At 40.6% G+C, this 143,464-nt stretch overlaps 7 protein-coding genes across 24 annotated transcripts in view; 2 read left to right on the top strand and 5 right to left on the bottom strand.

Annotated features, from left to right (window-relative positions):
* The first annotated feature begins 6,109 nt into the window (after positions 1-6,109).
* Positions 6,110-25,707, top strand: LOC113022337 (coiled-coil domain-containing protein 30). 3 transcript variants are annotated; one of them, XM_026167629.1, is made up of 18 exons: positions 6,110-6,277; positions 10,194-10,367; positions 10,445-10,565; positions 10,808-11,019; positions 11,114-11,206; positions 11,603-11,768; positions 14,013-14,084; positions 15,300-15,415; positions 17,533-17,631; positions 19,125-19,223; positions 22,975-23,072; positions 23,177-23,297; positions 23,553-23,665; positions 23,860-24,001; positions 24,238-24,374; positions 24,447-24,564; positions 25,254-25,315; positions 25,407-25,707. In XM_026167629.1, the coding sequence occupies exons 1-18, from the start codon at positions 6,263-6,265 to the stop codon at positions 25,624-25,626; spliced, it is 2,178 nt and encodes a 725-aa protein (XP_026023414.1). In that variant the 5' UTR covers positions 6,110-6,262; the 3' UTR covers positions 25,627-25,707. The 3 variants fall into 3 exon arrangements, with proteins under 3 accessions (XP_026023414.1, XP_026023415.1, XP_026023416.1); XM_026167630.1 differs by having other exon boundaries at positions 10,197-10,367; XM_026167631.1 differs by lacking the exon at positions 25,407-25,707 and having other exon boundaries at positions 24,461-24,564.
* Positions 25,708-26,619: 912 nt separating this feature from the next.
* On the bottom strand, positions 26,620-40,833 carry LOC113022338 (alpha-1,3-galactosyltransferase 2-like). Of its 5 annotated transcripts, none has more exons than XM_026167635.1 (6): positions 40,774-40,833; positions 36,671-36,719; positions 36,448-36,537; positions 35,092-35,187; positions 28,257-28,394; positions 26,620-28,113 (listed from the first exon to the last, which is right to left on the bottom strand). In XM_026167635.1, the coding sequence occupies exons 2-6, from the start codon at positions 36,673-36,675 to the stop codon at positions 27,429-27,431; spliced, it is 1,014 nt and encodes a 337-aa protein (XP_026023420.1). In that variant the 5' UTR covers positions 36,676-36,719; positions 40,774-40,833; the 3' UTR covers positions 26,620-27,428. The 5 variants fall into 5 exon arrangements, with proteins under 5 accessions (XP_026023420.1, XP_026023418.1, XP_026023419.1 ...); XM_026167633.1 differs by lacking the exon at positions 40,774-40,833 and adding an exon at positions 40,202-40,455; XM_026167634.1 differs by lacking the exon at positions 40,774-40,833 and adding an exon at positions 39,587-40,151.
* Positions 40,834-50,232: 9,399 nt separating this feature from the next.
* On the bottom strand, positions 50,233-66,934 carry znf362a (zinc finger protein 362a). 8 transcript variants are annotated; one of them, XM_026167641.1, is made up of 11 exons: positions 65,873-66,934; positions 63,607-63,717; positions 60,927-61,100; positions 60,384-60,447; positions 57,991-58,231; positions 57,606-57,731; positions 55,643-55,967; positions 55,198-55,422; positions 52,645-52,723; positions 52,387-52,545; positions 50,233-52,293 (listed from the first exon to the last, which is right to left on the bottom strand). In XM_026167641.1, exons 3-11 carry the CDS (start codon positions 60,971-60,973, stop codon positions 52,174-52,176), a joined length of 1,386 nt encoding a protein of 461 aa, XP_026023426.1. In that variant the 5' UTR covers positions 60,974-61,100; positions 63,607-63,717; positions 65,873-66,934; the 3' UTR covers positions 50,233-52,173. The 8 variants fall into 8 exon arrangements, with proteins under 8 accessions (XP_026023426.1, XP_026023425.1, XP_026023427.1 ...); XM_026167640.1 differs by lacking the exon at positions 65,873-66,934 and having other exon boundaries at positions 63,607-64,013; XM_026167642.1 differs by lacking the exons at positions 63,607-63,717; positions 65,873-66,934 and adding an exon at positions 63,236-63,253.
* LOC113022341 (uncharacterized) lies at positions 61,107-73,678 on the top strand. 3 transcript variants are annotated; one of them, XM_026167649.1, is made up of 4 exons: positions 61,107-61,464; positions 68,986-69,202; positions 69,727-69,876; positions 71,943-73,678. In XM_026167649.1, the coding sequence occupies exons 3-4, from the start codon at positions 69,729-69,731 to the stop codon at positions 73,034-73,036; spliced, it is 1,242 nt and encodes a 413-aa protein (XP_026023434.1). In that variant the 5' UTR covers positions 61,107-61,464; positions 68,986-69,202; positions 69,727-69,728; the 3' UTR covers positions 73,037-73,678. The 3 variants fall into 3 exon arrangements, with proteins under 3 accessions (XP_026023434.1, XP_026023433.1, XP_026023435.1); XM_026167650.1 differs by lacking the exon at positions 61,107-61,464 and adding an exon at positions 64,532-64,943; XM_026167648.1 differs by lacking the exon at positions 68,986-69,202 and having other exon boundaries at positions 61,107-61,288.
* A 7,115-nt stretch (positions 73,679-80,793) lies between these two features.
* Positions 80,794-116,301, bottom strand: trim62.1 (tripartite motif containing 62, tandem duplicate 1). 3 transcript variants are annotated; one of them, XM_026167653.1, is made up of 7 exons: positions 115,971-116,301; positions 115,747-115,764; positions 114,259-114,796; positions 94,125-94,220; positions 90,796-91,052; positions 88,029-88,144; positions 80,794-83,535 (listed from the first exon to the last, which is right to left on the bottom strand). In XM_026167653.1, the coding sequence occupies exons 3-7, from the start codon at positions 114,664-114,666 to the stop codon at positions 82,985-82,987; spliced, it is 1,428 nt and encodes a 475-aa protein (XP_026023438.1). In that variant the 5' UTR covers positions 114,667-114,796; positions 115,747-115,764; positions 115,971-116,301; the 3' UTR covers positions 80,794-82,984. The 3 variants fall into 3 exon arrangements, with proteins under 3 accessions (XP_026023438.1, XP_026023436.1, XP_026023437.1); XM_026167651.1 differs by lacking the exon at positions 115,747-115,764; XM_026167652.1 differs by lacking the exon at positions 115,971-116,301 and having other exon boundaries at positions 115,747-115,964.
* Positions 116,302-124,441: 8,140 nt separating this feature from the next.
* Positions 124,442-130,438, bottom strand: tnfrsf1b (tumor necrosis factor receptor superfamily, member 1B). The gene is made up of 9 exons (XM_026167654.1): positions 130,306-130,438; positions 128,827-128,920; positions 127,363-127,488; positions 127,086-127,244; positions 126,206-126,299; positions 125,870-126,126; positions 125,666-125,752; positions 125,460-125,518; positions 124,442-125,094 (listed from the first exon to the last, which is right to left on the bottom strand). The coding sequence occupies exons 1-9, from the start codon at positions 130,354-130,356 to the stop codon at positions 124,546-124,548; spliced, it is 1,476 nt and encodes a 491-aa protein (XP_026023439.1). The 5' UTR covers positions 130,357-130,438; the 3' UTR covers positions 124,442-124,545.
* Positions 130,439-133,161: 2,723 nt separating this feature from the next.
* Positions 133,162-143,464, bottom strand: part of miip (migration and invasion inhibitory protein) — a 13,496-nt gene continuing 3,193 nt past the window's right edge. Inside the window, exons 2-9 of the mRNA XM_026167655.1 lie at positions 138,840-139,015; positions 138,450-138,555; positions 136,911-137,022; positions 136,753-136,832; positions 136,532-136,658; positions 135,921-136,017; positions 134,406-134,525; positions 133,162-134,225 (exon numbers count right to left, since the gene is read on the bottom strand). Of these exons, the coding sequence (XP_026023440.1) occupies positions 134,088-134,225; positions 134,406-134,525; positions 135,921-136,017; positions 136,532-136,658; positions 136,753-136,832; positions 136,911-137,022; positions 138,450-138,555; positions 138,840-139,015 (956 nt within the window). The 3' untranslated portion in view covers positions 133,162-134,087. The remainder of the gene's footprint in view (positions 134,226-134,405; positions 134,526-135,920; positions 136,018-136,531; positions 136,659-136,752; positions 136,833-136,910; positions 137,023-138,449; positions 138,556-138,839; positions 139,016-143,464) is intronic.

Here is a 143,464-nt window from a genome sequence, read left to right on the forward strand (position 1 = left end):
AGTTAAACACATGTACCACATAACTACTTAAAAACCAAATACAATATTCTGTATAAACATGTAAAAAATATACAACAATGATTTAGAGCAATATTTAAAAACCAACCACACCAACTAAGAATTATTCTCCACTTTCAGATAGACTTAAAGTTCCAAAGGAAACCAATGTTGGATGCAAAAGACATAGAGAAAAAAAAAAGTGCCTTTATGAAAGTGTGTGAAAGGGTGGATGAGATAAAGTATAAAGTGCTTTGAATGCCCAAGTGCAGTAGAAAAGCAAACATTTTCATAAATGTTCTGTATTTTGTTACTATTTGAGCACATCTTCAAAGACCAATGCTGTAACATTTAACCAGGGCTGTGCAGGGGCAGGTGCTCAAAATTAAAAAGGAGTGCATAGAACCAGGCTGAATAACAACAACCCACATTCATCAAGAATCTAAAATAATATAGAATTGCATCATACTATCACTCATCAGGTGGGGACAATGCAAAGCAACCATAGCCTATATTTTACCTGATGGGGTACAATGTTACTGCTGCTGATAGTGCTGGAGGGCAGGGCTGTGTTGATCTGAGACTGTAGACATCAAGTCCAGAGGAGAAATGCTAGCTGATTAAAGTAGTGTTGTGAAATAATACAACGCAAAGATTGGTGACAGCTCTTGGAACCATAGGGCAACAGATTTAAAAACTGGGAAATAAACTGAAACTGTAGAGATCCATAGAGATACAAGTTTGCTGCAGAGAACGTTGGCCGGGGTCCACCCTACTATAAACCAAATTGCAGAGAACCTATGAGGATCCTACTCACCACCCTTCAACAGTTACACAGCTTAAACAGTTGCTAGGGGAAATGAATCCGAGCTGCAATGCTTAAAGACAACCTGTGATTATCGCCACCTACAACAGGAAAGAGAGAGTGCCAAGTGTCAGGGGGAGTCAGGAGTAGGCCACAGCTGCACCAGCCTCCGATTAAAGAGCTAAGGGAGGGGTGAATGTTCATGCTGCGTTCACAAACACCATGCATGAACAAAACATCTCCTACAAAATATCACCCACAACATTAGAGTAGCTTGAGAAGGCGATATCGGCCTGCGCATCCAATTAGCATTCGCCCACGTTATGTTTTACCCGTGTAAAAGACAACGAAAATTTTTAGCGTCAGATTTTTAAATCCCAGAGTTTGTCCGAGGGCCCTCCTCCGTCGTCGCAGGACTGTACCGTTAGAACGACGGGAAGAAAACAACGCGCTCACGGTGTTCGGTGTTCGGATTTTCAAAGGCAGTTTGAGACAATTGCGGCCAAAAAAAAAAGAAAGAAAGAGTGGTATGAGACCGCAGTTAAATGAGCCGCGGTCAAGCCATCCGCCTCTTATCCGCCACATAAAGTTTCTTGCGCTTCTACACTTGCCTTTACGGCAGCGCCTGTTCTCCTTCACACATACGCGCGCACACATATTGCATTGGGATAGCCTGGTTCCCCTTACTGTACCTCTGGGCCAAGTTTAATCACTATCAATTGCAATATTCCACAAAAATTAAAGGACAGTTATGCTCATGCTCATGTTCAATACAGTTAATGCAAAACAATCACATCACATTCACAAATTCATTAAAAATCATTCTTGATAGTTGACGTCATACTTTAAACGCATTCCTCCTCTGAGCTACCTATTGTGTCTCTGGACCAAGTTTCATCTGAAACTGCTTTTATACTCCCAAGAAATAAAAGGACAAGTCTGCTCAAATGTAAAAACTTTAAAGGAATGTGATAACGTAATGTTAAAATGTATTCAAAATCATTTGTTATAGTTGACACAAATTTCTCCTCTTCTTGGACACCCACACTATTCGTGTGCAAGATTTTGAATTTTCTGTAAAAAAAAAAAAAAATGTTTAGGGTCACATTAAAAAAAAAACTTTTTTTGCACTTTAACCTTTGCCTGACGTTCCTTCACTGCTCGGTCCATCACAATACTCAAAAGTTAAAGCAAAGATAACATTTCCTAATTTTAGAATAATCAGAATCAAAATGTCTTTATTGTCATTGTCGCAGGTACAACAAAATTAAAAGTGCTCTCCGATCAGTTGCATCATCAATAGAAATATAAAAATAAAATAAAATAAAATAAAAATGTAATAAAATCAATCAATGAAATACTTAATATCAAGTGCTAATAAGAATAGTATGAGCAAACATTCACATATATTCCCACAAACATGCTTCAGTCAGTGCATAGATCATTTCAAGAGTGGTATTGGCGACTGTCAAACCTTTGAGTCGCCGAGCAGCTGAATACGGGGATAATGTTGACGCGCCCGCTGTTCAAAACGTAAGTCAAAGTTCCAATTTAAAAAACTCCTTTATTTGTTATCAAAATTCTTGAAATCCATCCAAAACTCCCATCTCTGCAGGACCTGTACACCTCCAGGACACTGCGGCGTGCAGCTTGGATCTCAGCTGACCCTTCTCACCCTGGATACAGTCTGTTTGACCTGCTCCCCTCAGGCAGGAGGCTCCGGTCCATTCGCACCAGAACCTCTCGCCATAAGAACAGTTTCTTCCCCTCTGCTGTTGGACACATGAACAATAAACGTACGACTGTCCCCACCACTAACTCATGACCCTACGCTGTGTTCACTGCATGATTCCATGTTTTGGCACTGATCACCACCTGCACTCATGTATATATCTTTCTACGTAGCACTTTTAATTCTTATTCTTACTTTTATTTTTTCATGTCTATTTAAGCGCAATTTATGACAGTATGTTTGCACTGAAGCACCGCAGCAATTTCCTAATGTTGTAAACCTGCTCAACATTTGGCAATAAAACCCTTTCTGATTCTGATTCTGAAAAAATGGTGATCAAAACATTCCAGGCTTGAGCGGTCAGCAAGTCAACTTCCCCCATCACCCACTCATTCAGAAAAATTCCCTCGGGCTGCAAACAGGTGACATTTAGACATATTATTGCTGTTGGGTAAAAGTTGTGTTTGAGTCTATTTGTGACTGTACTGTCTTCCCGAGGGCAACATTTCAAACTGGGAGGGGCCAGGGTGGGAAGTATCTTTTATAATGTTCTGAGCTTTTTAAGCAAGTATTGTGTAGCTCTTCCAGCGTGGGGAGAGGGCAGCCAGTGATCCTTTGGGCGGTGTTCATGACCCCTTGGAGTGGTTTCCTCTGAGCCACAGTGCTGCTAGTGTACCGGATGCATATGCAATAGGTTAGTACACTCTCGAAGGTGGCTCTGCAGAAGGACACCAGCAGTCTCTGTGTAATATTTTTCCTCCTGAGAATTCTCAGGAAGTACAGTCTCTGTTGGGCCTTTTTCAGCAGCTCAGAGGTGTTCATACTCGAGGAAAGGTTCTCCTCTATGTTGACTCCCAGGAAGCGAAAGTTTGCCACCCTCTCCACACAGTCGCCTTTAATGATTAGTGGTGGTATCTCTGCCTTTTTTCTTCTGAAGTCTGTTATGAGTTCTTTGTTCTTTGAAGTATTGAGGAGGAGGTTATTGGCCTTACACCATGACGACAGCTGCTCCACCTTGTCTCTGTAAGCAGACTCCTCACCCCTGGAAATGAGCCCCACCACTGTGGTGTTGTCTGCAAACTTCACAAAGGTGTTGCTCTGGTGGACAGGAGTACAGTCGTGTGTGTAGAGAGAGTAGAGCAGTGGACTGAGCACACAGCCCTGGGGTGAGCCAGTGCTGAGACTCAGGCTGAGGATGTGCGATGGCCAACTCTCACTCTCTGTCTACAGTCCGAGAGGAAGCTGTTGATCCACAAGCAGGTGGTGTATGGAAGCCCCAGGTCTTGTAGCTTCACCACCAGTTTGTGTGCAAGGTTGGTATTAAAAGCAGAGCAGTAACCCCTGAAAAGCATCCGCACATAGCTGCTCCATGCTGCCGTTAGGGCAGCATGGAGTGCTATGGCTACGGTGTCTTCCGTGGATCAGTTAGCTCTGTAGGCAAACTGGTGTGGATCCAGGCTCCGAGGCAGGGCTACTGTGATGTGTCTGTGGACCAACTTCTCAAAGCATATCATTATCACTGGGGTGAGTGCCACTGGTGTGTAGTCAGGCTGGTGATGTGGGGCTTCTTAGGCAATGGGACTACGGTGGAGGACTTGAGGCAGAATGGGACAGTCGCCTGTGCGAGGGATTTAGTGAAGATCCCAGCCAGGTGTTCTGCACAATCCCTCAATATTTGGCCTGGCACTCCTTCAGGACCAGCCGCCTTCCTCGGGTTGACGGCCCGCAGAGTGCGCCTCACCTCGTGTTCTTCCAAGGTGAGGGTGCTGCTGCTGTGGGCCGCGTGTTGCAGCTGTGGCTCCAATACCTCGGGTACCACGGCCACAAAGCAGGCGAAAAAGATATTCAGTTCCTCCGCCAGCTCCAGGTCACCTTCCGTATCTCAGAGGTAGATCACCCAGTGTCACAGAGTAGCTAGCACTGCTTCCATCTAAGTGAAGAGCAGATTACCTGTATATTGAGCAGGGTATGAATGCAGCCAACATTTTCAGCCCCGCCAGGTTAACCCTTTAACAAATTAGCCTTGTATGTTGACTAAGAACCAAAAGGCTTAATAAAAATGATATTTAGAAGGCAGTAAATTGGTGTTTTTTTTTATTTTACTTTGACTAAACGTAAACTTCAGAGTGGCGGACCTTAACGCTACTGAGGTCTCAAAGTGAGGATTGGTGGCTAAATATTGGTGGTGGCAGTATAAATACTCACGTATGTTGCTGTTGCCATCCCGTTTTCTTTAGTAGCAAGCCAGCTAAGTGCAGATATGCGCGCGCCCCTTTAAGGGGTCTAGAAAAAGTGGGTCAAAGTATTGGCGCAATCTATCTTTATTTTTTAATCTAAATGAGATGAATTATCATTGCCTTTTAAATTTAAAAATACAATATGATGTTATCAACATAGATCATTTAGGATACATTAAATAATTAAATTAAATTAATTAGTTTAGATAGACTGTTCCTCTTTCTTTTTTTCTTTTTCTTTTTACCTTTTCCCCACAAATGCAACACCAAATCTCATATTTTATTTGTTCTAGATAGGGTGATCTCTAAATGGTTTGTCAAACAGAGCAACCTCAGCCTCATTTCAAAACTAACTTTAAAAGACGATATCAAACATTTTTAAGTAAAATTGCTTTTTCTTCATCACAAGCTAGCTGGTGTTATCTGCTAAAAGGCCTTTAGCGAGTAGGTAAAGTTCTAGAATAAACCAGTTAATTGTAATGTTAAAAATGACCTTATGACTTTCAAATGCGTAGAATTCACTTTTTACTTACCATGTTTTATTTCTTAGTAGTGGAGAAGTCCAGTGATATGTGATCAGGTCACAGTCTAGTTGAAAATTGCAGTTTGTGAAAACTTATGTGGCTTCTTCTGAGGCTTGTCTTCAACCCAAACAATTGGGTAAAGTTTTGACCCAGTATTTGATCAAAGCTACCAAACCTATGACCCGACAGAGTCAAGCTGTGGAGTGAATTGAAGAACTCGGCACATCACCAACCCAACTCCTGATTCATAACTTTTGAATAATATTTGGTCACACCAACCCAACTTACGAACGACTTTTACCCAGTATTTGAGTTAAGATAATAACCCAGCATTTTTTTAATGTGTCTCAACCATTCTAATATACAAAAAGCCAAACTAAAGAACAATAGTTAAGAAATTCTTACATTACGTTATCACATTCCTTTAAAGTTTTTAAATTTGAGCAGACTTGTACTTTAATTTCTTAGGAGTATGAAAACGGTTTCAGATGAAACTTGGCCCAGAGGTACAGTGGAGGAATATGTTTTGAAATCAGCCATCAAGGATGATTTTGAATATGATGTGACTGTTTTGCATTGACTGTACTGAATTTGAGCATAACTGTCCTTTAATTTTTGTGGAATATTGCAGCTGATAGAAATTAAACTTGGCCCAGACGTGGCCCAGAGGAGGATTGTGTTGAAAGTTTGACTTCAACTATCACCCGATGCAATGTGTGCGCGCGCGTGTATTTGTGAACGCACGCGCACGTGTATGTGTACGCGGTTCTAAGTTTGCGACCAGGAATGAAGGAGAACAGGCGCTGCCGTAAAGTTTAGTGTAGAAGCGCACACAATTTATGCAGCGGATAAGAGGCGGCTGGCTAGACCGCGGCTCACAAATGACGGCTCGCTTGGCCGCGGTGAAATGAGAGCTAAAACGTGAGACTGGGATTTTTTTTAATTGTTTTCCTTCACCTAAGGACAAATGGATCAACAAGAGGTATCGTTAACTTTTCTGCGCAGCGACTACACTACATGGCTAGCTAGCGAAAACCTGCGACTTTACATTACAACAGAAAATAAAATATCACCAACTTATTAGGACGTTTCCATATAACTGCAGACACCAAATATAGAAGTCGTACATACTTTATCAATCGTTTAAAACAGCTTCCTTTCAGAAAATACTCAACATGAGTGTCTGAAAGAGGTTTAGACTGAGCTACTAACGCGCATGCATTCTAAGTTAGTTATTTTTTGTGGTAATGTTAAGTTATGTCAGGTTTTTGAACTACAGAAACAGCGAGGAAGAAAATGCGGTTCAGCCTAGACACTCCGTTTAATGCCAGTTGTCTGCACAGGATGAAACAGACGTTTATGTAATAGGTGTAACCACAGCACAGAAAGCTTACAGCTACAACGATTACTGATAAAAATGTGTCTCATTGCTTCAAAACTTTGTTCTTATTCTTGAGTGTTTCCGCTTAGCGGTTTGTGTCATCAGTCTTTTTTTAAATGAAAGTATGAACGACAGTAAGGGCTCAATTTTTTTGTTTTAGGTCTAATATCGTTGTTAATGTTGGTAAATAGACATCAACGCGCTTTACGAATTGGTTGTATGTTTTTTTCTACAATTAGATTATAGCACTTTTTTAGTTATAGAACTTTTATGTTATAACTCTCTTGAATAAGAAATTTTTAATCTCAAAGTTAATCTTTACATGGATACATAATGGATACTTAACCCTTTCACGGATAGTGGTCACTACAGTGGAGAGGTATTCAAAGGTTGTTATCTTGCATTTGTGTCAGTGTTGATGGTATACTTGCACATAAACCACTACATTGGACACTGACGTATCACTCCATACCCACCCACCCACTGGTCGTTTAATGTTACTATAGATGTATGTAGTGTGTAACTGTAATTATTGTTATTTAACCCTATCATGCATAAATTATGACAAAAACATCATGAATAAAAAAGAATCAGGATTCAGATTTTTTTTTCTCAAGTATTTTTATTAAGCTTTTCATGCCTAAAGATGAATAAAATACAGAAAAAAATTCCAGCATCATCACAGCATAATAGTCCCACCACCGTGTTTCACCATGAAGATGGTATTGCTTCCTTCTGACTCCCTTCTTTCTCTAAACATAAGCAGTGTCACGGTGCCCAGAGAGCTGTAGCTTTGTCCCGTCTGCCCAAAGGACATGCTTGCATAATCTTTCTCCAGGTTGTCCTTACTTATTTTAGTCTGATTTGAAAGTGTCTCTCCTGCAGAAGTGGAGTTTTTCTTAATCAGTGACCTGGTGGATTATTCCTGTGCAGGGTTAAATTGATTGTCTTCTTTTGAACAGTAATTCCTGACATGGCTAAATCATTTATGAGTGTCTTGGCAGTTATTCTGAGGTCTGTAGACACATCTCTCATTAGTTTTCAATGTCTTTGAAATCTTTCTCTTTCTCCTTCTGCCAGCCTTGTTCTTTAATGTGTCATGGATATACTAACAGTGGTGGACGGTTGATGATTTGACTTGTTTTGCAGCCACAGGACCAGTCAGCATGTATACCAGTGTATTTTAAAGTCAAGTGTGAGGCTGTCACGGCCCCTGTGTCTGATTTAAAAAAATAAAATAAAATCAGATTCTTTTGGACATGTGATGTTATTTATCTTCTAGTCTCTATATGATATTTAGTTTAATTATTTGTCTTTCTGAGTTTCTGTGTCTCTAGTCCTGGTTGCTGGTTATGATGTTAGTTCCCTTCTGTGTCCACTCTGTCCCAGTCTCATCTATGTTTCATCTTCTGCACGACTTCTATATTTTCTGTGTTTTGTCTTCTTTCTGCATCAAGCTGTTGTGTCTTTGTGGGGGTCTCAGTGTCAGTCATGTCTCCATGTTTATCTGCTGTTCTTGTCAGTTCTCATGTCTTTGTCTGGGTCTCTATATTCGTTTACCTTTCTGTCTCAGAGTCAAGCCTATGTTTTTGTTCTCATGTTCTGTTACTTCCTGTTTTTGTTTTGGTACCCTGTGCACGTTATGTTCAGTTTTGCTTCCCTTGTCTCATTTAGCCGTGATTAGTGTCAGCTGCCCTTCCACCTGTTGCCTGATAATTAGCTCATGAATTTGTTTAGTTTGTCATTTTTGCAAGGCGTCGAAAATAAAGCTGTTTTGAGTTTTAAACCTTATCTTACAGTACATGCACTTTTGGTTCAATTCCTACCTGCCACACAGCAGAGACTTGACAGAGGACATCTGTCCATTAAAGTTTGTATTCAGGTGGATCATAAAACAGGACAATGATCTCGAGCACATGTGAGTGAAGTTGGCCCCCCACCTTCTTCAAATCTAACAAAAGTGGTATCAAATGTTTGTGCTACGTTTGTGCTGCTATCATTTTAAAGATATTCATAAAATAATGTCCTGATGCGTGCTTAATCATCCAGGCAAATAAATCCCAAAAGGTTGATTCTGCAGATCTAGTTTGTGAATGATGGTGTTGAAAGCTGAACTGAAGTCTATGAACGGCATCCTAAAGTATGAGTCTATAGTGTCCAGATGTGTGAGGGCTGAGTGGGCTGTCTCCTACAGTATCTGCTTTTGGGTCCTGTTTCCAAACACATTGGCTTAACCTGCCGTGACAGATGGAAACCAGCACAAACGTTTCACATCAATTTTGTTTGATTCCATTAATGTGTGTGTGTGTGGGGGGGAGGGGGGTTTGACCTTTACATTTTCATTAATATCTTCAAAACAGAAGCAGCACAAACCGGCACAAACGTAGCACAAACGTTTGATACCACTTTTGTTAGATTTGAAGAAGGTGGGGGGGCCAACTTCACTCACATCCTGCAGACCTCACAGAACTGAAGCAATGTTGTTGAGATTAATGGATCACAAGCATCTGCAAAAAAAAAAAAAATTGCTGGTACTCATGCTGCCCCGACGTCATGCCAGCGCATACTGGGAATGGCATAGGCACCGATTGGTTTTCTATCGGCCATTTGCTGGGAGTAAGGGCGCCCTCCGTTTGCGAGGTGCGCCTGCTGCTTGCGGCACAGGGAGGAGAGGGCGGGGGGATTCTCTGGCTGGCTGGACAGACATTATGATACAGATTTATAATTTGCACCAATGTTTTTTCGATAGATACAAGTAAGCATATGTGTCATTGGATAAAGGCAAGTCATCCTGAAACAATCAGAATACTTTATTAATCCCTAAGGAAATTATGTGGGTTACAGTTGCTCCAAAAAGAAATGGTAAAAATAGTAACAGTAACAGACTAAACTCCAAACAATACATTGTGTTACAGATTTTAATATTAATTAGTCATTGTCAGTTGTTGATTTGTCCTGTTCTCATTGTATGACGAATTATGATGGCTGTTTGGTAGCTGTTTGCATACAATGCATACTCTCTCCCTCTTCGTGTGTGTGTGTGTGTGTGTGTGTGTGTGTGTGTGTGTTTCTCTGGTGAATTTCGACAACAGTTTTATGTTAATGTACAATCCTCTGCGCCAGAGGGAGTGTTTGCCCGGGGAGCAAAACAGGCTAGGACCACCACTGCCTACAATGTGTCCATAATAAGCATAAATGCAGGCAGTGAAGTTGGACACTCGCAGAGGTTATGTTGTGTTGAAGTCTAAATCAGGCTTTAGTGATGCACAATGAAGTTGGTCTTGTGTTGGAGCATAAGCGTCTGCTTCCAAACTTCATTCGTTTGTTGCAGTGTTTTTGCTCTGCAGCTTGTAGCATCAATCCTCAGGCTGAAAAATGACTTTTAAAAAAATAACTTATCATATACTTAATTTATCTTTAAGTAATTCAAGAAGCAGGAAACAGTAAAAATCTCCCAGAACGTGGTGTTATTGGTTTTGAGTTTTCAGCCACATGTTGCCTTCACTGTCACCAAAAGCAGCTGGAGGAGATCTCTGCTTGGTGTAAAGAGGAAGGTCTTCCTCCTGACTCCTCAAAGGAAGCTCAGCTGTGTTTGCTATGGCGCGCTCTTCAGCGCACGACGAGCCGCCTCAGCAAAGTGACCAGAGACCTGGAAACCCACCGCTCTCAGCACTTAGCAGAAATGGCGGAGGTAAGGTATCCCCTCTGAAGATATCAGAATGTGACGATAAGAGAGAAAGTCTGTTATCTGTCCTTTCTGTGCGTAAGGTACGCAAGTCGCTGGAGCAGATCAGATTCTTCACGGAGCACAAAAATGTTTTGGCTCAGGAGATACAAGATGAGAATGATCACCTTAAGGAGCAGCTGCGGCGCCTAATATCACTTCAAGGTGTGAAAAATTCTTACCTACACAATATACAGATTACAGTAACTCAAGAGCAGAATTAATGTAGTGTTTCCTCATTATTGGATGGTATATACCCATAAATTTCTAAAGACAGAGATGTTTTAGTCTCATACACTAAAGGACTCTACTTTCTTATTCTTTTAGCATCCTAAACATGCTCTATTTACTTGATTACCCACAAGTTTCGTGAGTAATCAACTCCCCTCACCGATTTCCTCTGTCAGATGCCCAGATAAGCGAGGTGGCTAAAATGCTGTACCAGCAGGGTCTCACAGAGTTGATTCACAGCAGCCCCAGTGAGCAGGTGGCGTACCTCCTGGTGGAGAGGGCTTCCCTGCTTGAGACAAGCGAGCTTACAGACAAGTTGACGGGTGATGGAAACACAGCCAACCATATGGGGACAGGAGCACAAGTGAAGAGCACCGGCGTATCCCAGGTTAGAGGAAGAACATCACAAATTCAGTCTCATATGGCCAACATGCATATTGTTTTCCTAGTCTGTGACGCTGTCTTCAAATGTTATTCCACAGGCTGCCCACAAGGGGGCACCACGTCATGGGCAGAGCGCATGGAAAAAACTCTTTGGACTCAAGTCTTCACAGAACAAACATACTTTTATTCCTGTATGTATGTCGTTAGTTCGCTCATCTCCTTTAAATACTAACAAACACTAAGATTGCTCTCAGGAACTGATGCTGACTTTAGTTTTTGTATAATGTGTAAACATAAAGATCTTGCACGTTAGCCACTCGCCACATTAACTACAAACTCTTATTTTCTGTTCCAGTGTTATTTAGCTCTGTTCTGAGCACAGGTTAGGAAATTTGCATGGCAGAAGAATTTCAAGATACTACCCGACTGATGCATCTTGACCCACTGCACTTCTCAAGGTGTCCAGTTCTTGCATGGACCTTTAAACATTTACGCTATATGTTCCTGCTCCTGCTTACTTCCTTTTAGAGCTTGTCAGTTATTGCTGTATTGGACATGCAGTAAGTTGATGCGTGTTGTATTCGCAGGCTGAGGCCAGATTTTTGGCTGGCCAGGAAAGTAGTTTGGGAAGAGAGTGCTCCCGGCTGGAGCGGGACCTGGAGGAGGGCTCCCGCCGGCTGGCAGTGGCACACAATGAGATCCGGCGTTTGACTGATGAGCTGGAGTCTGCTCATTTGACCCAGAGAGCATATGGTGAGAGATATTAATCAACAATTTATAAAGAGGCTGTCATTCTTAAACTGATTTCTCATGGTGGCTTGCCATCACAATTGTCTCTGTGTTTATATGGATATGCTAAATGCAGCTTTTCCTGGAGGCATTTGGTCCCTCCCATTCATGGACATTTTGCAATAATGCACTGAGGTAATTTCTTTGAATTTGGAATAGACGTTCACTTTGACTTAATCCTGAGGTGATTATGTTGTCCTTGCAGTACCACCTTGTTTGGTATAGCACACTCCTAAGTATAGTTAATTTAGTCACAGGTAATCTTCAGAATTACCGTACTAAATTGCAAATCAAGCAGCTATCTTGTTAGTTGCATTACATGCCATCCTTAGGCATCTGCAAGACGGGGGATTAGAAACAAACAGACAAAAAAAACCATGTTTTTACTTGCACACTTACACTATAGTTTGCTGGCTTCAGCTTGTGTGTATGGTAGAGGAAAAATACTAAGGTAACAAAGGCGTGATAAGCAGTCAGGCATGCAGCATTACAGCCTCCGTTTCCACCCACGCCTCTTTCTACAGTGGAGAAATTGTGGCTGAGCATTTCTTTGTGAAGTCTAAGGAATTTGGAAAGAAAGCGTCCGTACTTTTTAAAGTTTCCTTGAAGATGTTTCACCTCTCATCCGAGAAGTGTCTTCACTTCAGTTCTAAGAGCAAATGGTGGAGAGTCCCAGATTTTAAGCCCTATGGGAGTGTCCTCTACCTAATCACATCAGCCAAGGTGTGAAAACAGGTGTGGTTCACAATCAGCCAAGGTTTCGGGTGAACCCATTTTCACACCCTATCATGTGATTTACTGAGGTCAAATGTCCCAGGATGTGAGTGGGCATTAAGGCGTCTGGGAAGGGATCTAAAAACTGGTTTATAGATGGCAGACAGTTGGTCTCATAAACCCCCGCCTCTGTTCAAAGATGGTCGTTCACAGTGGACATAGATGGCTTCTTTCACTCGTCTTTCAAACCACAGAAAATGACTACAAGCTCCTTGGAAAACAGAACCAGCTTCACCCGCAGATTCATGCCTCGCGTGTATCTCCTAAAAATCTCAGATAAGTTCAAGTTCAGATTTTAAGTATTCTGAAAATCTTGCGAACACGATAACTCGAGAAGGAAGTGACTTAGGATTTTTCCACCAATTGCTCTTTGAACTGAAGAAGCTTCTTGGATGAGAGGTGAAACGTCTTCAAGGAAACTTAAAGAAGTCCAGATGCCTTTCTTTCCAGGCTCCTTAGACTACAATGACCTGGATGACTGAGAACCTTCACAGACATTTCTTTGTGAAATGCTTTTTGGGCTGGATTTTTGCTCATCCTGCTGAAGGACCAGTAAATTTATGGCAAGGTGATAGGTTCATCATCCTTTGTCTGTCTGTCCATCCGTCCACAATTCACAAGATTCACTGGCATTGTTCTCGACTTTGTGTTAATGATTAAACACTAAAAAGAAGATCTTATATGTTCCTCATCAGGATAGAGTTTCTGTCACGTGGGGAGGTGTAGTCTAAGCTTGATTGTTTACTGGTAATTACAGTATGTGACAGCTCATCTCATGTAAAAGTAATGTAACAAATTATTAAAAAATACTCTCTCTGGGAAATAATTGCACTAACAATACACAAGCAAAGCATTATTTGAAGAAAAATTAATAATTCTTTATTTCATTCACATTAGAGCCTCTCCTGGGATAAAAGAGAAAATATACACGTACAAGGAGAGGGTCATTCAACGCACATCATCATCATAAAAAAGAAGAAGAAAGAAATACATCAATCAATAAATCGCCCATTTCCAAATGCAGTTATAACTTATCTACAAGATTTTCATAGGCTCAAAAGTAACTAGACATTTGGCTAACAGGCTATTTCATGGCCAGGTTAGATCTGTTCTCTTGTTATTCTGTAGTGTACAGTTCAAGATGGATTTGTTTTATTTGACTCTGAATACATATGTATGTCAAATGAAACTAGTAGAAAGCATGCAACCTCAAAGTTCAGTCCTATTTTCGTTTAGTGTAAAATAATCAGCCATGACTGCTTGAAAAGAAAATGCCACATTTAGCTAAATCTGGAACCGATTTTTAGCCTTGTTTGTATAACACATAAGCATACTCTTCAAATAAAACCGAAGTTTTACACCCCTGTAACAAAACTTAACCAGCAACTTTGTTCAGAGAAGTGTGTGCTTACTCTAGCTTATGTTGTTTTTCAGAGCCTGAGTTGCAATCAGCACAGCAGGAGGTGGAGCAGCTCCGGCAGGAGGTAGAAAAGCTGAAGAAATATGGTGAGAATTGTTTTGCATGTTTTCAGCACAAAATTGCCACTACGGATTCCCAACAGATAGCCAGACACAGTTTGTGATTCACTTTGGTTGTTATAATAGCTTTATAGTGGCTCTTTGGTGAAATGTCATTCAGCATTCATCCGTGCTCCAGCTTACTCCACACATTTCCCCTGAAACTGCGCCGCACATCCGCTGCAGCTGAGCCAACAACACACCTCGCCACTACCAAGAAATTGCATTCTAAACAACAGTTTTCAAAGAACTAATTGTGAAACGAAGACAAAAGCAGGTTTACACGCCCCATACAGTTCAGATTCATGAACTGGAATAAAACCCCTTCTTTTAGTTTTCCCTCCACCGCAGATCAGCAAGGAAACAGCTTTTATTAACCCCTCACCTGTAAAAGCCTGATGGGGTATTGTTGTCATCCTGCCAGGTGGGCAGGTGGCATTGAAACCCGAGTTAGGGTATTCAGATTCATGCCTCGCGTGTATCTCCTAAAAATCTCAGATAAGTTCAAGTTCAGATTTTAAGTATTCTGAAAATCTTGCGAACACGATAACTCGAGAAGGAAGTGACTTAGGATTTTTCCATTTACAACATAGATGCATCTACTAGTATGCTGAGGGGTAGCGCTGGTGGCCATCAGTGTTTTGTATAATAGACTTGGCCCAATAAATTTAAACTGCTGGAGCATTATTTTAGCTTCAGAAATGTGGAGTACAGCAGGTAGTACAGTCTTTAAAAAATAGAAATGAATCTTTTAATCGCATTTATTAAGTAGACCTTCAAAGTGTTTAAAGTAAAATAAAAACGATAACAGTGATAGCATGTTGTATTATTATTATTATCATCATTATCATCATCTAATGCAGCGGTCCCCAAGCCCTGGGCCACAGACTGGTACAGGTCTGTGAGTCGTTTGGTACTGGGCTGCAAGAGTTGAGACTCGGGTGTGAAATTCATGGTTTTCAGGGTTTTTAGCGTTATTTTTTAAATTGTTTTTATTGTTAACTCTGTTTCCCTGGGTCTGTTCCTGTGTGTTATGAAGAAATCTTCTTTTTATTTGGTACCAGTACTGGTTTTATTTAGTTGTATTTATCCGCGACACCTTAAAAGCTGGTCTATGAAAATATTGTCTGACATAAACCGGTCCATGGCGCAAAAAAGGTTGGGGACCGCTGATCTAATAAGTACTTTTTTGTTTTTTTAAAGAAATGGTGGAACTGCGAAAGACTAAAGAGCTAAATGATCGCCTGGACCTCGAGATCAGAGCCTTGAGGAATAGGGTTCGCTCCTTGGATGCTGAGAAAACCTCTTTGAAGCAGATGGTAAGAGACCAGCTAGAATAAAGTAATTTACAAAAACATACAATGAAGATTTTGGGAAACAGGTGCAGTAATTTATTGAAATGTGTAAACATACATGTATATACGGTGTAAAAGACAAAAATAATTGTAACAAACTTGAAATTCAAGGTGAAATTCATCTTTATTCTTCAACGTAGCCTATACCCGCTTCTTCAAGGCATCTTATAATTTCTTTAAGTAGTCTTCAGAAATAGTTTTCCAGGCTTCGTGAAGGACATTTAAAGCTCTTCTTTGGATGTCGGCTACCTGTTGTTCTGTTCTCTGTCCAGATGATCCCACACTGCTTCAATAATGCTGAGGTCTCTGGGGAGCACTGTGTTTCACTGTGTTTTTTCTCTATCCTAGTGTGCGCTTATTGCATTGGAAATGTGTTTGGGATTGTTATCAGGCTGAGAAATGAAGGTGTTGCCAATCAGATTCTTTCCAGATGGCACTATATGGTGCATCAAAATTGGACTGTAGCTTTCTGCGTTAATGCTTCCATCAAATTGGACGAGATCTCCAACACCAGTGGCTCTAATACAGCTCTAAACCACCAAACACCACCATGTTTTTTTTTTAAACTCAATTTTTATTTATTTTTAATCAGCAGTGATACATCCTATACTTCCTCTTTACAACTGTACCCCTATGTACAAGCATATACTCGCATCAAACTACACAGAGCAGCTATGAATGTCCAGGAGCAGCATGTCACAGAAGCACACATACATATAAAGAAAAAGTATACACGAGCAGGACCTTCTTGCTGTGAGGCAACAGTGTTAACCACTGTGCCACTGTGCTGCCTGCTGTCCTGAGTTCAATTCCACCATCAGGCCAGGGTCTTTCTGTGTGGAGTTTGCATGTTCTCCCCGTGTTTGCGTGGATTCTCCCCGGGTACTCCGGCTTCCTCCCACAGTCCAAGGACATGCAGTTAGTGGGGATAGGTTAATTGGAAACACTAAATTCCCCATAGGTGTGAATGCGGGAGTGAATGCAAGTGCAATTGGTTGTCTCCTGTCTGTGTATTAGCCCTTTGACAGACTGGCAACCTGTCCAAGGTGTACCCTAACTCTCGCACTAAGACAGCTGGGATAGGCTCCGATGCCCCCCGCAACCCTGAAAAGGATAAGCGGAAGCGAATGGATGGATGACCACTCTTTGGCCTTATATGAAGCAGTCTTTTACCACCACCATGTTTTACAGATGGCTGTAGACACTCACTGTTGTACCTCTCTCCTGACCTTCTCCATACATACCACACAAGAGTTCACCAACAATTTGACCAACAATCACCTTGTTAATGCAAAAATACTATTTTATGCCTTCAAACTATGTTTTCTTTCGCCAATTAAAGACATGGCAATAAATGGGAATAAATTATGTGTTTTTCCAGCAGGCTGCTAGGAACAAAGTAGCAGGTTGTCTGTTATGTGTGTGCACAATAGTGGTTCATCCTGTAAGTTAGGTGCATTTTTTGTGCTTATGAATTTGACTAATTCATAAGTCAGCATTAAGCAGCTTAACAAACAAAAAAACATTCCTCTGAAAAAGGATCAGGTTGAAGGACTGGATTGAAAATGAGTGAAAAAGCAGCCAGTGTCTAAAGAAAAACTTTGAAAGACCTTCTGAAAACCTGGAGAACTATTGCTCAGGACCACTTTTTAATAAATACAAGGAGCTCTCACTTCTCTGAAGCAAAATATAATGAAATGAGGGTTGGGGCAAGACTTTTGTGCAATACTGTATCTTTGTGAAACTGTGTTAGATTTATTTGCTGTTACTTTCTGTGCAGCAAAATTTAGTTAAATTAAAACAAAATAGCAAAGTTCTCAGTTCGCATTTCGACTTTGCTGTTAATTCACGGCTGAATATGAAGTACATGAGAGGTACATGCACTTACATGTTAACTGCATGTGCAGAACAGACATTATGCAAATATATGTAGCATAAAGGCCCCTGTGAGGATTGGTTTGTGTGTGTGTGTGTTTTATTTTGTAGATCGGCTAATTAATTATTTAAGCATCAAATAACACAAACATGAATGAATGAATAGTGAAATAACAACTTGTCTACTGTATGTGTGTTTGTCTTAGGTTGTGTCGCTGCAAGAAGAAGCAGAGCAGTTGAAGGCAGCCTTACAGGAGCTCCTAACTAAAGAGGTTCCAGTCAAACAAGCAACAGAGATGACTCAAGTAAGTCTGTTTAAACATGATGTATTCACTCAAGGTTTTGCATTCTTATGCTATATATACATATTTTAGTGACAGGAGCATTTGGAGGAAGTTAGCTTTGAAACCTTCTAAACTGGTCTTGTGCTATTTTTGGTACTGCTCTTACATAAATGCACAACTAAGAATGCAACAGCAAATTTGGGGTTTACATTGGCAGGAGACTCATATGCACAATGCAGGAGTGAGAGTATGACATGGAAAGTTTTAACTGCTGTTTGAATAATCTAAAATGAACAAAAGCCTACTGGGAAAAGGAGCGAGGGCAAACATGAGCTCGTGAAAGAAAGGTTAGGCAGCGCTTGGGCAAACATAACACAGCTTGACAGAGAGAAAAACAGAACTATCTTTGCACAGATGGCTGGTCAGTCAGTAGGAGACAGGTGGGCAACATATATCAGCTGAAAGTAATTAATACAGTGAAGACAATGAGGACAATCACACTGGAGCCCGGCACAGAAAATAAGAGTAGAGACACAACAGGAATCACACACACAGGCAGGGGGAGGAACAGATAGAGAACACTTAGGTACCTGAAATAACAAAAATCAGAACATGAACTTAAACACATGGCTGTAAAACTGTCACCTCATTTCTTCAATAGCCAAAACAGCTATTCAAAATTCACTAATATCACTTTTGCTTTCACTCTAAGAGAGGATGTGTTAAAATCCTGCGCACTGTTTGTGTTATTCTATTTCAGTATGTGTTAAATTATAAAATATAATTAGAAATAGTTATAATTGGTTATAGCTGTCTAATTAAGGCATCGCACAGTTCATGCTGATTTGTCGACTGCACATTTGATGCTAATTTCCTGTTCCACCAAATCCCGAAGGTGCTCTACAGCAACCTGAACTTTCGATGAGGGCTTAATACACACCGGAGTAATGAGGGAATGAGACACAGAAAGAGAGCACAGCAGGGAGTAATCAGAGGTAACGAGACAAGGGGACGCAAAACCAGAACACAGGACAGGGACTATCAGAATAAAAACAGGAAACACACGGCAGGCACAGAGGCATGGACTTGACGCTGAGCAGAGAAAGTACGGAGCACAGGGACAGCAACAACAACTGCGACATGAGACACCACTGAACAAGAAAATAGACATGAAGACAGAACTAAAGCTACACTACACATGAGGGGCACAGGAACAAAACCTAAGAACTAGAAATCACAGACCAAAGAACAACTAGAGCACTAGACATACAAAACAGACACCAAAACACTAGCAGTCATAAACCATGATGAAATAAAAAATAAAAGTACAAAACTCAAAATACAGGGTCACCTACACAGGACTGTGACACAAGCTTACAAATACCTGAATATTATGTCTGCCCAACATCACAACAGTCAGTACAGATTGGCTAGAAAGAAAGATTTCATTATTTACGTTCTTCATATTGATGCGCTTGAATAAAATGTAAAGTTTGATTTTGTACTTCTTTCAGTCTCCAACAGCAGAGCTGGTACAGAGCAACAAGACCTGCAGACGTTTGCAAGAAAAGCTCACTGCAGAGAGGAGAAGCCTTTTGGAAAAAGAGGAAACTGTAAGTAAATATATTAATAAGTTAAAACCGTCATGCAAACAAAACAGAACATCACAATGAACAGAAGACAACACATAAGCACAAACAGCACACAGAGACACACAAAGGCAAAGACAGAAAACCTGGTATTTGATTCCAATACTAAACTCTATCTATTTCCCCAATTGTCTCTGAATCGTTATCTTACAACAGTTACCTAATAAATGTGTCTAACTTTAATCAGTGCATCAATTTACACAACTTTGCTTCTTATGACATTCAACACCCTCTTTGTATAACTTTCTGGGCTTTCTTCCCAGACCTTATCATCAATCATTTTTGGGCTCATTTTCACAGGCTTATGGCTGAGGTCAGTTCATGAAGTCAAAAATAATGACTGTTATGCCACCCTTACACTTAAAAAAAAAGATTGGCCTATTTCTACCAACCATATGTCACAAAGCGCTCAAAATAGGCCACAAACCTACACATTATTTCCAGTTATTAAATCTCAAAACAACCTGTGTGCATCAACAGGTGTTCTTACAAATGTAAATAATGCTTGACCTAAATATATGGGTCACAAACAATTTGAGCATACGGGTCAAATGCTTAACATTGTAATTTCAGTATATAAACACTTAGTACAGGTACGTAGTGTATACAAGTATATATGTCGCCTGTAATTTGCATGGAAGTGACACACCTGTCTAACACTGAACAGTTGCTCTCCAAGCTGTAGTGTATTTGTGAAAACAAGACTTTCTTTGCTTCTGATTTCACCCAGCAAGAGTCAGAAAACCTCTCGGAGCTGTTGCTGACTAATTGCGTCATGTCCAGTATGACAGAAAAATGTTGACTGTGAGGAGGAAGTAAGATCTCTCATGGTCTTTAAGGTTTATGTGGTGTTTGAGCTTTAGGTCTATATTTCAGTTTTGGGTTTCTTTTTTTTTTAATCTAATGAGTGAATTCTTTATTCTTGTATTTGGTAGTTTGAGTTTTAGATTCCCGATTCGATTCTTTTGTATTATTCTAACAGAGAGTTTGATTTCTTTTCATATAGTTGAGTCTATTGCTTCAAGATGTTTCAAGTATGTTTCAAGATAGTTTGCCGTCTAGTGTTTGACTTTCTTTAGCTCCAGTTCCCATATGTGATTTTGTTACAAATCATCAGTTTGGGATTTTTTTTTAACCTTCATATTTTTTGTTACTTTATGCATATCAGCTATTAAAGGCCGCCTTTTGTTTACACTATTTGTACTGCCTACACCCTGCAGTTTGTTACCTCAACACACCTAAGCGCTACAACACACCTTGACAGGTAAACCTTTGCTGTTTATAATACAGAGTTTCAGCAGAGAAGTGCTGAATTCTTTCGTCGCTGTCAGGTTTAATATATACTAAATTACAATTAGAAGGATGATTTGAATGACATGTGAAAAGTGCGTCCACGAACTGCTTATCACAGTTTTAAATAGAGAGATCTAAAATCTAAAATTTAATGTGTTTCTTCCTTTGCTCTGTCTGACAGTTGTTGAGTAATCTTTCTGAGTAATCTTGCTAAATAGGTGGGACTGAAAACACACCTCTACCAAGGTGGATTAAGCAACCTCAGGAGACCTGTATTGTAAACAAATGTAAAAACTACCCGTCAACATAAATGATTCTGTAGCAATTACACAAGAATATCCAGTAATGTACCTGACTACAATTAAACACATTCACTTACTGAAAATCGGGGGCATCTGCTGTGGCAAATGGGTGCAAGCCTTTTACCACAAACTTAGTCACTGCTCGGTGACATTCATCTATCCAGGCCTAAAAGGAGCGAGAACTGCCAGCATCTGAGCCAGACTCTGTCTGTCTCTCTCATCATGGTCACCTAAATGCACAGTAAAGGCAGGTTTTGTAATAAGGCAGATTGCGCTAACATAATATGCACTGTTAGTTGATTATTTACCTGCCACATTAACGGGAGAGGACGTGCAAACATTACCGCTGCTGCTGGGTTGAGCTTCACGAGTCTGGAGCGGAAGCATTTGCTCACAAAACGCACGTGTTTTGTGAGCAAATGCTTTTGCATATTCGTAGCGTTTCCTCCTTTATGAAATATCTACTTGCAAGTATTGCAAGTTGCCCTGCTGTCATCTGTTCTCGTAAAGTATGACCAAACTTTTGAGTGTTTAAGCCGCTTAGGCGCCGCGTTTGCTGCCAGGTAAATGACGCTCCGCAACGTGGTGACGTCATTCGGGGCGACTGGAATCGATAAGGGAATCGTTTGCAAAAATGGCAAACAATTCCAAGGAATTGAAACAGTGGGAACCGGTTCTCAACAAGAACCGGTTTTCGATACCCATCCCTACTGGACAATGTGATACATAGATACATACACACACACACAAATTTTTATAGACAAAGGTACGCATACATGCATTCAATGGGATGAAAGACCTAGGTAACTAAGACAGAATAAATACAGTTTCATAGAGATCTGAAAGCCTTAGCTAGGTCTTCAAGTCTTCAAGTAAAAAACATGTCTGTATGTTATCAGCACATATTTTAACCACCTGCTAAGCGCTTGTGAGAACTATATGAAAGCTGCATGACCCACGTGACAACCCTGAATTCTGAACCCCTGTTAACAGGACTGTGACTTACTCAAGGCCTCTGGTTTTTCCCAACCAGCCTGTAACCCATAGTTTTTGTGAAAGACACCAATTTGTTTACAAACACTTGCCTAACCACCAAGCAATTGGTTGCAAGACAAACCAGTAACCAGTAAAGTAAAGTTGTGCTTTACAAACCAACACATTTAAAAGGTTGAGCAGTATCCATCACAGGTTTTGAGCTGCACTATTAAAAGTTTGCCTGCTTTTTCATGAGTAGTTATGGGCTGTCTTAGAAACCACAGGTGACCCTGATAACCTGCAGTTACAAAGAAGTTTTCAGTGCAGCACTGTATCCCATATAGCACAAACAATGTTCATGCTGGCAACAGCAACCAACTTCCAGCAAGTGCTCGCCAACTTATCAGCAACGACAAATGACGTTGCTGACCAGTTTTTAAGTGTGCATAAATGGTAAATGGCCTGCATTTGTATAGCGCTTTTCTAGTCCTTAAGGACCCCAAAGCGCTTTACACTACATTCAGTCATTCACCCATTCACACACTGGCGATAGCAAGCTACGTTGTAGCCACAGCTGCCCTGGGGCGCACTGACAGAGGCGAGGCTGCCGGACACAGGCGCCACCGGGCCCTCTGACCACCACCAGTAGGCAAATATGGGGTTAGTATCTTGGTGCCGTATCTTGCCCAAGGATATTTGGCATGCAGCCAGCCTGGGATCGAACCACCGACCTTCTGATTAGTGGCTGACCTGCTCTGCCACCTGAGCTACAGCCACCCCAACTGAGGCTTTAGCAGTTCATTTCACAGTGATTGCCAGCAACCACCTGCAACTGGTCAGATAGTACTCTCTTTTGCCTGATAACCAGTGGTTGCCACGTGGTCGCCAACTATTCTCGGGGCCTGAATCTTTTTGTGTCCAGTACAGGGTGAGTAAGTTGATTAAGAGCAATCAGACCTGCCTGCCGATTTTTTTTTTTTTTTTTTTTTAAATAGCGTCAGTGCTCACGAGATGGCTTTTGGTGACGAATTGAGACATTAGAAGAACATGGAGAATTTTTTCAGATGAGTCCCAATAATTTTTTAATAAAATAAACAGCCTTTTCTGTTACATTATACATTATATCTTTTTTCTCATCTGTTTAGATACATTCTCTTCAGCAGCAGGTTGACTGTTCCCAAACCAGTGTGGATAACTTTGTGCTAAATATCAACACCAGTGAAGACATCCTGCAGGATCAAATGTACGATATTCAATCCCTGGACCTTCTACCTCTCAGGATTTTCTATAAAACAGTCCCATGAATGAAGGTTTATATTCAGTGTGTGTCCATGTCTGTGTTTGAAGGCTGCTGAAACAAAAAAAGGCAGATCCCTATCTTTTTGTAAACACTCAGTCACATGACTCCTTTGTGACAGCGGATGAAGAGCCACAGACGATAAAGTGCGAAGAAAACAGACCACAAAAGGTAATTTCCCATATTTCCTCAGGTCTGCTTACACATTTAAACCTGCTTTCATGTCATAGTGCTAAAGTGGAAAAATAACAGTTGCCTAGCTCATGTTTTCAGTTCAAAGAGAAAGCTGCAAATAAATAATTCACATGTGCAGAAGGTGATACTTAATGCTCTGGGCAAACAAAAACAAACACAAAAACCCCAACTGTAAACACCAAAAATAAAAATAAATTCTGTCTGTGCTGATGTTTTCATTTTGGACTGTAGGAGTGTATTAATTGTCAACAAGCAATGAAAACTCTGCTGTCCTCCCAAGAGGAGTGTGAGGCACTTAAAAGCGAGATCTGCGAGACCCTGTACTGCATTGACGAAGAGCGAAGGTAACCTAACTTACATCAGTGTGACAAATACAATGAGTTTGACGTGTAATTATGATTAGACGTCCATTCATCCATACAGGAGACAACTATAATTAAATGGAATAAAACGGCTGTGCAGAGTGTAACACGTAGGCATCTTTTGCCATCATGAAATGAGCTTTTTGCATTTGATTTTTTTTACCATGTCCCTTCAGCAAATTCCACGAGATGAAGCAAAAACACAAGGCCAAACTTTGCCGAGCCAAACAGAAATTTGAAGATGAAACCACCTGGCGTGATGAGAAGATAAAAAGTCTAGAGAGAGAATTGTCCTTGTGCTGTCATTCAGTAGCAAAGGTGAGTCTGCACTTGGATGTTTGAGGTGGAGCAGTAACATTGAGTCTTTTTACAGTTGCTTAGTCTGTATTTTATGTCCCCAAAAGAAAAAAGAAAACTGCTACTTGTGTCCTTCTGTTTGCTGTCTTATTGGTTCAGTGATGAAGCCAAATTTGTAAATGTTCATCAAGGGGGACTGTAGGAGCTGATATAAAGCTGAAGGTGGTAAATGTTTCTTTTTTCCTTTTCATGCTCAGGAGAAGGAGCTTGTCATAAGCATAACTGTGGAAAATGAGAAACTACTCTCTGAGAGGAGGAAGCTACTGCAACAGCTAAACGAGGAGGAGCACAAGAAGAAGGACAGTTGTCTAAAAGCTTCTTTATCCAAATGCAGGTACTGAAATTACTGAAATTTACTGAATGATAAGTCATCCAATCCAGACTTCATGTTCGTTCTGATCCTAAGGGTGGAACTTTTAGAGCTCGAAAACAAGAAACTCGGAAACCAAATATCACAAATGTCCAACCAGCTCGCTGTCCTGGAGTTCAGCCTGCAGAAGACGGAGCTGCTTCACTTTGCTGAGGTACCACTCGTGCTTAATTATGCTTTTATTTTATACACATGCTCCATGTTGTTTTATGTTTTCCATTTATTTGGCTATCATAAGAATGATCTATGAGCCTTTCTAATAAAATAGAAATTCCTAAACCTATAATTAGGCTCTGCCTCAAAGGTGTTGCGTAAATACACCTTGGTAAAAAAGAAAAATTCACTCTCTGCCAACTTTGGCCTTAGATCGTTAAATTTTCATCAAAATTTAACGATTTAATGATTGACTCTGTGACTACAAGCCCAAATCCTCACCCCTCCATTACCGTGCTTGGCAGTTGGTATGAAGTGTTTGTGCTGATGAGTTGTGTTTGGTTTTTGCCAAACAGCACTGGACATTCTCGTCAAACATCACTTTAGTCTCGTCTTTCCAAAGGACATTGTTCCATTGTGTGGTTTGCTCTGATTCAAGAGGCTTTCTCCTGGGAGCCTCTTCAAACAAGCCACATTTATTCACTTTTTTCTGATTGTGCTGTCATGAACTTTAACATGCTAACTGAGGTCTGTAGCATGTTAAATGCTAACATAACATAATTTAATATTTGTTGAGTCTTTGACACTGAATTACCTACACTGATACAGCCTGACTGTGTCCTGGGTCTTAACAGATAAAGCCCATCTTTTGAATTTAATATTAATCTGCTGCTTGTTTTGTGTGATTAGAAACTTAAGAAAATGCCAGATGACCAGCAAGTTTTCAAGTCTCTTCCTCAGCAGTCTTCAAGGTAGGTCCAGCAGTGATTCAGAACTTGCCTCAAATTAATTTGTTAGGAACAATGAAACCTAATTAAATGTCTGTTAACTTTGCATCCACAGTGTGATTTCACCTGAGCAGTCTGAAGCTCAGGCCTTGTTGGATGGTACACTTAGAGGTCACTCCAAGCAGACAGATGGGACTTGTTACAGTCGTGCGTCTGAGATTGTGTGTCAATCAGCAGATATGAGCTACCTGAACCTGACCTCTACACAGAAAAACCACTTGAACCGCTCAGGTCCCCTGGCTGCCCTCAGCAGCCTTGAAAATCTGCCTTCCTGAAGTTTTCTGTTTTATTTGTAAGTTAAATTAATAAATAAGATACAAACTGGGTTTGAATTTCATTAAAACAATCAAATTAAACCAGCCTGAATTTGTATCAGTTTCTAAATTTTGTGGACTTTCGCATCAAAATTGACAATTTTTGCATTTGTTCTCTATCTTAAACTTCAAGGTTTTACATTGGAAATAAGTTATCTGAATTTCTGGAGCAGGCCCACATCTCATAACACTCCCCTTTCAATTATTTGTGTATATTTGACCCCTTGAGCTACAAGCAGTTTGTTCTTCTTTTAGTTCCCCACCTACCTTCCCTCATCTCTTTGTCTCTCATCTCTTATTAGTGCATCTGCCTGACCCAGGAGACGTCACCAGTCCCTTCTGAGCCCCTCCCCCAAAACCACAGTCTGGTTTCATGCTCATGCCAACTGCCATTATCTCTTATAAGTGCTATCAATCCTAAATGATGATATGGTTCCTGCTATTAAACGGGGAAAAAAAAAATTCCAGTTCACTAGAATTAAAATGAATGTATCTAACATAATTACTGCACAGTTTAAAGATTTTAGGGACTGGTGATCAGATAAACAGCATCAGACAAAACAGGAGCATATCAAATGCTCTAAATTTCTGGGGGGGGGGGTTGGATTGGAGTTTCTTAAGTGCACTTTGGAAAATCACTTTGCTACACAAAACCAGTTCCACTTTTGCATTGTGCAAGAATAACGGCCCAATTGAGGTCAGATTACAGCAGGATACCAGTTTAACCTGAAGCCAAGTAACAGAAATTTCCGTGAACCACATTACGTGGCTTTTCAGTGGAAATATTTCTTGTTTTCAACAAAAACCTTTTCCTCACATGCTACTTCACTTGAAAAACATCTTAGACCCAACATTGCAGTTTTTGTACATCTTCTAAACGTGTCTCAAACTGTCAAAACAGCTCTTTAACATCCTTACATCTACCACAAAGGTTTTCATCGGAGAATTCAGTAGTGCCCTACAGATGTAATTTTATTCATATCAGTACAAAATAACTTGCAGCTGTACTCACCAACATTTGTTATACCCCAACAATATAAATATAGAAAACAGTTCCGTCATTTTTCAACATAACACCAAGTAATAGCACACTTGTAAAAACAGCACGAACTGACAATAAACCCTAAACCTTTGGTTCAAAGTTCCTGTGTTATAAATGATGTTTAAAAATTATGACTGTAATATTCAGAACACAGGCTTATACCCAGGTTTTCATCAAGGAAGAATAATGAGCTGGAATGCAAAATAACTTTATATGAAATTCAAATACAGGGTTTATTTTTTAACAGATCAGCCGCCCGTGCTTAATACTTGAAAACCAGAAATGTATTTTACCACATACTGTGATTATGACATCAGTACAAAAAAAAAAAAAGTGAAGCTGAAGAAATGGGATGAAGACTAGCTAAAATTGTATATTATATGTGGTTTGCTTTGCTCGTTTGACCTTTTATCAGCACTGTTTTTTTAAACAAAGACAATGTTGCAATCACTGATAAGAAAGCAAATCTGGCATTTGCATAGACATTTATCTGACGTCTTGTAAGCAAACTTGTGCATTTTGGAGTTGAGTGTAAATGAACTCAAGGAAGCATGAGTAACTAGGAAAATGTTCCTTTGCCATATTGTTTTCATACCATTATTTGAAATGGTTGCCAACTTTTGCATATTTTGTGAGTATGGAGAAAAATGTGTTTTCATATAGTTTTCATGCTATTAGAGTTGCTGAATTTGCATGGTTTTGTGTGTAATTCCAAGAAATACTAAGGTGTGCGCAGTTTATCATATTGTTTTGGTGCCCATAGCAGTCGAGTGACTTGAATGTCACTCCTGTAACCGATGTGGGTATCCCAGCAGTACTCTGGAGAAAGCACCCTGCTAGGTTTGTGCAGCCACAGGTATTTGTTTAGGTGACTTTCATCGTGCCACAAAGCCTCCACATTATTTTGTTTATCCTCCATGATGTTTTGGTAGCAGCCCTCAGCCAGAGATTTTACGCTTTTCCATGAGCCTCCAAAGACAGCAGCATGATAGTAGAAATCCCCGTTTTCCATGTAAGCCTTGGATTTCGGGTTTCGGTCATAAGTATAGAAAATCTTTGGAAGGTGGTAGTAGTAGGCGTGGAGCAGAGCCACAGAGTCTCCCAGAGCCTCTGAGCCAAATCTCCCAGTGAACACCTGATCTACATCGAAGCAGAAGACATGCGTGGAGTGGTGGCGAATATCAGACTCTATGACATCTGATATTGCCTTCATTCGCATCATCGAAATGTCCTGCCATCTTGAGTGCCGTTGCACTTTGATCATTTTCAAGGTTCGCTGAGGACCGAGATGGATGTGCAGGACCTTCTCTGGCATGTCGGTAAATACGTAGTAGGACACAGGCAAACCCACCATAAAGTGATGTTCTGAGGAGTTCAGAAAGGTCTCGAGGTATTCGTCCAAGTACCTTTGGTGATAGTGGAGAAAAAGAGTTCATGCTTTATTTCACAGTCTCAAACAGTTAGAAGAATAGAGCACAAATATACAGACTAAATGGCAATTAGAAGACCAGGATGTATTTTAAATAGTCATACTAATGTGAAAACAAACCTTCCCACAGCAAACACTGTTAGAGCAACAGAGGATCCTTCCTTCTTGTGGTTCTGGTCGTAAACTTTAGGGTCAAACATCCCCTCCCAGAGAATAGGAGCTTTCCAAGTTGTGCATGTTTGAACGTCAGTTCGAGACCTGAAGTGGAAAGAAATCGGTTAAACACATATTACACTTAAGTTACCACTTAAGTGTGGTGGTTTTATCAGTTTATTTAAAAAAATAAATAAAAATAGAGATGTGGTAAGGCCTACTAATGCCTTGTTTGTGATAATGATCAACTACAACTATTAGTAAAATGGTAAATGGCCTGCATTTGTATAGCGCTTTTCTAGTCCATAGGACCCCAAAGCGCTTTACACTACATTCAGTCATTCACCCATTCACACACACATTCACACACTGGTGATAGCAAGCTACATTGTAGCCACAGCTGCCCTGGGGCGCACTGACAATGATCAACTACAACTATTAGTTTCTCTTTGCCAGTGTAGAAATGACTGAACAGTCCTCAGAACGATGGTAAAAGAAGTCAGTGAAGATCAGATAGGAGAACTGTAAATTTTCAAAACTGAAAATTCAAACAATTATACATAAGTATTATTTAGATGTTATGGCAGTAAGGACGGACCCGAACACATATTTCACTCTTCACACTTTTCTATATTTCGGTTGTCATCTCTTACAACTCTCAGCTGCAGCTTTTCAGCTGCCAGCCACATAACACGTCCAACAACAACAACAACAACAACTCCTCAGGTCCCGGCACGTTTAATAGGGGAGGGTGATGAGCTGATCGAGCTCAGGTGTGTCCGCCTCCCCCCACAGCCGCGCCACAAACCACGCACCACCACAGATGTGTCACTAGTTCTGTAAGAAAACCAAATCATCCTCAGATGAGTGGAAACTGGTCATAATGTTCTTTTGGGCTCAAGCATGGCTGAACTGGAAACTGCTGGAACATCAACGGCACCGTTTACAGTGAATTGAGTTTTATATCATCATGGACTGAGAGGAGAATACTAAAATTGCCACCATCAAGCTCAGCTCAAATTTCCTGTCAAGCATAGTAGTGGTAGCATCATGCTTTGGGGCCATTTTGCTGCTAGTGGTATTTGGGTATTGTACAAATTAGATGGAGTCACAAAGAAGGAGGACTACTGAAATTAAATCAACAACTGTACAGTGACATTTGGACATAATAGGTGTTGATTTTGGAATAGATAAAGCAGGTTAACATTAAACTGTTTGCAATGTACTTCCCAAAGCCCCAACCTCAAACATATTAAATTTGTGTACTATGCTTAACAGCCAGATTTGTGTCAGGAAAATAACTAATTTAAATAAAATTACCAATTCTGCCAAGAAGAATGCTCAAATATCCAACCAGAATTATACCAGAAGTCTGCTAATGGGAATCAAAAGTGTCTTAGTGAGGTGCAGTTTGCTACGGGACATTTAACCCAGTGTTAGTGGGGGTGTATGCATACCTTTTACTAGTGTAGATTAGAGAAAATCCAAGTAATTTCAAACTAGTTCATCCAAGTCTTTTTTTAAGTCATTAAAGATGTGTGCTATACAATTATTCCACCCTGGAAAATCAGTTCAGTTCAAAACATTCTTAAAATCCCCAAATTGCCATCACAATGGCAGTCCACGCCATCCATGCCACCAATTAATTCTTGGCTTTTGTGAGGGACATGAGTCTAAGACTTCTACGTCAAGCAAAATTTATGCCATCTAAATGATGGCAAATATAATTTATGTTGTAAATTTATGTTGAATGTAGCACCTTGGTTCTGGAGGAACGTTGTGTCGCTTCACTGTGTACTAACTGTATATGGTTGAAGTGACAATAAAGCCAACTTGACTTGACTTGACTATATGAGTCCTATAGTGCCAAGAGGACGTCCTGGGCTTTCTAGTGATGCCAACTTTACATCCATTACGGCTTCCATATTTTATGGCAATAAGGAAGCTTAAGTGCGATTCCCAAAAATTTGTTTGATTCCCAAAAATTTGATTATGTTCATTAGGGGTGCAACGATATTCGTATCGATATTGAACCGTTCGATACAGTGCTTTCGGTTCGGTACGCATATGTATCGAACAATGCAACATTTGTAATTTATTTTATCAATTTTCCTTCTGACGATGCTGTCTGTGTTGAGCGCTCAGTGGATCTGCGCTGGACAGTGCAGCCTAGGCGGAGTAGTCGAACACAGATTCACTGAGCGCTCAACACAGACAGCATCGTCAGAAGGAAGAGCGCAGGGCACCTCCCCCACCCTCATTCAGATCTGGCGTTTGGAATTATTTTGGTTTTCATGTGACGTATGACCCTGAAGGTAAGCGAGTCATGGACTAAAGTAAAACAGTATGTTGGATGTGCCATGCAATGCTCAATTACATTGATGTGAACTAGTGTGCTAGCGCAGTTAGCTCGTTAACGTGTTGGCCGTCTAGCCCCATGCACGGAGCGATCGGCGGTAGCTCGTTAACGGAGATTTGCCGTGTTGTGGCGTTAAGGTCATTTCAACGAGATTAACCTGAAAGCACTAGTGGGAACACAACGAATATGACTGCACATTTACGCAGACATCATCCTAGTGCAAAGACAAGTGGAAGCAGACCAAAACAACAAGCATGCTACTAACTTTAGCCGAGTCATTTAGACAGCTGTTAGCACATGATTCTCCTTATGCTGCTGAGAATATAGCCCAGAAGAAGCGGATAGTATAGCTTTTATTTTGGAAAGAGCCATTTCTCTGTAATAAACTCTCTTTTCCAAAGATGAGTGATTCCTCAATCAGATACAGGGCTTGCAATATCGCTAGCCCGACGTCCGGAGCTAGCGATTTTTTCAGTCGGGCTACCAAAATCTATCTCTTCCCTGCCCGTCGGGCTATTGTAGGAAAAATATATGTCAATGCTTTTGCATTCTTTCAGAAATGTAGCTGGGTAATTATGTCAGTGGCATCGGTGAGCCACTGTCAATATGTGACATATTGAAGTCGCGTTTGAATTTGCGCTTGTTTTTTTGCGCTTGTTTTTTTGCTTTCACTTTGCAATCGTGCGAACTGTGTATAGAGAGCAACAGCACTGATCTGTGAGTGATGATAATTTGTGCACCAATTCCTCTGACATCGTCTTATTAATCGTTAGCTTACTATGCAAACATGACAAGTGAAATCTCCCGCAGCTTAAACATGTGAGAGGTTGATCGCGCAGAGAATCGCTGAGCTTATGTGAGTGAGTGTGTAAAAGCATTTCAGTTCTGCTGAGCCAAATAAGACAGGTCAGGGTGAAGAAGTGACAGCCAAAGAAAAGCTTACCACAAAACGGAGAAGTTATGACAAATCAGACTATAAGGCAAAAAGAAAGTGCAGCTTTATGGTTTCATGGACAAAAGAATTTCTGTGGCTGCGATATGACGAGCTAAATAACCAGGGCTGCACATAAGTGGTCCGCAGGTGCGCATTCGCTGTCAAAATAAAAAACACGCACAAGGGTTAGGGTTAAATTTAAAAACTGTATTTTTGAGTTAAAATATATATTTATAAGTTTAATAAATGACAAATTAAAAAGGCATGAACATTTTTTTGTATCGAAAAAATATCGAACCGTGACACCAAAGTATCGAACCGAACCGAACCGTGAATTTTGTGTATCGTTGCACCCCTAATGTTCATCTGGATGCAGCTTTTTCAGTGGGAGAAACATTTTGTCACTCATCCAAGTGACTTTAGTCTCAGCTGCAGGGTCACTTCAGGTTTCCCCAACCTTATAAAGAGTATATTTACATAATGATTGAAACTAGCACCACTGGTGAACAATGGGCCATGAGTAGGGATGGGTATCGTTTAGGTTTTATCCGATACCGGTGCCAAATCGGTACTTTTGAAACGGTGCCGGTGCTCAAACGGTGCTCAAACCGGTGCTTAAAGAATGGAGAACACAAAATTGGTCCAAAAACCTCTCATGTTCAGCTGTTTTTTGTAAAAAGATAACAATGTTAGCCTTTTCTGCAGCTATGGGGCATATATGGTATCACTCTTGGCTGGAAGCAGTGCTTAAACAATGGAAAAAACACAAACTTTGTCCTAAACCTCTCATGTTTAACTGTTTTCCACTTTTTCTTTGGTCATTTTAGCCTTTTTGGCCAGGGTGAAGGGAGTATCTGCCAAACAAGAGGACAGCCGCATGTAGCTATGATGATGTTTGCTAGTTCACCTTACATGCATTAATGTAATAACGTGGTTAGCCTACTCAACGTAAATTACACACGAACAACATTAAGCTACTCGCCCAGAGAAGAACGGCTGCTGCTGCATCATCATCCTCATCATTTCTGCTACACTGGCAGGGCTAGGGGCCAGGACTCTACTCTTCGGGTTTTTGGGGGATGTTGCATAACAGGTAACCCACCCGCAGTAGATGTGCTCGGTGTGAGGTCTCGCAGCAAGCTATCAAATACGGCGCATTTCTGGGCTTTTAAAAAAAACGCTATGCGTCGCCAGGTGTTTCATCGGATTCGAGGTGTTACCTCCTTTGACAGTATCACAGTATCAGCTTAAAGCACTTGTTGCAGGCTGCTGAGTTTGCATATTTTGCTGTGAAGTACAGCCATACTTTTGACCGCTTCGCCTTGGACATTTTTAATCTGTAGCTCTGCTCTAAAAGAACGTACGTACCTGGGCCCATCTACTATCCTCGGAAACGTAAAATGATTGGCTAGAAGTGTATCACAGCTCAGGAAAAAAAAGCACCGAAATAAAGCACCGAAATGTGCGCTGCTTTTCGGTCTGGTTACTACCGTTTATGTCAGAACCGGTGCCATCATGGCACCGGACACCGGTACCCATCCCTAGCCGTGAGGTCAGTTTTATAGTCAATAATATGCAAATTATCATGCCCATTGATCAACAACCACTAATCAAAGACAATTGATTAATGACCTTTGGTCAATGGCCATGAGAAGCATTCACAGAGAGTTGGGGAACAGCTGCAATAACAAGCTGTAAGCTGGTGAAAGATGTAACCTTGATTCAGAGACGACCTTTTCCTTTTCACATAAATGGCCACATTGATGTTTCACTCAAACCAGCGTTTGCGGTACCCCAGCATTTATGGTACTCATGGCTATTAATCAATACCATTGATCAATGGTCATTAAAACGCCACGTCCAGATGAACAAGATCAAGTTTTGGGGATTTCTCTACCTGGATGATTGAGCAGTTATTCAATACATGTTCTTATGCTTAATTTGGTATAATTTCTGAAATGTAATTTCAAAATATAAATTGTATTCAGCATTCTTTGTAGGGGAGAGTAGGGCTTTTAAAAAAAAAAAGCAGAGGTGAGACAAAGGATTTTACTTCAAATTGGATAGGGGGAATCAGATGTGTAGGTGTCAGGGGATGAGGTGGAGGAGTCCCAGTTATTAGAGCAGGAAGGTGAGAGCTCAGAGGACATACAAGAAGCCTGAGCAAAGGACAAAGTGACCACACTAGGGGTGGGTTTTTATAATCGATTTATCGATTAAAATCGATTCTGGCTTGGATAACGTAAAATCGATTCATTAAAATCCTGAATCGATTTTTTAATATTAATTTATTTTGCCCGAAATGCCACAATCTCAGGTGAAAGATCACAAAATTTCAACAACCACCAAACAGCTAAGACAGTAAATGAGAGCAGGTACACGGCTTCTGCACAAAGACGTAAACACACAGCGCGGACCCGCGGATCAGAATCAGTGAGATGTCACCTTTCTCAGCTGACGGTCGGGGCTGAAAGCCGACAGCTTGCTGATTCTGATCCGCGGGTCCGCGCTGTGTGTTTACGCCCTTTTTGCGCTGATCATATGGCTGTTAGTTTTATCTCTCTCCAAACAATATTGACCGAACCAGCAGCAAAAAAGATCCAAACTATGCTTCACATAAACATCGTCATGAATTCCCTCTGACTTTTGCTGACTTTTCAGGATAAAAATCACACTTCATGCACAGCTCTCTCTCTCTCTCTCTCTCTCTCTCTGTTTTATGGTAGGATAAATGTATCTATATATGTTTTAGTCTAAGTGCCTGGTTTTTTGATGAACTGCTGGACTTCCAGACCAGCAGGTTTATAATAATAATAATAATAGATTGGATTTATATAGCGCTTTTCAAGGCACCCAAAGCGCTTTACAATGCCATTATTCATTCATTCTCACATTCACACACTGGTGGAGGCAAGCTACAGTTGTAGCCACAGCTGCCCTGGGGCAGACTGACAGAAGCGAGGCTGCCATATCGCGCCATCGGCCCCTCTGGCCAACACCAGTAGGCAGTAAGGTAAAGTGTCTTTCCCAAGAACACAACGACCAGGATAGAGAGCCCAGGGATCGAACCGGCGACGTTCCGGTTACAGATACGCTTCCCAACCTCCTGAGCCACGGTCGCCCATGGTCGTTAGGGAAGTCTTTATGGGCGCGCGCGCACACACGCACACACACACACGGTATTCTTTGTCCACATGTACACTTATATGAAACATCATATGTTAATGAACCTATGCATATTCATGTAACCAAAATAAAAGGAGTGCTATGGGGAACCTGGCTGAGAGTCTGACGGAGGTCAAGTGGGTGGAACGACACTTGGCTCCAGGCAGGTCTCCCTCATGCATGAGTAACACAAAGAACTTTGCCTACTTGTGTCTTGCTTTTTGCTGTGTAGTAAATTGTCTTGAATGTTCCAGCGAATAGGTTTATGCTACAAACCTATCAGTGTTTGAGACCAGAAACGGTAGCACCTTGGTTGCCAAAATGAAAAGTCTTGATGGTCTTACCAAAAGTCGAGGCTGACATCAACGCTGTTGTCCAAGGTTGACAGCTTTCCATTTTCCAGTGAGCACTTTTCCATGGGTATGAAACCTATCAAAATACTGATATCAAAAGCATTTTATAGTTTGTTTTCTTAAATGTCATCATCACAATGACAATATGTAATACTCTGTGGTGAGTTAAAGACTGTCAATCCGGTCGTTAAGTGATGACGTGACGAATCCTACTTCCGGGCCTAAAGTAGCTGCGTTTAATATGGCTTTTGTGTTGTTAACATGTTTAATGTTATGTATTTTCTTCTATTTAATCTCAAAAAGCTCCTAAAACAGTCAGTGATCACTGTTGACCTCCCTCGGCTTTTATTACCGCTAATCATTTATTTAAGATCAGTTTTTAAAACCCTGGGATGTAACTACAGCCCAGCCCATGCAGCAGTATATGAATGACTAACCTCGTATTGTGGATGGATTATCTCAGTTGTTCTCCTGGCTGAAGTTTGGTCCTTTTACAGCATCCTGTCATGCGATTACATTTGTTCCTGACCACCGAGAACACTCACGTTAACTTTTATCGAGTGGGAAAAAAGTTAGCTTGTTTATATTATGCTAACATAGTTGTGTCGCTAGCGGTCACGTAGCACATCATTATATACCAGCTAGCCAAACTTCAGTAACCCTACAAACGTCACTGCTGTTTAGTTTTTTGTCTTCATTTATGTTGGAAGTGATAACAGAGCTGTACGTTTTAATTTGTTTCCAAAACCCCGCAGTCAGGACATGCTATATTGTATTTAGATAGAAGCTAGCGAGCTAACTTCCTGCTAACTTCTAAATGTCATAAATTCCGTTTTCATGGATGCCTGGATGTTAAACTCAATTGTTACACCTGGTAGAGCAGAACGCTGATCATTTTATTAAAGATAAAAGACTTTAGACAGTTTTTCAACTCTCAGTAATGCCATAGTGATCGTTTGATATATGGACCTGCAGCGGAGTTTAGGCCCAGACACGGCTAGTGACGTCAGACTTAACGACCCGATAGTACGCACCTTGTTTACTAATGTAATCTAGTCTATATTTAGAAAGAAACATGATTAAGGTTGTTTTATTTAAAGGAACATTTTGGATTATGTTTAGTGGTAATATGTATAATGATATCTCTGTCATTTACCTTACAACAGTGATTCAAACAGAGTGGACACAAGAAAAGCCAGCCACATATTTCAAAAACAACAAAATCTACATCTCCAAAACGATCCCTGTTGGATCCATGTAGTTGTGTTGCAGGAATGCCATTTCAGGGATGTCGAATTAAACTGGCAGCTGAGGGTTTTTTTGTGTTTTTTGTTTAAAGATACTCACTGCATGGATGGACGTGTGAAGTAGAGAGCACAGAGTGCAGCCGGAACCCAGAGCAAACATTTCAGCGTGCACTTTATCTTCTGGAAGCATCTGCAGGTGAAAGGTTCAAAATTAACCATAAATACTGAGACTGAATTTCAATTTTAATTTCAGTAACTGGGCAGAAGAAGTGTTACTGAACAGGCAAAGATGACATAAACACTAACCAGGGTGTTTTTAATACCTCATAGTTCACAGTGCTTCAACTTCACCAGACAACACTGAGAAATAATCTGAGAAAAGACAAAAAGGCATGGGTTTGGCTGAATTGGCAACTCTGACATTATTCTTAAGCTTTGCTATAACTGTTACCTGTAGAACAGCATCAGAAACCAATCTTTTTTTTAAAAAACAAAAAAACATTTGACATATTTTACATACATATTTTCAGAAGCTTGTATTTAATCTCTATAAGAAACAATCATATTAAGCAGAATGCAAATTACACATTTATTGAGAAAATTACGTGTTTTTATTGGAAATGAAGGGAGGAAAATATATGGTTCTCCAAAAGAGAAAAATAAACCAAAACTCCATATTACGGAGTTGACAAGGTGCTGAGGGTGGTGACAATAACAAGATATTATTTCTTTCAAAATGACCATTAAACCTTAGCAACCTTTGTAATATCACAAGACACATCATAACAATTCTGTTTTTGCACATGTCAAGTTCTACATCTTAATAGTTTACCAGCAAGAAGCCGCCTACTACTCCTTGATTCCTAAAGTACTCTGGTTGTGTGTTTAGACCCTGCTGTACTTTCTCTCCTTTTGTCTCTCTGTGCTTTCTTTCAAAAACTTCTCTGCTGCCTTTTTTCTCTTTCTTTCAGAATCACTGATGTTCTTTATTTTTCTCTTTTTCACTCTATTTCTCCATCTTTGCCTTTCCTTTATGAGAAACTCTTTCTTCAACTCGGGCTGGCTGCTAATTTTTTCTCTCTATATAGTGATGTGCTACATGATTGCTAGCGACACAGCTATGTTAGCATAATATAAACACAGTGAAGCTGGAGGATGAATGCTAACTTTTTTCCACTTGATAAAAGTTAACGTGATGGTTCCCGATGGCTAGGCTGACAGTGATCACTGACTGTTTTTAGGGGCTTGTTCAGATGTAATAGAACAAGATAAAAAGCATTAAAACATTTTAACAGCACAACAGGCTTAATAAACACAGAGTAGTTTAGGCCCGGAAGCAGGATTCATACATCATCACTTAAAGAACAGCTCTCGGGGTACAGCTAGCTCAGTAGATGCCACATGATCAGAAGGTTGGGCGTACAAATCCAACGAACAGCGGCTATCCTGGATTTGTAGCTGCCCACTGCATCACTGAGTGAATGGGTTAAATGCAGAAGACTAAGCATTTTCCTACAGGATTAATGATGTACACATAAACAATGAGATTCAAGATAAGACAAATTTGATAATATTTGACACCAGGGCCGTGCAGAGAGGTTTAAAGGGGCGGGTGCTCAAAGTTAAAAAGGGGCACATTGAACCAGGCTGAATAACAACAACACACATTCATCAAGAATCTAATATGGGAAGGGCAGGGCTGTGTTGATCTGAGACTGTAGACATTAAAAAGTCCATAGGAGAGATGGTAGCTGATTAAACAAGTGTCATGAGATAATAACAAAATGCAAAGATTGGTGACAGCACTTGGAACCATAAGGCAACAAAAACTGTGAGAAATAAATTAGGCTCTGCCTGTGAATCACTCTTTGCTTCTCTTCTTCCTTCCATCCCATCATTTCATATATCACTCTCCACTTGCTGTCTGAGAACAAGGCACAACTTGCTATTGCAATAAACTATAATCTAATTATCCACACCTAACAACTCCAGCACTTAATCTGTAATAAAATGATGACAGAAAAATGTTATAGCCCTGCCTTTAGTAGCCTCATACAGCTCCTACTGTTTCCTCCTCATGTCCTTACCAGGCACGTCTGGACGATGTTATATCATGAGTAATAATTTAAAAAAAATCCATTTACATAAAACACACACATGCGCGCACACACAGTGACATTTTAGACCTTCTTCAGAATACTGTATATACTATGGGCACCATGGTGTTGACACACTATGGTTGTGACAGAGTTTTATCAGAAAGGTGTGCAATAAATGAAATTTAAAAAAAAAAAATTATCACAGCAGTGACCTCATGGCATGTGTATCAAACAGGAAGTGGTAAAGGGGTCCTCAGAGTGTAAGCTACCCATAATAATTCCTGATTCTTTTGTACTTTTAAAAAAATCTGATGGTGTTGACAAAAACTCTGGACACCATTTTAATCACTTAGAAAATATGTAAAAATACATTTTCAATTGCATATTTTGATATTATATAAGGTATTGACTTAAATACTTAGTGACGAGAGCCATGATGTTTAATTTTACATTACTTTTAATTTTTTTTCTGTATTTTAATATTATCACAACTGCTTCTGGACAATGGATTTTTAGGGTGCTGGTAATGTATTGTACCATTTAAAATAAATAAATATGTATAATAAAATGCAAAATCATACTTTTGTTGTATACAAATTGCCTTGGTTTGTCTTTTTGGCATCGTGGCTACATTTCTGTAGAAGTGTATTGGGGTTGCAATTAGTAGTAGTGCATAGCGTTTCATGATCGTGCTCTAAAGTAGCTTGTTTATCCCAAATTTCTTGTGCAGCCTGTAAAGGTGGCCCAGTCTGTAGGTTTAGCAGTCCAATGGAGTTGATTCATGTAGTTTGTTCAGTTCTTGTGCTGCGGCCGGTGAGATGTTACGCATTCTTTAAAGATTCCTTTGAACGTGTTGTTTTCTCTCATAAATAATATAAAACAAAAAAGCAAGCAAGGTCTGTAATGTCATTGCAGGATTTCTATTTTTACATTTTTCATTAAACAAACCAAAACGTATTTTGAACTCATTCTGATGTCGGCATTTACTCTGGCGAACGTGCAAGAAGAGGCAATATTACGTCCAACTGGGAAATGAAGAGACCTAAAACGACCTAAAAACCCCTATATTTATCTTCAGTTTAAGTAAAGAAGAAGAGGAAAAACTTCCTATAAGGAACCGAGATGAAAAAAATAACCTACCTGTGAGTCGCCGACCCCCTTAAGGAAAATTTTAAAAACCAAACAGGCTACCACTTCAGGAGGAAGATTCGTTGTCGCGTTGTGGCTCACAGAAGAGCCTCCGTGCTCACAGATAAAATTGGCTCAGGACGGGGCTCAGTTTAAAGCAAAAGCAACGTATATATCCGCTTTCCTTTACACTATTCGCTCCAATAGAAAGCTTAAGCGTTAAAACGGCCGTGAAGTCTTCTGCGAATCTCCCGATATTTAAAAATATAAACTATATATGAAATTAGTTGTAATTCGGCTTAAAACTGCGTAATTTTAGAAACAGGTGGGAAGTGCACAAATATAGAATTTATGAATACGAATAAATACGTAAATTATTGAAACAGCAGCCATGCAGAAGTCTGAGTAAGTCGATATCTTAAGATATCTGCACATTACACAGGGGAAAGTGCTATATAAATAAAGCGGTCTTGCTTTGTTTTAGCTAAAACGAAATTTTGAACTAAGGATGGCAACTTCTTCCGTGGTGGAAACAAACATCCATGCTTTTAAAGCTCTCTGTAGATGCACGAAGAGAGAAATGCTCACACATTTCGTTTCTTCAGAATCATAAATATTTTGACACACCTGTACTAGGTTCCTTGGCTCAGTTTTATTTTCTTCCATCTTGTACAAATATCCACAGTTGTGTCCCCACGTGGCCCATTAGTTGATGTAATCACGCCTTTCGTCTTCTGTCTTCTTTTGGGCAAAAATACCTCCTCGGAATATTCAGTGTCGCCTGTGACACTCAATCATTTCCTTTATCATAGAAGTGCGAACAACTAAAGACGAGCCACTGCGCGCAGCCATTACGCACTGCTGTGTGGCTCATGTTACCTGTTATCTTTAATTCAACAGAAGGTGATGTAGGTTACAACACGATCTTACCGCTATTAGCAACATTAAAGACGTAAAAGGTGTTATTCAGAGGGCAACCTAGCGTGAAAAACAATTTTCTCACGATATTAAATTACATTTTTCGGTTTTCTTGCTTGTCTTTGCGCGTTGGGTTTTCTCTCTAGCTCACAGATCTCATCCTCTCTGACAGGTCAAATAAAGTAACAGCCGCCATAAACATTCAGGGATTTATGTTATTATATTGCAATTCTGAAACAAATGAACCAATATTCAAATAAAGATTGGAGAACAGTGATTACCTGTAGTTTTAGAGATGGCAGGAAATCGCAGTCTGTCTCACTAACGGGTTACAACAAGTGACAGGAGTGCCATAAAATGCCTTTGTGTTTCCGTGTCTGTACACAGCAAATCCAGCATGTCCAAATTAACACTGTCGGATTTGATTTCAACACTATTAAAGTGTCTATATGGGTCCACACCAGAGAGTGTTAATTTAACTCTTTTTGGAGAGTTGGTACGTTAACTCTGATTTAGTGTTAAACACCAAATCTGTCTGGAGTTGATAATTTAACACTTGGTGTTAAGAGTTTATATATTAACTCTCAAAGAGCATTTTAGTTTAACTACGTAAGAGTTATCTTCTAATTCATTCTAAAAAGCGGGAATTTTACTGTTCTGAACTTCTAGAAATTTCTTTTGGAAATAAACATTTACTAAAAAGATGCAATGGTTTTTGAAAAACATTTATTCTGAACTGTGCACCACAATTTCAAAACATTTTCTGAAAGATGTAACAGTATACATGTTCTCACTTTCATTAGAATTTTGTTTATCAAAAGGTCTGACATGGTAAATGCAAATAACAGCATTCTCATCACTTATTTCTTCAATACAATATGCATGTCCTTCATTCATCCCTTTGTGGAACTTCAACGCACTTCTGCTCTCCCCATATTCCATCTTCACAAGCATATCCTGTGTGGAGATTGAATAAAAATTAGTTGACACCAATTAATGGCACAAATAATCCAGTAAACAATTGCAGCACAGTAAAAAAAAAAAAAGGAATCCTCTTTGAGCCATTACTTGTGTAAAGTATTTTCCCAAAAGACAAAGACACATGCAACAGGTAATACTGAACTAAATGTAAAACCTCAACCTTTTTCATTTTTACCTAAACCGTGTGCACAAAACTCTGGAGGGATCTATGCTAACGTAGAATCCAGTCAGGACGTCTGCTACTGCTGTTTGCTCGTTTTTTATTTTATTTTATGGGCGATCGTTTTCAGGCTTCAAGTAGCACCATTATACCAACATTTCACATTCTAGACATTGTTTTAGGTGTATTTGACCAAAAGTTTGACTGAAAATTCACATGCAAGCTTTTTTTCAAGGCTGTGGTATTTGCCCGCAAACAATACCTTTCAGCTAGCTAAAACAGAATATTATGCTATCAGCGAGCAACATGGCTAATGCCTTTCACACAGCTTTGTCTCAACTCCAAAGAGCCACAGAAGTAAAAGCTCATAATAACAATTGAAACAATCTTTGAAAAAAAATGACTTACCAAGCAGGGCAAACAACTCAAATATGTAGAGCAAAATGTTCTGAAACGGCTTCACTTCAGCTTCGATTGGAGCCGTGCTGGGGGCGGAGTCTGTGAATTTACTCTGTTGGTGTTATAGCCCCTCTAGGAGTTCAGAGTTAAGAGGTCAAGAGTTAATGTTTCCATTGTAACACCTCCAGATTTGACAGAGAAACACTCATTTTTAACACTCGATTTTAACTACTATCATTTTACACCTCAGAGTTACATTAAAAGAATGTGACTCTGCTTAGAGTAAAATTAACTCTACTTTTGCAAGGAGACTATTAACACCAAAAAATCTAACACTTTTGAATTTAGAAAAAAGCCTAAATTAAGAATACCGCAAAGATGAGCCGTTGTTTTAGATCATGCTGTATTATCTCCAAGATCTGGAGATGAAGCTTAAACTAAAACTTAAAACAATGGTCCACATACTGATCACAAACACATTTTCAGTAGATTACTCACAGAATAAATGCACTTGTGTAAATCATGCGCATTGTTCAGTGAGACAGAATAGCGAGGTCATAGGTCCTCCTCTCCAATATGGCAGAAGCGAGGCAAAGAGAAACTTCACCAGTCATCATTTCCTTGTTTTGCAGGAACATTTAATCAAACTCTGGGTCGGTTACACCTGTCTTCGGCAAGTTACTCTGTGATGCATCCATTGGTGTGTGTGAATGTTAGCTGGGAAGAGGGGCGGTGTTGGTGTGAATGGATGATCATGAGCATAGTGTAAAGGCATTGAGTGCTGAGATAGAGCAGAAAAGTGCTAAATGAGAACCATTCTACAAATTTTATTTATTTATTTTTTACCATAGATAGAAATCTGCTTGACAGACAGGTGGACCCACATGTTTTCATGCTGTACAGAGCAAAAACAGCATATCACCTTCTCTGTCTTACTCTCTCACTCTCTCACTCTCACACACACACACACACACACACACACACACACACACACAGTGAGTCACATTCACACTTTTAACCTTGATCATAACATCACGCCGCTCAATACTCTACATTACAATAGTCTAACTAAAGTAACATAAAGACAACGGTGGCCCCTTGAAGTCCAAGGGATGCTTATTGCATAATTCACAGAATAACGAGCACATTTATTTACAGAATTTCTCATTTAATAAGTTCCCAGTGACCAATTTCTAGATAAATCCATAACCCCCCACACACATATTCCACTGTGGGGGCATGTTTTCAACATAGAAGTGGAAACAAATGTTTTAGTCCATTACAAAAACACAAACTATTCACCAAGGAAACTTAATCTTTCTGACCTTACACTGTAAAAGAACAAAAAAAACCCCCCAAAAAAAAACCTGTAGATTTTACGGTGAAACGCTGGCAGTTGTGGTTGCCAGAAATCTACCGTAAAATTACGGGTGAAACATTTTCTTCTTTAACGGTAACAAGGTATTGTTATTGTTGATTTTACGGTTAAAAACAGTGCTAGGGTCAATATTTTACCGTAGAAGAAAATGTTTTAACTTGAAGAAAAAAATAATGTTTTTCTCTAGAATTAACATGAAAATAACATATAAAATAAAGTTTGTGACAGAAAACAACATTTTTTCCCTGTAAAATTAACTATCAAAAAATAATAAAATACAATTTTATTCTGTAACCGTTTTTAGACTAGAGTGCTCTTAAGTGTTCTACTCTGTAAGCTTAATACACAAACCATGATTTTATTCAAATTACTAAATGTAACACAAAAATGTCCACCTTAAATTTCCAAAAAAGTATTTTATTTAACATCTTTGATGTTTTGAACATCAAACATTTACATTTGTACTCAACAAATCACAAATAGTTACTAGTTATCTCCATGACAGTAACAGTGAGGAATCACAGAATTCTTACAAGTTCTGTTCAAACTGTGCAAAACCAGTGCTGTAAGTTGAGCACACATTATACTTCACATTACCTTTAGCAGACAATTCAGACACCTTTAAGTGTTTTGGTGCTGTTCTCACTGCATAAATGTCAGTACACGTAGAATCTTGACTTTTCAAATTATCCAAATACAAATATAGAGAATTAAACATTTTTTCTATAATTGAAAGAAAATCTGAATTGAAGAAATTACAGGAACAAGTTTACACCCACATATTTTGCACACAGAACTGAGCAGTAAACCTGAAAATGTACATCTTAAAACTGCATCAGGTAACAAACAAAAACTTTACACTTGTTTTGAGAACTTCAACTGCAAATTTTTGGATAACTACAAAATGCCAGCAATGTACATGCAGCATACTTTTACACTATTGGAATACAAATATCTTTAAAACTGGGAAAATTAAAATCCAAGAAACAAAATCGCAGGTTTACCACATTTTTACCAGATACATTTTTCAGATATAAAACAGTGAATCAAAAGTAGACCATGTACTTTTACAAATTGTGTCTAGTAAAACTTCACATTGTTAAACTTCCCACTCACAATCAGAAATGTAACAATTGTTTCAAAAACAGAACATCTGTAGAGTATGTAACATAGTATACCTTTATCACTTTGTCTCAAACAAGAGGGTTAGGACTAGATCCACTCATGGTCAGCAATGTCCGAGATGAGAGTGAGGACTCTGGGATTGACTGAGAACACTTTTTTCTTCTTGGATTCAACCTTGGTGCCTCTCTCAGAATTTATAGAAAAGAAACACCTTCATGAAAAAAGGGCGAGAGAGATTGAGGAAATTAACAACCTGAGGTGGGATATCAAATGGCCAAGTTTGAAAAGCACAAAACTAAATCCATAATAAAATAAATTTTACCGTTGAAGGAACTCCAGTGTTGATCGCAGTTCTACAGGGTAGTGTATGTTAAAGCAGTAGTAACTGCCAAACATTAGGCAGATAGCAGAGGTGAAGGTTGTGATGCGGTCGTTGACAGTCTTCTTGTCAATGCTCAACATGAATGTCTCAGCAGCGAAGCAGGAGGAACCTGAGAATTAAAACAACAACAACAACAAATTTAAAACTTTAATAACAAGAGCTTTAATGTCAGTCATATATAGAAATACAGAGATACTTGTTACATGGATCATAGGATGAGTTATGTTACTAGTTGAACTTATATGGTTGTGTTATCCAGTGTATTAGTGAGGAAGCAACAGAACATGAAACTAAACAAGCCAAGAGTACAAGAACAGTTACAACAGAAAAAAAAAAGTTGAATTTTGCTCTTTCAGCTTACCGCAAACAATGATGAAGGGTGTTAGTGGGATGTTGAGTAGAGAGAAGTACACAGCCAAAACCTTGTGCTTCTTTTTGGCAGAACCAAGTGGGTTCACTACTTCAAATGCATCCTGGTATAGAACCAGCTTGAGGCAATGTGGATTTTCCTGAAAAAATTTGTTTGACACAAACACGTTACCATCACAACAGTCCCTGAGAACATCTGGTCTTGAAACATTAAGATTCACTGATATGAGACCTTGCCAAAAACTTGATTCCAACATACCCTTCAAAATATTTAGCAGAGGAACACAATAGGCAAATCTCTCCATCCTGTTCTCGTCCCTGCCCAAAAACACTTTTCTGGGTTCAACATACTTGAACACATCTTTAAAGCACTGGACTCTTGAATAAGCAGTTCTCAGGGGCCCAGTGTGACAAGCTGAGAACAAGTCAGATTGTTTTACTGTGTCACAGATTTTTATGTCTTCATCTGAAACTGACATATCTTTTAGAAGTGACTATAGAGGCCAAGCCTACGCTTGAAGCCACTGAGGTGGTCGTTAACGGGGGTGACGCGATGTCACTGGTATGCATGAATTAAGTTAACAGTCCAATAATTCCAGCAGTATGTATCTTGTCCTTTTTGTTCTTTATTCCGTATCGACTTAGCATAACAGCGCAACGGTCACAAACTGTTTGCCTTCTCAATGACACACCTGACGCCGATTACGTGCGTCTCTTATCATCTCGTCCATAAAGTTTTTATATTCTTTATGCAACTGTTCATTGTTGAGAAGTTTTCGTTGTAGACTTTGCAATCTTTGTTTAACTATGGAGAAATTGTTTGGCATCTTTATGTTATCCTTTTTAAAAGGTAACTTCAAACAGTAGTGTCCATCTTCCATTGTTGCAGATTTTTCCATGATCTTCATGAACTTAAGGTCCTCCCTTGACAAACCCTTTTCCTCTGTAACCATTTCATTAAAGTCATAGTTATATTGACTTTTCAACATTTCCTCCAGCTTACAAACAGATATCCTATTTACAACTGTTGGTGGGTGCTCGCTGTCCAAGTTGCTTTTACCATCTTCCATGGGCCCACTTATGACCCAACCCAATGCTGTTCTTATAGCATATGGGCCATTCCCCTGGCTATGAATGACCTTAGTCTATTCAATGTATACATCTGTCCCAATTCATGTATATTTTGTATTTCTTCAACAATGGTTTGAATGGTAGATGCTGGCAGAAGATGCTGTCCCTGTAGTTTAATGTAAAACATACATGCATGTCTGAGATACAGGTCACTGAAATTAGACCCATCCATACCAGGGTCTTCTATATCTGATACACTGGCACCTTCCTGTATGTGTATGGTGGCACTTGTAGATGGACTCAGAGTATCTTTGTTTAAACCACAAATCACATTTTCCTAACGTTTGTGTTTTCTAGACATATGGGAGGTAAATGTAGATTTTACAGAGAACTCACTTTGGCATCCTCTCACTGGACAAGTTACATGCCGTCCCTCTTCTATGTGTTCCTGTAAGTGAGCAATCAAAGCTTTAGTTCCCTCACATTGGCATTCACAAAGTGAGACAGTGCAATTCAAACCCATTACGGTAGCATTCTGAGAAACAGTTGCGGTACCAGTGTGGTGGCAGTAGAAGTGAGACTTTAAAGCAGCATATCCAGAAAACACCTGCTTACAACTTACTTCAACACATTTAAAAATACACCGGGGTTCATTACGATGCAGTCTGCAATGCAAAACATAAGCTTTCACGGACTGAACCGATTCTCCACATATGCTGCAAAAATACATAATCAATATGACACAGCTGCGAGGCTAGCTAACTTAAAGCTTCAGCCGGATGTCAAAATGATTCAAATTATTAACAAATATACACTCTGTGCAATCTGGATAAACTAAGAGATGATTAGACCTTTATCCTATACACATATTCCGTTATGTTACTCAATAAGTGTAACGTATTCTGAATACTTTGGATTACTTAATATATTATCATGCTTTTTACAACTACAGGACTATTGCTGTGTGATTTTTGCAGGGATCTCGTAAAGAAAACTGTTCGGCGCAGATAGAAAAAAGGTCCACGGCTCCCTACCGTAGTAAAGGGACCTCTGGCTAAAACGTCGGGTTGTGTGTCGGGCTAATAATTGAAAACTAGCTTTACTTTGTCTGGGTCAACTTTGCTAGCGAGAGACAGAGAGAGGCGGTGAAAGGCTGCTCCAACAGGTTTCGGAGGAAAACACGAACACAGTGTACAGTCAATTCTTAATAGCTTACACTGCCCATGAGGCTACATTTGTCAGGTCTCTGTGTGCGGACAGGTGGAGATGTGGATCCAAATGGAGGACTCTGAGACGGAAACGTAACTGAGGACCACAGCTTTATTGCTGGCACCAAACAAAAACAGAAATCAAACCATGAAAACGCAAACTGGAACACACAGGCAGGATCTGAGGGTACGACGCGACACTGAGCACAGGAAAACACAGGGCTAATATACACAGGGTGGTAATCAGGGAATGGGCAACCGGAGGGAGACACAGCTGGGAGAAATAGGACTAACGAGACAGGAGGAGCAAAGCTGGACACTGACATAAGACACAATCCTTCAAAATAAACAAAAAGAAACAAAACAAAAAACAAGGAGCAAGAGTCCAGAATAGTCCATAAAACAAGAAAACTATTCAAGAACTCAAGAGTCCAGGAATACATCATTGATACAAAACAAAACTGGACTGGAGCTTAACACAAGTCCAAGAAAAGTTCAGGGGGTCGACCCGGAGGTTGACAGCACAGGGCCAAAACAGTTCAGGGGGCTGGCCATGTGGACAGCAGCAGCAGCGACACAGACAAAACCAATCAGGTGGCCGGCCACGTGTAATGCAGTGGCGGCGACAAAGCAGGTCCAGAGGCCGGCCGCGAAGCCAGCGGCGGCGACAGGACAGGTCCGGAGGCCGGCCACGTGGAAGGCAGCAGGGGCGACGACCTCGTTCAGAAGGCCGACCTCGATGACCATGTCATCCAACTAGAGGCCTGGAAAGCAGCCAGCAAAGGCGAGGTGGTACAGGCCGAGCTGGACCTGAGGACGGTGTAGCAATGGCAGGACCAGGTGAGCCAGGACCAGGCGAGGATGAAGACACACAGGCGAGGCAGGACCAGGCTCGCATGAAGGCGTGACAGCTGCGGGACCAGGCAGTGATGCTGCAGGCGGTGATGCTGCTGTTTCTTTGTTAGAGTTCTGTCTTTTGGTTTATGTCTGTCTTCTCTAGTTGCTCTGTCTCCCCTGTCAGCTGTATCCCCTTGTCTAGTTCGCGTCTCTGTGTATCCTTAGTTGTTATATCCCCGTGTCCAGTCAGTGTCTGTGTCTGCCCTGGTCCCACGTCTCTGTTCCCTCTGTAGTGCCTGCATGTGAGTCTGTGTCTTTGTTCAGCTGTGGCTACAATGTAGCTTGCCATCGCCAATGTGTGTGTGAATGACTGAATGTAGTGTGAAGCGCTTTGGGGTCCTTAGGGACTAGAAAAGCGCTATACAAATGCAGGCCATTTACCATTCAGTGTGTTCAGTTGACGCTTCCTTGTCTCGTCAGTTCTGATTTGCCCCAGCTGTGTTTCCCTCCTGTTACCCATTCCCTGATTGCTCCCTCTGTGTATTTAAGCCCTGTGTTTCTCTGTGTCTGTGTCGCGATCTACCGTTTACCTAGCTGTGTGTTCTGTCAGTCCTCCGGTTTAAAGTTTATTTTGATTTTTTCCAGTTATGTTATATTTTGAGTTTTACATTAAAGCTGTTTTGAGTTCACGACTGTCTCCGGAGTCTGCACCTTGGGTCCTATTCCTGTCTGCACACAGCCACACATAACAGTGTAGGCCTGATTATTGTTATTATCCCAATCACGATGCTGTCTGTTAACATCTCCTGTAGGACATGTGCTTGAAAGGTTTGCCCAGCCTCCCTCTCCCAACTTTATCACCGGCAGGTGCCTCAGCTCCGCCATGGCATCTGAAAAAATGTTTGTTTTTTTTCTTTTTATTCTTAAGACGATTGTACAGCTTAAAGCATCATCTTCTTTTCAACCAGACTGTGCTCCTACATTTCAGCCTTTTGTCTCATTAGTTGGGTTTGGAACATTTTTTTGGGAGCAACTGAAATACAAATGAGTGTGAATGTAGTTAATCAGAATTGCCAGGACAGACATAAGAGCAACTGGAAAAGTCACATTTCAAAGCATAAAGTGACTACTGTCTGGAAGCAACTTCATTGCACACTGTGTGAAGTTGGAAGTACACAATGATAGTGCTCACAGTGATCAGAGACTTTAGTTGTACAACTGCACTTTCTTGATTTTATTCCACATCAATTTCATAAACTCATAATGCAAATACAAGCTCTTTGCTCCTGTTTGCATCAACAACAATGTGTAGTTTGAGACATGCCCCCGCAGTTGTCACTAAAGAAATTCAGCTGCACTTTTATTTTCTTTTTGAACAGCCCTAAACCATTTTTTTTCTTTAAAGGAAGTTACAAAAACAAAGTCGACATCTGTCTAAAGTGTGAAGAACAAAATAAGTGGTGTGAAATCGACACCCTACAAACACGTTTACCAGAGAAGTTGGTCTAATGGACCAGTGTGACATGACTTTTGCTATGAACACTGATAAGGTGACTTGTACAGTATTTTCTTTCATTAGTTTACAGTCAGTCACAACTTTGTTGTATTGGACTAAACGTGCAATGTTTGCTCAGTTCCACTATGGTTCACCTAGCTCTGAGCAGGTGACCTATATGCCTAAAGGACTCCTGTAAGTGAGTGAGTTTGAGTTCCTGCGACTCATTCCTCCCCACCTCTGTCACTGGAAGTCTTTTTTTCTTGCTTATTTTGTTTATGTGCAACCACAAAAGCGAAGAGGGGAGGGGAAAAAAGACTTTTACAACTATTTAATTTAAAATGGGTTGACAGTAGGTATAGTTTATTTACAGTATACGTCATGCTATAACATAAAAGGCAAATGTAAAGCCAACAACAAAATGAAATGTAGAATTGTAACTAAATTAAGGCTTAAATGCATATAAAATGACAAAATATTCATTCATAAATCAATTAAAAAAATACATATTCAAATAAGGCTGATGCTTTGATTACACAACCAAGAAGGAAAAAGCTTATTGTCAAATAATGGTGGTGGAAGTCTTGCCACCACATTGGTTTATTTTAAGACCAGATTAAATACAAAACAGACAAAACAAATAGCGCACAACACACACACTCACACACACACACACACACAAACAAATATAAATTTGGCAAGATAAGTGATTATACATTGCCATTTTTTCAGTTTTAACTTAAACTGAGAGTAACACATGTTTGGGTTACAACATATAACATTTTTTAACTCCACCCATAAGAAGCAAAAACCTCTGATTTTAAATTTGGCCCCTGTGAAGCACTGTACTGCTTCCATCTTGCATTTTCCATTTGCACTGCCCATCAGAGTCACACATACATGTGCAGGTTCTGTGTCAAATGGACTTCTATGTTGAGCATCATCTTGGTGTTCAGCGGAACAGTCCACGGTATTCATGCCCCAAGGTGGCGCATCAGGTTGAGAGCATGACCAGGAGCATACTCATTTATCTTTAACCATAAGCCTTCAATTCATAACACAGAGCTTTACAGTCACTTTCTGAGAGACATCTAGAATCTTCAGCGTAAACAACCTGAACTGTGACGTTAGCCCATGGGGCATTGCAGACACGGCAGTTTCCCACCAGTGTTTGCCCTCCACCCCCTGCATGTGCACTTGTTTCCCAAAACATTTAACTTGTGAGTAAATGAGTGAAATTCAGTCCACCGTTTACTCCCAGGTCCTGGGAGCAATCTAAAGTTAACAGAAGCACAGAAAGTGACTCAGAGGTGAAATAGAAGATAACCTTGAAAGCTAGAGTGATTAAAGGTTATCACGTGAGGGCTGTTTTTGGTATTTTGCCTTTTATGGGTGGAGTAATGAAACATTGTTCCTTGCATTTGTAACACTACTGAATGCAGAAACTCTTGCATTCGTTGTATGACAGCTTCTATTTCATTTTTCAGTGGCTTGGAGGTTTATTTAGTATATTTTTATGAGACAATTTATAACAGTGCTCATCATTCATAACTTTTAAACCTTGACCAGATTAAACTAAGTTCTCCAGGATTGCTTTGAGCATATTCGTTTAACAATACAAAAACTAAAATTAAAAAAAAAAGAAGAAAAGAATTAAAAACTAAATTTGATAATGAGTCACAGCGGCTCAGATTGAACTTGGCAGCAGGCTGAAAATAATAAGAATAATAAGATGTGTGTATTACGGTCATGTGGTTGATGAAACGTTGCTGACGAAGCTGACATGAGAAGTGGCACGATATACATGAATAGCTACACAGTATATAAGCATTCACTTTTATGTTAACTTGGCCACTCAGCTAATGGAAGACTATTTCTGATGCAAATATATTTATTTTGTAAAGAGTAAAGAAAGTAAAGGACTGTATAAAAAAGACAAATAAATCTGTGAAACACACAAAAAAAAGGTTAAAAAGGTTTTCCATGTAGCTGCCTGGAGCATTTTTTTTTCCTGTGAAGTCACATAGAAAAATGAAATTTTAGGCCTGTGATTTTCAGGCCGGAAAGTGCTGAGAAATCATCTTTGGATGCCCCCGATAATACTGTCTGGTCAGCAAGGAAGGACAGGAGGATATACTCAATAAAAGAGCACCTCGTCACAAAATACTGGCAATCTGGCACATTTTTTTGGATCCCAGTAGCGGGCTGTGTGGTTCATCAGAGGACCAAAGTGACGATGTCACAGAAAACAGGAGGGCAGGAGACGCGTGAAGGGCTCAGATGAGGGAGATCCGTATAGGGATGGCGGGAGAGTCTGTCCTGTGATGAGGGGAGTGATGAGACACCACGTGTTCCACCACTGCGTGTTTAGACATGTGTTTCATAAGGTAGGTCTCCTGAGAAGAAGCAGAGGAAAGCTATTTAGATGTGACCGTTGCCCCTTAATTGAGGCTTAAAATTGAGGCTTAAAACTCGGATTTTGAACTCACAGAGGTGTACGACCTGCCGCACATGCTGCAGCAGTAGGCCTTGGCGTTTTTTATGGCATGTGCAGACAAGTGGATTTGAAGTGAGGCAGAGTCTGAGTAGGCACGGTAACAGTTGGAACATTTGAAGGGCTTGTCTTTGTTGTGCTGCCTCTGGTGAGACTTTAGAGAGAAAACACACGCACACAAAGCCAAATGGTCATCAGGCAAGTTTAAGGGGAAAAAAAAAAAAAAAGTACGTCAGAGTTCATGTTTACCTACCTGCAGATTAGACAGCTGCGTAAAAGCTTTTTCACATCCAGGATGGGCACATTTATAAGGCCGATCCCCTGTGTGGATTCTGAAACGAGAAAAATGAACCAACAGGTGAGACGGGAAGCCGGCAGCTTGCAGATGTTTGCAATCTACTTAGTTTTGAATGAATTCAAATGATTGCTCAAGTTACAAGGACGTCTGCACAGCAATGAATAATAAGTGTCGTCAGTGAGGTTAATTCGGTCATGGAAAGTGGAAAAAAACAAACAAACAAAAAAAAAAGCCAGCAAAAAGCAACACAGATGCTTGAAAGAATGGTCAACCTTTAGAATAAAGTCTCTCCTTTGAAGCAAGAAAGAGACTTCTTTCCACTTTTAGGTCTGTACTTGATGATGGCGATGTGACGTATATGCATGTGTCCTCAGAAGCCTTATTTAATACTGTGTTGTTTGGTCAGGCTGGGTGGTCTCCTTTGTCATGTCATGAACTGGTAACTCATTTATAAGGCTATTCTTGATTTGTTCACATCTTACTCACTGACTTACATTCACCAAAAAGTTGAATTTAATTCAATTTCCTTTATATAGCATCAAATCACAACAACAGTTGCTTCAAGGTGCTTTACACAGTAAGGTAAAGACCCTATAATGATAAAAAAAAAAAAAAAAAAAAAATAGAGAAATCCCCAACAATCATATGACCCCCTATGAGCAAGTGCTTTGGCGACAGTGGGAAGGAAAAACTCCCTTTTAACAGGAAGAAACCTCCAGCAGAACCAGGCTCAGGGAGGGGCGGCCATCCGCTGCGGCCGGTTGGGGATGAGGCAAGGAAGACGGGACAGGAGACACGCGGTGTTAAAGAACCAAAGATTAATAATGTGAGAAGTTATTGGTTATTCCTTTAGTTTTCCCCAAAGGTTTGTACTGAATTTGGAAAAAGAGCAATCAAATTTTCAGCTTCTTTCTCCTTGAATCAGCTGCAGAATCAACTAAAACTTAAGGAACCGGTCTCAATTAATGAATTTAAGGCAATTTCAAGTGAGTTCAATGCAATTACTTTAGCCTGCAAATGTTTTTGCTGGAATATTATTACCTAGAAAATTACTTTTATTGACACCCGAGGTTTATATATTTTGGTTGTTTCTGCATTTATTTATTTATTTATTTACAGCTGATTGCAAAGAGAAACTGTGACCATAATCTTCTCTTGTCCAAAGTACGTGTTCAGTATAAGTTCATGTAATTATCTGTCAAGGTGAAAAATGAAGCTGCCTTCATGACATGAAAATCTCTAAGTTCAACACACTTAGCTTACCCATTACTCTCACGTCATGTTAAAACCATGTAGACTTCTGATGGTTCTGCCTCTTGTGGACGCTCTCTATATAATCATGTTCATGACTTCTTGCTAATTAGTTTTGAGATTTTCCATCAGTTGATTCATTTTTAGTATTACACGACTTTTCATTCTTTTGTTGCTTGCATCAAACTTCATAATGAACATTGAAAAGAAAACTATACTATTTCTTAGTGTCTGGCTTTATTATGTTGTCATGGGACTATTTAAATTAAATACAGAGTTTAAATGAGTTTAAAAAAAGATGCATTTTCTTTTCTTTGCTTGTACCTGGTTGGCTGCCCTTTTGCTTTGAACAGCTTTTAATCTTTACGGCATAGATTAATCGAGGTACTGAAAACATTCCTCAGAGATTTTGAACCATATTTATATGAGAGCATCACAGTTGCTGCACATTTGTCCGCTACACATCAACGATGCCAATCTTGCCACCCCAAAGTTGCTCTATTTGATTGATATTAGGAGACTGTGGAAGGCCATTTGAGTACAGTGAATTCACTGTCATGCTCGTTTGAGGTGATTTGAACTTTGTGTAATGGTGTGTTATCCTGCTGAAAGTAGGCATCTAAGTACAGATGGGACTAAGGGGTCCAAACCATGCCAGGGAAATATCCTTCACACCATTACACCATAGTTTATGCCAAATTCTTACCCTACAGTCCCGATGTCATATCAGAATTTATGAATCTGAGGCCAGACAATATTTATTCCAATACACTGTAGTCCAGTTTTGGTGAAGTTCAGTTTCCTGCTCTTAGCTGACAGGAGTGGCATCTGGTGTGGTCTTCTTCTACTATAAGCTCATCTGCTTCAAGGTCAAAAGTAATGTTTGTTCAGAGAAGTAGTTGAACAGTCAAAGCTAATAAAATGAATGTTTATTTGTACATGTCACAGAGAATTCCAATCTTTTTGAAAACCGGGCTGCACAACAGGCTCAAACGTCAGCTCCTGTTCTTACAAGTTACCATTATTTATAGAGCCAGTTCACGTTAAATACAAAATAAATATGTCAAGTTCAAGCATATATTTTCTCTCCTGTTGTAATATTAAGTGATTATCCTCATTAGGAAACACTGAGCTGTAGGGGAAGATCCAGATGTCACGTTAAAATAGGACTCGTGCATTTATGTTCCCTGTGCTTTTAGAAGATGACAACATAATTGCGAAACAAACTATCACAAATACACTGTAAACATTTCAGACCTGGTGTGCTGCTGAAGGTGGGAGAGCTGGCGAAAACATTTCTCACAGTAGGTACAGCGATAAGGTTTGACGCCCAGGTGTATGCGCAGGTGCTGGGCTAGGTAGGACGCGTTCGCAAAGGACTTGGTGCAGTGAGGGCACTTGTGAGCCTTCGCCTCTGTGTGTGTTTTGGAGTGAATCTGCATGTCTGACTTAGAGAAGAAGGTCAGCGGACAAACTTTACACCTGCGTCAAAAACAGAAACAGAGATGCACTTGTGAATATTCTTCCAACCCCCATTGTTTCAAAAAAAACAGCAGAAGTGTCGCCAAACCCCTTTGCATGTTAACGCCGTGAGGAAGCTGTTAAAGCTATGAGGAAGCTCTTTCTTGTATTAATACTTAATACTAATTAATACTAATTAATTAATACTAATGAGTTGCTGTAAATGCAGGTCTTTTGCTACCTGTAGGTTTTTCCCTCTTTGGCAGCAATGGTGATGCACGACTGGTCGTTGCCTGAGGCTAGAAATGGGTAGGGCACCACCAAAAGAGATGACCCATTCTCTGCCTTTATCTTCTTGCGTCCTCGTTCCTGCTTTGGAGGAGGACCGAGGAGTCCCACGAGTCCACCGCTGTTTTTCCCAGGCTCCATGCCGTGGCCGGCCAACCCTGAGATGAGGTGAGGGGAGGGAGCTCCACCCAGCCGGCTGTGGCTGCTTGAGGTGGGCGTGGTGGGGGTGATGATCTCCGAGGTGTTTAGGTTGCCTGTTCTGGATGCCAGCGCCACACCTAACAGATGGAAGACAAAGACATGATTGCAAAGCGTTTACCTTTCAGCTGGCATAAATCCAGAGAGGATCAAATAGATATTAAAAGATATTTCATATTTCCTGGGGTCTCCAAATGTTTCATTTTCATTTAACGGTGAAGATAGCATCTGTCTAGTGATTCATTAGCTTGTAGAACAACCTTTAACACCAATAACTTGAATTAAATGTTTTCTCTTTGACACCACTCTTCTTTACAGTGTGTCTTCGGTTCGCTGAGGTGAAATTAAGGTACTGCCACAAAATTTTGAGGTGTGGACTTTGTAACACTGTGATTTTTTCTTTTTCAGCCTTTCTGTTGTAGATGTTGCTGCTCTGCTCGTGATCTATCTTGTCCCGTTGCTGAATCTGGAATATTTTGGTATACAGAGGAGCTCATAGTTGACTTTAGGACCTCAAGGTGCCTCTTGCTGAAAAACAAGCCCAAATCATCTCCCCTCCACTACCATGCTTGACAGTTGCTATGAGGGGAGTGTGTTTAAATACTGTGCCTTATGGTCAAACATCCCCACTTTGTTTCAGGACTGATTTGTTCAGATGCAACTTTTCAAACCTAAGGTGTGCTGCTATGTTGTTTTCAGAGAATAGAGGTTTTCTTCCAACAATCCTTCAAGCTAGTTCAGTTTCTCTGAGCATTGCACGGTCTGACCTCGGGGTGAATTTGCTGGGACATCCACTCCTGGCAGGAATGTGGCCTTGTGTTCACACACATACCTGAATGCTTCAGACCAGCAAACCAACAAAACTTCTACTTTTATAGAGCTGCTCTCACTTGCTGATCGTCAATTATTCACATATTAGCAGCACCTGGTTTCTACTTACCCTTTAACTTCACATGGAAGCAGTAAAAGTGTACTAGTGTTTCCACTTTTTCACAGGACTGCACACACAAGTATTATTTGCCTGGCAATAGGACTGGCATGACTTCATTAAGCCGTGACACAGTTTAGGCACCTGGACACAATAATGCTGCACGTTGTAGCATGCCACAGAAAATCTATAAATTTGCATGTACAATCAAATGGAAATAACTTGATGCTGCATCTGAGTTTAGTTGATCCATTTTACAATGATAAATATCCCAGTCTGCGGGTGCTTAAGAGCACAGGTAGAGTTTAAACTGCAGTTCCTTAGTTTAGGTTACCATGTGGCTTTGCTCACATTGTCCACATCCATCCATCCATTTAAATTCTCTCATCTTAAAATACAATGTATTCATTATAAAGCTGTGAAATCTTAGTGTTTAAAGTTAGCTCTGTAAATATGGTAAAAGGTAAATGGCTGTTATCGAACACTTTGCTACTCAACTTAAGCACTTTATAAAATATGCCTCATTGACACCCATTCATTCAATCACATTTTCTGAACCTAAATGCTTTCTAGCTAACATTTATACACCTTGATACACCAAGATGAATACACCGAGAGCATCTTGGAGATCTGTATCTCACCAAGGATACTTTGGCATGGAGACTGGACCAGCCAGCCACCAACCTTTCGATTAGGTTGACCTGCTCTACCTCCTGAGCTACAGCCACACCCATAAATATGTTTGTAATTCTAAATAATCAATAAAATCTGCAGAAATCTGCATGGTTACCTGAGACGTGGTTTGTTCTGGAAGGATGATCTATGAGTTGACGCAGATGCCAGTCTTCCCATAATCCTCTGGCTTTTATAGCTGCCTTGTCATCTAGATTCAAGTTTACATCTCCAAGAATACGGCCTGAAAGACAACCACACACACACAGCCTGTGTAATTACAGACTAAATGCAATGAAATGACATTACAGTAAAATTATTAAAGAAATTTCACCAAATTTGAAGAATACACACACATATATGTGCGCCCTTACATAACTGTAACTTCCTGATATGTGGACATGTGAATAGACTTTTCATTACTAATTATATTAGCCTTTAATGAGGCAAATGACTCTTTGCAGGAGACTAAGGAAACTGGTGTGTACTTAGCGCTGGAGTACCTGTGACTGAGCTGGAGGCAGGGCGGGCGTGCAGGGCGATATCAGGCTGAGATGGGCTGTGGTTGTGAAGAACAGGCATCTGCTGGGCTTTGGATATCCCATGCTGGCCGCCTTCTGGCTGGCTGGAGGTAGCCAATAGAGGCTGCTGGGAAGGGGCTGAAGCAGGGGGCAGATGATGCGGTCTGATCTTCTCCGCCATCAGCTGCTCCTTGATTTTATTGATCAATACTAGGTTATCCAGCTGACAGCCAGAAAACAACATTTGTGACAAGAAAACAGCCATCAGTTCAGTCAGTCAGTTCATAAGGAAATGGTTCCCTCTTGTGGCTAACACCTGATATTACATGCATTTCCAGCCATTTCCCTTTGGAGGCGCTTTTTAAAAAATGATTTTTAAAACCAGAAAGAAGCCCAAATAGGTAGTAGCTACTGAATAATGCAGAAAAAAATTAAAAATAAAACGTGACTTCCTCTGAGTGATCTTCAACAATCCTTGGTTTCAAGGTTTGTATGACTGTTATTTAAACATACACTTACACTTTCTCTATATTCATTTTATTGACAGTATTCAGATGGGAAGATTTATGCTAACTGTGTTGCCAAAACGAATCGGCAGTTAGCACAACTTAGCTTAAAGAATGGAAAAAATGTTTTAAAAAATAAAAAACTAGCCTAGCTCTCTCCAAATTAAAAAGCTTTTCCCCAACAAGCCACACCTGTTTAACTGCAATAAATAAAAAACAAACAAACATGAAAACAAATCAGAATGTAGTTTTACCCGAAGTTATGTGTATATCTTAGCCACACAATGCTAAGCTATAAAATATTTCAGTGCTAACCACCTTCAAAATCACAGCTTTTTAAATATTAAATATTGTTTTTTCCCCAGGTTAATCGAATTACATATCAACATTTAAGGATTTAGTTGTGCTCATGTTTTTATTTAAATCACTGTACATACACTAGTTATGTGCTTTTTAAAAAAAGAAAAATTCATGCTAGGCTAAGCTAAATACTTTCTGGTTGTAGCTCTATATTTAACAAACAAATATTAAAATTTAATTATGTCAGAAAAACTAATAAATGTTTCCAAGTGCAGTAAGGTGCAAACATCTTAAGCTGCCCCTCATTTCTGTATGTTTTGCTAGGAAAATAGATACAGGCAAGGTGATTTACTAAAACGTGCTAGCATAAAGGTAAAACATACTTTTTTTTAAGTGTACATTTCTAACAAGCTTAAAGGCAAATATTTTCCAAGGCAGTGTTTAATTTTCAAGGTTGCCATTCACAACCTGAACTGTTAGGCAAGCTTTCTTTCTTTAAGTAGTCTTCAGGAATAGTTCTCCAGACTTCTTCAAGGACATTCAAAGCTCTTCTTTGTGTGTTGGCTGCCTTTTTTTTCTAGTCTCTATTGTGATGATTTCACACTGCTTCAATATTGTTGCGGTATGGGCTCTGGAGAGACCAATCCAATCTATGACTGATAGAGTTGCACTGAGTTTTTATATCCAGGTATTCTTTTAATGCATTGGCAGTGTGTTTGGGATCATTGTCAGACTTTGAAATGCTTTCCAGTTGGTATTGCATGGTGGTTCAGCCAACTGCATTCATAATTCATCAATTTTGACAAGATCTGCAACAGTACTGGCTAAAATGTAGCACCAAAGTACGAAAGATGCTCCACTGTATTTTATGCATGACTGTAAACACTCACCTCTCCACCTTTATCATGATCTCTGCCATATATATATATATATATATATATATATATATATATATATATATATATATATATATATATATATATATATATATATATATATATATATACACACACACACACACACAAGTTTTTTTTTTTCTCCCTGGTTCCCTCCTTAAGAATGACTTCTCATCAGCCACCCTTCCATTGTACACAAACCCAAGATATACCAGGTTTTCAGTTAATACCTCTTTTGGAATTACCTTGTTGGTGTAAAAATACTGTTTTATGCCTTCAAACTGTTTTAATTTTTCATAGATCGTTATATTTAGACACCACACTGGTTGATCGCTCGAGTTTGGTGCTTTGTTTAACCTTGACTGATTCATAAATCTGTTCCTCTGACAATGGTCAGGTACAAGGACTGGACTGAAAAGTGAAAACGCAGCCATGGTCCAAAGAACAACTTTAAGAGTCTGGACAACTACTGCCCAAGACCTATTTAAAACACTACAACAACACCTGGCTCTTTGGAAGCAAATTATGAAGAAATGAAATATTGAATGCTCTATTTGTCTAGATCATTTAAAAAAATATATTTTTAAAACAAAAACAAAAAATATTCTAAACAGTCATGTAGAGTGTAGTGTTAAGATGTTTGGAAACAAGGGTGAATACCACAGTCACTCACCTGACCAGGCATGGCAGGAGGGGGAGGCCAAAAATAAGGGTTGTTAAAGCGGGGTTCAGCCATCCTGAAATAAATACATAGGGGTTATAAAAAAGGTGAACGGTGCTCTAAATGCTCAGGACTGAGGAAACATCTGTAGTCAAGCTTACAAGACAGGGATATCCACATTTACGTGTGATACCTTATCCCTGGTTCCACAGGTGAGTGATTGTTTTTAAGTTTTAAATAACAATGCAGGAAGTTATTTTGAGCACCCTTCACTGATTACCAGTTTGCGGCTCCTCAGATTGATCTTGTTTGAACCCACTGTTGTGAGAATCCTGGTAAAACGATGTCCTATATATATTTATGTGTGGATCTGTTGTTCATGTAGCACACAGCGGTTAAAACATGTGTCAGTAGCTCTCCACCCGTGCAGCAGCTGACTGTTAGATGTGATAATTTGAGATAATCTTTTCCAGTCTTGTGACAGCATTTTCAAAGAAACCCTGTATGAGTCCTCCTGCTTCCCGAAAAGTGTGTGAGAAAATGCTGTTTTCTCACACTTCATCTTCATCACTGATAGCAGGGAGGATGCTTCCAAGTTGCATTCGGTGAGTTTTTTCTTTTTTTTTGGGGGGTGGTGATGTCAGGCTTTTCCTTAAGATCTCCAACCACAAGTCAGCATGATGGGCATGCTGCCCGAGAGAGAGGCTCACGCAAGATTACGACAGCCAGCTAGAGGAACAGTTATCAGAGAAAACAGAAATGTTAGAAGCAAAGTGGCTCAGATCGTAATCACCCGCTTTTTCTGTCTCCACCTTGACACATGGGGCCCCGACTGGTTAAGAGTCTGATGGGCAACAGAGCAAAGTTTGCACAGAGTACAGCAAGACCCAAAAGACAGCCAGTGCCTAAACCAGAAGGTCAGTAATCCAATTATAAACACAGACTACAAGTATTGCTTCACAGACACAACATGCTACACTCATTTGTAAATGACTCAGCTGTTAACCTTAATTGTTTTCTTCCCTGGTTGACTACGATGGCACAATGCGAGCACAAACCTAGCAGCGCTTTATCGAGAAGCTGGTTTGACCAGGTGGGCAGAAACGCTCCTATTTTTCAGGCAGAGAACGTTACTAACTGCTCAAGTCCTGACCCGAAGGCCTTTCTTTCCATAACTTCTCTTTTCAACCCTGTATGAAGTTCTTTTTAAAACATTTCGCATTGCATGCTTTGGCACACATCCCCATTCCTAAGTCTGTTTGGCTTAGCAGAGGCAGAACAGAGTCCACATGAGTGAGCCAAGAGAAACAAAACTGATATGTTCAGGGGTACGAGCGTACAGTGCACCCCACAAAATATTTCTCTAATGATGCCAGCGGGGATACGTTTCAGTTCCCGGACCATTTCTGTCTTAAGGCAGCAGGCACAGTTTAGCAGTCCGTCTGGCAGCGGACATCTTTGTGTCACTTTCAGACGCGACATCCTGACACACTGAAAACGCATGCAACAGCAGCGAAATGCTCAAGTCGTCAGCAGTCAATCCGCAGGTTAATTTTTACGTCCTATACAGTCAGGACTGCATTGCTTTGCTCATTTAAGGACTGATTGTGCCAATTTTGGCCAGATTAGTTTCATTTTTTGTAGTACTGCATCTGACCTTGAGTATGGCAAGTTAAAGGTGTAATTATTTCCAGTCTATGGTTACTCTTGCTACAAAAGAAAAGTTAATCCAGGTGTTCAAGTTTAAAATAAAAAAATAAAAAAAATCACACGATGCAACAGCGTGAAACGTCACTTAATAATGCTGTTTAAAACTCTGAGGTTACTGTGACACTTTTAAAATGTTACTGGTTTTATTAAGAAGAAATAAACTCCTGCAGGTGATGAATTAATTAAATCATATGATGCACTTGGACACATCACACTTCTAGGCTAATGTGGCAGCTTTAGGCTTTTACCGTGACAAGGTCTGACCTGTCACCTTCTGAAATGTAGGTTTTAAACATGTTCATGTTTACAGCTGCAGACATGGCAGATTAAAGTTCCCTATTTTGGGTTCGTTAATATTTATACCGTGATACTTTGTGGTTATTATGACTATTTATTAATAGATTAGCAATGTTAATAAGAGAAAGGGGTGTGAATATACACCCAGAAAATAGAAATCATGAAGCGGTCTTTTGTAGCTTAAATAATTGGGTTAAATAACATTTTCCTTCGACTTTTAAAGCTTTAATAAGGCTTCAAAAACAATCACGGTAAACATGCTTCATGCTGTTAATTTTGCATGAACTGTTATTGAATAAGTAGACTAATATATCTGCACATTTTTAGAGTCTAACGATCACACAGTTGGTTAGTCAGTCTCGGTCTGCTGGCAGCACATTTTAAATCCAGAACATCCTCTTTAAACCTCAATATTTCAGCTTTAAAAATAGATCAGACTTCGAGATTGCCTCTAAAAATTGAAATCCAACTTTCCCTGAAACAAAAGTTGGCGTTAACTTTCCCCATTTCTGTACCCGCTCTGCTTTTTTAACTCTCCGTTAAAAACAAAAAAGGGATCCGCTGTGCAAATCTTAACCCGAGCAGCTTTAAACACGAGCCGTTCCCTCCGGAGAGACACGATCCTCCGCTCTCCCCGGCCTGTCCGCCGCCTCTCCCACATTCTCAGACAGTTTATTAAAAAATTTCAGACAAAAGGAAAACAAAAATGGCAGCCCAGTCTTATTTTTATAAGCACTGGACGCCATATTCTGCAGATCCGAATATTATAAGCAGATAATTCTCCGGATGTGATTAAACGCTGCTGCGACGCATCTGCTAGCGGCATGTTTGCATTAAGCGTACGAATGATTGTTTACTTTGATTTGCAGGTTTGAATAGCCCGGCTCGGGGAGGAGGAAAAAAAAAAGCCCTGACACTTCCTACAACAATCATCATGCCTTTGCTGAATGCTCTGCAGCTGCTGAGCCATAAATCCAAACGTCGATGATAATCCTGACGCGCCGTGGAAGCTTTAAGTGGCACTGCGGCCGAAAAACGAAGTGATTATTCGCCATTAATGCGCTGCAAATGCGCTTTTTTGTAATTCCAACTTTTGCATGACTTAAATAAAAACGGTGACGAAGCGACACGGAGCAGCTGCGTGTGTGTGTGAGCGGGAGAGAGAGGGGGTAAGGAGGGTAAAAAAAGCAAAAAGAGGCAGAGAAATTGCATCGAGTGGCCAACGTACCTGAACCAGCGAGCAAGGAAACAATTTTTAAAAAAGGATTAGAGTCTTCTTTCTGCTCGCTCTCAGTCGGACTTCAAATCTTCCGGGTCGCCTGCTGTTCACTTCTGGGTGCTGCAGGCGAGGAATTGTTCAATGTAAAAACACTGCGCTCAAACAGATTTTTTAACCCATTTTCTGGCTTCTGGTTTCCTCGCAGATGTTGTGCGCATTTGCGCTGTAGCGTTAGATACACAATGGAAAAGTTCACATTTATCTGTGCACTGATTGTTTTGGCAGTAAGACATTTTATCTTATTTTATTTTATTTAATGTTATATTATATATTTGCATATGAAAGGGTGTCTCTTTCTTGTGTCATCGCTGAGAACAGGTGTGCACACAAATAATAAAACACAAGTCCAGCTGAGGTTTTTTTTATTTTTGCTTTTGGTTTTGTTCGGTTTTTTTCCTCCATCAGAGAGAGAGAGAGAGAGAGAGGTGGGGTAACAAGTGCGCAGCCTAACAGTGGGATTTGCCCTATGCAGGTGTAATCTGCTACACGGTCTGTAAAAAGCTGGCGCCCGTGTGTAGGAGATCACGATGGTCATGCACACATATGAAGTGTAATCCTCTCAGCAGCAGCAGCATGACAGGCTGCTAATATGCTCTGTGCTTAGCTCAGCAGGAGATGGCACTGCTGCCACAGAGAGGGCTTCAGCTGATGGTGAAGGTTTTGCCTCAATGATGAAAACAGGAGATATTTAGCATAGTCCCTTTACATTAGGGAATGGGACATCTCTAAACTACCACTGGTCATTTATTACTGGAGGTAATGCCTGTGGTGGTTTATTGTACAATCCATTATTTAAGGGGACGATTGAGGCAGTATAAAACTGTCAGTGTGGTTCTCCAAAAGTTGATTCTGTCCATCTGGAACTACATCCAGATGAACAGAATCAACTTTTGGAGATTTATTTACCTGGATGATTGAGCGTGCATCAAGATGTCAGTGTGGTTCTTTAGTGATTGAAGAAAGGGGCTCATTAGTACGAAGTGAATCTTCTAAAAATTGTAATTTAATTATTTAATGTTTTTAGGTTTTTACATGCCCTCTCACTCTTCTTTGAGGTAATACTAGCATGTATTGAAGTAATCTCAGACTTTTATGTTTTTAGCAGCAGACATGCTGAACTGAAAATGGGGCTGTCGGTTTTTACAAACAAAGGTTTTGTTTAAATAAGAATAGGATTTGTGTTTTTTTTCATAGCGTTCATGGTCCATCCTGTGAAGTGCAAAAACACTGTACTGTTTCTTTGTCACTGGGCAGAAATGAGTTTGAAGGAGACAAGTTCAAAGGTGGTGAGTTTGGATTTTGCTTCAAAACAATTAATGTGTTAATGTGATGTTTTAGTAAGGTGGGTCATTTTTAATCCATTTGGTTGCTAGGATACTCGAGGAAGTAATAATATAGGATGTAGATAAGAACCTTCAATGGTCTATGATGTACCTGTGAGACAGGTTTGGTGTCCTGAGTGACTAGGAGGATGTATGTGGAGTATGTGGACAGATGGAGGTTTGGAAGAGTCTAATGAAGAATTACTGCTGGTCTGTTTTTTATTTTGTTTTGTTTTGTTTTTCCCTTGGTGATGACATACTGCATGGCTACATTTGCACCACATATAGTAGTAATTAGCACTTTTTCTTGGATTTTGTTCCTTGTGTGAAACGTCTGTTTGATCAGATGTGAGAGCCACGGAGTGCTTTCTTTCTTTCTTTTTTGTAAAATTAAATTTTTGAACTGTATTTGCACATGAATGTGAATATTTTCTTTAGTGATTTATTTTTTACCGCATACAGAAATTTGTCCGTGTTGCTTTAACTTTTTTTCCAGCCCGTCACACTGCACAATGTCACAGCCATCAGTGTTAGCTTTAGTCCTGTGGCAGGGTGGAGCAAACCAACTTGCTTATAACAGTTAAAGCGCTTAGATTGATGCCTGTTCTTCAGTGTGATGTTTTACTGCAGGTGTAACATATACTTTATGCTATAAAATGCTGAATTGTAAGCTTGGCTTTGACACAAAAATCTCTCTAAAAAAAGAATTTCAAGGGACAATCCCAACATTTTTAAACAGCATGGCACATTTATGGATTATATTTGACAAACATTGTTTGAAAGCACACATGCTCGTGATTTAATTGCTGTAAACTGTTTTATGCCAATATCACACCGGCGGTCGTTCTTTACTTTCTGATAAGACTGTTTACACAGCTGAGTGTGCTTCTTACCTTTTCTGTTGACTGTAGGGGTCCATTTTTGTTTGACGCGCTGAGCTGCACTTGATGTTTCAAGCTTTTTGTCTTTGCTTGTAAAAGTAGGCTGAATATTTGGTGTTAATCTAATAATATCCAGCAACATACAACGGAGCCTTAATAAGATCAGATGATTTAGTCCAGGACTGCTGCATTCTTGGGGTTTTTAACCTGCCAACAAGCAGCCTTAATGAATGATTTTCTTTAATGTGTCATTTACTAACATGCTGCAGCTCTCTTTACTCTCTGCATCCTCTTAACTATATTTGCTGTTAGCATAAGCGTAAGCGCTCACACACACAAACATTCAAATCTATGTAAAATGCATATCTCAGTGGGACTTCACCTCTTCCATCTTTGAAATGAGTCAGACAGAGAAAACAAAATGCATTCAAATGCCACTAAATACAAAGCAGGTGCACATAGAGAGCAGTGGGCTCTGATTTAATTGGCAGATCTCTGACTCCACATTTGTGGCTCTTACTTGGGCTGAAAGTAAATGTGGTCAGCTCATATTTGCCAAGGAATAACACTATAACATAGGTAATGGCTGCATTTTTCCTTTTTTGTTTGTTGCCTCAAAGTTTAATTCCAACATACATACAAATTTATCTTAACTAACACATCCAGCTGTTTTTCATGGTGGCTGCAGCCAAAGCAGAGGTGCCCATGCCACCGCTTTCCCCCTTCCACCTCCTCCTGGTCTTCTGGGAGGCACCAAGGATTCTCTCACCTAGTCAGATGCAAACTAAAGTGTTCCTTTCACCCTGTTTTGATTTAAACTAAGCAAAATGTTTGGAAATGAGTTGCTGATTTATTATGGGAAATAATTCAATTTGCAAATGTCATCATTATTGTTACATAAGATGTTGAAAATGCATTTGTATTTCATCATCTATTTAAAATCACATTTAACACCCCAGTCTAACAGCTAGCTAATTGTGACGCCAGCGTTCTTTTCTCCTGTATGATCAAAGTTTTTGGGAGTACTCTATTACAAATAAATGATAAACACACACACACACACACACACACACACACACACACACACACACACACACACACACACACACACACACACACACACACACTTCACTGTGTATTTATCACATTTCACTTTCTGCTTTAGCTTCTCTATAGTTATCTGTCCTGTCTGTCTTGTGTTCACTTTTACTTCCTCTTGTTTCCCTGATTGTTTGCACCTGTGTTGTTCCCCAGCTATATTCACTTCCCGTGGGGAGCCACATGTATTTAAGTAGCCAGTTTTCTACTTATCGTTTGTCAGTGTATTTGTTATTCCACCCCGAGATGTTTCTAACATGTTTTGTATTTGTTTCCTGGATTAATTTTTTCTTTGGACCATTTCCTACTATGCTTGAAGTTTTAGTTCTGTCTGCCTGAGTTTAAGTCTGCATTTGGGGTCCTCTGACACACACACATCATGACACTATTATGCCATAGAAATCGGTGTTGGGGTCTCTCATGAATAGGCTCAGTTTTTAGGAACGCTTTTGTAAGTTTAGATGGTTCCTTCACTGTATTTTTCAGGATATCTGGGCTCTCACTTAGAGATAGAAGGAAAAGCTCAATCTTTCAGAGGGACTCTGAATAAAGCCATTGCTCCTCCGGATCAAAAGCAGCCAGTTCAGGTGGTAACCAGGCATCCTAGTCAGGTGACTGCTGGACGCCTCATAGGTGAGGTGTTACAGGTATTTCCTATTAGCAGAATGGCCACGGGGGAAACCCAGGACTCCCTAAAGATATTACATCTTTCAGCTGACTTGTAAATGACTTAGGTTCCCACCTGATGAGCTGATAGAGATAGTCATAGTGAGGGAACTTGGGGCTTCTCTGCTCAGACTGCTGCCCCCCAAAACACAAACCCGGATAAGTGGTAGAAAATACATGATAGGCTTTTCAGGCAGCCACTAAAATGGATGTCAAAATTTCAAGCCTAGACTGCCCTTGGAGGACATCACAAGATTATTTTCCTTTTGTTCCATTATTTATATATATATATATATATATATATATATATATAATTAAGGGTCTGATTAAGGGTTAAATTCAAACCCAGCACGTTCAAAGTTAACCTGATCTTTCATCCCCATTCTTCAGTCGGTTTAAATGCATAGAGTTGCTGCCATTTGACTGATTGACTGGGGGGGAAAAAATTAGTCTGCACATGCTTTCAACTGTCTGGGAGCTTGCTCTGTTCCTTAAGGGGCTGAAATGCAGGAGGATCATGCAAAAGCACAGCTTCTGTGGGGAAAAATCCACTCTCAACCTGAGCATTTGAAGCTTATCTGCTCAGAACAAAGTTGCACAAATCTTTTTGGTGGTGCAGCATTTTTAAAGACAAGATGAACATCTGAGCACAAGATGACCTTCTGAAAAGTAAATGTTCTTTTTTTGCTAAGGATATCACAGTGACGTTGCTGTGTTAGGGATTCCTGTCAAGAACATTTGCTTGTTTATAAAATGACCTCATTGGTTTTAAAGATAAAGATGCAGTAGCTGATGAGAAATTATCAACACACTGCCTGCTTCAGTGAGTTGCTTTCTATATAATTAAAGATAACTGTGCTGTGTTTTAATTTATTACTCTTGATGTGCTTTAAAAGCTAAGCGTAGGGCATAAAATCCTATGAAGATGCACTTTATTTACACTTCATTTCTCAATATAAAAGAGCAGAAGTAATCAGGCAGTTTTCACCACAAGTATTTTATAGACCCTGCATACCACATTATTTATCTATCTATTGGATACAGAGGACCAATATATCTCTACAAACAGAGCATTACTGGAAACCAGTATAATAACTAATCACTTGTGATGCCTAAATAGGATCAAGTGATTAAAATATAGCATTGAGAAGGTAATAAATAACAAATTGTATTTCTATTTTCAGTGACCTATAGTTTAATCCAGCTTTATAAGACTGCATGCATCATGTATGCATTTAAAGTACCCTTTGAACTACCAAAAGTGCAGTATGTACAGGCTCAAGACACAGAAATGTTTTCTTTACAAGCAAACATACACCCACTTTGCATCACACCCTGCTGGTTCCGTACTCGTTCGACAGGTTTTCTCGTCAGCACAAACAACGCCACACCCTCGCAGTTCTCTCACCTCCACTGTCCAGGTGCAGGGATCACAGAGAGGGGTGGGGGAGGCAAAGGGGAGGAAGGAGGAGGGTCATTATCCCCTTTGAGGGTGGAGCAAAAGGGGAGGCGAAGAAAGCGGATGAAGCATTTGAAGCTCATATTGACATGTGGCTCTGTAGGCTCCCGTGTGCACAGGTAAGAACGAATGAACTTTGTGGTAGATTGATACTATCTGGTGCTTGTAGATTTCCACCTGTAGCCGTGTGGTAGAGGTGGCGGGAGTGTTTACACAGGTTAAACCAGTTTCATTGCCAGGAAGTGGACATGCTGGCAGTCAGGTCACAGCAAAGTTTACTGTACATTTGCACCTGTTCACATTACTGAATGTGAACTGCATTTATTACTATTTATTTCTTATCTTGCCTTTGAAAGACATAATTTTGGAAAAAATGTAAATAGAATTGATATTTACCCGACATGACATGAACCTATTCCTAGAATTTTCTTTTCAGTCATTTGCAAACAGCCTTCAGTTCCAGGGTTCAGTGTTAATGTAAACAACTAAATATTGACTGTGAAGCATGTTGGCAGTTGAATGACCATGTAAAACATAGATTTGACTTTGCAAGATGTTCCAGAAATGTTTGTATTTGTCATCCCTGAATTCTTCCACCCTGAGACAAGAAGCCATTTTAATATGTCAACCCTGTTTTTTTCAGCCATGGATGGTGTGTTGGAAGGCGCGGCTGTGTTGTGTGCATGTAAACTGGCCTGCAGTCTACTCTTCCTGCCCTCATTGGCCGACTCCTACAGTGCTGTCAGTTTCTGCTGCTGCTGCCTCCTCGTCTTCACAGACTTCCTGGTCACAGGTGAGGGCTTGATTAGGACACTGCAGGATTCTAACCAGTGTTTCCAGTTCCCCCACAGCCCTCTTATACAAACTGAATCACTTGAATTAGTTTAAAATATCAGAAGGTGTTTCCAACAACCTGTATGTTCAAGTTTCCAAATCATTTTTATTTTTTAAGATTAACCTTACCTCACAGCAGAATCTTGGTTTTACTGACCTCCAGTGGCTTAAGCACTCACCATGCAATGGTGATTTGCAGGCGTTACCCAAGGCCTGTGACATCATTGCTGGGCGTGGCTATAGGTGCAGCAAATAATGAATCAAATAGAATAATGATGCCTCGATGGCCTTACAGAAATAGTGAATTTGTTGATCCAGTTCACTCTCTGTAATAAATGCACTGCAGACACAACAGAAAGGAGATGCTGTGAAACGTCACACGTTTTATTTATTGCCAGTGGCTGAGATGTGGCAGTATGTAGCCACAGGCTTTGATCACAGCTGCAGCTGCTCTGCCTGGGATCTGCTGGCTGAGGATGGGATTAATGCTCAGGCTTCAGCAGCATTTGCTGTTGAATCTGCGGACTGTGGATGGGTGCCTCTGTCGATGGAGGAAAACATTTCTGTGAGGTTTCTGATTAAACTGTTAGAGTGTGAGGACTGAAGGAGCATTTTGAAGCAAAGCATGTTTTGCCCTCCCTACGCTTCAAAATGCTGGAGTCAGCAGGAGCCATGAGAAGTTACTGTTTTTCTACATCACAAAAAATTAAACAAAAGTTGGAAAGGTTTGCTTTAAACTTACTTTCAATACATTTGTTTACTGTTGAACTTTTTAAATCTTAAAGTCATGTAACACTTGACAAAGTCAATGAGTATATATCCTCCTAAATGTTTCAGCGGGGTCTCAATTCATAGATTAACAGCACTTCATAAATACTGTGTTTTCCCATATTTCAAAAATATTTCAAAATCCATGGTCCAATCAAATCTGAAAACCTGCCTTATATCCTTCTGCAAGAGGTCTAAACTCTGACAGGTGATGACTTTTGTACTTTTATTGTCTATAATTTGCTTTTATTGAACATGGAAAAAAGAAACTCTGTATCTATTAAGAAATGCAGCTGGTGTTTCTTAACAGAGACATGTTACAACTCATTCTTTTTAGTACAAAGAGATCTCGGGTAAATACGAGCAGTGGTTTCACAACTCCGACCTGAGTCGGTCTAATCAGCTTTAAGAACCAAAATGCCTGGTAAATTAATTGGGAGCCTGTTTAATCTAATTTATAATAACCTCATCTATAATAAATGTTTATATTAATAAGGTGAATAGACATCAAAGCAGCAATATCTACCAAACAAACTTGAGAAGAATAAAGAAGTATGAATTTAAAAAAGATATAAAAGTGTTTTTCATGTTCACTGTAAGTAAAATGGAAAAGGAAATGAACTTGTATCTTCATCTGAGAGCTACAGATTAAATAATTATTGTAATCTTTGAGTTTGGGTTGTTGTTGTTACTTTTGGAACTTCGGATGAACATTTTCACAATTTTCTGATAGAACAAGAAAACAAATGACAGATTCTAGAATAATAAATATGTGCAAGTTGCTGTTATGTGAGATGTAGTGATCCTGGAACTAGTTCCACTCGCTGCCAGACGCCTTTTTATTTACATGATAAGAGATGCAAATGCTATTGTTTGCTAAAATAAAGATAAATAAAACAGACCTTATGTAAATTTCACCAGTCCTTTTGGTTTTGGCTGGGGCAGTGGTTTAGGAGGCAAGACACATGAACTCCTACACAGTTACCCGAGTTATTCATACTTCAATCGGTCAAACTGTGTTTGTATGGAGGGGTGTGTTCGGATAAAAAATGATTTGCGGGCTGAGTTACCTTACACCTATATTAGGATGAAGTGTTTTTCAGAGCTTTGTCTTTAATAAAATGGCAGAATATTTATTTTAAGTTACTTTATTAAACCAACCCTTTCTCTTCTTTGTGATATCTAATTACCTGGTCTTATCCAGTCATCTAACCCACTGACTCTGACACTTTTTCTTTGTGTTTTGTGTTTCTGCAGCTTTTCTGAGTTGCCTTTGGATCTTTGACTCTTGGCTGACTGACTTGACTCCATCAGGGGATTTTATTGCCCTGCGCTTCCTGCTCTTTCTCAGCCAAACCTATGGAGCGGTGCTGCTGCTGACCGCACCTCTGATCGCTGTGGAGACTGTGATCAGACTCCTGTGGCCTTGTGTTGTCGTCCCTCTCAGGACAGCGAGGCGGACAGCAGGCTCTGATGGACAGTGTTGTGATGGGAAAGAGGAGGAAGAGGAAGACAGCAGCGGCTCAGATGAAGACATACGGTCTCATGTTGTCGGCTACCTCTGCTGCCTGTCAGTGTGGGTCATTGTCGCCCTCAATGTCAGGGGGCAATGGAAGCTGGAGGAAGTGTGGGCTGCTGCCTGTCTCCACACAAATAGCTCCCTTGTCAGATGTCTGCCCAGCCTCTTCAGCCCCATTCCTAGCGGCATAAATCTCTGCTGGTCCATGGGCTTCTTCCTCCTTCTGCTCCTGCTGACCACGAGCAGCACAGGCCTTCAAAGGAGACGCCAAGGCCATTCGCTGATGTTCAGAGTCTTCAATAAAGGCGACTGTCACTGCCAAGAACTCATTCCAGAGTCGTCCGCACCCCTCAAGCCTGTAAAACCAGGGATGTTGGTGTCTGAGCCAGCACAGCATGTTGACCCAGAGAAAACAGAGAGCAGCTGTACTGTTCATACAGCCTGGAACAGCTGGCAGATGTTGACATGCAACCATGGAGACTTTGTCCTTATTTCCCCAATGTGTTTGTCTGGAAAGAAGGGAAGTCAGGAGCAAGAAATGGCAAGGAGAGATGTATCTGTGGCATTTATCACAGAGGAAAACGTGGACTCACAGTGCAGGAGCTGGTGTGGGTGGCGACAGTGGGGTTTTCCCAGCCTCGGGGTGAATGTAATGATAGGGTTGGTATGTGTGCTCTCCATATTTGCGCTGCCTCTCAACCTAAGCGTGAATGTTGTTCTCGTCAGGACTATTGAGACTCTGCTGGAGCTGTGTATCAAATCTGTACTTTCATCAAACATAGCGGCAAACACAAGAGACACGTCTACCTCTGGTGATGAAACACTCATTTAACGCCAAACAAATGGGGAGAGAAAGTGGAACCTGATTGGTCGCCGTTTGCAACACAGTCATCAGATTACAGCTGGCTTGGCTGTTAACACTGGCTTGAATAGAGCACAAATGCACATTTGCGTGCAGCTATTCACATGTGAGGAGTAATATGTGGAAACTGCTGATAGCTGTTGAGGAGGCAGGTTGAGGCGTGCTTGGTAGAAAGACACTAAAAACCTCGACTGGAACAGATGGCTGGAAGGCCTCTCCTTACTATTCAGAGCTTTGGGATCTGCCACTATTTGTCATTACATAGTGGGTTACAAAACAAGCCACTCCAGTATAAATAAGACTAATACAGGCGCAAACACTGTTTTGAAAGTTATGAACGGGATGAATTAATATGAGTCTGCTGATGCTCCATCACATAATGCTTGTTTAAAGCTGCATATAAATAAATGCTGAGTGACTGCAGGGCACACCGGGAATTCTTTTGGTTTTCTTTGTAGGTTTGTTCCAAAGGATTCAACTGAAGCTGAAGTATGTGAACTTGAATACTTATCATTCAAGTTATTCGGAAGTTAACAATCACAATTGCGCATTGAAATAGAACAAATGATCACTTTATAAAAGCAGCGTGAAGCATTAAATCTGTGATTTCTGTTTCTTTGCCATGTTTCTGCTTTCTGTGACCTGTTAGCTGCTTACTTACTATCCACTTCACTAGGGACACCTGTTCAACTGCTCATTAACACCAATCACCAGTCAACTGGCAGCAACTCTATGCATTTAGGCTTGTGGACATGGTCTTAACAACCAACTGAAGAATGGGGAAGAAAGATCTGGGTGAACATGCTGGCGTTGTTGATGCCAGACAGGCTGGTCTGACAATTTCAGAAGCTGCAGATATGCTGGGATTTTCCCACTTAACCATAAGTATTTCTCCATAAAAGAGAAAATATAAAAAATGGTCCGAGGAGAATGGCCAGACTGCTTCAGCCTCTTGGGAACACTCGAAGAACATTACAACCAAGGTGTGCAGAAGAGCATCTCTTCTTGAACCTTAAAGCAGATGGGCTACAATAGCAGAAGACCACACGTGGTTCCAATCCTGTCAGCTAAGAACAGGAAACTGAGGCTATCATCACACAGGTTCCCCAAAATTGGACAATAAATGATTGGTAAAATGTTGCCTGATCTGATCAGATGGTAGGGTCAGAATTTGGTGTTAATAACATGAAAGGTTGCATCCATCCTGCCTGGTATCAGTGGCTCAGGCTGGTGGTGAAGGTAAGTGTGAGGGATATCTTTTGGCACATTTTGGGTCACTTTGCATCATCTGAGTATCATTTAACACCAAAGCGTACCTGAGTATTGTTTCTGGCACACTGTACCCATCTTCTGATGGCTGCTTCAAGCAGGATAAAGCATCATGTCACAAGCTCAAATCATCTCAAACTGCTTTGTTGAACGTGACAATGAGTTCACTGTACTCAAATGGCCTCCACTGTCAACAGATCTCAATCCATCTCTGGGATTTTGTGGAACAACAGATTCACATCATGGATGTGCCGAAAGCAAATCCGCAGCACCCGTGTGATGCTATGATATCAATACGGACCAAAACCTCAGAGGAATGTTTCCACCACCTTGTTCAATTAAAAATTTCAAAAGCATTGAACCCTGTAGTAGCAAGGTGTTTTTAATAAAATGTCCAATGAGTGTCTTCTTGTAATACTTATTTATGAGTAATAAGACCTCTTTTTATAGTAAATGCTTTTACTTTATATATTTTTACTGACTACATTTTCAATGCAGGAATTTTGAAAATAATCAAATTTTATTCTGTTTAAATTTGTGCTTTTACTTAAAAACAGGCACAGAAATTATTTCCACTCTCGTTTCTGTCCTTTAAGTTGAACATTAACTTTGCACAGACTGGAATAGGTACCTTTGCTCTTTCAAAAAGTACCAAAGAAGTACCATTCAGCCCCACTAAATCTCTCTGACAGCTGAAGTTGTTCCCGTGTTACCTGTTTCTGTTGTTGGTGACTTGTTTGACTTTCATCTGGTTGTCTGGCAACAAGTCCCTGCAAAAACTAAAACCTGGCTCTTAAAGTCTGTGATTCTACAGAAGAATCTTCTTTTGTACGCATTGGCTAAACAAACAAAATGTAAGGTGTTATTAGTGAGGCTTAGAGATAACTGACGATAGGTTCTAGTTTCTTTCATATTAGTGGTGTCAAAGTCATTCATGTTCATGCCCCCCCCCTCCGCTGGTTCTGGCCTGCAGGCTGTACACTTGACACCTCTGCTTTAGAAACAAAACTGACTTGGTCCTCTGGCAATATCTTCATATTTAAAAGGCATGTATCCTGCTCAGAAAAGGTCATCGGGTTTTCCTGTCCAGACACATGAGACAGCACATTTCTCAAACCTTTAAAAAAAAAGAAAAAGGAAACCCAAAACAACTTTGGACCAGTTTCGCAAATGGTAGAGCCGCTTTAGACCAATAGGTCTCAAATTGTTCTGGCATGCTCTCTTTAGTTAGTTTTGGCGTTTCAGTGATTAAAAAAAATTCAAATGAAAGTTTTAGAGGAATAACTTTCAAATTAATCTTAATTTACTCCAATTTTGTGTGTCTTCTCTTGTCTCTGCACTTTATTGAGACATCTACAGTTCAGTTCACACGTTTGAGGACAGTGAGGCCTTTTTTTTTGCCTTTGTACACGACTACAGACTATTTAAATCAAACAATCATCATGTGATTTAAGTGCAGACTTTAAGCTTTAATTCAAGTGACTGAGCAAAAGTTTTCCATCAACTGTTTAGGTGTTACAGACATTTTCAGTGGCTCAGAAATAATTGGATAATTAACTGACAGGCCATTTCGTGTTCAGGTTCCCTGGTTGTTTCATAACAAATGAAGCAGATAAATGAGCTGAAGTTAAATCCAAGTGTTGATCTTGTCAGTGAAAAGTGAAGAATGACATTTTCTGGCTGAAAAAAATGTGGAAAAACTTTAAGAGTTGCTAAATCATCAATCATATTCCTGAAAAGAAGGAATGCACCGGCCAGCTCAGCAATATCAAAAGATCTGAAAGACCACAGTAGACTGCTAAAGTGGATGATGACAGAATTATTTCCGTCTTTAAGAAGAACACCTTCATAACGTCCATCCAAGTCAAGGTGTATCTTTTTTTTTTTTAGATCTACAATCAAGAGACGCCTTCATGTATGGAAATATAGACGGTTTACAACAAGGTGCAAACCACTGGTTACACTCAAGAACAAGGAGGACAGATTACAGGGTGGGCCATTTATATGGATACACTGTAATAAAATGGGAATGGTTGGTTTCATGAGTTATTTACAAGTTTCTCTTTGTTCACAGATGGGTGGTCTCGTAGGGTGTCTTGCATTGAAATCTGCTGCAATGACCCGGTTACTGCGTTCACCAGATATCAACACAATTTCGATCCGCTCCTCACGTGTTAACCTCTTCAACATGTCAATGGCTGCGAACAAAGAGAAACGTGTAAATAACTCATGAAAGAATAAAGTTACGTTGAAACCGAGCACACCATTGCTTTTCTTGTGACATTACCAATAAGTTTGATGTATCACATGGCCGTCTTCCTATTGAAAAAACAAAAGTTGTATCCAAGATGGCCGACTTCTAAATGGCCACCATGGTCACCACCCATCTTGAGGTGTTTGCCCCCTCACATATACTAATGTGCCACAAACAGGACTTTAATATCACCAACCATTCCCATTTTATTACGGTGTATCCATATAAATTGCCCACCCTGTAGATTAGACTTTGACAAAAAATATCTGCAGGAACCTGCACGGTTCTGTTCTTCAGAGCGATGAAACTAAGATAAACGTGTACCAGAATGATGAGAAAAGAAATAGATGGAGGAGGGAAACGGCTCATCTGAAGCCAGAGATCTGTCAAACATGATCGACATAGCGTTGTGGCATCGGCATGCATGGCTGCAGGGAACCAGGCTACTAGCGTTTAAGACTAATGCTGAGTGCTTCGCAGTGCTAATGAATAATGACCCAAAGCATACTGCTAAAGAAAAGTAAAGAAGTTGGGCATATTCTTGAATGGCCAAGTCAGATAGCTGATCACAATCCAGCAGTGTAGCTTTTTTCAATAAATGCAAAACTGGAGGCAGAGAGACTCACAAACAAGCAGCACCTTCAGCAGAACATCATTAACTGCAAAGGATTTTCATCCACGTAATAAAAACAATTAAAATTCTGCTAGTTTGTTCAATTAATTCTGAACATTTTGAGAAAATGGGGGACTATTTATAAAAAAATACATTTAAAAAAGACTATAATTCCTGAACAATTAATGCTTTACTTTTGTCAAATACCTTAAATTAAAGCTGGAAGCCTGTGCTTCACATACTGATTCTTTGATTTAAAATCCCCTGCAGTGGTGTGCATAGACAAAATTAAAAACAAACAAACAAAAAAACCAAATCTGTGTCACTATCCAAAAACTTAGGGACCAAACTATAGTTTATCTTCTGCTTTATCTTCTGACTTCTCTAGAGGAGACATGGAAACGATTTTTTCCCCCTTTTAATTCAGGTTTCTACTTCAACTATTTGCATAAAAAATGTCTGTGTTCTTCTTTTAATGATGAACAATTCAGATAAAAATTGACATGATGTAGCAGCCAAAACTTAGGGAAACGTGCCAACACCAGAGGGCACTCTGCTACAACAACAAACCCTGACTTCGCTGTGTTCAGTGCTTCAGCATGTAACAGGAGAAGCATGAGGAGGACTCAGGAAACAGGATGAAGGTGAATTAGGCTGTCTCCTCTCTGATTGAGCTAAACACCTTCGCACTGCTTCTTTTACGGTGTAGAGACTTGTGCTGACAAATACACTGACTCATGCAAGATTATACAAGAAGGTCAATTTCTCTGTGTGTCCGCTGTGGACAAAAGTTTGAGGAGTGCAGTGGAGAGGGTGTGAATGTGTGTGAAAGCGAGAGGGAGGATTTTTTTTATTTTATATAAGTAGATGATGACATTTAATTGGAAAAGTTGCTTCAAATTTCCTCATTTCTGAAGTTCTTACTATTCAGTGCTGGAACTGTGATCTATGAGGAGGGTGGAAAGAACAACAGACTGTATTTTTATACAAGATTTGAGATAATTTTCTTCCTAATGGCGTAACATTTTATTGCCTTAACAAGACACCCACAAGTGTTTTATCTTCTCCCAGCTAGATGAGTAATCCTCTGCTTCACCTACACAACTTTTTTTTTCTTTTCTGTTTTAAATTTCTGAGACAGGATGAAGGCAAGATTTTGTCATTTCTTTAATGAGCCCTGGAGTGTGTTTATCAACCAAAAGGGGGATACACAACTATCTAAAGTTCATCTGTTCCTTTATGAAGCTCCAAATGACAACAACAGATGGCTCATGGCACTGAAGAAAACCCCTACAATTAAACAACCCCCTATGAGAAAGCACTTGGTCATGGTGGGAAGGAAAAACTCCTTTTTAACAGGAAAATATCCGCAAAAGCAGGCTCAGGGAGGGACAGCCATCTGATCCAGCTCTAAGGAAGGTTTTAAGCCTACTCTTAAAAGCAGAGAGGGTGTCTTGTCTCTTGAATCCAAACTGGGAGCTGGATCCTGCCTTTTACTTTTAGAAATTCAAGGAATCACAAGTAAGCGAGCAGTCTGAGAGCGAAGTGCTCTGTTAGAATAATAATGTACTATGAGGTCTTTAAGATATAATAGAGGCTAATTATTCACGACTTTGTATCAATTCAACATTGAGCCAATGAAGAGAAGCCAGTAATGGAGAATTGTGTCCAAAAATGCATAACTAATGGAAAATCACACCCCTATACGAGAGAAAAAGAAGTCCACACATGGGAGAAACAGGAAGCAGACAATGTTTGGCATTCTGGCTTGATAAATGACCTCAGTGTTCAATCAATTAACAAAATAGATGTCGGACTAATCCCTTCAGCAGTGAGATGGTGTAAAATCCTGTGGCACAGTCATGATCCTCAAGTCCCATTTAATCTAATACAGTGCATAATCCTTGAACATAAACTGCATAATAACATGGATGATGGATCTGTTCATGCTACCAGCATTACGGCTGAAGCTCGTTCTTCAGCAGGAAGGGAAAAAATGATGACAAAAGTGAGCCTCTATTTCTGCTTTCCCCATCACTTAGAAGATTAAAAACCCTACACTCCCGCCTCAGGAGGGCCACATCAGACTGGAATCAGATACGAGTCTCTCAAAGGAGAGCTCAGTGACTTTTTAATGGACACTTTCCCCTCTGGGAAAAATGTCTATTACGGGTTGGACACCTTCTCCTCGGATAAAAATGTCTTTAATCACAGGAGAAAAGTACGCAGAGTCAAAGCTGAGAATATGAAGCCTCTTGTCCTGAGGGTGTGCTCTGGATCAATGGCACTGCTTCAAACTGCACTGTTTGTTCATGAAACAACGCTCAATTGCTTTGGAGTGTGAAAGAAGAAAGAACGAAGGCGCAAAGTCAGAAACAAAAATAACATTTTTTTTTCTTCCTGGCGTTTTTTAACACAGAACGTGACTCAGACGTTAATCGTTTTTGTCGAGATTAAAAAAAAGTTAAATAAAGGGGCTGCACGACAGTTTCTTCTTTGCCGTTTCACTGAGCTTCATTCAGATGCATCACAGATGGCAGACGAACAGGATGCATTGAAAACGGTGGCTCATCCGCAGTGAGGGAACACTGAACTCCAGCAGACATCTTTTTATTCATCATGTCACACGCCCGAGCCTCAGTCTCAGCCAAAATAGGGAACAGTAATGAAAAAGAGTGCACAGCCTCCCACATCCCTGCTGGATACCTTAGCAGAGCTGCGAGTTTGGCACAGCCCAATAAAATGTGTGGCATGAAAACTCTCTCTGATCTGGAGCAGGTATTGACAAGCTCAGACAAAGCTTTCCTACATTTAAAGCAGGACTCATCTGCCTACCAGATGTTTCATTTTAGGGGTTTTGGTTTCAGCTGCCGCATGGTGTTCATTATGATGATGGTTTAACAAAAATGTGACAGATCGTCACAGATGGAGGAATAGATGACCGCTACCCTTCAATGTCCAAAGGAAACAGCACAAATAAAAGGTGAAGTTAAACGCCAGGTGGTGCTGCACAAAAAGAGCACCAAGGCTGGGTTTGGGTGAAGACTAAATGTTTTGATTTTACACCCTGAGATAAAGCTGTGCTCTATTTTTCTAGAAAATGTGAGAAGGGGGAACAAGGAAAGAAAAGAAGAAATAATAAAGTTAAGAAGTAGATTTAAGATTGATGACCTCTCCTCCAAAATGAAAACTAGTCATGCGTGATGACATGTTGGCACTCAAAAGATAAATAGAGTCCATTTATGTATTGCTTTTTTAGACTTACTGATCATTTAATGTGCTTTAGACTACAACATACATTCACCCACTCCTTCGCTTTCTAAGTATTTACAGCAGCTTCTTAGAGCATCTTTTCCAAGGACACTATGTTTTGCGGACTGGAGGAGCCGGGGATCAATTCTCTGATCCACTGATTTCTTGAGCTGCAGTTGCTATGTAAGTTCTCTATTAAACACTCTGTTCTGTGGCACACTGAGGTGTGCAGATGAGCAGGCTTCAGTTTTCCGAATTGGTATTATGAGAAAAATGAACCGGACTGCTCTGTGGAGTTGCTGCTGATGCACCAGCAAAACAAAGTTAATGAGACAGTGGGGTTTTTCACAGTCATTTATTGTACATTAAAACATTTCCCACAAACCTCCAGTGGCAAAAGCTCACTAGAATATATTCACACAATGACACAAGGGGGCCCCTCATCAAAAGACACAATCATCATAATTATCATTAAAAGTGTCATAGATACTATCGTCATTTTAACCATTTGCATCACTGTCACCAGTAACATCACCTCACAATAATCTCCTTCTTAATATTTAACATAAAGTCTTAATGAAGCAGACAGCACAAGGGTCTGCAACAAACTGGGGTCAAGTTTTGTTTTAACCTGGGGGGTTACTCCAAGGAGGTTTTCCCTAATAACAGATCGAAGAGAGAAAAATAACCCACCGTGTTATCTGGGGGCATTTTTGTTGGGTATTTGAGGTGTGTCAGGTGTTACTCAGCCACATCAGATAACTGGTGAATAACTCGCAGGCCCCTGCAGATCTGTGCAAGCTAAGACAAGCGCACAGAGTCATCTGCAGAGTCACAAAATTTGACCCTAGTTTGCGTCATACTGCAATCACATCCTACAAAAACAGGGGCACTGCCCCGATTTTTCTTTTGCACGGACAAAACAAGAGGACACACATACAAATGCAAATGTGTACAGAGGCAATGGAAGGTCAAACTGATCCTTTTTTTTGTTCATTTGTAGATTTCCCGCAGAAGAAAAATCTATTAAGCTCTGCTTGATAGCAGGGTATTTTGCAATAAACATTTTGGCCGCTCCGTGGGTATGCCTGGATGGCCAGATGGGTGTTTATCAACCACAACCAAAGCTGGATTTAAAATTATAGCTGCAGCAGGCTGCACAAACACACCCGTGAACATCCCCTCCGAGCGCCTCACGCGTCTCTCAGTGTGCCGGAACTGGCCGAGGGACAAGAGCCTCTTAGAGCAGATTCTGCTCGACTTGTGTTTAACTAATGATAAACAAGAGCACTTGAGGCACGTGTCAAAAACACAAGTGAGCCTCTGAGGACTTCTCAGTGATTCTAATCACAGCGACGGCGGCGGCAGCAGCTTTGGGAATGCAAGTCACAGGAAATATCGTATTACTGCTCGCGTTCATCCATCCATCACCTTTTATTTGATAATTAAAAGTTCCTAAAATGTACAGTTTACACAAATGATAGGATTTAGAATAACAAAGCGAACAACTGGTCTCAGAACTGATCTATAATGGTCAGATTTTCACATCTGAGAATTTATGCATTTGTCTCTGTTCAGTTCAGTATGATTTACAAATGTTTTTGACATCAAGACAAATGATCAAACGTCAGGCGTTGTGTAACTTAAACATGATCCAGCATGATGAGTTTTTTAAACTACTGATACTTTATACACACACACACACACACACACGTATTCATTTCCACCAATGAGCAGCATATGTCTGCACAACCTCATCACCTCAGCGACCTATGGACTTCTATAATCATTCATTTAGGTGCTGGTGCACACAGAACTGGAGCTTTCTACACAATGATAAAACCTGTACAGACACATGGATGTAGAAGGAACTACCATGGTCTCAGAGACAAGTCAAAAAAAAAAAGTGCCAGCAGACTTGACGAGCAGATCGCTGTCCAATCAAAAGCCAAAATAGGCGCCAAATGCCACAGACATTCCACAGACAAAGCTAAGCCAACTGTACAGCGCAGAGAAGACAAGTGACTGGTATCCACTGTCCACTTGTTTGGACAGGGAGAGGGAGGGAAAGAGAGAAGGACGTCAAGTCTGAAAAGCCTGAAGCTTGATACAGAGAGCAGAGCCCCCTGGGAGTGTGCAAGGCGGGCCTTAGACAGTTACTTTAAAACTGAGGATAACTTCTGCTGCCACAGACCTCAAAATAAGCCCAGGGGTCCCCACTATCTCCATTTAATGCCATCTTTTTCATGAAAGATGCAGAATGAGGCTCAACAGCAGGTTGTACCTGTACAGTCACTTCAAGTCAAAAAGAGAAGAAGAAGGAGAAGAAAAAAAAAATGAAGTTTTTAGTTTTAAGAGCAACATCGAGCACAATTCCAACACCGAACTGAAGGAAATAAGTATTTCAAACACCCTATTTAACATTTTGAAAGTGACTTCTTAAACATCTTTTGAAACACGTGAAACCCGTGGATTCATCAATGACAGATTCATCTGTCAGGACAACTGCGATCACAGAGGCGAGCAGCTCTTAAAGGCGTACTGTGTTGATTCGCAGTGGCTGCACATTCTTGCCATTAGCGTGACTCTGGCCAGGGCTGAAGTAGGGGAAGACCTTGGGGGGGAATTTCTCTCGGTAGGTGTAGAGCCAAGACATGTCGTCTGCGTTGTAGAAGATGAGGAGGCCTTTGGGGTAGTCCAGGAACACCCCCACCTTCTCCAGCTTGCTCTTGACATTGAGACGGGTCCAGGGCTCGGTGCAGGCGCTGTACTGGTTCCCGTCGTGCATAACGATGCAGTAGAAGCCGCGGCTCGGCTGGATCTGGATGCTGCCTTTGCGACTGACTGTCTCGCTGGCCACGCCGATCATCCACTGCGTCTTCTCCGACACCATCACCTCCCAGTAATGAACGCCAGACGAAAAGCCCTCTGCACCCAGAACGGACACCTCGACATCAAAGCGCCGAGGGGAGTCCTGCAGAGGCTGTGGATGGAGATTCCCGTAGGCCACGATGGTGCAGTCGTCTGAGAGAATCAGTCTTTGGTGGGCTGTGATGGGGTCGAGGGTCAAAGCTGCTGGCACTGAAGAAAGAAATGAACAAGAGCGAACATTTAATTTAGTTTTAGATTTAACCCTGAAAAGAGACTGAACAATGACAAATAAAACAAAAAGTAAAAAAAAAGAAAGAAAACAAACACATTAATATGTTATGACTCAGCTTAGCCAGACAGAAAAGCAAGGACAGCAGTGTTATTCTCAGCAAGTCCGTTTGCTCCATCATGCTGCCGCTGCGGGAACAGTTTTGTGCTGAGGCAGTGAGTGAAAACTCGAAGACTGCTGGTCACTTTGTAGGAGAGGTGGGGTCAGGGTGATGAAACAGAAAAGTTACCATCGATTTCATCATTTCGATCACAAACTGAAAGTTGGAACAAAAGTTTCGGCTTCATGCTCCGATTCTGATTTGCAGTACTTTGCAAACAGTTTTGAAAAAGCTTAAAACTTCAGATCCTTCTTATCCATCAGGGAGGCTTCTGATCAGTCCCAAATTTATTCTGCTGCATGACAACAAGCTCAAACCTCCAGGCAGAGTTATGAAGAACTGTCTTCAGGATTTGTGGTTGCTGCTGTTTTTTAAAGGCACAAGATGGTGACAGCAGATATTGTAATTAGGGGCATGATTTTGGAGGGTAACTGATACTGCAACAACGTGGCCATATGTTGTCCATGGTAACAATGACAACCAGCCAATCTGGGATAAATCACAATTTCTCTGTTTGCCTTTATTTGGCGAATTGAACCTCTAGTGTTTGCATTATTATCATCATCATGATCATTATTATTATTATCATTATTGAGTTTCTTATAAGTTAGTTTCTAAAAATGATTCGGGGGCTTAATTTTTGTGGAATCTTTCTAACATCTGAGTGAAAGCCCAGAGATACCAGTTTCATAAACTTTATCAATCCACACTCACCAAGCTGTGGAATTAAAATTTAATGAACCAGTTAGTTAGAAATGCAGCAGCTGTGAATGTGGCTGACAACCAAAATCATTTGGTTTGCTCAGATGCTAATCGCTGTTAATTCAACAAAGCTGGTCAATGCCGATGTTTGACCAATAATGTCCCACTAAAGAAAACTTTTGTGACCATGTGCAGTGACCCTGGGATCTCGCTGCCTTTGATATGAATGCTTTACAGACCACTTTCAAAGAGTTGCAATCAGTCTGCTAACAGTTTGTGACTGAATAGGGCCAAAACGTCAATTCTAAGTAATCATGTCACAGACAGGTTGCGCTGATCAGTGTGGTTTTACTCAGATTGCTAACATGTTGCCTCCAATCTATCTGGATTTGTAAATTAGACGTCAATTAATTTCAAACCTTCATCAATCTGTCTGAGACTGCAGTGAGTCCAAGTTGGGGTGTGACTGTTTGCACAGGTCACATGATGGGAAGCAACCTGTCTCCAATTGCCTTATAACTGTAAGTCTTTAATGCAGCTACATTTGATTGGCCACCAAAGGAGGGCTGAATGCAATCACCAAGTCTGAGAAACCAGATTTTTCCTAGTGCTAGAAGCCATTTTCACTAGGAGGCGCTTTAGTGTGCCTGAACCATGAAACGTAACTTTCTTGTTGTACATTTCTTTTTTGCAAAGCAGACTCTGGTCAAGGTTGGCTCTTTCAATAGCCATACAGAAGAGAAGCGAAACGGACAAATAAATCCTAAAATGTCTGCACTCCAAGCTACTACTGAGTTAAAGTAAGAGGCATTGTGTTATCTTTTGGGAAAACCAAGCATTTAACCCAAACAACATTACAGTATGTATGTATAATTGCTGCCAGAATTGGAGAAGGTGACCAGAGCCCTGGCCTGTGGTAGAGGACGAGTAATGGGTTGTCATTATATGGCACACCCCACTGCAGCTCAACTCCTATTTCAGGAACATGACCCGTGTGCATGTGAGTGTGCGTACACTGTGATGTCGTCTTCATAATGTGTTTTTACATTCTTGTATACATCATATACTTCAAAAATGAAGTGTTCTCATGAGTCTGCACAGGATGCGACCATGTAAAGAGAAGAAGCAGTAATTACAGGGATGGGAGGAGCAGCTTCAGCTCACAGCCCTGCTCGTCTGTAGGAGGCGGGTCTGCAAACGTTTAGTTATAAGGGAAGCACTTCAGGCCAAACAATAACATCTTGTTCTCTTTGCCCTCTTTTATATGAAGCAAATTCAGGAAAGAGAGGGAAGGGCAACTTTCCAGTTCTCCCGTATTTATATCAGCTGGGATAAATGGAGGTGAAATGTCTGGCAGTCTGCCAGTGGACAGCACAATAGCTTCTTCACACAATGACATCTGCAGTGTTTGTTACAATCGAGTCATTAAAATTTCATAAGCGGAGTGCCTCTGTGTGTCATATGAAGAAACATGAAGGCAGACACACACGAGGAGACTCCATTTCCCCGCTGCTGAACATGAGGAAAAAAAAAAATAGGAAAAGAGAAAGGAGGGGAAAAAAAAAAATGGCACAGGGTCTGGTAGTTATTTCTGCTAACCCATCAGTGACAACAAGGGATGATGGGAAGAATGTCTTTGTTGCATCTCTGGCAACTGCTGGTGATGGATCGTAACCAATTGTTCCATTTGGCAGGCAGTCAAGGGAGGCCAAGAAAGTGCCCGGCCTCCACTCAGCCAGCAACAGGCTGAAATGAGAGAATTGATTGAGGGAGTAAAAAAAAAAAAAAAAATCCTCAGCACATTATTTTAAATAATCTCCTCTGAGTGAGTGATGACTGTAGGGCAGAGATGGCAGAGCTCCTCTCAGGACCGCAAACACAGAAGGACATTACCAACCTGCAGGTTCGATTACAGACGAGAAAGAAGCTCAAAAGCTTCCCAGAAATATTAATGCTGGATCTTCCAACACTCTATATTTGTGAAGAAAATTAGATTATCAACCTATTCTAGGCTCCATCTTCTATGGAAGATGTGGTTACTTGTTTTCTATCCAGGTTAGTTGAGATGATTAATTCCTTTCTAATATCCTTGGGTAAAATATAAACACAACAGCTAGAAACCGGGTGAAAAGAGTAAGTATGGCTGTGTCCAAACACCACCAAAGCCAGAAGCCAGCTCTTTTAATTTCTCTGATTAACATGTAAAGTCTTGTCTGTTTAATATGGACAAATAAAGTATAACCGGCAATTTGTGGTTTTAAAGTCTTAGCACAAAGTCAAACAGGCCAAAAATGCTTTAAAACAGGAACAGACAGCCACACAGAAAACAAAGTGCTGCTTTTAAACTGATTTAACAAACATGCAATGTTAATGAGAGCTTTAGAGGGGCTGCTAGATGGATTTTTTTCAGTTATGCACAAAGCAAGACAAGCTGTTTACTTCCACTGTATCTGAGAAGCTAAGCTAGCCACTGTCTAGACTCATTTAGTGGTAGGATGTGGGAGCGGCACTAAAAGCAAGCAACATCAAAAGTGAGTATTCACTCCTTTAACACCTGTATATTTACTAACATGGCTGGGTACATCTACATATAAGCAAGGCTCATTTAAAACTTTGAGATCTTTTTACTTTACATAAAATTTAAGATCATACTTGAGTTTGAAATGCACATCAAATGTCAAAATATACAAAAAAACAAAACAAAATCCCACTCTTATTGTGTACAATCTCATTATAATTCTAAGCTACGTTGCATTGGCTCAGTTTTGAAACACCTTGGACACACAGCACAGTTTGCTTCAGGCTTTTAGTGCTTTTAGCGCAGGAGTAATAGTTATTCTTATGCCATTAATTGTTCAGCTTGTATCTTCCCATGTCCAGAGACTAACGAGCAGGTTGGCTAGTAAAGCTCTTCTTCATCACCATCTGGCCTAAAATGTCCACCTCCTTTGGGTCAGTCACACTAGATTAAAAATAGGATGCCAACGTCCTTGTAACTAGGAAAATAATTTCTGGTTACCTGGTATTTGCATTCAGTGACTAACTGCAAGTACCTGCAGGGATGCAATTGCACAGATCGTCTTCAAACAATGAAGACTTAAAAAGCACAGCTGAAAATCAGAGTTGTGATTTCTGTTGACAGACAATCATCATAATATAATATAATATAATATAATATAATAATGCCAACTTGGCCCAAATCAATAACAGACATTACATTTTTTGCTGCCTTGATACCAAAGTTGCTTTGAAGATGCAGACCTGGTTCCCATCTTTCAAGCAACAACTTTTAAAGGCAATAGGTCAACCTTTTCCAAGTTCATTGCACACAGTTGCAATCATTTTTGTCAGGTTGCATTTCCCTGGTGTAGATATAGCATAAGGTGGGATCGACAACAGTTAAGTTATTTAAAGTACCTTCAGCCTACTTAAATCATTTCTACACATTTTTACATATATAAGCCTGAATGAGTTAGCGAAACAGTAAAATGTGTTCAAACAGTGAAAACAGCAGCATTTTGTTTTTGGAAATTCCCACATAATGACAATAAGAACAGACTCATTCAAACTGAAATTAAGACAAGACTAAGGATTTGAAGGCACCCATCGTACCTGGTGAAATGTCCTGGAAGAGTGATTTCCATATTGTATACTGTAACGGACCCATGTACTTTGATGTCGGGAAGTCCTCATACGTTAGGTTGGTCTCATGAATCTTCCCCTTGATCCTGAGTCAGAAAGAGAGATCAATAACAGTCCAAATCCAATTTGCTGCTTTCCCCCCGCCCTTAATAACACTGCCTGTGGTGTTCAGACCACAACATTGACCCCTCGAGTAATAAATCTACTTTGTGTGTTTTAAATATGCCATTAAGCAACTGACAAACTACTTCATGAATCTCAAGGCACAGGGATAAAAATAAATAAATAAAAATAATAATCACAGTACACAGTCAATACGGACCTCTACACGAATCACTCAGAGCACTTACATGAAGTTCAGAGATCAGGCAAGCAATCGAGTGAGTTGGTTAACAGTGTGAAATCTTCATGGGACTTTCCTACGCTTTTGAGCTCTTCTATTCAAATGCTATTTTTTTAAGGCAACCTATGTCAATGTGCTAATTCTTCTTCCTCCTGTGTCAAAACAAGATTTTACATGTGTTTTCGACATCTAAGATCTTGAGTTCCTCTTTCTTTATCCCACAGAAATATTTCTGTGACTCATCTTGAAATTGAGAGCGCAAACTTTTTTCTTCTGTTATCTGATCACAAGGTGATTTGGGTCAAGTAGCTACTGTAAGCCATAAAAGAAATGACTGTAAGCTTGCAGAGAGATGGTACGGGTCACAGAAGTGCTGCTGGATCTGCATTTACAAGAACAGCATGTTTCAATTCATCTCCAGATCAATGCAGATGGGGGCTTTTTTTAAACCATGACCACATCTTATATTTTAAGAACACTTTTGCACTTTAATCTGAAGAAAATATTTCTAGCGAATGCCAAGTGATGTGTGCACAAACAAACAGCCTTTTACATACACAACTACATGTATGGACAAAGTGACAATTTCTTTACGTAGAGCCCATTGTACACCTCTGAATTTTGCACACTTCACACTTAGTCAAACCAGAGGAAAGGGTGTTTAGGGAGACTTCAAGTACCACAAAACGATACCATGATATTATTACAAAAGAGACTGAGATGGATCAGTGCAAGTATCTTAAGAAATCTCCTTTATAAATTATTTACAGGCTCAATGTTTCTGATAATGAAATTATTGTCGGTCTAACAAATATAAACTTGTTAACTCAAGTATGAACAAACTGATACAGTTTGTCTTTCTGTATTAAAATGATGATTTTCTTGTTTGGACCATTTGAGTCTATAATAAAGATGGATTGACTGACAATTTGCCCGCTTACACTGATTTAGTCTAAAGTACAGGACAAAATGTTAGGACAGAAGTATTACGTGACTCTCCTTTTAATCTTTCAGTTCAGGTGTTTTCATTCCTGTTGTTAAAGGTGTATAAACCTAACCACGTAGCACTGAAACACTGAAAGAATGGGTCGCTCTAACAAGCTCATTGAATTCCACAGTAGTACTGTAATAGAACGCCACTGTTACAACAAGTCAGTTCATGAAATTTCTAGATGTCTAGATATTTGATGATCATCTGTAAGTGGTGCTATTGTAAAGTGGAAGGTTTTAGGAAATACAGCAAAACTCAGCCACGAAAAGGCAGACCACAAAGTTACAGGGGAAAGGCGCACAGTGCAGAGCTCCAATCCTCCTCTGGCATTAACAGGAGAACAAAAACTGTGCGCTGGGAGCTTCATGACATGGCTTTCCATGGTTGAGCTTCTGCTGTTGTAATGTGTTGGTGGTCTAGTACGTTCTTTATTGAAGCCACATGTAGCTCATGTAACAAAACTACATGACAGAAAAAAACAAAGACCTTTGTAAGGTGCCAGGCCATCATGAGCCTCATGGCTATACTCCTACTGGGGAGACCAACATCATTTCTGTTCTTCGTTTCTCTTTTTGTTAGTATTTTTGTTCCTTCATCTTCTGTGTCCACATTAACAATTGACGATGTGACCTCTAAATTAAGACCAACTTGGCTTTCTTATGACTGTATACATCTCATAATAATGTTTTTAATGTTTTTTATTTTCAAAACTGGTGCCAAAATAGCTCTTACCTCTACCTTTTTAAAAATACATCAGGATTATATAATATACTGTCATCATTTAGACTCACTACAATACCTTTTATTCCCCCACATCAAACAACATTGCTGCTCAACATTTTGACATAGCCTGTTCCAAAACGAACCCAATAAAAGGTTGAGGGAGTTGTGCCAGTCCCTTCATTCGATATGTGCCCATGTTGGATTTTCAGTGCTTCAAACGCTTCATTTCATGCCCTCTTCAGTTCCCGGGACTGTTTCCAGCTCATAAAAATCTAAACAAAACAGTATTGGCCAGCTCTCATTTGACACCACATTTGTACCAAACTCTAAATTTAAGGCATCCTTGAGTTAATTAAAGCTTTGCCAACTCTATAGTCAACCTTATCAAGACAATTTAAAGATATTAAACTGTTCAATTAAATCATACTCAAGCGCCACTCCCAGATTAAACATTACAGCTGGTTTATTGCAGCGCTAATGCTCCATCTGCTCTGGGATTAGCCACTGCTGTTACTCAAATCTGTACTTTCTCCTGAACGTCAGCACAAGCAGAACACACATTTGGCATGTTCTGAGATACTACTTCCATATACCTGAATCCTCTCTCGTATTTTCTTACTGCACTACAATACATTTTGAGTGCGAGACAGAGGGGAAAAAAAAGGAAAAAAAAGAAGCACCTCTCAGATGTGACTGCTACACCCTCCAGGAAGTCGTGTCGCCCTGTCTCATTCAGGCGCTCCTGCAATATCTGGATGCCCTCCTTGACATCTCTCAGCTGTTGACTGTAGCGCTGGATCTTATGCTCAATGTCGGACAGTTTGCGGGCCGTGTCCATCTCCAGCTCCTCCAGCATGCTCTTCTGACGCTCGCGCAGGAATCGATGAAGGCGCTCAAATGCGTCACCGATAGTTGCCCGCAGACTCTTGGCCGAGGACTGAAAAGCAAAAGACGGTGGGAAAATTAAACCCCTCTTGGCTGGGCTATTTGAAAATGTCATTACAGGATTGTGAAGCAGACTTCATACTGTAGTTAGTGAGTGATTCAGTCACAACAGTCTAACTCTTAATTAGACATGGGTCAATAATTCAAGGGCTTACACAGTACTCTAAATTGTGTTAATATTGCATTAACAGCCATTCATTGATTCAGCTTGTACATGTATTGATTTTAAGTGGCTCTCTGAGAGCATGTGTACAACCTCACAGGGAGGAAACAAACAGGTCTGTTTTATATTACTGTGATGAGGAGAAACAGGAGCACACACTAATAGAAATAACCCCAACAGATGACCAGGAGGAGGTCACAAAGGACATCGAGATCGGTGGAGAGGCTACTGCAGACAGTCATTGAGTGAACCGAGCAGTTGACAGAGAATGGCAGATTGGAAGAACTGGAGAAAATGATTTGTAGCTTAACAGGAAGAATGAGAAGATGGACATCAAAGAGAATTAATCATCTGAGTGTTAGCAGCTGGAGTGTCAGAGAGGCAGAACAAAGGGATGTGACGTAAAACCCAGAAATTGCACTGAGACGAGGGGAGAGATTTCAGTTTGAAACTTCTGAGCATGATTTCATTAAAACTTTTATTTTTCAAATAGTCATCATTTTAATGGAAAAAAATTGAACTTGTGTTTGCACACTGACTGAAAAGAAATCCAAACATCTGCCCATCACAGAGCAATTCAGAATTAGAGAAATTTAATGACCTCAGAGCAATCCAAAAAAGAATTTCAGATGAAAGTCGTCTCTAAGAGGCTTCGATGAATATTTTGCCTGATCAGAATTTCCTCTGATCTTTACAGGATGAGCTGGGTTTTGGAACTATCATCTGGCTCTTTTTTTTTTTTTTTGTAAATTACGCTCGCCTGAAAATTCAATCAATCCTCTTTAAACAGCAGGCATGTCTCTCTGGGGCTTTTCACAGGCGAGGGGCAGGTATTCTTAGTCTGCCTGTGAGAACCTGTTAACATGACTCTGAGTGCTGTGGCATTAAAGTGAGCTCCAACACAGCCCTCCTACCTAGTTAAGAGTTGAAAACTGATGGTGAGGAGGAGGACTGCAGCAGCCCAGCTATCAGTCACACTGACGTGTTTGCTGTTTTGGCCCAGCAGGCTGCGATGTCTGTGATGGCTGTTTTGCAGCCCTTGGAGACAGCAGGCTGGATACCTTTCCTGGGAGCAAGTGATTATCAAGAGAATCCCCGGCGGGCGTGTGAATGAGAGTGTCGGTCCTTCATGTGGAGACCCTCCGCAGCAAACGTGAGCCAAGGTATCAAAATTGGAGCCACATATAGGTAAAGGCTGACCTGCTGGAGGGATTGTTCCTCTGTGTTGGTACCAAGACTAAGATGGCAGAAAGGTTTAATGTTAATGCAACTGACATGTGAAGAAATGCAGTAACACAATGAGCTTACATTAATCCATGTGTATGCAGGACTCATGCACTGGACCACACCAATCCTTAAACTTGGCCTTCATTTAGACTTAAACTGCACAACTGTTAAGTTTCATGACTTTGCTCTGCATGGATTCTCTTTGCTGCGATGGAGACTACACCCACACGAGGTGAACGCTGCCAGCTACACTACTGCGGTTGCAACCTCTCTTTCATCAAAACAAATAAGCAATGCAAGGAGACATTTCATTGTCAGCTCCCTAAATGCATCAGAGATCGATATAGTCACAGTGCAGCCCTCTTCCAGGCAGAGCACTCTGTACAAATGGATGTAAATCTAATGAAATCAGCTCACTTCCAAAGAGAAGGCGGGGCAGATAAAAGGCCTGCACGTAGCAGTTAGAGCGATGAAATAGACAGGCCAGGCTCGCTCTGGCAGGTCTCGGACACTGAGGTGAGTTGTGTGGTGGCAGACAGTGCATACAAAAACGAGAGAGAAGACAAATGTACTCCCTGAATAACAAATAATGCTGACGGCGGCAACACAGTCAGAGCTCCTTACCTGGTCAATATCAGTTATAGGAGAGAGGAGCGGTGTGTGTGAGAGGTCAAAAGACTGACATATTGAGCAGATGTTCACAGCTCCCTGATTAAAACATGGTGTCTAGATTAAACAGTCACTCAATAAACCAGTTTATGCATTGGAACTTAACTGTCAGTCGAAGCGGTAAGAAGGAAAGATGCATGATCAGTGGCTGAAAAAGTGCACATACTACCCAGAGCTTTCCCTTTCATTTCTTGTGCTGCTTGTAATGAGGAAGTTTTACTGTGTCAATTTGGATGTCTAAAATGGAAACAAGATTTCTTGCTTCTCTAAGTATCTTTGAAGTCTTTTCAAACTGACATGTTTGGGGATTTGCTTCTTCAAGCTATTATCCTAATTAGTTACTTTTTCCGGATTAATTGTTTCGTCTTTGAAAATGCCAGAAAACAATAAACAAGCCTAAAATCTCATTCTTAGCAAGCCATTTATTGACCCTAATTGAAAACTGATTTTTTTAAGCAAACATGCCAAAATGCTCCTACTTCTCAACTGTAAGTAGTTGCTCAGACATTTCCTCTGATCTAGCTGTATATGTATGATTTTAACTAAAGGGTAACTGAGTGGGGGAAAAAAAGCTAATAAAAAAGTGTGAGTTGCATTTTCACTGAACATATTTTGTTTACTATTCTGAAAGGGAAAAAGGCAGCAAAGGCACTTTGTCTTAAAAAAAAAAAAAAATGATAATAATTCCAACACCTTAAAAAAAATGCAGATATTCTTATCTTCTAACAGATAAACCTACGTGCTTCAGCAGGTGGAGTGATATTTAGTGCTACAACAATTACTTTATCTTAGTAATTTCCTTTTTTTAAATCCAGAAAAACCATGATTCGTGGTTCAAGGTGCATTTCTTGTTAATATCATTGCAAACTGAATTTCTTTTTGGAATTTTTGAATGCCAAATTATCACTATTTTAAAAAGGCTTTATGAATGATATGGATCATGGAAATTACCTGTAGTTGAAACTCTTGTTTTTTTGTTTTTATAAAGGAGAACCGTCACAGTACCTTGGTCTCGGTGAGTTGTCTCTGCAAAAGCTGCAGGGCCTCAGTGTGTCCCCTCTCACTGTCCTGCAGGGTGGCCAGCTGCTCCTTCATCTCCCTCTGCAACACAGACAACAAAACACAGATCAGCGACTAGTAATTGGACTTCAATATGAAAGAACTGTTGAGCTTAACTCAATTGTGAAACGTATTTGAAAGATTTCCCTTTCCATTTAAACCAATCAGCTTCTGCTTGCTTCCGGTAAAGTCTCAAAAACACCATCAGTCACGTTGAACTAATGCTAATCATGTTAGCAGACCAGTATTTTTCCAACTCTGTGATACTGTATTTAAATTGTGTTATTTGCGTAAGAAATCGCTTTTGATTGGGTATGAGGCAGCAAAGATTTAAGCTGCAGCTTAAACAAACAATCCAGACGGAGAGTGAGATATAAAAGAAATAAACTGAAATCTCTGGAGACACTGGGCTCTGTCAGACAAAAACTGGGTCTCATCTCTAGTCAGACACATGCTGGCAGAACCTGCACTGCTCAGCCACCTCCAAGTCTCCCTAAGGCAATTGGCTCTGCGGGAAATGGCTGGGATGTCCATTGTCACGAACGGTGCAGAGTTTTTAAGCAGGTTTCACTTGCCAACAACACCGGTGTTTCAGGTTTTTGGATAAAGGCATTTTAGCTGATGCAATCCCTTAAGCACAGACATCAGTAGACAAATCACCTGCATCAAAAACAATGATCTGACCGATGAACTGAGATAAAAGCCGTCCAAAAACAAGCCCAGAAATGTCTCATGCAGACACATTTCCACAAAAATTGAATAAGCAATGATCCCCATGCAAGCAGGGAAAGGACTAACCTGTGTTGCTAGTGTGAGCAACAATATCTATATATTAAAAAAAGCAGACATTTTTCTTTAAAAGAATTAGGGCACAATGGACCTGGAAAAATCACACATTCTTTGCAGGATGTTAAAACAGGGATAAAACAACACCAGACACTAAACAAATCCAAAATAACAAGGAGGAATTATCTTGAGACGCTTAACACCTCTTAACATGAGAAGATGAAGAAGGGTCACAGTTTTGAAAAATTAATTGAATTACGATATTGGGCAAGCTGGACATATATTGGTAATAACACTGACCTTGTTGACTGAAAGAACATATTTGGTGCCATTCTGTTGCCAAAGACAGGCTTTAAAAATGTTCAGTTATTTTTTTTTATAATATAATTGCTTTTAATTCCCTGGCAAATAAGGGTAAACAAACAACAAAAAACAACAAAAAAGAGCATGCATCTGCATTGGTTAACAGTTATTTAAGCATCAGCATTAGTATCTGCCCAGAACTGCACCATCAGTGCATCACTAGCACCAACTGCTTTGATTCAGGGGAAATTAAAACTAAACTGAATCAAAGGACACAACCAAAAGCCTCATTTATTTCAAGGCCCCCAAGTTAAGCTTTCCCGCTGCCTGGTGTATCTGCTTGAGTAACCTGTGTGCCCCCTTCTCTGTGATCCACTAAGTGTCACTTCCTTTGAACACCAACTGCAGCAAAAATCCAGCAAATGGAACTGTCAGCTTAGAGAGGCTAATAAAACAACCGTCACTCCTCACTACCATCCAAGCCTGTCTGACAGGGAAAAAAATAAATAAAAAATTACTGATTCGAGTATTTTTTCCTACGACGGGACAGGAAAAATGAATAAGAATCCATTTAGCAGAAAATTTCTGACCTTTGTTATGAGTTGCAACTAAAAGAAGCAAATGTGGGCTGGGGAAATGAAGCATGTTTCTTACCAAGGACAGGAACAGAAAACAATGGATGGTGCAGAGGGGGAGTGTGACTCTCCATGTTAATGATCGGAGTGCGGCAGGCTCAGCAGGCTCTCTGCCTCATCGCTACGCGTTTGTCTGCAGCGGGTCAAAGGCCACTCCCACACATTGAGATAGACCGGCACTGACAGAATAAAATAAATAAATAAATAAATGCTCCACCACTTATCTGCTGCACGCTGACTGACCGGTCAGGGAAGGGCAGCTTTAACTGTTGCTGCTGTCACAGCGTTTAGATGGATGTACAAACAGGAAACTCCACATCTGTTGAATCCTTCTAAATAAATATACAAAAAAACAAAACAAAACAAAAAAACCCAAAAAAAACCAAAACCCCACAACCTTGGTGAAAACATTTTAATTCAAGGCCTTGAATCAAATGTGCAATTACTTAATCCTTTTTGATCTTCCAAAAGCAGAAACTGTCCTTCAGATGAAGATTTTATGAGATGATATCAAATGGAAACCGGAAAGAGCTTGTACACGGGTACCTACAGAAAAAGATGGCCTGTGCAGGTGTGTGTGTGAGTATTTGTGTGTTCTCTGTGGAGGCGTCTCTTTCCTGTCCATCGAATCTGGCCAACACAAGTCTGACATGACATTTTCCCCAGGACGTCAAGCTGCAGGAAATGGGGGTCACAGCTTGGGGATTATAAATCTAAAACTCATTTCATCCTGCTGTCATTCCCTTCGTCCTCTTACTTTCCTGTCATATTAGCAGCTCCTGGGCAGATACATAGAAGTAAATCAAATAATATAGAATAGTCTATACCGCACAACAGTCTCTATACCGCACAACAGTCTAAACTATTTGCACGTTTTCCACAAAAAACAAAAAATGTAAACGAGCTTTAAAATTCCTCAAAATTTCCGTTCTGTAGCTCGGATTTACAGAGCATTATTGCTAGACTCGACAAAGAGGCGAACAAAACAACATGCAGTCGCGCAGTGTCGCAGCATGAATAATAAAAAGCTCACAGGATGAAGAACTTCCTCTCACACACAGACAAGAGGAGCTTCCAGTTATTTCATTCACACATAGTGACAAGGAAAAAAAATAAATAATGAAAACTTGGAATTCATATTCTTCCTGGAAGATTCACAGAATGCAGAGCCAATATGCTTTTTGGGCTCTAATTACACTGGGATGCTTTTCATTTGTTTATTGCAAGGCAATGGGCACACACCCCAGCGCAGGCCTCGCTAACTGAAAGTGCTGCAAAGTGACTTTCAGGAGGGCGGTTTGGCATAACCTTCATCGAGCCCAGGGTGTAATTCTGTCAGGTAGCAGACAGTGTGGGTAAATAGGACGTCAGCCAATAACAGAGCGGTGAACAAACTGCAGTCATCACAGTCTGTCCGTGAGCTTTATGGGCCTGTGGCGATTTAGCTTTTAGAACAGGACTGAAATATCTTGTTCCTATACTCAATATATTAAAAGACCCAAAAGAAACAAAAAACATACTGTGTGATCAAAACTATCAGTCTGGATATTAAAAAAAAAAAAAAAGGAAGTCGTGCCTAAAATGTTTGGGCAGTAAGGTACGCTGATCAGCCATTAAAAAGCACAAACAGGGTCCCTTGCTGGGGAACCTTGGGGTCCTGATACTTACTGCAGATGTAAATCTGAAACTAAACACAGCAGCACCCCAGCACATGGGGGTAACAGCCTCCCCGAGCAGGAAGCACCACACCACCTGGGTTACTTAATCGTGGTCACTGTTAGGAAGCTGGTGTTAATGTTGTGGCTCATTGATATATGTGTGTCATCTAGAATATACAAGTCATTAAGGAATTTCAACTGGTAATGACCCATCTTTGAGACTCAAGAAGATGATTAACTAAATATATAAAAGTTTAGTATATTACTATATGACTTGTGTCTGTATGGTACTGGTGATGTAGGGTGACAAGACCAAAGCTGTCCAGCCACCTTTTTATTCTGTATAGATCTTGGTTTGATGGGAAAAAGCTACGTGGAACTGATCTGCAAGTTGTTCTGACGCTGACTCGCCCGTGCGCGGTCCTGGCTGTGCAATGTGAGGGCCCTTTACAGCGCTTGATGCCAAACTGAGGGCAGTCTGAAGACACTGACACAGGCTGCAGTGAAGGAGCTAACAGCAGAGATCCACAAGCAAACTGCAACGGCTGATGTCACCGCTGCAGAAATACCTGCTATGATATTTACTGTGTGTTCTGGGGTGGAAAACTTTAAAAATATATATTTTGACATCTCTGATGCAGTTTTCTTCTCTAAAAGTGCCAGCCTGTGCAATTTAAAAATGCAAACCCATGACCTCTGGGAATGCGACACATTGTGTATGCTTAAATGTTTCCTTCTCCATTATGCAGGTCATCATTTCCTTGGATAAAAACTATAATGGTGCATTTACTGGAACTGTGTTCAAAGTCATGCTGAAACTGTTTGCCAAGGGATCTCAAATGTTTCACCTGCCCAGTGTGACAGCAGTCTGCAGCCTCCTCTGGCACAGATAGTAACCAAAAACAAAAACTTGTAAACTGATACAGAGAGCAGGACAACTAAAACGCTGTCTCAGGCTGCAAACTCTGACGTACTTCTTCCAAGACATCAAACTGAGCTCAAGCTGTGCCTTACATTCCAGTGCCTTGTTTCCTCTAGCATCAGCAGCGCCTACAGCCTCTCTGGGGGGGACGAGTACGTCCCTGCAGCCTGAGATCAGCCAGCAGAGCAGGCCGAGGCCAGCTGAGCTGACTGAGCAAGCCTGGCTCTGGAGGACAGACACACTATTCACTTGCAGCATCTGCTCTAGTGAGACAGAGGCGCCCTGAGATGAGAACGGCCTGCACAGTACATGTGCAACTCTCTCATAGGACTAAACATAAACATGTTTACAGCAAGTAAATTCATTGCCTTAATTAGATAAATATAGCATTACAATTTTAGAAGTTAACTATAGAAACATCCGCATGATGGGAGCTGTTCTCGTCTGCGGTGACCCTGGGTTTGTCAAGAATGACCCCACCACCACCATTTTTTTTCCTACCGGCAACATATAGTAAAAGCAATGAACTCTGGGAAAGCACTGATGCTGGCGGCTTCCGCCAGTCCTCTGAATATAGGGCACGTCATGTAAATGATGAATGCTCAGAGGCTGCTGTTCCACTTCCTCGAGCGAGGAAGGGCACAGAGCATGCAAATGTATTAGTCTAAACACGAAATGCTAAGAAAGAAAGAAAAAAAAACAACTATTCTGCCAGTCAGTTCTAACAGATTAATCCTTCAAATGAAAAAGATTAATGACGTCTGAAGTGTTGACAAAGGTCTACAAAGGAGGTGCATGGCTTTATCGGGGCTGTAAAGTAGGTCGATGTCTCAGGGTTTTAAGAGAGGCAAACAGATCTCAGAGTCATCAGTGTTATGCCTGATAATGTACACATTGCAGGACAAGCCATTAAAGAGGAACAGGGGGATTCTCTTGGCCTTAAAGTGGAAATCGGAGAGGTGTTGACCGATAAGAGAGAGCCTGCTGCTTGTATAAAGTCACTCAGCAGCTCAGAGCTCCTCGCTGCTTCACCTTCAGCCCTGAGGCTTTTAAAGCGTGTCCTCTCCTGAGTGCCAAACAGGAGTTCAAGACATACACCTTTTTTTTTTTCTTCTTTTTCTTTTTTAATACAACTGGAGTTGGAAATGTATTTGACAGACAGCCAAGTTTAAAGACTTATAAGCCTAATGTGAGACTTCAGAATAATTTCCAGTGCAGCAACCAGTTAGTCTCTCTCTGAAGCACTATCAATCAATGCTGTCAAGAGCAAGATGCTAATCTTTGAGAGAGCTATACATCATCTCCGCAGGCAGCGGATAAAAAAAAACAAAACAACAACAACAACAAAAAAAACAAAATGGCGCTTCTTTTATGCATGTGAAATGAAATAAAGTCCAAAACAAACTCCTAGCTTCTCACATGAGCCTTCTAAAATTATTTCCAAAGAAGGGGATCATTTTTGATGCCGATTTATTTTGCAGTGTTGTTTGGAAGCTGGATCTAGTAGTGAAGAGATCTTTACACTTTTGAAAGTACAAGCTGCTACAACAGCTGACTAGCATTTGTGCTAATGTAAATAACGTTTTACAACTAACTTCTCCAATTATCTTGTTTATTTTTAAGTAACAGGATTTTCATTTACTGCCACTTTTTTTTTTTTTTTTAAACCACACATCATAAAACCACTGATTGGAGTGCCAAGGCCATACTGCACTGGACCCCTAGAGCTCTTCCCTGACAACATAGCTTCAAGGACTACGCCACATAAATTGCTATATGATGAAAAAGTGGTGATTTGAAACGAGCTAGCTGAAGTGATTACAACATCTCACTAGGATGTCTCCCACGTGTGACCTAAGCGGGGTGTTCTGGATGCCCTGGGGCAGACCCAGGACATGTTGAAAATAGATCCCTTGATTGGCTTGGGAATGCCTTGGTGTCTGCCTGGAAGAGCTGGAGGAGGTGGCCGGGGAGAGGGAGGTCTGGTCAATTTAGACCACAAAATTATTAGCAATGTTTTCACTGAGCTTAGATCAAAGGATCAATAAGGTTGAATATGTGTTGATCTACAACCATGACACAATCACGTCTACGACAAGCTAACCAGTAACCCTTATGACTTACTGGTTAACCCGTCTAGGATGCAGCCCAATTTTTGCTGCCCACACATCAAGTGGGCCTGTCATGACCTACTCTAAATACAGCTAAAAGACGCATGCCATTACAATTGTACAGCAGTTTTGTTTTTTTCTTTTTCTTAAATACAATCTACTCAGGGAGTGATTCTTGATAAACCTACTCATCTCATATTTTGACTTGAACTACAACTTGTGCAGGTTTATCAACACTGCACTGACTTTCTGCATTCCCTTCTAACACCATCATCTCTCTTCTGCCGCAGAACGACTTCACCCTTTGGTTACACTTCGTAAACAAACCCTGAAAATAACCCTTGGATCTGCACGACTGCCAGCAGATTTCCACCACAACCGCATACAGGCTTGTGTCATCTTTTAGAAAAAGCTTCTTAGGATTAGTCAGACCTCTAACAGTCCGCATGTTGTTAATATAAAACCCATGTAGTATGTGTCAGTCGCACAAATCACCTTGTGAAAAAACATGATGTGGTTATATGCCAGCCAGTGCCACACGGCAGGGATAACAAACAGATTTGTTTGCCTCTAGTTCATCTTTACGGCATGACTGCAGCTGGAAGCTATTCTGCTGTAGCTGGTGCATATGCACTACGCAGGCTACAGCTCATAAACAGCTCTATCTGACCAAATAAAGTATGCGCCTGCTTCTCTTTCAGTCAGTTCCTTGACATCAAATAAATATTTGGGATACACACCTCTTTTGTCAAGTCACACAGTAAAGCAACACACTGGTTTTGGGTTAGAGAGGCAGTACTGTTGTTTAAATTATAAGTATAGCCTCAAGTGGGTTTTGTATGGTTTTAAATCTCCTGATAACATATGCCTGAATCATCATTTTAAAAAACTAATTTCAGGAGACTGCTCATGCACAGAGTGGGATTAAAAAAAGCTGTTTACAGTTAATGCATGCCACGTTGGGCAGTAATGACCATTTCAACCCACACAGGTCTTCAGACAAAACGCTATCAGCAGGAATATAAACAGGATGAGAAAGAACACGCTTACCTCTGGAAAGAAATGGAGGCCACACAAAGTATGCTGTTCAAACTGTTAACAAGAAAGACTAACAACAACATTTAAAAATTAGTACACTTATGGCTCAGTCAGGTGGTTGCCTGGCGAACACATTTAATTTCTTCGCATTCTGCAACTGTTGCAAGTAGTTGTAGCAACCAAATAGTTGCACAGAGGTTGAGACTACGACACCCTCAACTTCTGAGCGACTACTTTTGAAATGATTGCACATGTAGTCTATATGAATTTATGCTTATGTAGACAGCAACTGATTTGCGATTGTTGCTCATTTGTCACTGATAATTGGAACATTATTGCAAAGAGATTGTGTGTAATTTCCAACAAAGCCTGTTCAACTGCAAAGCAAAAGCTGACAGTTGCAGACTTGGTCCCCATCTTTGAAGCAAGCATTTAAAATGCTATAAGATTAGAATAATTAGAACAGAATAATTCTGAGAGCTCGGGTGCTTCTACAAAAAAATGCACCCTTCCAGAGGTTCAAACTGCCGTGTTTTAGCGTCTAAAGTTTTACTGAAGTGTTACTGTAAATAAGCCAAAAGAAAAAAAAAAAAAGAAAAAAGAAAAGGATACTTCTCCACTTAGTTTACTGTGGGCACACACTAAGATTACAATGAATTAAGCAATATTTCCAAACACTACTACCTCTAATGCTTTTTTGGATGAGCTTTTGATTGTAAAAATTGTGGATTTCAAAGGGGAACTTTTGCAATAGATGATACTGCAGATTAGAAGTATGTTCTTCTTTGATTTTTTTCTGATTAAATTTGTAACACTTTTCACACTTTTAAACTGTCTCACAGCATGTGCCTTTATGAAGACTGCTCACTTGTGTTTACAGCTGGCATTATTATAAGACACTATGGATAAAAGCGTGGGCTAAATGGTTAAATTGTAAACAGCTGCTACGGGAGGAAGTGCCTGCTAACGGTGCAGACTAAGAGCGAGTACAGGGAATAGGGTGAGTGGGTACAATAGAACTGGCTTCTCCCCACTAATTAGCTTGAACCTTGTAATGCATTATAATAAATGAACAAAGTCTAAGAATTCGTGGCCACAGAAACCTGAACTGGCCATGTATCACTTTAGCAATGAGGGTGTTTAAGTTTCTAATTGAGGTATCAATTATTAAAGAGGCCAATTTCCGTTTCAATTGTGAGGTGAAGTTGCACATTAATTCTTTGTGCTATTGCTGGCCGTTGGCCGAACTGTCCAGCCAACACCATTTTGTGAACGGTTCCTACACCTACACCAAACTTTTGAAGACACCTGGAGTGTTAATTAAGACATTCTGAGTTGACTTACCTAGATAGAGTGCAATCTTTCCAAATCTGTAGACTGACTGATTCACACAACTACACAACAACATGACAGTAATTTGTCGCTTATGACTTTTACTTTACTATTCAGGTAAATTTGTTATCGTTATCTACTTGTAAAAAGTAGAAAAATCATAAAGTTGAGCCCTCTGATTGATCCAGTGTTAACCGATTGATCTACAGGGTGGGCCATTTATATGGATACACCGTAATAAAAATGGGAATGGTTGGTGATATTAAAGTCCTGTTTGTGGCACATTAGTATATGTGAGGGGGCAAACTTCTCAAGATGGGTGGTGACCATGGTGGCCATTTAGAAGTCGGCCATCTTGGATACAACTTTTGTTTTTTCAATAGGAAGAGGGCCATGTGACACATCAAACTTATTGGTAATGTCACAATAAAAACAATGGTGTGCTTGGTTTCAACGTAACTTTATTCTTTCATGAGTTCTTTACAAGTTTCTCTTTTTTTTCACAGCCATTGACATGTTGAAGAGGTTAACATGTGAGGAGCGGATCGAAATTGTGTTGATATCTGGTGAACGCAGTAACCGGGTCATTGCAGCAGATTTCAATGCCAGACACCCTACGAGACCACCCATCTCCCATGCTACAGTCAGCAAACTGCTTGCTAAGTGTCATGAAACTGGTTCAGTGTTGGATTTGCCAAAATGTGGATGCAAGAAAACTGTCACTAATGAAGAAACATCAGTGGCTGTCCTAGCTTCATTCAGCAACAGCTCACAGCGTAGCACTCGCTGCATGTCATTGGAGAGTGGCATTAGTCGAACATCCTTTCGGCGGATATTAGCTACTCACAAATGGCACCCTTACAAACTCCAGCTACTGCAGCATCTCAACAAGGATGACCAAGATCGGCGCACAGAATTTGCAGAATGGGCAAAACAAAAGTTGGAACAGGACCCTCAGTTCACACAGAAGATTTTGTTCAGTGATGAGGCAAACTTTTATGTGAATGGTGACGTTAACAAACAAAACCACCACTATTGGTCTGACACTAACCCACATTGGATGGATCCCTTCAAGACTGTTGGAACAACAAAAGTGATGGTTTGGTGTGGTATATGGGGAACAACGATAGTGGGTCCATTCTTCATCAATGGAAACCTCAAGGCCACTGGATATTTGAAATTGCTACATGATGATGTGTTTCAATCTTTATGCACTGAAGCTGGCACGTTCTCTGAGTTTTTCCAGCAAGATGGTGCACCACCACATTATGGGTGCCAGGTCCGAGCATTCCTAGATAAACAGTTTCCTGGAAAGTGGATTGGTCGTCGTGGGCCAGTTGAATGGCCCCCAAGGTCTCCCGATCTGACCCCCTTAGACTTTTATCTTTGGAGTCATCTGAAGGCAATTGTCTATGGGGTGAAGATACGAGATGTGCAGCACCTGAAACTACGGATACGGGATGCCTGTGCTGGCATTTCTCCTGCAGTGTTGCTATCAGTGTGTGAAGAGTGGGAGAAGAGGGTTGCATTGACAATCCAACATAATAGGTAGAACATTGAACACATTTTTATAAGTGGTCAGAAACTTTTAAATAACTCATGAAAGAATAAAGTTACGTTGAAACCAAGCACACCATTGTTTTTCTTGTGACATTACCAATAAGTTTTGATGTGTCACATGGCCCTCTTCCTATTGAAAAAACAAAAGTCGTATCCAAGATGGCCGACTTCTAAATGGCCACCATGGTCACCACCCATCTTGAGGAGTTTGCCCCCTCACATATACTAATGTGCCACAAGCAGGAATTTAATATCACCAACCATTCCCATTTTATTACGGCATATCCATATAAATGGCCCACCCTGTAGATCAATCGGTTACTTCAACCCATGACTTCCTACACTACTAAAGGCAAAACAAAAGGTGCCATCCCTCTGTTTTTGGTTGCACAATAAGTTCTTAATGACACAAGTTGGAAATCATATTTACAGTAAATGTGAGGGTAATAGGAAACCAATATAAATGCTGACTGTGTCATTATTCTGTTGCGGTTACATTTCATAATGATAATTAAAGCAAGACATTTGTTTTTGAATATTTGTCTCACAACTAAAACTTACACTAATGTTTAGCAACGAACTGTTGCTTCAGTTAACAACATTAACTAATCCCACAGTTAGCACGAGACTGGTCATGTGAAAGCTTTCCCAGCACTTGCCTTGCTGTCAGTCATGCCCTGCCCCTATGCACCTGGTCTGTAGTGAGAACCAAGGGTTTTTAGGTAAACACCAACACAGCTCGACTCTCTCGTTTAGACAAAGGAGGCATTTAAAAGGTGAACATCTACAAGTTCCTTCTCTCTTCTTCCCAGCAACTGGTAAGCTCAAGGGAGGAGTCTGAGTGCCTGAGAGCTGAAAATGAGGACTCCTATCAGCAGCAAGTCAAATTAAATCATCGGCAGCAAATCACGAACACGGGGAATTACAAGAGATTACTGCCCCCGTCCAGCCCTACCCAGACCCCAGAGAACAATGGCCTGTAATCTGTCTTAATTCCCAAGCTAATCAACTCAGGGCTCAGAGTCTCATGGCAGCAGTGACAGGGAACAGCAGTTCACATCCACCCAAATGCCAAACTGACAGACAAAACTAAATGCAGCAAAGCCACAGTATAACTCCTCAGATCGCTCACCACTCATGCATTTTTAACATCTACCAAAATCTGTAATTGTCTATGCCCAAAACCATTTTCTTCAATGTGTTTTAAAGCCTATTCCATTTCTAAGGGAGTTCATACAACACCCTCCACTGTCAGGGCTTTTATTTTTAATGTAATCTTCATTGCAGTGCTACTGGTGTGCAGGCTGCTCTCCCTGGTGATCTGCCTTGCGTTAAGGAGGCTGGGGGCTCAGCATTAAGCCTCACTTAAAGCTGCAAAACTTTAAGAACAGCGTTTCTCCTTTCATTCACCAAGATGACACATAAACCACATGTCTTTGGTCATCCTCCGTCTTACTCTCTGGCCTGTCAGGCCAGTTCCAGCACTCTCAAGCCCTCGTGATCTTCAGGTTTCACTAGCTGACAGGTAGACGTGCAACTACAGATGTCATGCATTCAGCTCCAATGAATCATCTGACTAGAGTTAACATGTGGGAGTTTGTGCATCTCTGATGAAACCCACTTCTACAGAACACATCTTCTCAGAAGAAGTGATTTGAGGCTATATAATTTACGATGTTGCTAAGCAAACATATGGACTCAGATGGCAGTTTTTCCCCAGCAGCTTTCTAAGTTTAGCACAGTTCTGCAACACAACACACCTTTACGAGAGTGATGTTTGTTACCATAGCATTACTGTGACTTTATAGTCATACTGAAGGCTATGCAACACTGATATCTGTTTTTTTATATACAGTATTAGTACCACCCTTTTGTCCCCACTGTCCTTTACGTTGCTTTAGTTCATTTAGGTTTGAGGGTATTCATTATGCACAGTTCTCTTAGAGAGGGTCTGTTGGGATGTCCACTGTGAGGAAGATTAGAAACTCTCTTGAATGCTTTCCACTTATGAATAATGTCTCACTGTAGAGTGATGCACTTGGCAACCTTTCCTGGACTGATGGGCATCAACAATTACTTATCTAAGATCACTGCTGATGTCTTTTTCACTTTTCCAAGGTGCTTTTTCCACCTTGACACTTTGTTAGGAAACAGCCGAATGCTTCAGACCAGCAAACTGCAAAAACTTCTGCTTTTATAGGGGGAGCCCACACTTGTAGCATCTGGTCGCTACTTACCTTTTTAATTCCTGTGGAAGCATGAAAGGTATACTTTGTTTTTCACAGGACGGTGAAAACTCTTTGACATGACAGCAACTGCAAAATTACATAGAAACTGAATACATGACATCAGGATAGTGGCATGTCAGTTACAAGATCATGAAGGCTGATGAGACAAACTGTCATAAACAAGCCTTTGTTTTTATGTATGCAAGTCTAGTTTTCTTAGATTAATTTTCCCCATGTTTTGAAATGAAACATCACCTGTTTTTCCTTTAACAGAAAGCACTGGCAGTCATGTTTGCAAATACCCTTAAAACCTAACCAAAAACATTTCATCTAATAGATATCTTTATGGTTCAGGGGCTTCCTAAGATGTCCTCAGCTTTCTGCGACGAGGCAGGGTGTACTTGGTAATATGAAGTCATTTGAAAGGTTGTAACTGTAACAACGGTTGTTTAGGAGACACCTGTTAAGCCTGATGCATTTTAAATCATGTTAGCCTAAAAACACGGTTCAGAACAGTCTTTAACAGCTACATATTGCAGCTAGGCAAACAGCTTTTACCTGTATGCGTCCTGCCCTCTACTGAAAGGAGAAATGACTAGTAAACATATGGCAAGTCACAAAATCAACTCTTTGCAGAAGGCATGCATAAACATTTTAAAAGAACAACAGATGCAGAGACATCTGACTCACTTGGCGCAGGCCAAAGTAATGATCTAAACAATACAAAATGTTTTGTGTGATGGAGGCTGCACCAGCTCGCTTTCTTCCAATCAATGCAGATGTTTATCCGCTAATCTACCAACAGCTTGGGCTGAAGTAAACATGCTGCCTGGCTCTGTTCTGCCTCAAGCATCATCAGTGCTATCAGTAATGAGGACAGGATGAGCTACCACCTCTCCCAGTTCCCTAACAGAACATGACTGTTCTCTCTTTCCCTGTGGCTCCATTTCTGCACGAATGAAGCCCCTCTGCCACAATACCACGACCAACCGCTAAGATGGACAAACTAATTTGTCTGGGGTGGATGTTTGAAAAACAGAAGGGTGGAGAGCTGGGAACTGGTTTTCTCAGAAGAACCAGCTATGAGGTACTCAATAAAGCCCATATTTTAGAAATGAGAAGTACACCGAGAAACACAACTAAGTAAATGAAAAAAAAAAATTCACAGAGAGACAGAAGGAAAGATGGAGCTGCTGGAGGAAAAGAGAGCAGACTGAGGCAAGCCACAGGGGAGATGGCAGCCGTGGGTGCCCTTGAAATTGCCTGACTCATTACTGCAGCAGCACGGCCATGCATGGTGATGGCAGGCTCAGAGAGAGAGCTCTCGGCCAGGCACTGACAGTCAGAGTGTGAAAGACAGCCCTGTTTTTAAACCACCAGAGGAACACTTCAAAGGCTGGCGTGCTCATTCTCCATTTTCAAACGCCACCCTGCACTAGAGCGAGGCAGACGGGAAAATGCTAATGGGTTTCTGTGATTAACCCCCGTGTTTGTGTCCTGATAAGCATATAATGCCTTGCTATAAGAATGGTGTTAATAGATAGCAGCACACAGGTACATCTGGACACCCTGAGTGACAGGTCTGTGTGGGTGACTCAAGACTACAGTAATCATTTAATTCTTCTGCAGCGTGGGCTTCAGTCAAACTGAGATTAGCATTACTGCACAGCTGCCTGCTGTATACTCCTCACACATATACTGTACAGCATCTATAGTGTCTGGGAAAAACAAAACAAAACTTAAAGTTCCAAATGTATGGTTAAGCAGTGGTTGCAATCTATTTTCCTCTTTATCTGGTCCAATACAACTAGAATGTAGAGTGATAACGCATCCCTCGAGCAAGTAGACTGCAGGAAGAGTGTCAATCTCTGCGATGCTGTGGTTGCATACAACCCACTGACAATCTTCATCATCACAATTAAGGCAAAGTGGCTGCTGTGTCTTCCATTTTGTCCTCCACAGGAATTGACTTCCAACATTAAGGGCCACAGCAGTGTGGTAATAAGTATACAACTCTGTCCAGCACCAATCAGGGTGCAGTAATCCAGCCAACCTCTTTTTAAAATCGCTCCAGCACTCCATTAGCATGACTGATGTATGACTGAATTATTTCACACAAAATAAAGCTCTTGCTCAACCTGGTTAAGGAATGAAGCTCTGTGGATAATGATATGCGGCCTTTTGGATAAACCCTTATTTGATGAATTAACCATAAAACCGACAGGGGGAAATTTTATATACATGCCATAATGGGTTGTCTGGAGTGTATTTAAATGTGGATATTTATGAGACCATCTACGGCTCTGTTTAATGTTTTAGATTACAAGACGTTTGGAAGAATGTTATATTAAGAGTGCTTTTTGCTCTTGTACATTTTAAATGGGTGTCCCAAATCATCCAATATGACTGCTGGAATAAAATCCTACCTAATCAGAAAGCATTAGTTCCCTGTCAAATCTCTGCTCCCTGAAGCAAATGGCAGAGCTGCAGACAAATCCTCCCAGATCCTACCTTAATGTCCTTTATGTTGAGGGAAAAAAAAAGTGTACGAGCAAGCACTTATGTGCTGAGTAAATGCCTGCCAGATGTGTACACATCACCATGCAAAAGTCAGGTGTCATATGTGTTTGTGCATTACAGATTTGGCCACAGCAGCATTTACCGGTTAAAGGATGCAAATCAGCAGGAGGCAAAGCTCTCAACGTGGCATCAAGACTCAGGGCCTGAGGTCAGCAGAGTGACATGCCAGGCTAAGGAGATTACATTCTGCTACAGACTAACGAAAGGCTGCTCTTGTGAGTAGACACTGACCAACCAAAAACATCAGAGTTAAAGCAGTAGTGGCATGACATAACAGAAGGGTGTTCCATCTAAACCTAGCTTGAGAATAAGAAACAAAAAGGTATCTCATGTGGAAATGTGTTGAGAAGAGCCTAAATAAAAATATAAGACATGACTGACTTGACTTTACATAGTAAAATGAGCTATTTAAGGGTCAACTGCTCAGAAATTAGGCATTAGTTATTCTGCAAGTTTCTCCAAAATGAAAAGCTTTTTCCAAAGAAGGTCTTCTGGCAGACACACAAGAGTTAAAAAAAATGTTTGTGCTGAATGTCTTTGTATTTCGTCGTGAAGGTCTATTCTATGATCTGGTCTCAGTCTGGGTATGCTTCCTTCAAATGTAAAAAACTTGATTTCTTCCATCCTTAGAATGCCGATTGTGTAACACACAAATCATCAGCCTTCTGCTTTCTGGAAAGCTGTGATAAAGATGAAAAAAATATATATATTACTGAGGAAAAAGAGGCGGCATCTACTTGCGGGGTGATGAAGATGTTGACTTAACCTAAATTCAACCACTGCTGGAAAACTGGACAGTAATGCTGAACTATTACGACTGACAGTAAGTTTGACTTTCATTTTCCCCCAAGAACAAAATCATAACCAAACTAGGGAAACTCTCCTTGCACTCTCTCCAGATTTCTGTAAGAATTCAAAACTACTTCGGCAAAGACCTTGCTAGCCTCTCCAACATTTCAACATAATGAGGCAAAGCTTTGGCACTCGGCCTACCAAATCCTTTCCCCATATCTAAACAGTTCCCCACTCTACAAAAACTCTAACATTTATTTTAAATACACCATCATACTGGCAGGGCATGTGCCCCTTTGGTCATGACTGTCAAAACACTGGATGTGATCTCTGCTGCATTTTAACACATCCTCGCCATGTTGTTTTGGCATTTAGTGAAACACTGCTGAGCCTCACGCTAAAAGTGACGTTTAAGCCTGCAGGCATAGCTCTCGCATTTGTTTCTGTTTGACACTCAGCTCCTATCTGCTCACTGCAAAACAAATAAATAACATGGAAAATGTGCAAGTTGTTCGTCTGATATAGATGAGGCATGATGTAACGAGCTCTACAAATACGAGTTTGCCAAGATCATCATGGGACATGCTTGTGTCTGATGGGGCCACTGTGTGCGCACACTCCGTTTCAGTATTGTGGATCTGGGAAGCCTCCAAGTCTCCTGCCAGAATACAAAATGCCAGATCGCCACCATGAAAAGAACTCCAAGCAGAGGGACAAGCCGGTGTCCAAGAAAAGAGAAACATCTTGTGTTGGGCCTAATTACTTCTGCTCCAAGATTACACAGTTTTGACCTTTCTCAAGCTTACAGCACACAGCCTGATTGGAAACTGATGAGGACAGCATTAATACACACAGCACTGTTAATTATATTTAATGCAGAACAAGGGAGGGGAAATGTAGCTATTTACTATGCACAAACTGCCTAATTATGTTTCCTTGTAACCCTCAAACACCTAGATCATACAAATTGGTTTTAATCCAATTAAGTATTTTTTTCCCCAATTAAAGAAGTCTCCACAGATTTTACAAGCCAAAGTCTGTTTAAAGCTCTTGGGGAATAAGTGAAAAAGTTCCATGAAGACATTTGGAGAAGTAGCTGCACAAAGTCAAGTGATGACACTTGAGTCAGAGTCTGTTATTGTTGAAATCTGGAAATGTGAAGACAGAAAGAAGTGAACTTACCTGACAAGACTTCCTCATCTCTGCTGCTACAAGTACAACATATCCAACTGAACTGATGGTCAAGTGCAGTGCCAAATTATTGTAAATGGACAAATGAGTTGGGGTGTGTTATCTGAAAATCCGCTACTGTGGATTATGTACAACAGTAGATACAGAATGGTTGACATTTTAAGAATTATAAGAAGTGAAATGGGAAAGCATAAAGCCAATCACATCGTTTTATCCATCCATGGCAAAAGCTGAGGTTTATGAAGGCTTCAAGTGTGGTGGAAAACATATCTCCTGATGTAAGAATGTGAATGATAAACCAAGAAAATGGTAAATGCACAATGTGAAAGTGGAGAGCAATTCTTTAAGTGCACTAATGTTGATGAAACCATAAATTTGTAAATTGTAAACCATAAAACGCCACTCTCCCCATTCTTTATTCCCTTTATTCGTAAGGGGTTGTCTGACTGGTGGGATTTTCTCTGTATTATTGCATCATCTTTTACAGTACAAAATACCTAAAATGTAATATGTTTAATTAGCGTGGCAAAATTACCAAATGTACTTAGTTTTTGTTTTAAATCAGATTTGACTTCTGAATTTGCATGTTTTGGTGATCAATGCAATATAGATTATGCCCTGGTTTTACTTTCACTGAAAATAACTGCCTTACCTATATGGCTGCCAAGTGGCAAGACTGGCTACTAGAAAGACTTTGACCCAATGCAGCTTGGAGGTGTGGAGACATGCCTATGAGCCCTCTGCAACTGGGAGGCAAGTGGTTGCTGGCTAAGTGAAACTGATCACAAGAAAATATGTGGTGCTGGTTGGGACAAACTTGTTTCCCTAGAATCCAGTGGTTGAAGTAGCAGCAGAGATGTGAATCACCACTTCCACTGAAAACTTTCAAAAGGAAGTCATCAAACATGTGATGCAGATGCAGAATTGGGCATTTATTTGCTAGTTAAACTGACAGTCTCGATGTTCAGTCAACTATATGCATAGTTAGTAATATAATCACAGCTAAATCTGTGGACAGAGTTGTGGGCAGGCAGACTGGAAACTAATAACATAAGGAAGTTTTGAATATTCAAGGTGGAAGTCAAAAATAAAAGACACATGGTGTTATTTGGGATTTCTTAATTCACTTGCAGTCTGCATATAACCCTTCTCACTCATTAACAGTACCACACCACAAAAGGAGAGTGTCTGAGGTCATGAATAGTCAAAGGCTGAGACCATCTCGCTGATAGACTTTCCCTGATGGGATTAATAGTTTTTCTGCTCCTGACTGAAATTCCAATTCTAAAAAGAAGAACAGTAAGCCCCAGCATAAAAAAATAAAGTATACAACAAAAGCGGCATCACGAAGTTAGAGCCAGACACTGAAACCGAAAACTCAGACTTCATTAGTGATATATCCAAAAGAGACTTGAGGTTTTGGTTTGAGATGCACTGAAAGACAGTGAAACCTCAAAACCCCCACCGAGTAACTATAAATCTCTTTTATCAGAAACATCACTGTGCTCACTATCAAGAAAACAAAGTGTTTTATGTTACATACAGCAGATATGAACATCTACACTGGCAACAGCAGGCATGAAAACGGAAAGGAACTCCATAACATTAGACTGGAATGTGTTGCTCTGTATACTGGAGCAGAGAAGGAAAAGGATTAGGAGCTTTGTTTCACAGTTATTGGATTTTGGCTCCGTGGGAATGGAAATACCCAAATGGTGAAGGGAACGCAAACACTGAACTATTCTCGTTAATGTGGAAAACATGACTCAGGGTAAACGCAAATGACACATTAAACACACGCTTTATTGAGAAGTTCATTTCTTCACAGTTACAGTCAATTAGTTCCTAATATTCTAGATTTAAATGAATCACTGAGGAAGGTTTTTTTCCCCCTCTCCTGTTTTCAAGCATCTGTTAGTTGCCGATGTCAAGATCTCTAAAATCAAATTTCCCCTTTAAATTGTAAATTATTTGGGGCTAAGCTGAAAGCAAAGAGATGACAAGAGATGGGGAGAAAGAGAAATGATGTTGATGTGCAACAAGGGCCCCCTGCCAGATCTGAAATGTGGATGTATATGTCTAACTAATCTAAATGCTTTTTTCCTGGAATATTTCCAGGACTTTAATTAGTAATGTGAAAAGAAAAAAAAGCCATGCGTTTCTGCGTAGAGAAGCACTTTACCTAAGCAGGAAAGGTCCCCAACTGATTCGAGATCACCCTGGCGATATGAACTTTATTTGCAAGTTTGTTTGTTTCTTTTAAAGGAGAAACTGCTAAACCAGAGGCATAACAATGAAGAAGCAGACAAAGACACTGACAACACAAAACTAAACTTAATTAAATAAAAAGGTGTTACATAACTAACACCTACTTGTATTTAAAAAAAAAAAAAACAACCCCCCCCAAAAAAAAAACAAAAAACAGGAAGTCCAAAAAAGTAAAGAAGTTTAAAAAAAAAAAAATCTAAATGAATCAGATTTGTCTTATTCTCTTAACTTCCTTGAACACACCTAAAGAGTGACTGCTTCTTTCAATTTCTTTGTGATTCATTCCAGGCAGCAGGAGCTGCATTCCTAACCATCATTTCAGTTCAGTTTGAACCAAGAAATGAAACTATTAACCTCTGATCATAACGGGACTTACAAACTGGAATCTCATTATGATTTCAGGTCAGTGGACTTGTGGGCATCAGGGAGAAGCAAATTAGATGTGCCTCATTCATCAGCACCTGCTGTACCTGAAACACTCAAAAGCAAAAAGCACCAAATCCCCAAACTGCTTCAGTGCAGCTTCTCTGGGCAGGAGTGGACTTAATGCTGAACTGTCTGGGCAGCTCCCACGGGTGAAAGAGTCTGAACGTGGAGCAGAGTGCTGATGGGTTTTAAGAAAATGTCAGCCTCGCTCTTGCTAATGCGCTGTCAGAGTGTGTGCGCTATGACTGACCTGTATTTCCTCGTAAGCCTCGTCGATAGTGGTTACTTGGTGCTGCTCATGTAGCGCCGGCTCGTCGCAGAAGAAACACACGAGGCTTTTGTCGGTGAGGCAGAAGAGCTTGACCTTCTCGTGGTCCTTGCAGGGGTAGGAGCTCCTCTGTGCGTTAAGGATGGCGTCCAGTGGGAAGGCTGAATAGCGCTCCACAATGTTGGACAGCTTGAGACTTGGCGAAAGTAGTGGATCGGCGAAGGTCCTCCGGCACTCGGGACAGTCCCGCGCTCCGTGAGGCTCCTGTCTGCTCCAGTGCTCGGTGATGCACTTTCTGCAGAAGTAGTGCTCGCAGCCGAAGCTGACGGGGTCCTGGTAGATGCTGAGGCAGATGGAACACAGAAGCTCGTCCTTCAGAGAGCAAGCCATTTGCAAAAACTGACACTGAAAGGCATCTAAGAGGGCAACGTCGTGGAGCAGAGTATACTTGGTTCAGTTTGTAAGGACGTGGTTCACTGCCATGTGGGAGTTGACTTCAGGAATCCTGAAATTATCGTCTCTGTTGGGGTGTAAAAACAATAAACAAAAAGACAATAAGGCACCTCAAACCTTTAATCAGCCAAACCCTAAATAAGTTATGTGAAGACATTCTTTTGGTTACACATTAACAAAATCAACTTCAACAACAACCCTTTAATATTTAATCTACAACACAAGAGCTTCTAGTAAGCTGTACTAGCTCTGTACAAACTGATTACACAGTCTAAATATGGGTTTTTAGATTAGACCTGTAATTAGTATTTAAAAAATGACAAAGAAATCACACTTTCCAGTTTCTCAGATTGGATATTTGCTCGTGATTTTAGTATTTTATTGCAGTGTACCAAGTATCCTTTTATCCAGCAGCATTTAGCACATCAATTAATTTGAAATCAACCGCACATTCATGGATAGTGAATACAATTATCCTGACTTTATTTTAAAGCACTTCAAAATCTCATGCCCTAATGAAGGCGGTGGACATAACTTTAAACAAATCCCTTTAATAATTTGGCAGTAGCGTGTACCACCTTTTTTAAAGCAGTCCCTTTTGTTCTCATAATATAATGCCTGCTCTTTGCTTTCACTTTGTGAGCTTCCTCTTTACCTGGGGAAACACCTGACGTACATTAGCGTTTCTACCAAACTAGTTCTGTACTTTGCTGCACCCATTTCCTCGCTCTTTGAAATGGATTTGCTCATTTCTAATGGATTTGCCTGTTGGTTTGGTTGACTGCAGCAGTCCACCAAACCAACAGACAAACACCTGCAGCAGTCAGTATTATCTCCGTTGCCTGTCCACCTCCTTCCCCGGTGTTAAGAAGCTGCCTTTTAAATACCCTCCCGTAAAGGGCTTCAAGATCCCGTGCTGCTCTTTTATTTAATTCGCACCATCTATCACAAACTATCGGACCAACATATGAGCTGTTGCTTAGGATAAATACACATTATATAACATATTTCATCCACCTTGCTCGCTGGCAGGGACTGTAAACATAAGCGACCAGGTCCACGACACCGCCAACCACAGCGGGAGGAGATAGGGGACACAAAAGAGGCATAACACTGATTTAATTAGCCGTAAAATTAGAAAGGTGTATGTAGGAATCTATACGGGAGGTTGAGGCTTCCCAAAAAATGCCCATTATTAATAGAAGAAACGAATTAAAACAGCAAAAAGAGCCTAAACTCACCAGCCTTCGCTCAACGACATCAGCGGCTCCAACGCAAGTGTCTTTCAGGAAGGGAGCAACACACAGCGGCAACGGATGCAACCAACTGTACCGAAAAATTAGGGGGGCCGGGGACTCGACCACACACAATGTTCGGAAGAAAGATACTTGTCATCTATGACTAACATTTGGAAGATAACGAGAGTAATTTATATGTAGCGTGGTAATTTAAATGATTATCAAGTTGAGTACGAGACAAGGAATAAAACTGTGTAAAGTTTTATCCCCCTCTCCTAATGAATTGACTCGTACTGCCTTTCTTTTCGTTCACAAGCTGCTGCTGCTGCTCAGCTAATTACAAGAAAGAAATATACAGAAATCAACCGTTAGCAACTTTTTTTTGTAGAGCAAATTGCCTGACTTTAAAAAAAAGTTCAGCAGCTGCCATGAAAAGTAACTGCCACTTCTAACTGAAAACAATTTTATTAGTCAGAGAGATGTTGTAGTGTCCAACTTCGACCAGCAGGTGTCAGAAGCGTCCGCAAAAAAACTACCCTAATCTTCAGGTTTAGGTATCGTGACAGAGGATAAGCGTTTGTTTTATCAAAAGTAAACGGTTTCTTCAAGAGCTAGAGAAGAACCGCGGGTTTGGCATATTAAAGCAAAAATGCAACAGTTTCGTTTATTAATACTATAAAGAAGAGTGGTTCTGCTGAGACACTGATTAGAGTAAGCATATCCTTCCAAACTGGGACTAAAGTTAATAATGCTGAGAGGTTTGTGTAACACAAGCGAACTATACTTCTTAAAGTTTAAGGATAAATGTGCTGTATGTCATTTCAGTCCCAACTTATTCTAATCATAAATGTCTTTTTTGATGTCTTTGTAAACTTGTGCACTTCATTTTCTATTGTGATGCAATTCAGAGCAGCTCTTTCCTTTCTTGGCTCTGTTTGTTTTATTTTATTTATTTTATTTTATTTTTGTTGTTGTTGGCATGTTCACTTTTGTAAGCTAGAGCCAAACAAAATCTTGAAAGGGACCTACATGTAAAAGTGGGTCACTTGGTCGCTGATGTATCATGAATATGTATAATATGTGTAATAGTGTGTCCAATCATGTTTTCATGTATTACTGGAGAAAAAAGGGACTTAATTGCAATTAAACAGCAAAAATTAACATTTTGTTACACATAAAAAAAAGATATGAACAAAAATGTGTATTTTAATGGAGAGAAAAAAGTTAGGACACCCTACCCCCTAATAACTAGTGTTGCCCCCTTTGGCTGATATAACTTCAGTGAGACACTTTTTGTAGCCTTTTACCAGTCTCTGACATCGATTAGAAGAAAGTTTGCCCCACTCCACAATGCAGAATTCTTTCAGCTGGGGGTTTCTTGCATGTACAGCCCGTTTCAAGTCACCACACAGCATTTCAATGGGATTAAGATCAGGGCTTTGACTTGGCCATTCCAGGACTCTCCACTTCTTAGTTTTTAGCCAGTCCTTGGTGGATTTGCTGGTATGCTTTGGGTCATTGTCATGTTGCTGTCTCCAGTTCCGCTTCAGCTTTAATTGTTTGTTTGTTTTTTGTTTTACAGATGATTTCACATATTCTTCAAGCACCCTCTGATACACAGTCGAATTCATGATGGATTCTATGATGGTGAGCTGGCCAGGTCCTGCTGCAGCAAAGCATCCCCAAACTATGATACTGCCACATCCATGCTTCACAGTTGGTATGAGGTTCTTTTCTTGGAAGGCTGTATTTGGTTCATGCCAAACATGTCTACTGTTCTGGTGTCCAAATAATTCAATTTTAGACTCATCAGTCCAAAGAACATTATTCCAGAAGTCATTGTCTTTGTCTATGTTCACTCTGGCAAACTTCAGTCTGGCCTTAATGTTTCTCTTAGAGAGTGAAGTTTTCATCCTTGAACACCTCCCATAAAAGTCAAACTTGTGTAGTCTCGTTCTGATAGTAGAGTCACGCACTTTCACATCGACAGTAGCCAGAGCCAGCTGTAGTTCCCTGCTACTCTACACCAACCCCACTACACGAAGATGCCACACCAATAAAACCACTGTAGAGGAAGTAAACAACAGTGATTATCTTATTAGAACGCAGTGTTCTTCAGAGAAACATTGGTTCCTGGCATTCGTGTGGATGTTTCTTTGACACATAACACGTGCCCAAACATTGTTGCGAACCAAGCAAACAATGAACTGCGACCCCCCCCCCCCCCAAAAAAAAAAAACAATGCTCAGGAAGGGCTTAAAGGAAGAGCTTTTGATTTAGCCTCCAAATTTCCCAGATTCCAAGGACTGCATCCGCATGATACGTGAGGTCTTGAGGAACCAGAGGTGTGAAGGGTCAGAGGTGATTTAGCCGCAGGTAGGGGACTTACACAATGTTAGGAAGGTGGTTTTAATGCTGTGGCTTGGTGGTGTATTTCACATGAAAATATGCTGCTTCTTTTACTCCACTACCCAAAAGTATAAAACCTTTAAAACTAGCTAGGGTACTCTTTCCATTTTTGAAAATAGAAATACTATTATAGTTTTAAATAGTTTCAGAGGCGAGTGAAATGAGCTCAAAGAAAAAGTCAAGCTTTGGTTTTTTGCGCAGTTTTGTCAAATCAGCAAAATCTTCTGTCTTTCACATTTGTTTAAAATGTTAAAGAATAAAACAAGAAATGGAAGACTTCTGACCGAGAACATGAGGTACCAGGCAGAGAAAGCGCAGCAGCAGATTGGACTGAATAATTGTGAGCAACATCAAGCAGAGCAGGTGTGAAACAGCAGCAGGGATCACTTCTAGGATAAATGAGACTTACCAAATGCAAGTCTGTTTACAGAACATTTAAAGTAGAATCAAGGAATTTGGATAAAAAGGGTGTGTGATGTTTAAAACTCAGAAATTATGGCTATGATTTTCTTTTTTTTTTCTTTTTTTTTTCTCTTCTTAAATGACATCAGAAACAGCAGTATGCGACATTACGTGATGGCAGAGCTTCAGTTCATCCTTTGTCATTTTTTTTTTTTTTTTTTTTTTTTTTTATAAATAGGACAGGGGGAATGAATGAGAGAAAGAGGGGGAGAGAAAGAAAGAAAACCAAAGGGGAGAAGAGACGGTGAGAGGGGGGGGAAGAGAGAGAAAAAAAAAAAAAGAACTCCTGGGTCACCTGTATGGAGAAAAAAAAACAAACAAACAAAAAAAACAAACAGAGGAGACAGCAAACAACAAAGAGCAACATAATAATAGAGAAAACAAAGCACCATCACAATAAACTAGCTAGTCATAGATATCAATATTTACTAAATAATAAACGATATTGTGCAGCACGCAAGATAGACAGCGCACAGTGTGCTTTGAGGCAGCAGCCAAGAAAGCTTTAGTCCGCGTCTGTGAATACCCATGTGTGCATACCTGTGTGGATCAGCATGCTTGCATTCCAAAGGTTTCTCCATGTAATGATCTGCTAGGGAGTGTGGGGGGGCCACAGCCCCGTCCTCCAGGGTGTGAAGCGGGTATGGAGGAGATCAAAACTCCAGACATCCAGAGGCCCCCAGAACACAAGAGACCATGGAAGACCAACAGAGGGGCAGCCGCGCCACTGTCCCAGAAAGAGCTGAGGAGAGTCCCAGATGAGGGCTCGCCCAGCAGCCGCGGAGCAGAAGTCAGGGGGAGTTGCAGTGACGCGCCCGTGAGCTCCGCCAGCCCCCAGCTGTGCCTGAGTGACCGAGCCCCAGGCCGAGAGGCCGGGGGCACCCCACCTCCAAAGGGGCCCGAGCGAGCCCCAGGCCCCAGGCCCCGACAAGCGGCCGCCAAGGAGTGAGCCGGTGTGTACCCGGACGCCCACCCCCAGACACAAAGAACCACCAACACACCGACACCTGAGGGAGTCCGCCACCGGCAGGGGAAGTGGTGGTGGGTGGAGATAGGCCTCCAAACCTTGGAGGGCCTGAGGTGTCCCCAGAGAGGTGGGGTCTGATACCCAACCTGACATATAGACACAGACATACAGGCACACACAGACACAAACATCCATTCCCACCCTCATGCTCTCATATGCACTCACTCCACACTCAACCAACGTGGAGACAGACATAAAGAGACGCTGTACACACAATCACACTCCCCAAGCGTACTCTACAAACCGGGTCTAGGTACCCTTGCCCCTGGAGGGGGGAATTGCACCCAGACCCAGGTGGTGTTACCCTTTTCCCTGCGGTGGGGAGAGGCAGACCACCCCGACTCCGCAGCAGCAGGGAGGCCCCACACCCCAGACCGCAGTCGGACGGCCAACTCCTCCTACTAGCCCTCCCGCTCCAGCAGGCCGCAGAGAATGGGAGTGGGAGAAGACTCCAAACCTCCCTCCACCCGCTCATTGTAGTGTTGATGCATATGTGTTCTAAGGTGTAATTAAAACCCAGGAGGGCATGGAGCTACCTGCCAAGGAACAGCAGGTAAGCGCATAGTCCCTCCTGCTAGCCCTCAATGACTAAGTGTATTTAAAATTGAGAGGTGGGCAACGACGTCAGGGGTGAGGTGTACACCCTGATGGTAATTTGGACTCCGTGATTGTGCCCACCCCCAAGATCCTATATGTATGTGTAATGAGAGTGTGAATAATGTGAATGTCTAAGTTGTGGGATAAAATTGAGGCAGAGGCAGCCAGAAGGGGACGGGGGGGGGGGGGTAGCCTCCTCTGCACCCTGGTGACATACCCCCACTCCAAGGCCCTGCATGTGTGGGTGGTTGTGGAGGAGCGGGAAGAGGGAGGCAGCTGGAGATGGGGAGGGAAGGAAGGGAGGGGCAGGTAACCCCTCCCTGGGGCCAGCTCCCCCGCTGACCCCAGTAGGCACTCCCACCCTCCGCGACCCGCCAGGGAAGGGGGGCCCAGGCCCATCAGACCGGGGCCCAGTGCAGTAGCGCCCTCCGGCTCCACAGAGCCCTGGACAGTCCACCCAACCCCACCACAGAGAAAACTGCACCCACCCCACCATCCACACATCTTCCAGACTACATAAGACGGTAAACGCCCAGGCTGAGATCTTCCTCCACCTCTCCTGTATCTCCCCCTCCTGTAGAGAGAGCCCCTGAGGAGAGGAAAGCTCCTGCAAGATGTGACAATCCCCCCCACCAGTTGAAGAGCCCCCCAGGCGGCTCGACGCACCGGTGGCACCCTGCTCCAGGGCCGGGCCCCCATGCACCCACCCGCCCACAACCCCGGCAGCACACCAACCAGGACCCAAGCCCCCGAGGCCCGGCCCGGGCCCCAGCCCAGAGACTGAGCGCCCCCAGAACCTCACGCCCATCCCGGACCCACCCAGGGGCAGCCAGGTTGCCAGGTCAGTAACCCACGCCCGTCAGCACAGACCCTCCCCTAGCCCCGCTGCACGCAGCCGCGAGGAAACAGTCACCTGAGAGCCAACAGAGCCCCCAACCGGACGTGACCGCTACCCCGGGTTGAGCCCCCCAAGGAAGATGCCTCCCGGGAACCCCCTGACGCCCTAAGCCTGTCCCTACCCCCTCACCAATCACAACAGTGAAGGCGGGACCAAACTATGACCCCCCACCCCCACTAGGTGATGGAGCTGATAAAAGGGGCCCAGAGCAATTGATCTAATGTGGTGGCAGAGGCTGTGTCAAGACTAATGTAATCTAATAGATAATTTCTATATTGGTTAGAATTAAGATTATTTTTATTTTTCCAGTTCATGAGGACTGTTTTCTTGGCTATGCATAGGGCAGTGAAAACCATATGGGCGATATTCTTTTCTGAAGTGACATTATCTAAGCTGCCCAGTAAACACACTAAGGGGGAAGTTGGAATGTTACATTTCAGACACTTTGATAAGTCTTCACATATCTCGCGCCAAAACTTTTGCACTGGTGGACAGAACCAAAGAGCGTGGATGTAATTGTCTGGTGTATTGCCTTGACAGTGTGAGCAGTTGTTGGAAGATGTAAAGCCCATCTTGAACATCCGATGACCTGTATAGTGCACTCTATGAAGTATTTTGTATTGTATTAATTGCAGACTGGGATTTTTAATTAATTTAAAAGTTTTTAAGCAAATCTGAGACCAGAAGTTTTGGTCTAGGTTGACTGATAAATCTGCTTCCCACTTTGCAGTAGGAAGGGATATTGATTCATCTAATTTAGAAAGTGTTCTGTATATTTTAGATAATAATTTGGGGGATTTAAGAGTAAGAAAATGTGCCGCACTTAGTGGTGTTTGTAATTCAACTTGACTGAGGTTAAATTTCTTTTTTACTATGGATTTAATTTGTTGATATTCTAAAAACCTTGTCTTGTTGATCCCATATTGTTCAACTAGTCTGTCAAATGGAATAAATTCTGTTCCCTCTAATATATGTTCTAAGTATTTAATTCCTTTACAACTCCATTCTGGGAAATTAATCATATTATTGTTTTGTAATATGTCAGGGTTATTCCAGATAGGTGTACGTTTGCATGGGATTAATGAAGACTCCGTTATTTTTAGAAACTCCCACCATGCTGTTAGAGAAAAGCTGATGTTGATACTTTTAAAGCATTCATGTCATGTCATGACCGAGAACATGAGGTACCAGGCAGAGAAAGCGCAGCAGCAGATTGGACTGAATAATTGTGAGCAACATCAAGCAGAGCAGGTGTGAAACAGCAGCAGGGATCACTTCTAGGATAAATGAGACTTACCAAATGCAAGTCTGTTTACAGAACATTTAAAGTAGAATCAAGGAATTTGGATAAAAAGGGTGTGTGATGTTTAAAACTCAGAAATTATGGCTATGATTTTCAAACAGACATGTACTGTTGTTTGTTTTTGTAAATATTTGGATGCAAACTTAAATCAGCCAAATACATAAATAAAAATACACCTTTTATTTACATTGTAACTGCATACCCCTCTGAAATCCTTTGCTATAACCTGATATACACCCCCTAGAAATGTAACTACACGTCGACTCTCACCGACATCTTGGTTAGGTACACCTCTTCAACTCCTGATTAGCCGATTACATGGCTTGATCTCAGTGCATTTGGTCGTTATGGTCAAGATGACTTGCAGAAGTTCAAGCCAGACATCACAAGGAGAAGAAAGGTGATTTACGTGACTATTAATGTGGCATATTTGTTAGTGCCAGATGAGCTGGTCTGATTATGTTAGAAACTTTTGATGTACTGGGAATTTCCCACAGAACCATCTCTTGAGTTTACCGAGAATCATCTGAAAAACAAGACACCCAGCCAACAGCAGTTCTCTCGGTGAAAATATCTTGTTGATTCAAGAGGTGACTGGCCATATTGTTTTGAGCAGCTAGGAAGGCAAAAATAAGTCAACCACTTGTTACAACCAAGGTTGTAACCAGAAGAGCATCTTTGAATGTACAGCACGCCAGTCTTTGAAGCAGATGGGTTACAGTAGCAGAAAACCACAGTCTGTACCACTCTTGTCAACTAAAAACAGGAAACTGAGGCTGAGATGTGTATGTACTAAGCAAAATTAGACAAGAAAAGATTGGAAAGATGTTGCCTGCTCTGATTCTCAATTTCTGCTACGGCATCCTGATGGTTCGGTTATGATGGCTTCTTCCAGCAGGATAATGCACAAACTTCAAATCATCAAGATCATCAGATCTGAATCCAACAGAGCACCTTTGGATGTGGTAAAACAGGAGATTTGCATCATGGACTCAAACATGACAAATCTGCAGCAACTGTCACACAGTTGCTTCAGTGGACCCAAACATGGACTAAATCTCTGAGGAATGTTTTAAGAGAATTAAGACGGCTATGACAAAAGAGATTTAACATGGTACTAGCAAGGTGTACCTAATAAAGCGTCTGATGAGCGTATGTGACCGACGTCGATCTTCAGCCCCCCCCGTTGTAGAAATATTTTGCAAATGAGGAAATTAAATTCACAGAATATCCCACAGAGCACATGCAGCATACAGAAGCGTGAATGAGCGGATATCTGTGCCCTCTGTCACATGGAGGAAACCACAGCTATTTCAACTAGTTGACTTCATGGCCCAATATTGTCAAGCAGTTTCTGCAAACTGCAAGGAACCCAGCCTAGTTTCTGAAAGACTGTGACTGAACTCTTTAGGGCAGCCACTGCTGCATGACCAGAGTGTTTTCTTGAATATGTATTTTTTTTAAAAATATATAATTTAAAGTGTAGCTGTGCCATTTTGCTTTAAAATAATTTGCTTAATCTTTGACATTTTGTCATCTAGTGCAGTTGACCTACATTTTTTTAAAGTGTGGTTTTGGTATCCAAACACATTTTTGAGGTTACCTTACATGTAATACACAATATAGTGATGTGTGGTATCTTAACAAAAGAAAATGATTCTTTCAGCAAAACTGTACACACAAGATATGCATTTTACAACAAACATTGGATATAGATGTAATATATTATGATGACTGTAGACTACACCTCTCTCCATATTTACATTTTTATTTCCAGCACGGCTTATATATATTTATATATACATATATATACAAATATAAACAATAAGTAACAGTTTCTGCCTTCAAAGTGGAAATAGTTGTGTACCTTAACATCAGTCTTTCATGCATATGAGTCTTGCTTCGTGTGCTCAGTGCAGTAATTGGAACTCTCCGGCACTGACATTAGTGACTGTTTGCCATCTTCTTGCTGTGGGGTGCTAAAAGACTCCTCTTCCTCTCCATAGGGGAGCTTACAGTCAGGTTTTATCAAGTCCGCAGGTATGAAAGCTGGTGTCCCACAGGACCCGTTTCCTATGTGCAAAGTGATGTTAACGTTGACGTGTGGGCTGGTAGTCATGGGCGTGATGATCTGAGGGCTGCTGGGCTGAGAGGACGTCTGTGTTTGGATACTGGGCTGTGGTGCAGCAGAGTCTTTGTTGGAGTGTAAAGTCTTGGGCTCGGACAGAACAGACAATGGATTGTCAAGCGCAAAAGTGGAATGTAAAGGGCTGATGGATTCCTGGCTGCTGCAACCATCAGTTCTAGTTAAAGTTTCGGTATTGGTTGTGCATTGACTGTGATCACTGCTGGCTTCCCCTTTTTCTAGCAGGCACTCATTTTCTTGTGATGCAACTTTAAATAAAGTCAGCTGAGTTTTCCCACTGTATTTCTGCAGGGAGGAAGAAAAAGAGAAGTTCATTTCCAGCGGATTTTAAAAAAAATCACAAACACTGAGCTATTCTGCCATAAAGACAAATTTTATGGTGCCTACCAAGCCCAGTTTTTATTGATGCTTTTATTGGAAGTCGCACTGTGGTTACAGTTAGCAGTGGTGTTGTACTGGACTGGATTATATCAATAAACGTGCAAATGGGAATGTTTCATGATTTAATTGTTGTAAAACTGAACGCAATCAACTTTAAAAGGGGGAGAATAAATGGCAGTGATCTTGTACTGAATTGCAGACCACAGAGGATGTGTACTTTACTAAATGTAGGGTGTATTCAGTATGAAAGATAGAAAGCCGAGACTTACTTCGTCAGCAGTCTCACAGTTTCCGTTTGCATCCACCTTAGGAGATAAACTTGCAGTGTCTAAGAAAAAAGAACAATGATTGTAAGTAAGAGAGGGAAAGTGTAATAAAAACTGTTCCTTGTAAAGAAGTTAAAAACTAACTGGTCCTTATCATTCTCTAATGTAACTCAGAAATAAACATAATGCCTATAAAAGCATATATTTACCTTTCTTGCAGATTTTTTGACAATAACATAGCAGAAAAAGGATGATGGTGATGACAAGTAATCCAGTGACAGAAGCAATTAATCCAACTAAGAGAGGTAAGCAGAGATACATCTCAAAAGAAGCAAAACAAGAGCACGTTTGAAATACTTTTCATACACAGCTGTTTTCTTATGAGTAGTCTGAAAGTTAGTCAGTTATAGTACCATAACTGCTGTCAGGCGGTGGGGTCAGTAGGCTTGTTACTAAATAGGTGGAGGGTTCTTCTGAAACTGAGGCAGACTGTGTGGTGCTTCTTAGCAGAGATGTCGAGCCTGAGCTTGGTGCAACTGTGGTCGTGCTTGTGCTGGGAGTTGTACCGACACTCTTCTTGTGATTGTCAGTTGTTGTCGACTGTGAGTACGGTTCACACACATTGTCTGATTCAGTATTGCCTTCTCTAAGAACAGCCCTCCCATTGCAGCTGAAGAGAACAAAGAGAAGGGTCAGCAATTTGAGTCTGGAACACCTTTGTGGAAATACCATAGCTCTCCTTCACTCACTCTGTGTGGGGCTGGCAGGGGTCAGTGGAGGAGGTCTTGTCAGAGAACGTGCCTTCGGGACATATTTTACACTTCACATCTGAATTTGGTGTGCCTGGCAACAACAGAAAAACATTTAATTTAATGACGTGTTTGTCTCTATGACTTGTATTGTATGGAACATGTTACAAAACAACATTAATAAAAGCACTGGCATATTGAGACTTCATGGGAAATATCAGAGAGACTGAATAGAAATCTGTAGAAAAAAACGCTGTAGCTGCGAAGAGTGCATCTGACCCACTGTCCCGAAAAAAGCAGTCACATGAGCACAGTATACCGACAGCTATATTGCACTAAGGATAAAGGTCAATATACTAATAATGTCATAACATGGTATTTGTTGAGTGATTTGGTGGGATGAGCCAGAATAATTGATCATGTTGATGACTCTTGATTGATCTATAAATGAATCTGTAACAGCATATAACTTTGTCAATGAGTGGAGTATATCTACGAGGAGGCTGAGGGCCGACACCAGTACTTTTTCTATTCCAGTAACCACTAAAGTTAAAGCTATACTTAGAAAAGGGCCTGTTCTTGTTAAATCAAAACATCAACCCAGATAAGTGTGGACTGTGGGAGGAAATTAAAGCACCCAGAGGAAACTCGCACAGGCAATCAGGAGGTCTTGCTTGAGGCAAAAGTGCTAACCACTGCACCAGCATGTACCCCTCTCCTTTTATTTTTGTTATATTTTTATTAGTAGTAATTACAGAAGACCCTCACAGAAAGAAGTTGGCTCATCTGACAAATGGTACATCCTTAAATTTCAAAATATTGTTTTAAGATGTACCATAAAAACATAGTGACAAGAGAGATATAAAAAAAAAAGTTTTACCTTTTACAGACACTCCCAAGCCAGGTTTGCATTGTTTGTATTTTTTGCAGTCTGAGCAGTATGGATTGTCATATCCCAAGCGGCAGAACCTCCCAGGTCTGCAAATACACTTGGACGGTGTTGTAGAGGAGCAGTTCTGTGCATACTGTAAACCTTTTTCTAGTTGAAGACAGAAAAGTATTCTTTGCTCACATCCATTGCTTGTTGGTATTAAACAAAACAATAACTGGACAAATATGAGTGTAATAACATGGAGATGTACAGTTCATCCACTGACCTTCTTTGCATTTTTGACAGCTATTACAGTTTGGATAGAAGTTAAAGTTCTCTCGATACTGATCCGGAGGACATGGTGTACACACAGTATCGGTAGTTTCAGTGCAACGTGTGTCCCCTCGATAGCCTGTAATTATATCATTTTAGTTACTTAACTTACATTTATATTTAATTTATAAGTTTTATATGCATTTTATTACTGCACATAGGTACCGTAACTCTACAAAAGCCCCAAAAAGGCCAAAAGCATAAGTTTAATGTTATTTGTCATAGTTGTTAATTGTTTAGCCTAATAAAATCTGGTCATACTTTGATAACGTAACAGTGACACATACAATGCATTATAATACAATACTTTATACTCTGTCCCTGAGTGCATTAAGTTATTGCAACTATAGCATTTAATACACACATTTAACCGATAAAAGGCAGTCCAATAAAATGTCTGCTGCACTCATTCAGTGGTAAAGTGGGAAGTAAAACAATTAACTTCATACTGAGTGGGAGAGATGAGATTAGTGAGCATGGGAGATCAAGTTATCTCATGAGCAGGGGTGGAGCGAGGGCAAAACGGCTGAAATGCTTCAAAGTAAAACTGATTTCCAGCTCAGTGTGGCCCAAATCACTGTTGTCACAGCAGGAGGTTCACAAAGCCAAAAACACACACAAGCCACTGCTTAACAAAAGAGGAAATAAACAGAGGGAAATCCTTGTGTGAATGCACCTTTTGTTAGTGCAGTCATTACGAAACCCAGCCTACCTGCAGTATTAACCAGCATTTTTGTTCGGAGTCAGGAAGTACACAATTACCAAGCTGGTAGTTTTTGTTGCAGAAAGAACAAAAAAGCCCCTGTTCTCTATTCCTCAAATCCCATAAAGTCCACCACTGAGTAATACCTTAGTATTTAATATATCTGTATCATTCAAAAGAGTGTTCATTGTTACTACTTGTTGACAGGTACTACCTGTTTATGTTACAGTATACACATTGTATTTTAACTATGAAATTCTACATAGTAATAGCTTGATTTTTCATGTCTATTTCAGTTTGTAATAGATGTGGAACTGTAGACTTTTATGAGGCTTTGTGTGTGCACCTTTCCAAATGAAGTTGGGCGGTCTGTGTTTGTTAAGCTGTGTTATGTGTAAGGTATTAAAATTCTGCTTTAAATCTTTAAGTAATTAACAGTATTGTGCGTTTGCTTTCCTTCGTCTCTGAGGATGAAAGAGCAGCTTATAAATACATATAATTAGTCACAGTAGGTGAAAATTTCCTTCTTTCACACCTTCACACCCAAGTTTTACTAACATGTTTCATGACATGCGTTAGTGCTCATCGTGTAGTGATGCAACTTTCAGAATAGCTTATGCCTGACCATTGTTTATCTAGTCTAACGGTTGTGGTGGAAAGTTTTGTAAAAAAAAAAAAATGCAGTCTTTGTTATGTTTACAGGACAACTCTTACCAGGGCGACACTTTGTACAGCACAGGCCATTGTGATTGTACTCTGTGTCATTTCGACACTGTCCATTTTCACTCTTGTAGGGTGTAGAGCAGACCTATGGGAAACAGACAAATACTTGAGCGTATCTCATTTTCTGCTCCTTAGATGTAGACAGCGAAGAATGCTGTAACCCTCCAACCCAGAGCCAGTAATTCAGGTAAATTTAGTAATTCTGAAATTACAAATTTATGTGGAAAGTGTATGACGTTTTTGCTATAAATGTTCTCAGAAGTAGACAATAAGCGTAAACATTAGCAAACTCAGTTAAGATAGTAATTTCAAAATCAAAGATTTAGTCACTGTCTGATATAGGAAACAGACAGGTTGAGATATAACCTGCTGTACTTTTGAGTATGTTAAATAGGACCTTAAAGTAGAACCAGACTACCCACACCTTCGCCCACTTTTTCCTTTCTGGTAATGGTGCTGGCCCCAGTGCAGACATGGTCAAACAAGCAAACTCTTGTTCAGAATTCATAGGAAGTGACTCTTTTTTCTGCAGTATTTCTGGGCGTTTGGGCAGTGCACGCATACCAATGCCTTAACTCACATGCCATCTCTGCCTGTGCTTCTGTCTCACACACCAAAAGATAGTAAAGACTGAAGTACATTGTAGCTGCTTGCACACCTGTCCTATGCACACACAAAAAAAACATGAAACTCCCTCACCGCAGTGGCCTCCAATGACAAGCAAAATGAACGATTATGCTGACTGCAGCACCGTGTTTCTCGTATTACAGGAAACAGAGGCGGCGACCTGGAAGCGCTGGGTTCCTAAGCAGTAAATTCTTGTGTAGTGTGACCACCGGTACTACTGCGAGTCATGACAAAGGTGATTTATGAAGCACTTTGTTCTTATTTCCTGACAGTTAATCAGTGATAATAGTCTGTGTTTTCCTCCAGCTCTCGGCTTCATGCCTAAAACAACTAATGATTTACAGAAAAGCACAGTGATACAGGGAGATAACAGAAAGAGCTGCTCCTTCATTTCTGCAATGAGATATTCAGTCTGAAACTCCATTAGAGAGCAAGTAACCGAAACCAAACATTCATACAGGTTCACCACAGCACAACCTATTCATTAAAATTCCACGGTAAAACTTACTGTAATATGATCACATTGATACAGACTATTAAGAAATGCTTTAAAAGAAATGAAAAACTCTCCGTTTGTTGGTTTCAGGACAGGTGATCAGATTAAACAATATACAGAAACACATTAGAAAGGTTAAATTACATGACAGAAGTTAGACATCTACATTAAATCTTTAATGTTAATGACGGTCTTTCAGTGATTTCAGAGAACTGCGTCTTCAGTTCCTTTTCCATTTAAACTGTCCCTCTGGTCATTAGCTGAATCCCACTGCACTGGTATTCATCCAGTCTGCGATGAACAGTACAATCAAGTGTGACAGACTTAAAGACAGTGACAAAGCCTACCTTGATAGTTTGGGCACACAGCAGAAACAGCAGTAAAAGCGTGTCCTTCATTGCTTCTTTAAAGTAAACCACAGAGGAGACGAGTCGGCAGCCAGCGTGCGCACTGTACTTTTCATTTCTAGGCGGGTCAACACTCACTGTGCTCATGTGTAAGCAGGAGTAGTTTCCTTGAACTGAGTTAAGTAGTTGGAGGAAGTAAACCAGTAACACGTATTCACATATCTGTAAAAACCTAATACGAAGTGGTACAGTTCATGTTTAAAAAGCGATGTTGGACTCCCACATGTTTACATATGATATCCGTTATAAATGCGCAGTATAAGATTGCTATGATCTCAGCGTTTGTTTACCTGGGGTAATTCAGTGTCTGCTAAAAGAGTAAGATTTACTCCAGCTGCTGGCTGTGCCGTGAGGAAACAATGGTGTTTATGGATAATATTTCTTTCATGTTAAAGTAAAATTTAGACTTCTACAAAGAAATGTCTGCCTATGGACAGAACACCAGTATGAATAGGTAATAATTAATTTAGTACATATGAAAAGGGGTCGTTAGGTCAGTAACATGATGTGCCAAAAAGTTTGTCACATAAAAAAATTAAGAAATAGACCTTTGAACAACAACTTGGAAGTCATTTTTAACCCACATCTTTTCGCATTATGTAGATTTGCTAAGTGGTCTTTACTAGTTTCAACAAGAAGGTAGGGCTTTATTATCAGTATCTAAACATCTGAGTGAAAAGACATTGGATCTGGCATTCTCAGCTACTAAGTTCTATTTAGTCACGTAAACAAAGAGTTTTATTCAGCTAAAATGCATGTGACATTAGTGTTTAGCTATAAGCATTAAATTTGCTGATGTGCATTGAGATGAGGATTGTGTGTCTGTTGCCCTTCAACGCTCGAACGTAGATCAGCATAAATGCACCAGAATTACTTCCCACTTATCGTGGTTACATCTGCCTAATTATGCTGCTTTAAATTCAAACTCAGCAATCAAGTTCTGCTGCTGAGGGCTGTACTGCAAAATAGCATTTGGGACTTAGCAGGGTTACTTAAGGTTCAGCCCTGAGTTTTTAGTGTCACAAAGATTGTTGGAAGATAATGAAAAACATCGTCTTGGAGTTGTAAGATTCAAAATAAGGACATTGTCCTAAAACCTAAGTTTTGATACTCATGTGTAAGCAGGAGCAGTTTCCTTGAACTGAGTTAAGAAGTTGAAGGAAGAAAACCAGTAACACACATTCACATATCTGTGAAACCTAAGTTTTGATACTTGTCACCCTATATACATTTGTAAGCCTGCTTACAAGTTTGAATTGTGCTTTTGTATTTCTTCAGTCCATTTAACACGACCAGGGTTAGGGCTGAAAGAGCAAGCCGAATCTTGTCTTACCTGCCATAAGACTAGCATAATTTAAGCAACAACACACTAGATACAATATGTAATTATAGTCAGATTCACCTGTGCCTTAATGAAGGCGTAGTGATTCTGGTAAACGTTAGGTTTTGTTGGCAGCTTTCCTTTCCAGTTGTAAATGGACTTTATCTGTAAGCATTTGTCTAGTCTAAATCACAATTGCATTGCTTTTAGCCTGTATTATGCCAACAGCATACTTCTCCATGTGGTCGGTAGACTAGATTGGGAGATCTTGGATCAGCTTATGGAGCTGAAAACTACTTTAATTTGATCATTTAATAGGATTTTTGATGTTCGGGGAAAAACTGACAGGTAATAAAAAGTTAAGCGCTGTGTCAACAATTCATTCAAAAAATAGAAGTGCTAAAAAAAATATGTATTGAAGTCACCTTTAAAACAGGAAGTGAATGCCCTAGATTTCTTTATACACAGCAACCTAGATGCACAGCCGTCTATAGAGCACAGCTTGCAAATTATATGGGTCAAATGCAATGGCTATTGTACTACCTAATCTACTCAAAGGATTGATGTGGATAGATATGTGTGTCTAGACTTATAGTTTTGTCACATGAATAAAGATTTTTAAGTTCCTTTTTAATGATCTAAAAAAAAGAAACCAGAAACACAGGTTCAACTCTGTGGCTGCTAGCTGACATTGCTCAAGAGTCTTTGGGTGAGACGTTCCCAGCTTGATCTCTCTGTGGAGACATGGGAATAGTGAAAGGCAGAGAGGTTTGTTTTATCATACTTTACACCTCAACTGTTTTATTCTTGTTAAGACATGTTTTCTGCTATGACACTGAATGCGTTTGTGCTTTGCCCAGTCTGATGCCCCTGTGCCGCAGTGTTTGTTCCTGTGTGAGAAGTTGACATTTCATAATAAAGTTTCCCCTCCCACATTGTCATCACGTCTCTGCTGCTCAGCAGTATCAGCCCTCTTGTCCATTACAGTCTTCTAATGTTTAATCTAAAATAAAAAACTTTTTTCATGAAATTCTGAGCTTATTTTAGAGCATTAGCCTCACCTGAGTTTCATGTTGTAGTAAAAAACCACAACAAGGTGAATTGAAACCTTTTTAAAGGTTTTTCTAAATATCTTAACTTTCACGTGATAGGGCACTGATTTTGCATATAGTACTGATGACTAATTTCCAAAAGTACAGCATGATATTTGTTAATGACAGACATGAAACATTCTTGAGACGGGAATGAACGCACTGCTTGCTTCTATTTCTGAAGAAGTCAGTCTAAATATTTCACAGCAAATTGCGCATACCATCGAAATCCCAAAATGCATCTATGCCACCGTTACCAGCCATAATGATGATTATGCAATGCCATCTTGTCACTCTCTAGTGACTTTCAGATCCTGTTTTCGCTGAAGGAAGAAAAAGTTGGTGCTTCTAACAAATACACTGAAAGGTTTAACGACCATAATCAACAGGGTTAGATTCGTTTATTGACAAGTCTTAGAGAGAAAAACACTTTTGCTATCACAGGGCCACATCTTACACAGAAGCCTTTCATTTATGTCACAACATCCGCAAAGTAAGTCAACTATCGGATGTCTGTCTGTCAGATAACTCAGTCTCTGATGTTTGTGGCACAAACCTTCAAAGTGCTTCACCAGAACAGGAAGATATGAATTATTACCCAGTCATTATATCCCTTCTGAGCAGCAGAAATACATCAAAAAGAAATCAGTAGAATCGTGTTTACCCTATTTCTGTGGATTTAATTGGTTGAAATACATTGCATGTAGATTTTTTAATGTATTCAGAAATTCAAATTAGTTGGCTTAGAGGGGACAAACTGGAAAGCGACAGTGTTATGGGTGGGATTTCTACAGCATGTGACATTTAACATAGGTGTTTCTTTGGTTTCCTGTGAACTACTGCTTCTGTACCTTACATCAGCCCCTGCTTTTGCTTCTATTGTGTTCTCAGCCCAACATTAAGGAAGTGTCAAAGGAAGCTTAAAAACAGAAGTAAGCTAGACCCTGGAGCCAAAACAAGAGGCTGGAAATGGAAAAGCAAACTTGAGACAACCAAAACAACATCCTTTATGTTGCAATGTTGTACATACACTTCACTGAATAATTCTAAGTAGTCTTGCTTCACATCCACAAGGCTGTTGACAGTAACATGTGCAGTCTAAATCGGTTCAGCTTTTAACAGAGATGAAAAAAAGGAACAACCAAATTGGAATTGCTGCAGTTATTCAAGTTTTATTGTACAGACGTGAATAAATTAATCTAATCTGTCATCTATGACAAAACTTTTTAGACATCCGCTCAAGGTTTTCAGTTTTGGCGCTTAAAACAAACAAACAAAAAAAAGCCCACTCAGTATACTTTGATAGTTTATCAGCACGCAGGGTAAGGAGGGTAAGATATGCCGCCCACTCTTCTTTTTGGATTAAACCGTTGAAAGTTGTGACGAGCTAAGCGAGCCACATCTGAGATCTGGTTTGGGTTATGAGACACCCTCAGTGCAGACCGATCCTGAAAAATATTTTTAAAAACACCGTTTAATTTGTGACATGTACAGCACCCTCCGTAATTATGTTAACAAGAGCGAGAAACTGTATACTAGGAACAGCTGCTTATTTATTAATTATTAAATCAGTCAGCCCTGTGGCAGCTTGGACTGTATAAAAACCACACAGTTGTCCAGTTCCTCACCTCCAGTTGTTTATTCAGTGGTCCTTTTGGGTTCTTTACATTAACACTGCTCTGCAGGTCAAGGCTGCTGGGTGGTGGCAGGGTGCTCTGCCCTGTGTTGGACCACCCTGATAGACAGTGCTTGAAGGTGGAAAAAAAAGAAAGAAAAGAAAGAATGCTTTGAGATGAATTTATAGATTTGAATACAGGGGCCATAACACAAGTTGCAGAGATGGCTGATCGGCTATACAGACCTCATGGTCAAATTCACAATTGCGGGTACTTTACAGTCAGAACATCCGACCAATCAGTTTAAAAAAAATAAAATTTAAAAAAAAAAAAAAAAGATGCTAAAGCCTTTCTAGAGATGGGATATGCAACACTTCTGTATCATAGTATCTGGTAAAGTGATGGCATTACTTCAGATACAATAATTTTCCTCAGAGCTATATTCATACAAAGTCATGGTACTTGTGTAATATACCTGAGATACCAAGTAGGACATCAAGCCACACAGGATGCATGAGGTCAAAATTTTCTTTCTGCGTCATAACAGGCCACAGTACTGCAAGTGTTCACTATGCTGAGCAACACGCATTCTGAGAGGTACACATTTATCAGGAGTAGTAATCTCGTGCATGCCTATCTCTTAAAGTTTGCAGCATTTAAATGTGCTGTGTCTACAGCACCATATTAAGGTGTTTATTGGTCTATATCGCCTGTACAGATACAGGTGATGCAGATTTGTCAGCTGCACCTCCATGATGTGGATCTCCTATTCTACCATATCCCAAATATGCCCTCTTGGACTGAGATCTGGTGACTGCAGAAGACATTAGAGTACAGTGAACTCACTGTCATGTTAAAGAAACCACTCGTAGATGAACATGGCCTCAGTCTCCTGTTCTTAGCTTACAGGAGTGGCACCCAGTGTGATCTTCTGCTTTTGCCTTTTCCTATCAGGTCAATGCAACCTCACCCAGAGAAATGCGGCTCATCGGCTGCTCTGTCGCTCTCAGACCATTCCCTCTTAACCCTAGAGGTGGTTGTGTGGGAAAATCCCAGGAGATCAACAGTTTCTGAAATACTCACACCCACCCGACTGGCAAAAACAACTATGCCACGCTCAAAATAAGTTAACTCACCTTTCTTCCCTATTTTGGTTCTCACTTTCAGCAGTTTCAGCATGTCGTGTTGACCATGTCTACATGCCTACATGCATTGCGTTGCTCCCATGTGACTGGTCAATTAGATATTTGTGTTAGCAAGCATATTAATGGGTGTACCTTACAAATTGGCCAGTGAGTGTGCGTTTGTGTGTATATACTGAAACATTACAGTTTATTAGCTATAAGAGCAGCAAGTAAGACAATAACCCGTGCACACGGTCTAACTGTTTTTAGGAAGTGAGATGTTGCACCTTCAAATCACCAATGAATGGAAAGACACAATGGCTAGAAGGGGCTTTATTATTGTGGGACAGTGGTTCAATCAAATCAAGTGGTGATGATCTTTAGTCATTAACCTGTAACTCACCAATGGTAATCCTAAACTGTCAGAAGGGTCAAAGCTGCATCGCCGATGAGCTTTGTATATGTAAGGTGGCAGAAGCCTGGTGCGAGGGATGCTGACCCTTAGAAATACAAGAGAAAGAAGATGAGTAAGAAATCTGAAGAAATCTATTGTGAGGTGATAATTTTTTCAAACTAATCCTGATAATTTTTTAGTCAATATCACACAGCAACACTACTGATTACAGCACATTTGAACAAAATGTAAAATGAGAATACAGGCGCCGTTGCTTTTAGTTATTAGGACTTGATCCAGTGGAGGTTTCGGACGCCCTTTTCACAGGTTTCCCTTGCCTTGTTGCAGTGTATCATACTACAGATCAAAGCTACCATAGCTTGCTTTTTGTGTCGCTGCTGTTTTATTGAATTCAGAAACAGCTTCAGCTTTTAACGTGTAAAATATGGGAAGGCAGAAAAAAATAACACAAGGTCTAAGTCCCTGCTGCACACAGTAGAGCTGCTGCCTCCTGTATTCAATTGAAAGTGACAGACTAATATATTTTAGATAAAACTGATGAAGTGCTTTAATGTTCATAAGTGGTTTAACAATGCAGTTCAAGTGCAGGCCATCAGTACCTGATTAGAGCAGGTTCAGCAACAGTGTGAGGGTGGGAGGATTTAGGCTTTTTGCACAAGGGACAGCACTCCTGAGAGTGGAGGGGGACCGGGAACAGTCTGCTGTTAATCCTGTAAGAGAATGTACCTGCACAAAAGGTGAGCAAGCAGAGACAAGTGTTAGAACAGCCTTAATGAGAGGAAATAGAAAGTGGCCTGTTCAGATAAATGCTCCCTCTTACACTGATGACTGTCCATGTTAGCTTGTGGGCCATCCTTGTCTGTTAGCAGTTGTGTCACTGGCTGGTTCCCCTGAGAGAATCTGTGAGGAAAATCTTAATGAACCACAGGAAAACACAGTATGGATATATAATAGAGATATTTAAAGAGCACCACTCACTCGGTTTGTCCACTGTGGACACACTCGTCCTTATTGAGCGATCGAAATACACAGAGATCATTGAAGAACTCGTCTGAGCGCTCTATCAAGGAGTCCTCAGTATCCAGCACTCCTAACAGGGTAAAAACAAACATCAGCTGTTATCGGTACTTCTGCTTCAAAGATAAAAAGTGGACTCAAGGCGTGGAGATGTCAGAAAGCAGCTAAACAGGACAGTTATAAGCACCTGGGTATCCCATCGGCCAACAGGAACCACAATAACAATACATGAAGGTCAGCTAAAGCCAAATACCTCCACAAGGTAAGACAGGTGCTGAGAAGCCAGCTCAATGTTAGGAAAAAGATCCAAGGCATCAATACAAACACCCTACCAATCACCAGATACCCAGCTGGAATAATAAGCTGGCCACAGAATGAGATAGACACTAATGATGTAAAGACACAAAAACACCTTACAGTGCACGGAGGTGTCTACCCGAAGTCCAGCACCCTGACGCTCTATGAGCAATGGAACGAGAGGCAAGAGCGACAGGATGAAACACGGAGCATACGTGAATATACCATGAGGATCGCCCCTTGAGATGAGCTGCTCCAAGAATACCTCAGGCAGCTGAAGACAGACGGTGATGACAAAGAGGAAGAGGAACTATCACTGGACGACCAACCTCCTGCATAGGATGTACCATTGACATAAGACAGATACAGAGGAAGTGGCTGACACCAAGAAATCCTACCAGTTGCTAGAAAAGGCCGGCTTAAAGAACAGCACAAAGGTTCAGTCCGAACCTGGGTGGCTGGCTGGGATAATGTTCAGGAATATGTGTTGTTCATATGGACAAGTGTCCAACTCCCGATGGGAAATGCTACCACAGGTAGTAGAGAACAACGGGGCTAAGAAGTCTCTGTCCAGAAGTGCAGTCAGTACCTTAAACTCTGGTAGAGGATCAGAGCCTGATGAACATGCATACCACACTCCCAGGGGGCAACGGGGAGAATTTTGATATGATAATTTATCTTTCATCATTATTAAACAATTTAAATATCAGAAAACAGGTCTATGTAAAGAAAACTTAACATGCAACATTACACTAGAACTATACTCCGCCTTAATTCAAAAGAAAAAGCTGTAATAAATGTATTGAGATGTCTGTGGATATCTCCACAATCAGACTTTTTAAATTATTTGTTAATCTTGGGCACCACAATAGAAAATGCAAAGGTTATATCTAGGTTATATCTATTTCACTACTGCAGGTTCTATGAGTCAGTACTTTCAAAAGCATATTGTGAAAATGTATTACATGTGGGATTAAAAAAAAGAAATCATGTAACTTGACTTTTCAGCATTATAGATTTCCTGTTACTAGAACGATTAAATCAAAGGTCAGAGGAAAGGTCAAAAGGTTAAATAGATCTAATAATAAGATTTGAAATATATGCAAACTAATTTAACCTAAATTAGCAAAGCGTGGCTCCCTATATTTCAGGAGCATTTTGGCTGCAGATCAGTGCGATATGTGACAGACCGATAAAGCTTACCTGCTATCCAGTCATATCCGAGTAAGGGTGGTAGGTGATGCCTCTCTGGGTCAAGGACGTCTTTGAAATCGTCCGACTGAAACGTGACCCTGCTCTGCACACCCCTCTACAAAAAACAAGCAGGCAGTGCATTAGCAATCAGCATATTCTACTTCCACCTTTTCAGTGGACATAAAGCACACAGCTTGCTGCAGACTTGTAGTTTATAAACTAGTTGTAACGATATAAATACAAAGCTCCCAAACCAATGTAGATGTGAATTAGCTTTTTTGAAGGGGGATTGTCAGTGAAATACTAGTGAGTGCCTTTTCAGTTTGAGATGAATTATTTATTCCTACTAACTTTATAAGAGTAACACAGGCAGGGTAATGCTGATGCTCCTTTGCTTACCTGTCCTTTGCTCGGATTTACTACACAGGACTTGGTGCTGAATGGCTCTGTGTCTTGTTTCTTGCTGCCTCTAATGAGATCTGATTTAACTGTTTGTTCAGCAGTTCCTTCTCTGTGTTTGGTGAAAGATGGTGTGAAAACAGTCTTTTTGATGACTGTTCTTTTCTCACAAGTGTCTGATGAAGACAGGAAGAAAATGATTTCTAAATGATTATTTCACACATTACATGCAGACCACAGGCTCACAGTCAAATGGAAAGTACCAGCAGGATAAAAAGGCTCCACAACAAAAAAAACAAAACAAACAGAAAAAAAAAAACTGCCAATAGTGTCAATAGTGAAAAGATGATAAAGACACAAATATTTTTTTTATTTTAGTTACATTTGAACACATATCAGTTAATTGTCATCTCTGATGAATGGTAATAAAGGTGCACTTTGTAGTTTTTCTTCCAGATACTTTCAAATTTTACGCTGTGTTCACACCGAACGCGATGGACGCGAATAAAACGCCCCAAACGCCCCTAATTTGACGCGTGTACATTCGCGTCTCAACGCGTGTCCAAGAAAAATCCATCGCGCGTCAAAATATCATATTTTGACGCGCGTGAACCGGAAATGTGGGAGGAATGTGGGAGGGAGTTGTGCCAGACTGGTATCTTTGCAAGATGGCAGCTATCGAGCTAGCGCTTGAAGAGAGAGTCTCCCTTCTCTATGTACTGTGGAGAGCAGAGCAGCGGCGTAAAAGACGTCCTCGCCGTACCTGGGTCCATCAGGTCCTCCAGAGGCATGAGCAGTTTGGTGAGTTTCACCACTTGCTCCAGGAGCTGCGCCTGGATGACGGCCGATTCCAGCGCTATCACCGTCGGCCAGTTTGAGGACCTGCTTTCCCTCGTCGGTCCCAGCATCGCCCGCTTAAACACCAACTACAGGCGCTCAATCCCACCTGCAGAGCGCCTGTCCGTCTGCCTGAGGTTAGTAAAACTATTTAATACGGTAGTCCTTTATTGATATCTGTGCTAATATGCTAATCCATCCAGTTATACACTGCTAACATGGATGTGCTATGCTAACAGTGAATGCTCTCGGTGTTTACTGAAAGCAAACTGTGGTACAAAGACGACTGTTTATAATATTTCTAGTGATACTCAGAAGCTCTCATCAAGTCCCGATTTAATTCGATTTATGCTGTTATCAGTGTTTGAATGATAGCATGGCTGTGGTGTCACATCAATGTATGCGCTCGGTGTTTGCTGATATCAAACTGTAGCATTAGCACCACTGAGTTAACCTTGTAGTGATACTCACTCCTTTTTATTTAGACCTGGTTTAATTCTGGGATAGTTGAATATTTGTATATAATCCCTGCAGCTGTCAGACTCTATAGCAGGGGTCACAGCCTTTATTAAAACAGAGTTAGATAAAACTGAACAGTTTGGTTCATCTCTAGTTACATGGTTCTATCTTGATAAGCTGTCTTATCACAGATTAATTTCTCAAAAATATTAATGATTTAAGCAAGGAAAGGGCTACATGTCAACACACAACTCTTTATTTCTATTAATGTCTCACTTCATTCCTACCTGATTGACATGTTTAGGAATTATGAGTGATTGGCTCACTGTAGTGAAAGTTGCTACCAATCAAATTATGATATGTTAAAGTTAAAACAAAACACAACTGTTTTAGATATTATCTAATATACATTTTGTAATTATCCTTATAATTACAAAATGTTTTATGTAAGATTTAAGTTTTGTGATTTATATCTGACATCACAAAAGTATTTTGGAATTTGAATAATGTATTTTGTAACTGCAGTACACATAATACTGATTTTGAACAATTTTGTCCAGGTTCCTTGTCACCGGGGACTCCTTCAGGACCATCGCGTTCAGTTTCAGAGTCGGTGTGTCCACGGTGAGCCAGATCACCCCCCAGGCAGCGACGTCCATCTGGGACTGTCTAGTGGACGACTTCATGGCTGTGCCTTCACCTGGAGACTGGCGCTCCATCACAGAGGGATTCCAGGAGCGCTGGAACTTTCCTCTGTGCTGTGCAGCTCTGGATGGGAAGCACATCCAGACAAAGGCACCCCATATATCATATAGGAGACACACACATTGATATACACTAAATATTCATTTCATTTCTTTTTTGTGGTGCCCAAATTGATGCACCTGCTTGATTTTGTTTAAACAATTATTGCACACTTTCTGTAAATCCAGTAAACTTCTTTTCACTTCTCAAATATCACTGTGTGTGTCTCCTGTATGATATTTAACTGACATTTTTTATTGTAACAACCAACGATTTATACAGGACAATGATGGCTATTAACAAGGTTGCCCAAACTTCTGCATCCCACTGTATCAGTATATTTTGTCATTAGTATAATATGAAATAAATTCTACATGTGTCAAGTTGTGTGCCAACATTTGCTGTGTAGTAGAACTGAGACATTAGTCATTATAAACATTTATTTGAAATAATATTAAAAGTCTCAAACAGAAAAACATTAAACATAAATATATAAAATATAAGAATTTACAGAGAGACAGGAATAAAAAGGACCAGCTGCTCTCCAGAGCAGGAACAAGGCTGAGGAGGAAATGCTCCATTGGAGACTGGTGTGGCCTCTTCAGGGACTCCAGGATGGCCAGCTCCACCGCCGATGGACCGTCCTGGGACCCGTCCCTCATCTGCCTCGGAGCCGTCCTCCTCTGTGGGCCTGTAAAACAGCACAAAACACAAAGAAATGAGAAGGCTGCTACTAGATTTTAATTTCAACATTGAAAAAAGAACAAAAACAATAACAGGATATAATCAGATTGGTTGTAGATATTTAGTAAAGGTGATCACAAGGGAATCCCACCGACTAAAAAGGTATCAGTGCTTGCTGTACATATCTGTGGGTGCAGCAGCAGGAGCTCAGGGACTGGGGATGCTCTGCTGCAGAATCAGTTGGTTCTATCAATACAGTATTAAATGTTAACAGGTTGGATATAATAATCGTAGAGTAGACAGTGGTCCCTCATTTATTGCAGGGGTTCTCAGAATAACTAGCCCCTGGTCACAGTTCTCACAATTGATTCTCAAAGTGCAAACCTTTGTAGATTGCAAAACGTAAAAGTATTATTATGCCGCGGTTTGTCTTCATCTGCCCGCCACTTTCGTGCGCCTTTTTCCCTCACGGTGCAGGTGTCTATTTCCGAATGAGGCTCATAGTTATGGGTGTTTTTGTGCTGTTTTTTCTATTGGACGCGATGGTTATCAAAACCAAACGTGATAAATTTGGCAAGCGCAGGAGATTTGTCAATCAGGCTGCAGAATGCAATGCTGTACTGTGCAATAAAAAATCAGCGAAAAAGCAAAGCAGTGACGGATGAACAGCGGGACCACTGTGTACTGTTTATTAATAAACAATAAAATATATTCCTAAATGACAACATGCATAAAAGCAGAACGGTATTTGTACGTAAGTGGGAAAATAGCGGTGGCTTGCTAGCTTTTGTGCGGCTTCCCCGGGTCAGTGAAAACTTTCAAAAGAGAAATGAATGAACTTACCAGGTTGCCCGATCTCTTCACATATCTTCCTCCAAGCTCGGTCCTTTTTATTCCTGTCTCGGTACTGAAAGCAGCTGGTGTTGTACAGCTCCGAGTTGTTTGCTACCGCATTGATTAGCCTTCCCCTCCATTGAAGTATGAAAGGCTTTGGCTGGATCTGCCCCTTTGACCTAGGTAACAGCCACGTCACCAGGCTCCTGATTGGTTGTCGCGGCGCGATTTGACGCTGGAGTTCAGATTTTTCCAACTCGAGCGGTAGACGCGAAACGCGCGTATGCACAAAGTGCAACACAAAAACTCACGCGCGTGGTTTTATTCGCGCGTCAAACGCGCCTGACGCGCTACACTGACGCGCGTTTCACGCGTTTTGGCGTTTTCGCGACGCAAATCTGCTTCCGAATTTTCGCGGGACCCGCAATCGCGCGTCATCGCGCCTTTCCATTGACTTTACATGTAAACCTGACGCTCTATTCGCGTCCATCGCGTTCGGTGTGAACACAGCGTAACACATCATTTCATCATGTATATACTAAATCCACTATTAAAAAATAAAACCAAGCACCATCCACTCTCTATAATAAAGCTCACATCTCCAGGGAAGAAATACTTATATTTAAAGTACTTTATTAATAATTACTTCAGGCCTCAGTCACACTACACCACGAAAAACCATTTGTCTTGCATTTGATTGCGAGTGTCTGAAGTGGAATGTTGAGCATCTTAATTTAATCAAACCTATCATACTATCGAGGGGCGTGAAAGAAATGTGAATATGTTGCACTGTGTGAGCGAACTGCTGCTTCACTGTGTCGAAATGTGACTAAAAAACTGAAACGCCCACTCTGCTTGCTGTAAACAGAAAAAATAAAGTTTTATCCATTTATCTGTTCAGTTCAGTTCTGCTTTATTTCAGGGTTGTTAGGGAACAGAAATATGCGGGCCTTTGCTCTAAACACTCACAGTTACGGGGCAAAGCCAAAGTTTTGGCACTGCACTCAGCTTTGAGCAATCCATCCGTAAAAGTTACGCACTCATTCTGCTAAACTTGCTCTCCTCTC

Source organism: Astatotilapia calliptera, chromosome 5 (assembly GCF_900246225.1).
Source record: "Astatotilapia calliptera chromosome 5, fAstCal1.2, whole genome shotgun sequence".
Classification (NCBI taxonomy): domain Eukaryota; kingdom Metazoa; phylum Chordata; class Actinopteri; order Cichliformes; family Cichlidae; genus Astatotilapia; species Astatotilapia calliptera.

Bases quoted from the DNA above. Each gene is read 5' to 3' on its own strand.
- LOC113022337 (XM_026167629.1), top strand. The intron at 15,416-17,532 runs GTAAGAGACCAG...TGTTTGTCTTAG, and splicing joins AAACCTCTTTGAAGCAGATG to GTTGTGTCGCTGCAAGAAGA. The intron at 24,565-25,253 runs GTACCACTCGTG...TTGTGTGATTAG, and splicing joins AGCTGCTTCACTTTGCTGAG to AAACTTAAGAAAATGCCAGA.
- LOC113022338 (XM_026167635.1), bottom strand. The intron at 28,395-35,091 runs GTAAGACCATCA...TTTCCACTTCAG, and splicing joins GATGTCAGCCTCGACTTTTG to GTCTCGAACTGACGTTCAAA. The intron at 28,114-28,256 runs GTTTGTTTTCAC...CTATCACCAAAG, and splicing joins ACAGTGTTTGCTGTGGGAAG to GTACTTGGACGAATACCTCG.
- LOC113022341 (XM_026167648.1), top strand. From the start codon at position 61,192: ATGGGGCCCCGACTGGTTAAGAGTCTGATGGGCAACAGAGCAAAGTTT. The intron at 61,289-69,726 runs GTCAGTAATCCA...TGTTTTTTTCAG, and splicing joins GCCAGTGCCTAAACCAGAAG to CCATGGATGGTGTGTTGGAA. The intron at 69,877-71,942 runs GTGAGGGCTTGA...GTGTTTCTGCAG, and splicing joins CACAGACTTCCTGGTCACAG to CTTTTCTGAGTTGCCTTTGG.
- znf362a (XM_026167645.1), bottom strand. From the start codon at position 63,039: ATGTGGGAGAGGCGGCGGACAGGCCGGGGAGAGCGGAGGATCGTGTCT. The intron at 57,732-57,990 runs GTACTCCAGCGC...GTTGTCTTTCAG, and splicing joins TGCCTCCAGCTCAGTCACAG to GCCGTATTCTTGGAGATGTA. The intron at 55,423-55,642 runs GTAGCAAAAGAC...TTTTTGACGCAG, and splicing joins AAAGAGGGAAAAACCTACAG to GTGTAAAGTTTGTCCGCTGA.
- trim62.1 (XM_026167651.1), bottom strand. From the start codon at position 114,666: ATGGCTTGCTCTCTGAAGGACGAGCTTCTGTGTTCCATCTGCCTCAGC. The intron at 94,221-114,258 runs GTCAGTCATAGC...TCTGTGTTGCAG, and splicing joins AGGCTTACGAGGAAATACAG to AGGGAGATGAAGGAGCAGCT. The intron at 88,145-90,795 runs GTGCTTCTTTTT...TTTCTGACTCAG, and splicing joins GTAGCAGTCACATCTGAGAG to GATCAAGGGGAAGATTCATG.
- tnfrsf1b (XM_026167654.1), bottom strand. From the start codon at position 130,356: ATGAAGGACACGCTTTTACTGCTGTTTCTGCTGTGTGCCCAAACTATC. The intron at 128,921-130,305 runs GTAGGCTTTGTC...TGTTTCCCATAG, and splicing joins TGTGTGCCCAAACTATCAAG to GTCTGCTCTACACCCTACAA. The intron at 125,519-125,665 runs GTAAATATATGC...CTTTTTTCTTAG, and splicing joins TCAAAAAATCTGCAAGAAAG to ACACTGCAAGTTTATCTCCT.